Source organism: Rhinolophus sinicus, linkage group LG03, assembly GCF_036562045.2.
Source record: "Rhinolophus sinicus isolate RSC01 linkage group LG03, ASM3656204v1, whole genome shotgun sequence".
Lineage (NCBI taxonomy): Eukaryota > Metazoa > Chordata > Mammalia > Chiroptera > Rhinolophidae > Rhinolophus > Rhinolophus sinicus.
Genome location: NC_133753.1, coordinates 140,902,960 through 141,047,138, shown reverse-complemented (window position 1 = coordinate 141,047,138; position 144,179 = coordinate 140,902,960). Strand labels below are relative to the sequence as shown.

General features: G+C 35.3%; 1 long non-coding RNA gene across 1 annotated transcript; it reads right to left on the bottom strand.

The window, feature by feature from the left end:
* Positions 1-50,815: 50,815 nt before the first annotated feature.
* LOC141570409 (uncharacterized) lies at positions 50,816-142,931 on the bottom strand. Its single transcript, XR_012494414.1, has 3 exons — positions 142,854-142,931; positions 65,882-65,954; positions 50,816-50,869 (listed from the first exon to the last, which is right to left on the bottom strand). It is a non-coding gene; the product is annotated as an uncharacterized LOC141570409 (long non-coding RNA).
* Between the last annotated feature and the right edge of the window lie 1,248 nt (positions 142,932-144,179).

Here is a 144,179-nt window from a genome sequence, read left to right as displayed (position 1 = left end):
AAAATAAAATGCTTTTTCCTAGTAAAGAACATCATTTCAAGCAACATAGAATACAATTTGCATGTCCTAATCTAACAATGTAAGCTATGTGGCAGAGTGGAAAAAGAATATAACAAGGAATTCAGAGTCAGGAGCTATTGCCCCAAGAACAATAGTAAAGCATTTAACTCTGACTCTAACCCAGACAGCCTCTCCTCTTTGGCAGGACAACATGCAAATATGTTCATTGTTATTACTATCACATTAAAATGTAGTAGTAAACACTTAAATACTTGTTTGTTGAATAAATAAACAAATGAATGATCAAGTCAGTCTATTTGGACCTGTGCTTCCAGAATTGTAGAATAAAAAGGCTTGTACTAGTATTGAATGATTTGCATACATTTGATTCAGGTTTGAGACTAATTCAATAAAAGTAGGAACTCATTGTACTACCCATTCTAACATTTTGAGGTGGTTTGTATCTCTTTCAGTTTCTTAAACCAGCAGGTATCCAGATCCTAACTGAACCACCTGCAGTGATATGGTTAATGGTAACTCGAATGGGATGTGATAATAAAATTCTAGGTCATTAATCTGTATTTCCTTTACTATTTCTCAAATTTGTGTTACACTGCAATGCATTTACACTCCTGATTCAGAACTTCCAGTTCTACCTCGACTGTGAAGAAAAAAAAAGTGCATAAACTATCTTGGGATTTTCAGAACGCCGTACATCTTGTGCCTGTATAAATCATAAGACTCTTTGTCTGCACCTCGTGTTACTTGCATGGAAAAGTATAGTAAATTCTCCAAAGTTTTAAAGAAGTGTTAACATGGATATGCTTGAGAGGGAATGAGCCACGAATTACAGGACTTCCCAGCATGCAGTCTTGCCCAGTCTTGGCTCTCAATTCCTTGGGAACTCTGCGTTTCTGGATATAAATGCTATGTGCTGGTTTCATTCATGGCCAAGCAAAGGTTTCCCACAACTTTATAGTGGTTGGCATTGGCTTCAAACAAGACTGCGTATGTCTGAGTAGAGCGTAAAAAAGTGTTCTATTGATATGACTCAAGCTCAGGAATCATTTATCATTTTCCTTTCATTGTGTTTTTTAAAACTGATGGCATAAGCCTGAAAGTCAGAAACATTTTTGACAATAACTTGGAATTTTCTCTAACCCAATAACACCAGCTTTAAAATGAATTATGGGGCCATTTTAATAGTAGGTAGATAACCTGAGAACTTGAAAACAATTACCTCTATATGGAGTGTCTTATAGCACAAGAGAGAAATACCTATGGTTGGCAGAATAATTGGTAATTACAGTTTTTAAGAAAATGTATCCCTGCCACTCAGTTGAAAAATGGAAAATTAGAAGATTAAGTTTTAGAAATAATTTAAGAAAAAATAGAGTAATAAAACTCAATATAGTATTTGTGTTAACAAAAGTGAAATGTTTTTACAGTCTTCACTTTCCCTCATGAGGAAACAAAGGGTGTGTGTGTCTGTGAGTGAGTGTGTGTGTGTGTGTGTGTTTTGTTTGCTTATACATTTTTACAGTTTAAATAGGTTATCTCACATATTTCAATAAATTTGCAACTTTGGAATCAGTTCAAATTCAATAAATGCCTACCACTGTGGAATATATTGAGAAGGCAAAGTTATTTTTACTTCCTTTAATATCTCAAAATGTGATTGGAAAGAAAAGACAGACAAAAATAAAACTATTATATTAAGGGACAAAACAGAGGCAATAGATAACTGTTTCTGGTGCCAGAATTTCACTTTTGCAGTTTTAATTCTCTGAGACCTTGTGATTACTCATGAAAAGGTAAATACTGTTCTCATGCATTGTTGATGAGACTCAAAGTGGTGTAACCACTGATTGGTAATGTTTTCTAAAATAGAACATATTTACATCCAATGGCCCAGCAATTCTTCTCCATGATCCAGCAATTCTACCCCTAGTTGAGTGCCCTAAAAAAAGGTCTACATATATTCACCAAAGACATAAAGATATGTACAAGAATATTTATAGCATGTCTATTTGTAATAGCCCCTCCATTTATCTAAAGTATAAACCCAGGCAAAACTAATGTATGATGTTAGCAATCGGAATACTAATTAACTCTGAGGGTATCATGATTGCAAGGGGATATGAGGGTAGAGTGTGGGACACTAGTCAGAATTTGGGCTACTAAGATATAGTTAATTTTTAAAAATTCACCATTCAGAACTTTCTGAAAATTCAATGATATAATTTGTGTATTCATTAATTTGTGTATATGTTATACTATAGAATCTGCATATGTGTTATATCATAAAAATGAAATACAATAAAAAGGTAAAGGTTAATGTAGTTGGCAGTAGATTATTATCTTGGCAGGGAATATTATCTGTCTATTAATGGTCACATGACTGAAAGTAACACCTACCAGAATATATGCCTCAAAAAAAAAAAAAGAAAATCTTTCCTCCGGGCTATTACTGCATGTCCTTCTCTAGATCTCAGCCCTTTCATGATAGGTCTTTGTAAATGCTCACACTCCGTGACCAAGAAGTAGGGGAAGTGAGGAGAGGCAAGGTAACTTACCTTGCCACTACACTCAGCTGCCTTTATCTTGGGAGTAGCTTTTATCTTCCACTGAATTTTTGCCATCTGTTAACAATACACCAATGAGTACTGACAGATACAGGTCTTTCTAGACTAACCTTGGATTCTTCGTTTCTTCCAATATCGCCAGCTAAATTTCAAATTATATCCTGCCTGCCTAACAACTGGGGAAAGGCAACAAGCTTTCTCAGATAATAGACAAATGTTATCACTGGATCACTTATTAATTAAACAAGGAATTTCAGCTCTAGTGCCCGAATAGACCTTTGATATGTAAGTGGGAAGCCCAAAACACTCCTCTAACTTTATCTGTAATTATCTCAAATATAAACTAATATATGTGGGTAGGACAACTGATAAAGAATATGTACAGAAGATGTTCAAAGAAAAATAAAAATTTTGAAATGCAGTTTTTCAGTGAAGACTGTGGAAGAGATAATTCTTACAATTGATCTTTTAAAATATATTGCAAATTGTCCAAATGTTATTGAATTCATTTAACAAATATTTATCCTTCACCGTTTATCAGTAAAAAGAATAATATAAACAAAATTGGTGTGAGAATGAGAAAAAGTGAGACCAGCAAGAAACCTACTTAAGATGGGGTGAAGCCAGGAAAACCTCCAGTGCCAGGAAGGACTGGCTACATCATTTGTGGGGCCCAGTAAAAAACGAGCATGTGAGGCCCCTTGTTCAACATTACTAAGAATTTCCAGAGCAACAGTAGAGTCTTAAACCCTACATGGGGTCCTTCTCAGTGCATGTCCTGTGTGACTGCAAGGCCATACAGCCATGAAGCTGACCCTGGTGTTCAGCCTGTGGTTCATAGTAAAACCTCTGCACATGTTCAAGTGGTAGAGTAACTTGATAAAAGTGAGGTCTTGATAAATAAATCCACAATAGTGTGTATATGATAAATATGATAAAATAGATCCAGGAGAGGTGAAGATGAGGAGAATGGACAAGAGCAAGTAAATTCTCCAGGGAAAATTACAGCAAATTTCATCTGGAAGGACTGAGACCCTGAAAGGGGAGGTAATTGTGAGAATGAAAAGGGATAGGTAAATTTGAAAGAATGGAAAATGGGTTTGATATAAGGTTGAGAAAAAGATATTCTGAGTTAAATAATTTGATTAGAATTGCATATTGTGGCTGTGTGTGTTTAGGAGGGTGGGACGTGGTGAGCTATGATTTTTTAAGGAAAAGCAAAGCATACAAAAATGAGCATTTCTTGCTCATGGTTGACTTAGAATGGAGGGTCTGTTCATGGTAAAGAGAAGAACATTTACAGAGGAAGACAAATCACAGCTATTAGATGACTCAGAAGATGAATGCCAAGACAGAAAATGCCAAGACAAATGGCATTCTGGACTACAATGGTGATGGTGAAATCATACAAGTGAGACCTCAAAATATGAGACTTTAAATGATAATATGCTTAATGAAAAATATATTTCTAAAGACAAAAAGGAAATATGGTATTTTCACACAATTAGTTATTCAACAGAAAGAACTTCATCGTGTAACACTTGCAACAAAAAACTGAATTATCTGATTTAGCTAAGACATGACAGTATGCGTTCATCAGTTCTGGTGTGTGAATGACAAAATTTGACAAAAGAGGTTTGTTTTATTGAAATTCTTATTAAAATTGCTAATAAATTTGTTTTTCACTATTCCTCTATTCTTATATCAGCAAAATCTTCATAAAATGCATAAAAATAAATAAATAAATAAGGGTCAATTGGTCACAGGTGGTAAATTATGATGACTCTTTTCTCCTGGTATACTGCAGGTTAAGGACATTTATATTAAAAATATATGTAATTCTTTAAAGTTTTACGAAGAAGCCTGGTGATTCTTTTAAAGTGACTGCCAGGTTTTATTTTTTGGGGAGAGTAACGTAAGAAAGTTGCAATTTTAGTATGATCACATTTTGCAAAGCTAAGAATTTTGGAAAGGGAAGAAAAATGATACTGTTTAACAAATATGAGGAAAAATGAAACCGAGAACTAGTATTGGGTGGGTAAGGGAATAAAGAAAGGTGATCTGATCTTATATTTGACACATTAGTTGATACAGGAGTATAATAAATTCCCTGAGATTTTTGTTAATTCAAGTGTAATATACAGAAAAATATAGAGGTTTATCTAGCAAGCATGGCCATGCATAGGTACAATGATCTCATCATAAATGCTTAAAGTTGAGAATGGCAGCTTTAAAACGATTAGGCAGTGGTAGAGCTGGCTAGAGCTGGCTTGTACAAACTTGCGAGAGCAATTGTTAAATTTTCAGATATTTTAGCTGATTGTTAAACAGCCATTATTAAAAGTTAAATTACATAAACTTATAGTTAAATAAAATACAGTATAAACAAAGGTAACAAATACTCAAAATGCACCACTTTCTAATTTTTTTTTTACATTTTTCTATTATCTATGCTCTTGAGGTTATTTACATCTATTATATGTGTATGGTGAAAATGACAGCTATGTGCTCTTCCCATTTCTTCATTCAGTGATATCAAGTTGGTAGTTTCTAAGTTTATTTTTATGAGAGAATGTTGATAAAATTTTAGAATTTGTTGATAAGGTAATCCCAAATTAGAATGAAATCTAAGGAAAAGAGGATCCATGTTACAATTAAAGTGCTTTGTAATAGTTTCTAGTTAGACTTAATGGTAAAAAGTAAGGCCTCCTATATATAAACGGTGATTGAAAATAAAAACCTAAGAAGTATGTGCATTTTACTTGATTACTATTAGAGAACCAATAGGCTGTTTTCCTTTCATTAAGGGAGATAATGCTCCTGAGGAATTAATAACTTTCTTCATCAGTTCTTGGGGTACTAAAAAAGTTTCCTTGAAACAATTCAACAAATGGTCACTTATACCCACTCTAGAACACATATTCCAGAGAGCTACAGAAATGATCCTCTCTTCCTCTCCAGTTTGCCCTGGGTAAACAAAAGAGCAGGCCCAGTTTAATCCAGAATGGATTCAGATTTTCAAATAAGTTTCAAAATTAAGATTCTTCTTAAGAATAATCAGAAAATGTCTCTCTGGGAAAAGGATATTTAAAAAAAAAAATTAACATCGCATGTTAGGAACCCTGTTAGAAAGGACTTCTCTTAACATGGTAAGTAAATTCAGATGGATGACAGAGCTCTTAGTTTGTTCCTGAGACTTGAAAGATCCCAGTGCCATTTCAGAGGACTCCCCATTAGGGAAATAGGCCCATGGTGGCTAGACGATGCTGCAACTACAAGTTCAAGCATATTCCAGTACATTCTATTCTTTGTGTTCAAACTCTATTCCTGAGAGACAAGAGGAACGCTCTCCAAACCTGATGCCATGGACTTTTAAAGACATACATTTGAGAATTAACTCAAGAGTAAGAACAGCTAAATCATGAGACTCTCTTTCAGAGGAAAGCTAAAGACCATAGAAAATATTGTTTTGTCACTTCAGGAGAAAAGTCTTAGTTACTTTGAATAGGAAATCATAAAATTTAAGATAAAATAACCTGGAATGTATTGGATGAGGGGAGTCCAAACTGCGGCCCACGGGCCAACTGTGGCCCATGATCCATTGTTAATTGGCCCGCAGCAAATTCCAAAAATATATTTAGTTTACTTAAATAAACCAGGTGAGGCAATACATACTTCACCTCGAGTGAGTGGCCCGGCTATTTGTGTATTTTACCACATATGGCCCTTGGTGAAAAATGTTGAAAAAAGTTTGGACACCCTTGTATTTGATCATCCAGGTTCTCTTGAAAGAGCAGATATGGACCAAGGGGAAAAAATAAAAAAAGATGAGAAATCTTTCCAAACCTCAGACCTATCCAGTTAGCAGATGACTTTCCCAATGTCAGTGTTAAATTCCTTGTGCATTTTCTCTTAACCCTACAAGTAGAGACTCAATGCTTATATAGTTCATTTTGGTACCTAGATCTGTATACAATAAAATAATATTTTCAACAACTTTTTCTTCTTAATAGTAAATGTTTCTGACTAACATATACTTCTGACGAAGAAATTGGAAGTATTTTTTATTTATCTTGGGAAAAAAAATGGTGCTTGCAACCCAATTTTCTTATACCTCAAAGTCCTAACTAATTTGGTTGAGGTAAAGTGTTTTATAGTAATAACTTATCTCTGGTAAACTCCAAACACATTAAATTCTCCTTTAACCAGAGCAACACGATCGTTCTCTAACCAAATCAAATCAACTAAATCACAGAAAGAGAAGAGAGAATGCCCCCCAACACACACACCACCAAAGAAAAAACATGCGTAGTGGATAGAGTAAAAGAAAGAATGACAAGGAACTGAGAAATCACACGGTGGATAGGGGAGAAAAGGAAGTGTTACCGTAACAAAAATGGTAAAACTTCTGGAATTCAGTGTATTCTTTACAGACTTCAGCTAGTTCCGCATATATAATGCCCAAAGATGAATTCCGAGTAGGTGTGGAGAGTTTTAAACAAGGAGCTTTATGTGTAGATTGGTAAAGCATTGACTCTAGCACTGCACTGGCTTCTTCAAGAATTTCCTGTAAGCCTGAAAGTAAAGTTTATAATTAAAAACAAAAACACTTTTCTTTATCCCGGTTAGTAAGGCAGGTGCCAGGACTTCTGGATGGTGGCTTCCATAATATTGCCGCATTCTCTCATCCTCACTGCCTCACTCCCTCCACCGCCCCCAAACAAGTCCTACCATCTCCCCAAACAAGTTCCAGTCCAAAAAGACCAAAAAAAAAGTAAAAGAAAACTGAGTCACACCTGAGTGACTGTGAATTCCTGTGCTGGAATTTTTACTATTTTACCAAAAGAAGAAAGTTGGTCATTTTGAAAGTATATAAAATGCAATCTTAGAGCAACGGTGAAATCAAACATTGTGCTCATTGCAAAGTTTGCAACATTTGACAAATTGTAATTCTGTTCTTTGCAAACTTCTAAACACTTCCTGCTAAGTGACAACAAGCTTCAGCAAGTTTCCACAAACCTTCTGCAGCTTCTTCATCTCACTATAAAGAACAGATGCCGTTTAGGGGCTGCTGTGAGCTATTCTGTTCTCTGTACAATATGTACACGTACTAAAAGGAATTCACATTCGATGAAAATGTGATAGTCAAGGCCTCCAGAAAGCTTTAGCAATAAGTGCACAGCACTCCAACATCTGGTCTAAATCAAGGGCTCTCTGTCAATCATTGAGAAATGTGACAGACTTGTGACTTTGTAGCAAAAATGACAAAATTTACAGTTTGAGAGAATCACATCAATAACAAAATAATTTGTGTTGTTAAAATATACAAAGATGCTCCAAATTGTTTTCCAACAAGTTTAAGGAAAATGAATATATATTTTCATATTTAATATTAGAAAAGCTGAAAAAAGTAGGTAAATAAATATAGTTCTAGTCATTTTCATGTAAATCATTAGAGCAAAGCGTACATATCTGGCTTTATTTCTTACCATGAGGATTAATGCCAATAAATGTAAGTTATTAAAAAAAAAAAAAATGAAACCAACCAATGCTTCTGGGAAATTCAATGAGTTTACTGTGTTCTTGATTTTCTACTTTATTTTTTAGTAAACTCAGGCTCCCAAAATATAAATCTAGTCACAGAGTTCAAAGGTAGCTATTTGCCAGTGCAAAAACTTATTTTACTGTGAAATTTAAAATTTTATCCAATATCTTTATAAACTATGTTTCCTTTGGACTTTGTGTTCTATTCAATGTTACAGAAATCATTCCTAGTCTAAAACAATCTTTCCCAGACATTCATGTACTTAAGATATTTACCTTAAATTCACCTGTGATACTTGTCAAAAAATAACAATTACTGGGTCTCTCCCCTAGAGAGTTAAAGCAGCAGATTTGGATTGGAGCTTTCAGGCAATAATTAGAATCAGACAAGTTTGTCACACTGTACAAAAAAAAAAAAAAAAAAAAGAGAGAGCGAGAGACAGAGAAACCAATTTTCTAAGACATTTCTATGCGATTCTAATAATCTTTAGCACTTTAACTTGAGGACAACTAAGGGAAAACAAATATATGTCAAAAGAGAAAATAAAATAGTAACTTTATAATAACTGCAATATTTCCATATCTATTTCTTTATGCAAGAAATAAAGGAAAAAATGGGGAGATTGGAAAATTGAGTCTTCATTAAACATATACATCATGTTTTATTAGGTTAATTTTGATAAAAGATAGGCCATATTTTTTATATAATTTACTTATATATACTAATATATGGTTTTAGTGATAAAATTAAACTAGTATATACTAATAATGTATATATGTATGTATATGGTGTGTATATATACACTATATATATGTGCATATATATGTATATATATATATATACGTATATATACATATTTTTAGATCTAATTTTTTCACTAAAACTGTATGATTTGGGGTGGGCGAGCCAATATTACAAATGGTATCTCCCAGGAAACACATCACATGTGGTATCATAAATTTCCTTGTACTATTTTTCTGTAGGATTTTGCTTACATTGAGTTTTCATAATTAACACCTTCTAGTTTGCAGTTATGGTTACATTTGGTAATCATAGATAATATCTGAGTTTCAAAACTTTGATAAATGTTTTGATTTAGTGCTTCTATTAATATTATTTTTGTTCATTTTAATTAATTCATTCAGTTAACAAACAAATGTGAGAGGCAGGAGAATATAGTGTTCTACCACTTATTTGCTCTATGATCTTTGGCAAGCTTCTTAACATCTCTGAAAGTCATTCTTCTCATCTATGAAATGGGGTAGGTAATAGTGCCTGACTCATAGGGTTGCTATGAGGATCAAGTAAATTAAAACAGTTAAAGTACTCACAATAGGGTCTGGCACATGGTTACTGCTTGATAAATATTAATTATTCGTAGTATAAGCAAGATGTTGTGCCTTCTCATAAAATATGGTCCCTACAGCCACATAATTTGCCATCCAAACCAGGAAACTTCTGAGACTAACCATTGCACAATTAATAATTTCATGGGGACAAAGTGAAAACCTGGACAGTCCCAGGAAAACAAGGATATAAGCCAACCCCCATGCAGAAATTCCTTTGTCTACAAAGGATGCAGCAGAGATGAACACAGTAGTCTAGTGAGGCCAATCGGAGCCCAAGAGGCTCAATTCTAGGACTTGGATTTCAGCTGCTGGGACCATCTCTTTAATTGGACCAGGATATTGATATAAATCTTAAGAATGTGCCACTCTAGAGGAAGTGAAGCCTACAGATGAACCTGTGGACGTGGTGTGAACCACAATCTAAGCTAATTTGATACCAGAAAGCTTTCAAGAGTTAATAAATGTTATTTTGCTTAAGCTAGCAAGGGCCAGATTTCCTATCACTTATAACTTCTATGTAAAGACGCCTAAGTCATCTCACTGAGCACGGAGGTTGAGGCAGTTGACTGTATCATGGTTGGCACAGAACTGGAATGGGGCTGCATCTGCAGACAGAACTCACTAGTTGGTGGCAAAGGAGAAGAAATCAGAGGCAGGCCTTACATACAATCAGAGCAATGGTTCTTGCCTGACTGGCTGCACATTATTATAGTCACCTAGTGACTTAAAAATATACCCAGCCCTTCTGCTAAGAGATTCTGCTCTTAATTGAGCTGGTTTGGAGCCCATACATCAGATGATTCAAATATGAGGCCAGATGTGAGAATCTCAGCCTTGAGTCCCAAATCAATTGTGAGAATTCCTTACTTCATGCTGACTGATGTGGTGTTCTCTTTTGCACAGTGGGAAAAGGGCTGGGCTGGAGTCTCATGTGGCCTGAACTTGAATCCTGCAGTGTCTCTCATTAGTAACTTTGCACAAGTCTCTCAAGCTTTCGAAACATGAAGGTTTTTTGTTTGTTTTCTTAGTGTATATAATGGGGATTACACCCTCACACTGCTATGAGGACTGAATAAAATAAAGGAGGTAAAGCGCTTAACACAGGGCCTGACACATAGTAAGCACTTAAATGACAGCTATCTGTGGTGATAAAGAAAGAAATGATACAAATGCAGGCCACTGTGTCAAAGAATTCTGTACTAAACAAGAATTCTGTACTAAACTACTCAATGTGTGACTTTGGACAAATGATGTTTCCTTTCTGAGCCTCAGTTTTCTATGCTAGTCAATGATATAGTAAAATGAACTATTTAAAGATGTAAACTTACATCTCTAGCTGCTTAGATACATCAGATATCATATGTGAAAGGGCCTAGAACACAGTAGTCTTTGCTGTCTTTGGCTTCTCTTAAATCATGAATACAAGGAAATCACAACAGTTCCCATGTAGGGATACAAAGTCAAAGTTAAGTGCTTTTGTGGGAGATTTCACATAAGCATGGAAGCACATGACAGAAAACTGATTCCAACCAGTGAAGTATATATTCATAACTTCTGAGATAATTCACAGTAATCACAGATAGCCAGTGACAGAGGTACAAAACAACAGCATTGTCAAAGAAACCTAGTACATGAGACGTTAAACTGACTCCAAAACAGCAGGATCAGGCTGAAGGGTAAAAAGTACGTAACAGGAACATTTCTTGCAAATTAATAAGAAAACCACAACAACAACAACAACAACTACAGGGTGATTTCTCAATCAAGCTTTGGTAATCTGTCCAACTGAGAAAATAGAACTTGGGCTCATGCAGACCTAGCCATCCCTTGCCCTGTCTCCGCTGGTACAGAGGATGAATGGAAAAACTACTTTAAGAGCAATAAAATACATATATGAGAAAATCTACACACATATTCAGAGGAATAAAATAAAATAAATAATGAAGGCCAACTCTAAATAGAAATATTGGTTGAAGACATTTCTCCGTAAGTCCATAAATACTCTTAAGATTGAAACACTGAGTTACTGCAGTTTTGGGTACTTGAAGGCTCTTTCTGAGTTCACCTGAACTAGGGGCAGATGTGTCACTTCCTGCCTCGTTAGAGCATCTGATGACCTACATAATTAGCAGAGCACTATGAAAGTAAATCCTGGCTTAAGAAGTAAACATAGAAACTTGCAAATAGAGTAAGGAAAAGAGCAGGCATATAATTCATCAACTAGCCCTTGATTCTCCGGTGTGAAATAAGACCAGGCATTAAATAACACAGATACAATTGCGACAGACAAGCTTCTGAGGTGCAGGTGGAAGGTAAGTTTGCTCTCTGGAGGAAGTGGGGTGTCAGCTCCAGGATGAAGGTTAGTGACTTCTCCAGCAGCATTCACAGGAACGTGGGATGTGTCAGCCAGGCCTGAATACTCTTTGCACTTACCCTCAAGTTTCAGTTTTGAAATGTGTGAAAATCACCAAATGAGACAGCGTCATGTGAGACTATGAACATTTTTCTTCTTGGTTTTAATTATTAGAAATTGTAATTGACCTATGTAAGTGATGTCTGTTGCATTGATTAGATAGCTGAGCTCAGATGCTAACTCCTTTCATTGTTAATGAAAAAGAGGTGTTTGCTTCAGTATTTCGAGTGTGACAGAAATGTCAACTATGAAAAACGGAATATTTTTATCCCTGAAACAAAGAATAATTTCCCTGTTGTGTATTTTTTTTTCACTGCACCACTATATGATCTACAAATGGGTTTCGTTCAATCCTCTGATAATCTCAGAAATTAAAAAACATTTTTGTTCTTTCCTAATTACCTTGTTCATTTCAAAATTAAGTCTCTTTTTAGTAATTAATCAATTCACATTCAAATTCTGAATTCCTTCATGACAGTGAAACAAGATATATGTGTGTGTGTGTGTGTGTGTGTGTATATATATATATATATATATATATATATATATATATATATATATATGAAGCTAGGGGAGCCTATCTTACTTTTGTCCATTCTCCCTCATTTGTACTGCAGAAGGTTTTTCCTTAATTTCTTTTCAGCCATTGGTTCATCTTTCTTTCTTCCCATAAACTTTAGGTAAAGCAGCTGGAGATCTTGGGATTCTGCATTTTCTACATCAGCAAAACTTGGAGTCTGTGCTGTGAAAGGGTGTGATTCTGTTTAATCACAGTGTTATATAACTCTGCAGATTCTCTAAGGTGTAATGATATTTAGAGGTGACAGTAAAAGCATTACAATTCCACCAAGTGTTATACAGAGAAACCATGCACAGAGAAGGCTAAACTTTTTTCAAACAGCTAGTAGGAACATAATGAATTATTTTTTTTCTTTGCAACATTTTGATAAAACAAAAATAGTTAGTTGAGATTTTGGTCACAAACTTGAGATGCTGTTATAATATACCTATTAAACTGAAAAATAAACCCTGCATACTATTTATGGATTTTTAGTACTTTTATAGAATATATATTAAATAGAAATGAAAAAAAATTCAGGTGGACTGGTGTGCCTTTTTAGCTCTAATTTGAATGAAAAATATATTGACACATTCAGGAACTTGGCTAAATTCCTTGAATTATTTTTCTTTTGAAGGGTTCATAAAACCCCATTGCATCATGACATTAGTCATAGTTGTAGTAGGAGCAGTAGTTGTAGCAGTAGTAATAATACTTAGGTAGCATTTATAAAAATAAGCATTTTTCATAATAACCTTTTGAGATAGGTTATAACTCAGAAATCTATTGTTATATGGGTAAAAAAAATTATGTCATAGTGAAAATTTGAACATGAAGATAGCATTTTATAAAGTCCTGAGTTTATAAAATTTCACCAAAAAAAAAAAAAAAATTTCACCAGGAACCCTGAAATCTTATGATAGTCAAGTATACCAGTGTGACTTATGAGCAGATTTCAAGACTTACTAAAATACAATACTTAAGATAGTGTGGTGTTAATGCAAGGATAGACAGACCATTGGAACAGATTAAAGAGTCTATAAGTGGACTCACAAACATAAGCAAACTCATGACAAAGATGGCACTATAGCACTGTAGTGAAAGAAAAGAATTATCAGTAAATTGTACTGTTCCAATTGGATATCTATATAAATAAAAAAGGAATTATTTATCCCTATCTTTTTCCATGAACAAAATAACTTCCAAATCATGGATCTAAATGTGAAACGCAATAAACAATAAAGAATCTAGAAAATATTATAGAATACCTTCATCACTTTAAATAGACCAAGATTTCTTGAAAAGGATTTAAAAAGACAACTTCAAAAATTATACAGAAATTGAACTACACTGAAATTAAGAATTCATATAGGAATTGGACTATTTTAAAATTAAGAATAAATATACCATTGAGAGTGAAAAGCAAGCCACAAAGCAAGTGAAAATATTTGAAATGCATACTAATGACAAATAACTTGAATACAGAATACACAAAATCTTCTACAAATTAATATAAAAATACAAACAACCACTTTAAAAATGGGAGGTATTCATACACTTCAGAGAAGAGGATAAGAAAAGAAGGGTGCTCATTGTTATTAATCTTGGGGGAAATGTAAATTCAAACCACAAAAAACTAAAGAATTGATAATTGCCATTATTAGTAAGAATGTGGAGCAACTAGAACTCTTATATATTGTTCTTGGAAGTATAAGTTGGTGCAATCATTTTGAAGAACTATTTAGCAGTTTCTACTAAAATTAAACATATGCATACTCTGTGACACACCACATCCATCCTATGTATATTCACCTTGGTACTCTGAAAGACGTTTAAGAATGTGTATTACAGAACTGTACACCTGAAATCTGTGTAACTTTACTAACAACTGTCACCCCAATAAACTTTAATTAAAAAAAGAATGTGTATAGCAGCATTATTAACAATAGCCAAAAAATAGAAGCAACCCAAATATTCATCAATAGTAAAATGGATAAACTAGAATATTCATAAATGAAAATTTATAAAGCAATGAAAAGAAACTAGTACTATACACTTCAGCATGGATGAATTTCACAAACATAATATTGTTTAAAAGTTTCCAGACATAAGTTCAAAACAGGCAAATCTATATTTGAAGTCAGGTAGTTGGTTACTTTGAAAGAAGAATGGACTACTGATTAGCAGGGACCTATCAGATGCTGGTAATATTAAATTTCTTGGCCTGTGTGGTGGTTCCATAGGTATATCCCCTTAGTGAAAATTCATCAATTTGTATACATTTGATTTCTTCATTTTGCTATAACCGGAATATATTCGCTAAATTATTCCTGGCATAATGCAACCTCTCTTCAAGGAAAGTGGGAAATTATAAAGTAGCAAAAGCAAGAAAACAAAAAACATGCAGTGAGAATGAAATATCAACAGATTATTGGTACTTGGGATCCTTCTACCAAGAACTGATTCCTGGGGTCAGCAGAGTAATGCGATACAAGTCTGCTTGTGGATTTTATTAGCCTTACTGATCTCATGAAGCATGTTGACATTACTGGGATGAAATATAATAGTTGATATCTTACTCCGGAGTATGTTTTCACATAAATTTGTATCATCTAAAATTCTTTCAACTTTACAATATCACTGAAAATCATTTTATTTCAAACCTCCAACTCCCATCATTATAAAAACTCCTATCTATAATAAGAACTGAGCAATCTTATTGAGGAATGAGTTTTGGGATTGTTTTACTTCAGGATTCCTTTCAACCTTGGGTCTTGATATAGTTTCATTTGCCTTCCTAGTAAACCAACACTTGAAATCCTCCCAAGATGGGGGGTGTATCAGATCATAGAAACTAAATGAGATTTTTAGCAATATTAAATAAAACTGTAGTAATAAATCAAGGAAGAGATGATGTACCGTGTTTCCCAGAAAATAAGACCTAGCTGGACAATCAGCTCTTAATGCGTCTTTCGGAGCAAAAATTAATATAAGACCTGGTCGTATTTTACTATAATATAAGACTGGGTCATAATATAATATAATATAATATAATATAATATAATATAACATAATACTCGGTCTTATAGGTCTTATTTTTGGGGAAACAGGGTAAAAATCTTTTCTGGAGAATATGAGAGTAAAAAGTTCTAATTTTTATATAATGATTCCCCAATTATACAAAGTTGTAAGGTAAAGATGGTAAGTACATGATATTTATGAAACTTATGCCCCTCCTTTGACATGGCACAGCCATCCTCCCTGCCCTAAATGTAGTAAATATCACTCATTTATTAGGACCGTTTTTTTCCTGCTGAGCTCTTCTCAATACTGTGATCCAGATAGACTTTAGCAATTGTTGGCACATAAACTTAAGCTTGACAACCCAATCTACAGGAGAATTATGATTTACTAAGCAGGGTAGACATTCTTATACAAATAGATTTTTATAGGAGAGAATTCACAATATCACAAAATGTCACTTCCAGCAAATCCAGGGAGAGATTATTGCAGACCAAACAACTCATATCTCTTTCATTTAAGAATCTCCCTCTTAAAACATATCCAAACATTTATACTAGTTTCTCTTGTTCATATTGCTGCTACTGTAGCATTCTGTTTGCTTAGGATTTCAATATCCATATACTAGTACGGCTGACTTTAGTTTAATAATTTAGATCAATAACACCTTTATGCAACCAAATCTTTCTGGTCTGCCTAATGTAAAATACACAGTTTATTTTTTTTCACTGTTATTTTGTAGGTTAACACTTTAAAATAAGCTTTCCAAGCTGAAAATCTTTCAAGCTATTTTATCACAAACGACAAAAGCTGAATATATGCCCCAGAATAAGCTGGTCTTTCACTAAGGTGACACAGGAGGCACACCACATTGACACAGAGTCAGAATCCAATCTATATTTCTGAATGAATAAACAGTGAAAGATGAATCTTCAAGAATGCATTAGGATAGTATTCACCAGTCTGTGAAAAAAGGCATAAGATATATCCATTTGGGTAGGTACTTAATAATCTGACATGAGAAATATCTGAGTACCCTTATGTTCATCCACACTTAATGATATGGAGAAATATTTAAGATGTATTGGTACCTAGAGGAAACTCTTGCTTTAGGAAAAGAAACAGATAAAATGTGCTCTAATCCCTTGTGCTGAATGGTTAGCAGAATTCTGTGACATTTTGAATATTTTTATGATACTTGTTCTAGAAATAACAAAAGCAGCTCAGTTTAACAAACTAATAAATAGTTCTCAATGGCCATCTGAATCAAACTGATATTTTTGGTTAAAATAGGATGGGGGCATCTTATTTACAAAAAAGGTGGGCGCAAAATCCATTTACATTTTCTTGAAATTCTCAGCAGAGTTCCATTGCCATAGCTGAAATGGCTTAGGTTAAATACTGAGACTCGTTGAGAGAACTATTCAGAAAATGCTGAAATTATAAAAAACATATTCTCCCTTAAAAGAGCATCTGAACCTGATATCACTGATAGGAAATCACGCTCGAGCTGGATGACTTCGCCTGGACTCTGGAACAATAACCTTCCCCCAGAATTTTTAGGCCTCTAACTTTGGAGCAACTTTCTCATTTCTTGTTCGTATTGACATCCAGCTGTATTCATTTGCAGTGGTAACCTAACCCACCAAATTTGCTTTACATTCAATTGTAAAATATGTCTAGTCTACATTCTAGTTATGTTTGCAGAAACTGGTATGTACCCTCTCTGTGGAGATTACAAAGGAGCACACATTTCCTCAAACAATTTATAATATCTGAGAGCTGGTTATGACAGGACGCCAAGTGAGAAGGCCAGACAAAGACTGAGGCAGAAGGGACTCCTATGACCTATTTGCGCACTGCGGAAGGCTTCAGAAGAAATGTAGCTCTTCAAATAGGCTCTGATCAAGTATTCCTTGCTATTTATTCCTCACAAAATTCCTTGTGGGGTTTATTTGTGTGACATAAAATGATCACATAATCTCTGTGGTTTCTAACAACAAATATTTGTTTCTCATTTGTGACTTGTGTGCACTGTGGGTCTGCTGTAACACTGCTCCAGGTTCACAGAGCATTCTCCCTGGATGCAGGCTGATTGAGCAGCTCTGTAGGAAGCATTGCCTGCCTTGGTGGCAGAGGGAAGAAAGAACCCACACTGGCTCTGGACCCTCTGCTGGGAAGTGACTCATCACTTTCACTCACATTTCATTCGCTAATGCTCGTCACGGGGCAATGCCTAATCTGTACAGTGCAGGGCTTCTCTAGAGAGGGTGTCCACAGGGAGAAGCACTGGATGTAATGAAAAGTTCCACATTCAGTTCCAATGCTCCACATTCAGTCCAAGTAATCTCCACTCTTAATTGGTAAGAGGGAGAGGATGGCCAGGGATTTTCTTAGTCAATTTATTACATGGGTAACAGAGGAAAGGAGTGAAAGCACCTGCCAGGCTAAGCGCTGTACATAATTATTCCACAGAATCATCTCAACACAGGGTGGGGTGACATCAGTAGCCTGATTTTACAACAGAAAAAATAACTGCACCAAGAAGTAATAATGTAAAGAATAAAGGCCATACCATACCAAATAGCAGGTGAATTCAATCCTTTGAACCAGGTATATGTAAAGCCACCATCATAATGAAAAAAACGTGTATTAAGAGCTCATCTATATGTGAAGGGAACCACGTGGACATAGCCCTTTTAGAGCTGACAATCTTAGAGACACACAGTATATATACATACTTGAAAGACAACAGAATAAAACATGAATGCAATACCTAAGCCAATGGGAAAATGTATATACCACATAAAACAAGTAAGTCAATTATGAAATTTATGATTAGAGAATAAGAATAAGAAAAAGAGAAAAAAAGTCATTCAGGTTACCATCACCTTAAAGTTCTCTGTCATTAAAGGACAAAGGCAGGTGGAATATCTATGAAAAACTAATGATCTAATATTTTTACTAGCTCAACAAAAGGGGAAAGAGTGGCACTTATGTATCCAACTTTGCTTCTTCTGAGAATTCTAAAACAACAACATATTTTTATAATCATTTGCAGGTGGATCCCAAAAACTGATCTGGTAATTAATGATGAGGCATGTAAGTCTCTACTTTTACAGTAGAATCAATACATTTATTATTATTATTATTTTACTACGGGAATTCTTTCTCAGTAATGCTAATCATGGACAAATATTTTCAGTTTCATTCTCTATAGTTTCTCCCATCTCCACCCTTTTTGTGTCTATAATTCAATCCATTCTCCGAGGCCTCTCTTATCCACACAAATCCACAACATTTCTGGAATGCTTTTCATTACTTACACTTTTTGACTATCACATCCACAGCATGTTTAATCACAGCCTGTGTCGTCTGCCTCTTTCATCTTCTAGAACAGTGGTTTGCAAACTTTAGTTTCACAAGTATCACCTAAAGCATTTGTAAGAAGAAAAAAGGAAAAAACAAAATTTCTTTCTGTGTCCTTCCCAATTCTGATTCAATACAGTCAATACAGAGAGGGGTCTATAAATCAGTATTTTAAATAAAGCCCTGCCCTGCCCCCCCACTCACCCCACCCCCGAAAACTGAGGGCCTTTCAGGGCCACAGGAAGGAAGTTGTATATTGCCCCTCCATTGTAATGACACTTTTAAATGGATATTTCCAAAGATGTTCTATATCAGATTTTGTTATTTCAGGCTAGAAGTTATTTTTACTCTAAACTGTAGGAATGAATCATTGAATCCTTTCCTAAATTATGCATTTTCAGGTGATTTTGATTCCTGAAGCTGCGAAAATATGCATACATATTCAAGGTAAATTTTCAGTCTCAAAAATGAAAGAAAAAAAGAGTTTCAGCTCTTCCAACTTCCTCAGGTACTTCATGTCTGCTTTGACATGACTAATCAATTTTACTTTTAACTATAATTATCTTAGTTCACAGATACTGATATTTTACTATAAGGCCAAAGGCAAAGACTTATTTACCTTTGTATTATCTAGAATGCTTAGTACAGGCAAATATTCCAATGTTTGTAAATAAATGAATCAGTGAAGAAAGCAAGCATATTAAAATACTTTAATAACCAGTAACTTATTGGTGGATATACTGGATATACTGGATATAAGTGGAGACATAAATATGTATGTATGTATGTATGTATCTATCTATCTATATATATATGTATATATATATATTTATGTGTATATATATATATATATATACATATGTGTATATATACATATATGTATTCTTTAAAAAATTTTTAATAAAAACAAATAGATATTTGAATTGGTTTAAATAAAGTTATCTCAAGCTCAACACTACTGACCTTGGGGGCAAATAATTATTTGCTGAGGAGAATAGACTTGGCATTATAAGATGTTTACAAGTGTTTGAGCCTCTACTCACTAGACACCTTCCCTCAAAGTTGTGACAACCAGAAATGTCTACAGATATTGTCAAATGACCCCTAAGGTACAAAATCACCTTGGTTGAGAACAACGATATTAAAGTGAAACAATTTTCTTGGACTATACAAGTAAAAGCCACATATTTACCTATAATTCAAAGAGAATGAAGAAAAAGACCAAGATATAATAGAAAACTGTAATGGGAAGAATAACATCTGTGACACACAAAAAGTGCAATCTCATAGTTACAAGAATAGAAAAGATAACATAAAACTTGAGGTGAGTAACTGTACTGATTTTCAATAGGGAAAAAAAGGTAGATATCAAAAATCTGTGCCTGAAAATCTTGTCTCTGGACAAGTTTTTAAATATTCTCTTAAATTGTGAAAATTTAGGAAGAATTAGGTGATCACCAGGATTAAAAATGGGCCCTTTAAGGTCAAAATGGGCCCTCCCGACTCATATCCTTTTATGATCATATAAATACATTGGAAAATTCTGAATTTATATTATAAGAAATTTGATAAAATCTGGCAAAATGCCCTTTTAAAAGGTGTTGCAGCAGAAACTGAGTCGCCATTCATCCACCTGGGAGTCTTTCTTTAGGAAAAAAGTATGCAGCAGATAAACCAAGAAACCTTCCATCTCTATTATTGTATAGCTGAAGCCACTACACTCTACTCAGGTCATGCCTTCTTTTCTCACTGATGAAACTCATGGGGAAGAGTTCTTGGTTGAGCCATCTGAGGATCATAAAGAAATGAAAATCCACTCAGCAAAAAACACACACCACAGAAATCTAAAAACAAGAATGCAGACCCACTACTTGAATGAAAGCTTCCAGAGGACAGAAAGAGCACCTGTCTAGCTCATTATTTATCTGGCGCATAGTAGCCCAGTAGTTCTTACTGAAGGAATGAATGTCACAGATCTAATTTAACTCTACTTAGTTGTGACGGTAAGACAGTGGCCATCACTGGGAGGAACCAAGAGGCTAAACTGTATTTGTTACTCAGTTGCAAGTTTGAAACCTATTAGACAAGTTGAGAAGGGACTTCCTGGCTCCTGCTTCTTTTGATGTTACTTACGTATGAACCAAACTGTTATCTTCCAAAGAGACTAGCGTGGTGCTCTCCTAACAGATGAGTATACACTAAACACGATTTGCCCCTTCCACACATGCTACTACCTCAGTGTGGAAAGAAGGGCTACTGTCTTTCCTTCTTTGACAGAAAAGAGAGGAAGACTCAGGAGTAGAAATCCATAACTAATTCAGTCTGTCAGCACTATCTGAGGGTCATGCTTACGTGTCCTCACATTTTCAGGGCAGAGAAAGGGGTGGGAAGACTAGCATGACAATCAATATCAAAATTACAGCTCCATGCTGTCAACGTGGTAATGACTTGTTTAAACATTTATTAAATCACTTCACAACAAATAGTAACACATGAAGTGTTATCCTCACATTTCATAGCGACATCACTACTAAAGCAGAAAAAATGCTAGCCAAACAGTTTTAAAATCTTCATCAAGATATTATTTAGTTAATATTGAGTGGTTTAATTATTCTTGTAAAGCAACCCTTTTACAAACAAATTTGGCAACCAAATGCAAGCATATTATTAATGCTGAGAAGATAAATGTCTGAAATCAGAAAATTCAATATTGGAATATCCACAACACAATAATTTTCACCTTCTCTATGCACTTTTCAGGACTTTTCTATTTTGGTTTGACTTTCAATCATCATAAATTATAACAAAGTTTTTATTGATGACATAATCATAATTTAGAACTTATAAAATTATGTGTGTTTCGTATTCAATTCGATGTTTCTTGTTTCATCAGTTTTTAAACTTTTCCTCCAAAAAAGAATAATAAAGAGAAGGAATCAATATTTTAAAAAATATGCTCTTGTAGATCATCCTTAAAATGCTTTCTATTCTCCGGGTAGATAGGTAGATAGATAAACACTTTTCACATAGAATACTGCTGAATTGTCTTAGTCATCTTTTTAGGACAGGTTAAAGATTACTGATAATGTCACATTTTCATGTCTATTTATTACCTGAGTTACCTTTGTATTAATTGGAATATACTGTATTTTGCAGTGTACAATATGCACTTTTATGCCCAAATTTGTGAGGGAAAAATAAGGATGCACATTATACATGGGTAGTACTAATTCCGTATCTATGTGAACATTTTTAATTCTTTTATTTATGCTTATGAGTTACAAGTGTAACTCTAGAAATTAATAACAATATCCATATGCAAAATAATACCCTGACTACGATAATTGGTTTTACTGAACTTACGATGAACTTGCAATGACCAAGAGTTGTTGGCATTCTATGATGTGTAAATATCATAAATTTGTTACCGGTACATAAAATTTGTTGTACCTTGTATCTGTTCTTGTGTTTTGTAATTATTTGCTACATAAAAATTTTTGTACCATAATATGTTTAAAAATAAATGCAAAAATTCCTTTATAATACAAAAAACAAGTACCTAAATACAAACAAATAAAATTTTGAATTAAAAAATTAAAATGAAGCTTTTTTTTCCCCTGAAAGTTTGGACCAAAAATATGGGTGCGCATTATACATAGGGTCATATTTACACAGTAAAATATGGTACATTAGGCTGTTATGGTACACAGTAAAATATAGGTACATAGGTAATGTTCAATGGCTTAAGAAAGACATCAAAGTCTAAATAGGCCAAGTTAGTGTGGCAGTTCCACAAAAGTAGGGACCCATAATTCTTCTTTAATGTCACTTCATTCACCCACCATGGCCTTGCCTGCCTGCAGTTGGAGATGGCTCACATGTCCTCATTGCAACATGGAAAAGTTGGGGGTGAGGGTGGCATGTAAAACAAAAACCTTTCATTAAAGATACTATTAAGAAGTTGTTCACATCACTTCCCTTTGGCCAGCCCTCAGTCACCCAGCCACTCTAAACTAAAAGAGATATTGAAAAATGTTGCCTTGATTTTGAGGAACGATATGCCATCCATAATACGAAGGTTCTATTGCTAAAGAAAAATGAGTAATAGATGTTAGGGACATCTACAAGGCTCTGCCAGACTTTCAACTATTTTCAGTATTTGAACCAAGGCAGAAAATGCTTTGTCTTTCATTAGCCAAAACACCTGATCCCAAACATGGTGGAGAACCCCATCCTAGGAGTTGTTAGACAGGCTTTTGTTTTAATTATCTGACAGACTATTCTCAGAGTAGCACATCCAAGATATTCTGACTGAAATGAATCTGGGTGCCATGGAAGCCTGAATGCTATCTGTGCCCACCATTCATGCTGCAGAGAAATGAAAACAAGCTACAAAAGGAGGCATGATTTTATGCTGAAGATAACTCAGGAGGAGAGAATTTCCTCCCCTTTGCCTGATAGAGCATGAACCACATAGACTGAGAACAAGAGAAGGGCTATAAATGATCAAAGAACCCACCTCTTTTTTTGGACTCTGAGTTTGAGATAGGCTGAAGCTCATGCACTTAATTAGTGGCAGATGAGACAGCATCTGCGTAGTCTGATTCCCAGTTTGGTGCTTTTTCCATTACACCAAAGTGCTTCCAACATGGCCACATGTATCAATAAAATGAGAATGTTCAAGTTATGATATTGATAATCCAAACAATCCAGTGGGGGTGGGGGAGTAAAAATCCAGTGAACCAGTCAAGATTTCTATTCACAACAAAGTCTTATACTTTTCTGCAACATATGCTCCCTGAGGACCATTGTGTGTTTTGTCTACTGCTCTTGCTGTCACATATTAGGCACCAATAAATATTTGTGCAATTAATGAACAGATTAGTCTCAAACAACCACCAGTTTTCACCAGAAGCTCAAACTGCAAACTCTGTTCTTATCCTGACTGTCCTCGGAGCAGCTCTCCCTAGAAGCAGAGGCAGCGGTGTGCAAGAGCCTTAATCCTTGAGGGCAACCTTCCAATTGGCCCCCAGTAGCAAAGGTATAGCTGGGCCCACTTCTCCACGGGAGCAGAGTGGAACCATCTAATCACAAATATATGCCATTGATTCAGTTTTTCCCCAGGAATACTTTCCTTCACTGTCTAAAGATGTTTTATTTTCCCTGCTGCCTTCTTCCCTCTAACTTTTCCATTTCTGTTTAGAAATAATAATCAGCCAGGTCCCTCTTTCTCACCACAGCCATAAGATTTTTTAAAAACTAGAAAATCGTATTGAAATAATGAGTAATTCAACACTGCAAAATTCTCTAGGTAATGCAGTGGTCCCCCGATCATACACTATATCCTAACTACCCAATTGTAAAATTCCCAATTCACCAGAGAAGCTCATGATGAACTAGAAAAAGCAAGTACTCAAAGTACTGTGGACATTATGCTAAGTGAAATAAGTCAGACAGAGAAAGACAAATACCATATGATTTCACTTATATGTGGAATCTAAAGAATAGAATAAACGAACAAAATAATCAGAAACAGTGTTAGAGAAACAGAAAAAACTGAGGATTGCTAGATGTGGGGAGGAGGTGAGGATGGGGGAGAAGATGAGGGAATTAGAAAGCATAATTGGTAACCATAAGATTGCCATGGGGATATGAAAGACAGCTTGGGGAATATAATCAATAATGTTGTAAAGATTTTGTAGGGTATCTGATGGACATCTGTCTTATTAGGGAGACCACTTCACGGATGGTGTAGGTGCCTGATCACTGCAGAGTACACCTGAAGCTGAAGCTGAATAATAATGAATGTCAACATATATATTCACAGGATACAGGATGTGGACTACAGCATAAGGAATAGAGTCACTGGAACTGTAACAGCTATATACGATGCCAGAGGGGTAATAGATTAGAGGAGGGGGGTTATCACTTTGTAAGGCATGTAAATGTCTATTACATTGTTTTGTATTCCTGAAACTAATAATAATAACAAAAAAGTACTATGGAACTACCTCTATTCAGGATAGAAAATGAAAGAGATGAGGGCAAAATAGAAAAAGATGAGCACTGTGTATTGATAACATTGTTATAATAACAGTAACTCAAAACTGTTGAGTGTTTTGCAGTTCACACAGTCCCATGGCACACATAATTGAACTGAGGCTCAGTATTCTTAAGAGGGTTGTTCAATATGATGTAACTGATACCCTAGGGTGTAGAACCAGACTGAAGTCCTTTGAGTCTAAAATGTTATGCTCCTGTGAATACACTGTGCTACTTTTAAAAAGATTAACATGAATTCTGAAATCATAAAAGAGCCTTACCTCTTCTGAAAGGCCAGTGGATCCACTGACTATAACAGTTGTTTAAAACCATGGTATTGTAGCCTAGTAATTTATCTTGATCACCTGTGGGATGTTACAAGTAATTTATTAATAATTCACTAACGTTCACAAATGACTACTTTTTATATGACTTAGAGTCAATATACTTGTCACAGTCACTCACTCACTTGTATTCGAATACACTTTTTTGGGTGGACACAAAGCCATGTGGGAACAGCTGTCACTATCAGGCCAGCATTTGCACAGGACCTTGCCTCCATCAGTGAGAGTATACCTCCAAGGGTATTTGCACGTACCATGTGAGAACCTCTGGATCAAAATAAGAAATCTGGGGTTACAAACTAATTTCTTTTCTTTTCTTTTCTTTTCTTTTCTTTTCTTTTCTTTTCTTTTCTTTTCTCTTCTCTTCTCTTCTCTTCTCTTCTCTTCTCTTCTCTTCTCTCTCTCTCTCTCTCTCTCTCTCTCTCTCTCTCTCTCTCTCTCTCTCTTTTTCTTTCTTTCTTTCCTTTCTTTTTTTTTCTGAGCACAAACAGCACCAGCCACAATGCAAATGTGTTCCATTCTATCATGAACAGGACCAATGAACATCTGGAGCTGGAAAAGATCTGGGGCTGTTACTGGAACAGAGACCAAAGACGATCATCTTTGTATATAAAGGCCCACATACTGCCTTTAGTCAGACCCATTATTATGACTAAAATAGTATGGAAAATAGGGAAACAATTCAAAGAACAGGGCTCACCTTCCATTGGCCAGAACAAATGCTGTTTCTCTGAGATCTTCTATGTCTACATCAGGTAATTTTAATTGATTGTTCCTCACACCAGTGTTTTGTGCACACACTCAACACTATAACACTGTTATAACACTATAATTACTGCTCTTATAATTATTCATCTCAGTTTTGTCTTTTCTCCAAATGTAAAAACCCCTTGAGGGCAGTAAATATTTTATTCATATTTATACATCCATAATTGGTGCTTATAAAATTAATAAAAATCGATTATTAGGATTGGAAAGTAGAGCCTGTGTTTAAAAAAAAAATGGGAGGGGATTTTCTTAACCTGAGAAGCAGTCACATAAGAGTATCTAATGAACGACTAGTAAGGCAGATACAGACAGTGATCAAACTGTTGCTAGAATGCACTCATTCATATGAGGCTGCTAGGATTTTGGCTTTTATTCTGAATCGCCTGGAAATCCACTGGAAGATTTTACACAGAGGATTAGCATGGCTGTTGTGATGAGAATAACTTGTAGGAGGACAAAGGCAAAAACAGGAAGACAAGGTAGTAGTTTATAGTAATAATCCAGGAAAGGCATTATGTTGGCTTTGATAAGAGTGGGACTGATGAAGGATATGAGAGGTGGTCAAATTCTAGATTTTTATAATATGTATAGAGTCAATAGCTCTCCATATACACTGGTTTCCGTATGTGTAAGAAAGAATGCAATCAAAGATAGATGCAAAGTGTTCGGCTACAGCAGTAAGAAGGATGGAGTGCTTTAAGACTTGAGATTGAATCATATCGCTGAGGGAGGGAGTGTAAAGAATCAAAGGGGTATAATGTAGGAGAAAAGCACTCGGAAATTGAAGAGTAACCAGAGAGGTCGAAACAGATCCAAAGGAGAATGCTGTTCTTAAAATCATGTGAAGAAATTATTTTAAGAAGGAAGGAGAAAGAAGACCTCAGTGACCCATTTTAAAAATATATATGTCAAATGAGATAACGACCAAGGATCCACGGATTTAGCAAAACGACAAACATCAGTAAACTTAAGAGTTACATGTGATGGGGAAATGGGGTTAAAAGCCTGTTGCTGTGGGAACAAAAGAGAATGGGAGGAGAGGACCTAGGTACAATGGGTATCAACAACTCTTTTGAAGATGCTTTACAAAAGAAAAGCAGAGAAATGGAGAAGAAACTAGAGAGGGACATGAAATTACAAAGCTTTTGTTTTTAATAGACTTTATTTTTTAGAGCAGTTTTAGGTTCAGAGCAAAATTAAGCGGAAAGTACAGAGATTTCCCACATGCCCCTAACCCCCATATACATAACCTCCCTCATTTTCAAAATCCCCCACCAGAGAGGTGTATTTATCACCACTGGTGAACCTACACTGACATATTGTCCATAGTTTACATTAGGGTTCCTCTTGGTATTGTGCACTCTATGGATTTGGACAAATGTATAATGGCATGTATCCATCATAATAGTATCACACAGAGTATTTTCACTGCCTGAAGAAACTTCTGTGCTCTGCCTATTTATCCCTCTCTCTCCCTTAACCTCTGGCAAACACTGATCTTTTTACTGTCTCTACAGTTTTACCTTTTCCAGAAGGTCTTATAGTTGGAATCATATAGGATGTAGCCTTTTCAGAATGGCGTCTTTCACTTAGTACTGTGCATTGAAGGTTCCTCCATATCTTTCCATGGCATGAGAGCTCATGTCTTTTTAGCAGTAAATAGCACTCCATTGTCTGAATGTGGCACAGTTTATTTATCCATTCACCTACTGAAGGACATCTTCACTACTTCCATGTTTTGGCAATTCTGAATAAAGCTGCTGTTAACATTCATGTGCAGGTTTTTATGTAGACATAAGTTTTCAACTCTTTGTGTAAACATCAAGGAACATGATTGCTGGATCATATGTTAAGAGTATGTTTAGTTTTGGAAGAAACCACCAAGCTTTCTTCCAAAGTGGCTGTACCGTTTTGAATTCCCACCAGCAGTGAATGAGAGTTCCTGTTGCTCCACATCCTCACCAGCATTTGGTGTTATCAGTGCTTTAGATTTTGACCATTCTAATAGGTATGTAGTGGTATCTCATTATAGTTTTAATTTCCATTTCCCTGATGACATATAATGTGGAGTATCCTTTCCTATGTTTATCTGCCATTTGTATATCTTCTTTGGTGATGTGACTGTTAAGGTCTTTGACCCCTTTTTAATTAGATTATTTGTTTTCTTACTGTTGCATTTTAAGTGTTCTTTGCATATTTTGGATAGCAGTTCTTTATCAGATGTGTCATTTGCAAACATTTTCCCCTACTCTGTGACTTCTCTTCTCATTCTTTTGATACTGTTGTAAATTTTAATGAAGTCCAGATTATCAATTCTTTCTTTCATGGATTGTGCCTTTCTTTGATGTCACATCTGAGAAAGTCATCAACAAACCCAAGGTCATCTGGGTTTTCTATATTATCCTTTAGGAGTTTAATAGTTTTATGTTTTATAGTTAGGTTTGCAATCTATTCTAAGTTAATTTTTATAAAGGGTATAATGTCTGTGTTAAGATTCTTTTTTTTTTTCTTTTTTTTTTGTGCATGTGGATGTCCAATTGCTCCAGCATCATTTGTTGAAAAGACTATTTTTTCTTCATTGTATTGCCTTTGCTCCTCTGTCAAAGCTCAATTGACTATATTTATGTGGATCTCTATCTGGGCTCTCTATTCTGTTCTATTTATCTATTTGTTTAGTCTTTTGTCATTCTTTTTTTAATGGCAGAAATTATAGCACTGAGATAACCCAGTGGGGAGGGAAAACTTAATGATATAACAGAGACAAAGGTCAATGGCATGGATGAGAAACTGGATCTAGTGAACACTGGGGATTAGATATGCGTAGGAACACAGTCAGCTAGTCCGTATGAAAGAGAGGAATGTCAAATATATGGCTCTCCATGTAGATGGGGTGGGAAATGTGATTGCAGGTCACTGGGAACAATCTCTTCAGATTGCTTCTGTGATCTCAATATGATACAAGTCAAGATTATCAGGAGAGATTGAAAATGAGAAGTTTAGGCTTGAGAAGAAGGTAGAGGAACTGGGAAAAATAAGACGGACTAATGAAATGTGGATCTGCCTGACAGCACTAAAAGTCCTGTTGAAATGGTGATGAATTTAAAGTAAATTGAGCCAGCATAAATTTTTACACAGACAAGTTCAGGTGCTTAAGTATAGAGACAAAGTAGCAGAGGTTAAATACTACTGTGCCACTAGGAAGTTGCGTGATCCTATAAGACTTAGTTTCTCCAAGCTTCTATTTTCTGATTTTTATAGGTGTGTTGTAAGAATCAAATGAGATGATATATGCACATGGTAGTCATTAAGAGCTCAAACACTGGAATTACTCTGATAAGTTTAAATGCTGACTCCTGTGTTAGTAAAAGAGAGAGGGACAACAGAAATGAGGACATATGCAAAGCAATGTTTATAATTACAAACTGTGGAGTCTAAGCTGGTAAGGAAGACAGTGAGAATATGACGCAGGATAAGGGAGGACAATGAAAACGTGATTTGATCAATTTAGGGAGTTTTGTTTTGTTTTGGAATCAGGTTATCAGCTGAAAAGATAGGAAGTGGTCAGTAAATAGAAGGCTTAAAACTGTTATTATGGTAAGAATGCAGTAACTAATATGACCTAGGAAGTAGATGTCTGCTGTAAGGTATTAGAGGAATAGGTTAATGAAGAGAGGTCAAGAAGCTGAAAGGCTGTGTATCATCTCTACGGATATTTAAATCACTAAGAATTATGACAGGGAGTAATGTTGATAAGAATGACAAGGAAGCAGGAGCTAAAATACTCAGAAATGAGAGGGGTTTGTAAGTAACTGCAACAAGGAGGGAAGTCTCACGGCAGGACCTTCAGATGCAGGGAGGAGTTAAAAGGGAAGCAAGGAAGAAAATACCTCACCTGGGAGCCTCGTAGTACAAGAGGTATGGGAGAAAAACGTGCCCCACTTGATAGAGTGCAGAGCACATATGAACCATCTAGCTTTCTAAGACCCAAAAGTCATATTCCAAGGTCAGAAACTAGCCACTCAACTCTGCTACACTCTGTAGGAAAGCATGCTGCATCATCGTCCACTTCTACACAGCACTGCATCCCTGGAAGAGTCTGTCACAAACAAAGTACCAACACACGCAATAATAGGGTCTGAAAAAGTGTAGATATGGCAAGTGGGGCAGCCTCAGAAAAATATTCAGTGTATTCAGCTAAGTTAATATCTAAAAACTAAGCATCAATGGTGGGATACAAGTACATATGAAAGTGAACGATTACTGTATGTCTGCTCCCACTCTCCTCACAAAGCCTGCCCCACTACACAGACACACAGATACCTACTACTCATATACACACTTTAAAGTAACAAGCGGTTACTCATTTCAATTCATTTCAGTCCAGAAAGTATTTCCTTGGGGGTCTTTTGACTCTTCTCAAGTCAACTCTGCCCTCTTTGCCTGCATAATACTACAGTAGTAAATGGGCAGCTGGGGAAGGGGTGACAATTCTAACTGGCAGTTACCAAAATGATATTAACATTATAGAAAATGTAAATAACAACAGTCTTGATAAGTTTTGGAAATATCCTTTGGAACTATTATACATCTGGAATGGTGAAACTAAGACAATCATCACACGAAAATTAAGTCACCGAAATAATATGATAATAAACCATTACAGCACACAGTGGCTTTATATCCACAACGTTAAGCTAATGGGAGAAAAGCAAAAGTCTCAACTCTATCACCATTCAGTCTGGAATAAATAAAAACTTTGACAGAACAAAGTAAGGAGTGAACGATTTAATATCATAGTTAGTGAGAAATGTAAAAATTAGTAATTATTGAATAAACTATATGTGTAATGCATTAACTGTAGCTATTAAAACTATATTATAGTATTTTGTCAGATTATATAATGAGTGAGATTTTTTTTTTTCCAGAGTATAAGCTACTTTCTGGGAGGAAGATAATGTTTTTGAGAAGTCTCATTATTTAGGGCACAGTTAACTGTACAATAGTTTTGTATTATGATTTGCACACTAGGAGGTCTGATTCCATTGTAAAACTAGGTTTTTAAAAGAGCTTGATGACGTGTCAAAAAAAAACAATATTTAGCAACTGGTAATTCCAGTGTACCGAATAAATCTGGAACCTATATGCTTCCAAGGTCATATGAGATTTTAGGAAACAGACCCTGAAAAAGTTAGAGTGTCCCTCCCAGATACAGGAATCTGTCAGTCAAGACTTATGCCCATGTTCAGAGATCCTGAGAATATCAGGTTAATTCCAGAATATTTCCAGGAATACCAGTATCTGCTAGATGAACCAAATTCACTCAAGGCTATGGAAATTCTTGAAGAAAACTGGAATGCAGCCCCACCTCAAATATTCAGGATTGCTCTAATCTTTCATATCTTAATATAAGGAATACTCTTATTCATTCATTTATTAATTTCTCACAAAATATTAAATACCCATACTGTAGCATGCACTGGGGTATACTTCCACTTATAAGCCTTATATTTTATTAGGGAAGAGAATACACACACACACACACACACACACACACACACACACACACAAATAAATGTGCATGCATACATTCATAAATGAAACTAATTCAAGGTTGAGTAAAATGTTATGAAAGAAATTCACAAGAGGCCAAAAGCCATTACTGGGGCTGGGAATCGCCTTTACAAAGCCAGTGAAGCCCTCTCTGAGAAAGTTACATTAGTGACAAACTGGAAGAAGATGAGCCAGCCTTCAGAAGTATGGTGGGAAAGAATGTTCCAGGGCAGGATGTTATAACACGTACAGAAGAATTTCCTCCAGCAGAGTAAAATTTGGCATATTCAAGAAACAGATGGAATTCCATCATAGCTGGAGTATATTGGGGAGGGGAGTACCTATCTCTCTCTCTCTCCAATTACTCTGAAATAGACAGCATGCAAAATTGGAATGAGGTGAACATTGGGCTATAGAAACTGATAAGCATTCAGAATCATAGCCTTATTGAGGTTAGTTTGTATACCATAAAATTCACCTATTCTACGTGTCACTTCAATTATTTTTAATATATACAACTGTGCAATCATCACCACCAACTAGTTTAAAACTTTCATCACCCCAAAAAGTTGCCTCATGTCCTTCGTTCAGTTAATCCCCATGTCCATCTCTAGCCCCAGGCAACAATAGATCTGCTTTTTTTTTTTCTCATAGATTTTTTTCCTAGAAATTCCATGCAAATTTAATCATATTACATATAACATTCATATTAAGTATACTAAATAATCATGTAGCCTTTGTGCCTGGCTTCTTAGAGTAATGTGTTTGAGGTTCCTCTGTTTCTGAATTGTATTTCATTGTACAGATATACCACATTTTCCTTATTCATTTGCCAGTTGATAGACATTTGGATTGTTTCTAGTTGGGGCTGTTATTCATAATGCTGCTATAAGCATTGATGGACTTGTCTTCATGTGAATAAAAGCTTGGGGCAGATAGCAAGGAGTGAAGTTGCTTGGCCATATGGTAACTCTGGGATTAACTTTTTAAGAAGTCTCCACATTGTTTGAGTAATAAGTTTTTAATTCCTTTCTCATTGACCAGTTTTGTAGGATCAAAGCAGTTATGTGAGAGCCTACTGGAATACTTGATGGAATCTGTATCATACTCATCTCTTTCCAACCTAGCACTGTAATATCATAAGGAACCTAGATATGAAAATAGCAGCTCTTGCCATTTACAGCAGGGAAAGTTCAAGAGAGTGAGAACAAAGTGGCCAGCTTATGAAAGTTCATGTAGACATTATCTAATTAATCATTTGTGATGAATCTTGCTGTTCATCACAGGACTACAGGGTCTGTCACAGAAAAAAAATTCTAATTATTGGAACTAAGGTGAGTATAGGTCAATCTAGCTTGGAAATATATTTTGTATTAACCAGAAATATGTATCTACCATAAAGTCAAAAACATAAGTTTTTTTCTACTAATAAAAATTTTTTTCCATAACATTAAATTATTTCTACCTTCCCATCATCTACATCTGAAAAACAGACTTTCCCATGGTACCTTCAGACCTCAGAAATTTAAAAGTTAAATGAAATTCTAAATGGGCCTATTAGTAGAGAATGAAGACAATGTGCAGTGACTTTCTCTATGAGGCAGAAACATGCACAACGCATAAAGAAAAAGAAACTAAAAATATCTGATGTTGTTGTAGAGGAAAACAGAGCCAAAAGCAATTTGTCTGTGCTTCTTTCCCATCTGTGTGGCTCCTTCAGTTAAACAGCCAATGCAGTCAAATCTGATTTGCGTTCCCATTATAAAAGTTGCGGCTTAATGTCTAGATAAAGACATCTTTACATAAATACTGTACATAGATCTATGTTTTACACATATGCTTTCTACATGTAATTTTTGTACACACACCCTGGGTTCCCATCTTCAGGTAATATATTAGCCCATGAGAAACACTTAAAGGGAAGCTTTTCTTCCAGGGCTGGGAGAATTGTTCTTTCCCCTAAACTTGACTATAGCACTAAAAGGGTTGCAGGGACAGAGTTATTTCCCTGCTCTCATGTCAGAAAAGAAAGTGCTCTCCTACATAGTCAGGACTGGAAGAAATACACTGTACTTCTTTAAATATCCTTGGGCAGATAGTAGGTGTATGAGGTGTATGGACTGTGGTCCTTGTCCATCAGACTGGGGACTAAGAGGCTAAGTGATGTGTCCCACATTATTAAGTGCTTCCCATGAGGAGTCAAACATGATGTCTGAGAGCCTTTCCTCCAGACTTTCCTTCAGACAATCAGCTGACCACTCTAGCTATAAACATTTGCCCCCGCTGCATTTTCCCACTCCTGGATGATTGTCTGCCTGGCAACAAGACGGCAGAAACAGTAAGCCAAAATATCCTTATGTGGGCATAGCTAGCTGCCTCTTCATGGCAGAGCCAATTTGGATCGTATCCATTGGCAGGGATGTCCCAGAAGCCGCCAATTTTAGTTCAGCCTCTTTAAAACTCTGGATTGTAAACAAACAGTAGGATTTTCCATAGTGGAAGGGGTAATAAGACAAAGGATGCAGAAGAGAGCGGGTGAGACTAGCACCTCATTCACCAGAGGAATTCGAAATTAAAAGAACAGCTGTAAACCTTCAGGGACTACAGCTAAGGCCCCAGATCTTTCAGTTTTTAAAGTCCATGAACTGCATGTAGCTCTACCTTATGCTTTTAAATTTCCATCTCATTGCTTGTTTCTTCTCCTTTTCTTTTTAGTCTCTCTTGATATTTGAAAATAGTAGATCAAAATGGACACATCTGTCTAGTGGGCAGTTACTGGTTTATTAGTAAGGATTAATTATTGTAATTGCATGGTTTGAAATGCATTCATATGACTTCCTGGATTTCACAAACAAATCTTTCTAGATGAAATTTTCTTGGAAAATTATAATTGACTACATTCAGTATAATTTATGGCAGGACCAGTCATATCCCTTCCATGAGTCTATGCCTCCTAGACTCAAGCACAATGCTGATTCGTATGTCTCACAGGCCATACATACTGTTTTGCAATGAAATGGAGTCAACAGAGCAAGGAGTTTAAAGTCAGATGGCCAAGCTAAGATCTACAGCCCACATTACTTATTAGTGTGGTCCTAAGGCAATAGCCTTGAGTCCTGTGAGTCTTGGTTTCCTCTCAGTGAAATGGAAATAATAACAATTATTTGACAGGGTTGATGTAAAAACTAAATGATTGCAAGTTACCCAATACAATAGCTATTTTAGTTGTTGTTATATTATTATTAATGTATTCATATGCTGTTAATCAAAATGAATGTGAAATTGCTGATGACCAGCTCACAGTATGGATATGATTTAAAAAATCGTTTCAGTTTGGTATCAGTGTGGTACCTGTGGTCAACAATGTCATCTTTTCTTAAAATTTATGCATTGAGCTCTGTCAATTATGATGCAAAAAGTATAAGTAACCCAATATTATCCATTAATTGATAAAACATAAAGTGACAAAAAGCCACCATGAATTCAGGATCACTTTTAAATGTATTTGTATTTTATTGATCACGTCAGTGTTCACATGAATTTAGGAGAAAAAAAGTATATTTTCATGTTAGAGATATTTATTCAGATTGCCAAAAAAAAAAAAAGCTTGGTGCACATATGGATGAGTGGGCCCCATCCAATAATTCCATCACTCCTCACAGTCCCTTGGCACACAGACTGGGAATCACCAATGTTAGTTAAGGTCAAAATAGACAAGGGAGCCTTACGCTTACTAGCTCTGCTTGCCAAGTAGAAATGCTAACGTGCTCTTTCCCAGGATTTTAGAAAAGCATTAGAAGCTATTTCACAAGATAAATGGAAATGGGATAAACACAAGGCCTTAAGGAAAATATACTTCTGGTGCATTTATTAAGCACTTGGATCTGAAGCATGACACCTGCTTAAAACTCAAAGAATTATCACAGGCTTTGCCGAGGAAGAAAAGACAAGAATTATGACTGCACGCAGGCTCATACTTCAGCAAGTCAATGTTTTTAAATCAATGAAAAACAATCCAGTGATTGTGTTTGCTTCAAAGAGAAAGCAATGTAGAATGACATACAGTATTTCAAGCTGTTCAAATTACTGATGGCAGAGTGGCAAGATATATATCCATTAAAACCAAATAGTTATTTCAAAGTATGTTGGCCAACAGAGATAAATAGTGTCTCTCTGAAGCAAATATAACATTCTTTCCTCAGAATTTTGGATCCTATAATGCTTTAAGCCACCCATACCACTTGCCTATTTGGGGGAATTTTCATTCTAAATTTCTCAAGTTAGCCCTCCAAAATCATTTTCTTCCTCAACAAAGAGGCATATGCATTAGGTACCTAAGAATGCATACTTCCATAATAGGCTCTCTGATAGTCTCATTCATATCGATAAATTGATCAGATAGAACGAGTTAAACATGAATGAGTAAAATATGAATGCAAAGGCTACTCTCACAGGAGTATTGCATCATCAGTACTACTGCCCAGCTAGAAATTAATGAGCCATGTCTAAAAGCATTATTATTAGGTTGGTGCAAAAGTAATTGTGGTTTAAAAGGTTAAAAATAATTGCAAAAACTGTAATTACTTTTGTACCAACCTACCTAGTATTTCAGAAAAAGTTACATGCACTTTTTCTTCCTTTCTTAATTCTTCTCTCATTAGCATTTTTATTAATAAACTTTTAAATATATATATATTACTTTAATACACAAAATACTAGATCATTATCTATTTGTCCTCAAAGGCTTTCGTCTTCCTATCAGTGAAAATGATCCTCTTTGCTTCATCTGTCTAGAAAGTCCAAGGTAACTAACGTGAGACCACAGAATGGTGACCAATCAATAGCATATACCAACCAATTCTAGGTATTCAAAACTTAAATAGATTTTTTTCTATACAAAAATTGTGTACCAGTGATGATTTTAAAATGTCTTTAGTGGTCTCCCAAGTTCTGTTCCTCCCAATTGCTTATGGTCACTTCTCATAAGGCATGGCCTGAAAAAAGAGAAATATGGTAGGTCCCTCACAACTGGAAAAAAATTACTCTTTGTAATCCTTCCTACTAGCCTCCCCTCAAAAAGTTGACCATGACAGTTAGTGCATAATCCAGGCTTCTATTTTCATTAGAAACCTGGAAAAATGCTAGAGATACTCATGAATTATGTTGGATAAATAGACCAAAAAGAGAAGAGTAGTGTTTATCAAAGGCCAGAATGTAGTACCTTTTTTAATAAAAGGTTAAAAGTATATGAACAAAGTGATAATTGCTGGTTCATAGTCTTTAAAAGAAAGCTACATAAGGTAATGAAAGATGTAAAAATGATAGATGTTTGTACTGGAGACTGGTATAAATATCTATAGGACGTAGGAGACAAATTAATCATTTGGAAGCTACATATTATTACAGTTAAAACAACACTGTGGTGTATTTAAAGGAATGTAAACATTTTGGTTAAAAACTGGTCAGACAATAAAAATACTGTTTCTAATTTTTAAACTCTGCAATTTGGGATGATATCTTAGATTCATGGCATAAAACATTAACCAAAAATATTAAAATTTGGACAACAGAAAAAAATGTATATTTCAAATTCTAATCTCAAATATAGTAACAATGCTGATGTACCTAAATGCTCTCTATGGATTGTCTTTTTTTTTTTTTTTTTTTTTTTCATTTTCACAATCTTATGCTATTACTGATCTTCATTTATGCTCAAGAGATCATAGAGCTGGAAAGTACCTATAGTAGGATTTAGATTCAGGTATATCTAAACCTCAAAGTCTGTGACCCAAACTACTAGAGCACATTATGCTCTGAAATCTTTGTTTTACCTCTAAATCTATTTGTCCCTAACTTTTCCCCATAGTAATACAGGAACCATCACCCCTGAATTAGTCAAGCCTAGGCATTAATCTTGACCCCCATTTTTCACTCACACTCCACATTCAACCCATTAGCAAGTCCTGTAAACCTCCCTCTAAATCATTCTTTGTATTTCCACTTCCACTATCCTATTCTGAGTCACCATTTTTTCTCACCTGGAAAACCCAACATTTAAACTGGTCTTCCTGCTTCCATTTCTGCTATAACACACAGACTTGGTAATATTTAAAACTGTAAATCAGATTCAGTTCCAGAGAATTCTCACTCTGCTTAGAATAAAATCTTAAGTTTTGATACTGGCATATCGAAGCCCTCCATGACCTGGTCCTTCCCTCTCTCCCCAACCTCATTCTCTAGACTCCTTCTTTCTCAGTGAGAGCCAGACATGAGAAGCTTAGTTTATCTCCCTCTTTAGAGTCCTTGCACTTGCTCTTACCCCTCCCTGAAGCCATTCTCTCTTTGCCTAGGGCTGGCCCTGTCTTACATACAGATCTCAATTTAGATATCATCTCTCCCAGGAAATGCTTTTCCTGACTCCCCAATTTAAAATAGCCAGACAGCCACTCTCAATTTACTTTGCCCTATTCTAATTCTCTGCCTAACTTTTCTCACACCTGGCATTTTCTTGTTTTTGTCAGTTTATTGTTTTTCTACCCCCCGAAGAATATAAGTTCTATAAGACATTGTCTAATTCATGCTGGATTCCCAGTGCCCAGCCAGACACTACATGCTCAGTGAATATTTGTTGAATGAATCATGAATGAAGAGAGCTACTGCTCCCATGTGGAGCATTTAATCCATCACCTGCACAGAATGATTTTAGTGACTTCGACAGGGATCCTCCTCTCCTTCCACACTTTTTTTTCAATATATAGATACTGTAAGCCTGCAATTAAAATCTCAATCTCTAAAAAAAAAAAAAAAAAAAAAAAGCCCTGTTAAAATTAATACATCCTTCCTGAGTGGCTTACATTTTAAGCTTTAGTGGTCATTTACACTTCAATCTCAATAAGTTTAAGATAGGGATGAGAAAAGTAAAACAAAACAAAACGAAACACAACACAACTACTAAGTGAATGAAAGTGAGGAAAAGCAAAACTAGGACTTCACGACACACTTGATGAATTCAAAGATTATCCCAACTTTGGTCCTTATAGGAGCTTTGCCTAACAAGTTAGGCCTGATGCAGACTTAATGTTTCTTAGAAACAGTCTTCAAGTACTGAGAAAAGATGGCCATCTGTTATTCTGATGCTAAAGCCAGACAAAGGGAAAAAGAATGAAATACAGTAGCAGAGTTTAGATTAGACATGGGGAAGTACGCCTACACAGAAATGGGAGGTGTTATAGAACGGAATAACTTCCGGAGGAAAATAATTTTAAATTCTTTTAGTATGGAGCTCTTAGCATTAATTCAAATTTGTATCTGCAAAGGATTCCTTAAGTCAAGAAATTGGACTTCGTTCTATTGTTTTTATGAGTGATATCATTTGAAGATATTCCAAAGACCTTAAACAATTAGACATCCAGAATGAGGACTGCATAGTGACAGATGTGATATAAAAAGGACTGTCATTACATGCTGCAACAAGATAGACCAAAACTCAATATGAACACATTAAACTTTCGTATTGAATTTACTTGTATCAGAAGTCACCTCTTGTATGTCACAGAGTTGCCTGAGTGGTCTTCAAGGAGAAAGCCAAAAGAGGGCACAGAGTAAGAAAGAATAGTGCCAACAATTTATCTTTTACTTTTCCAGCTTTCTCCATACAAATTCTTCTTTTTCTTCAAATCCTCTTTTATTTGAAAATCTAACAGACCTCCAACCCACTGAAGTTTGGGTCCTTCAAAAAAAAAAAGGCAAATTTTTTTTCTGTTCCACTAATTTCCCTGTGCTCTCTGTACTCCCCATCCTAGCAATGCTCACAGTAATGATTCCAGATTTTTAAGGATTCTAAGGACAAGGGTAGACTCAATTTGGTTTTGAAGCTCTGGAAATTTTGTTGCATTTTTAATGTTATGTTTTATTTTCTAAAAGGATTTTAGAATGCTGATATTAGCATATTCCATCCCATCTACATGACCACCTTATAATAAGGTATTTCGTTTACATTTGATCACATTCTAAAGGATTTAAGGCCAAATGATGTCCAGCATGATTTCTAAATGAATCTTACACAGTAGTTGTCATAGAAAAGATGTGGAAATATACTGACCAGAAAACACCTACCGAACAGACAACGGGGGCTAGTCTGACTGCAGTGCATATTGCAACAGTTCATTATCAGTAAATATAATAACAAATACGCTCTGGAGAATTTTTCCATTGAATTATCATTTTTATTACTGTATTTTATGTTTTGCACATACTCTTAAATCAATTGGCCCACAAAAATAATAAGAGTAAAGTGGTTAAAATTAAAAATTCATTTAAAAAGGAGAAATAGTTATAACGATGATGAATCAAATTATAGTCCCTTGTGCTCAAAAGCATAAAAAATGATGTTGACATCAAGTGACACAGTAAACAGAGCAGTACGTTTGTTACTTTTAAATATAACATGAGAAATAGAGTTTCAATAAATATATTTCCTCATTTTTAATGTTTGTAACTTGAATTTTATGTTTTATAGATTTGTCTGAACTTAATTTATACATTGTGTTTAATTTTACAGATGTATAAAATGCATACTTTTTGTACATGTTTTATGTTTATACAATATTTAACAAACTTTATATTGAATAAGTGGTGGTAAATTATCTAAGATTACGAAACACTAGAATAACAAAGTTCTATATATGTAAAAGGAAAGTGGCTTGGTTATTTCATTAAAATAACCTACACTAACTCTTTAGCATTACCATCATTTTTAAGGAAGCTGTGCTAATCCAAACAAATCTTCACTTAGTGCTTTGGGCCTCCACAGGACACCGTGTGAAATATAGATCGGGGCAGTCACCAACTAGAATCTACTTCTCTGTACTAAAAGATTGTTGATAAATCACATTCATTGTCTTAATGATCCAGAGACAGCTGTACTTCTGAAACTTCAGTGAACATAAGTGTCACCAGGCTGCTTGGGGAAAATGCACAAGCTCAGGTGATTCTCCCAGAGTTTCTGATTTGACTGATCTTGGTTCATTCTCAGACTCTGTGTTTTCCCCAAGTACCCAAGGTAGTACTGATACAGGGGGTCCCAGGTGTACTCTTAGAGAAACATGCTTGACCATGCTAATGTGGAAACAAGCAAGAGGGTACATTGGGTTCCTTGCAATTGTGTCATAGACATAAAAGACTAAATAAGTAGAATGGATGGAGAGTACAACTAGAAGAATATTCAGGACCACTCTGCTACTGAATATGAGTTAGTGGTCATCATTGTTTCATCAGTTTTTTAACTATAAAGTTTTACAGACATATCTGTCCACTTTGTGCCCAAGTGTGAGGCATGTACATTTGTATGATACAAGAAGCTTCATTATATAAGGAGTTAAAAGACTAAGCGCTTGAAATTTACTGCCTTAGATCATATATCAGTTATTCCATTTACCAGCAATGTGACTATAGACAATTAGTTCTTGGTGTCTCAGTTTCTTCACCTATAAACTGTGAATGGCAATTATCTCACAGGAATAATGAGAAGGTTAAATGAAATAAAATGTGTAAAACTAGAATGTTGCCTAGCCACATGTTGAGTCCAATAGATATTATTTGATTTTATTGTTGTCTCACCTTTATCATTGGTATTTTCATGATTATTATATAAATAACAAAATCCACAAATATTTATTGGTAACTTCTATTTATAAGACATGATGCTAGAAATGAGGATAAAACTCAAGTCCTGCTCCAAAATACAAGTTAATACTAGAAGAATTTCAATATGTATCCAGAAAAATATGATAGAAAGTAGAAATCAATGTAAAAGAAATGAATGTGGAAAAAGTTCAGAGAAGTGTGATGTTACTTGTAACCTATGTAAATAAGAGAAAATCAGACATGCTTTATGGCAGAGAGCGCATCTGTGCTGAGACTTGAATGACTGCAATAAGGAGCTAAAGAGAAGGGCTTTCCAGGCAGATTGGAATAGCATAACAAAAGCAATAAGGTAGAAAAGTATTTGGGCATGCTAACAGTGAATTTTTCTGTGTGCTAAAACACCAATTACTGAGGGAAAGACAACTTGGAGATGAGCAAAAAAGGTAAATTGGGGGGCTACATGGTAGAGATCCCTAAATACCTTACTAAGCTTAAGTTGATTCAAAAGACCACAAGAATCCAATAAAGGGTTGTAAGAATGGGACTACTGGGCAAGACTGGTTTGAAGGCCATTAGCAAGACTCCGAGGCAATCATTCTCAAAATGTAGTCTCTCGATCCATAACTTCACCATCACCCCTAAATCATTAGAAATGCCAAATCCTGGGGCCTCTTCCCAGACTGGCTGAATTAGAACCTCTGGGGATGCAGCCATGTTCTGTGTTTTAACAAGTCCTCCTGGTGATTCAGATACAAGCTCAAGTCTGAGAACCACTGCTGTAAGGTACAGAACGGGTTGGAGGGAAAAGAGATCAGGTCTGGAGTCCACCATCAACCAAGTGAACCAGCGAGCAGACTATTGAGGAGGCTATTGGAATACCATGTGAGGGGAAGTGAGGGCCTGGACTAAATGAGTGGAAATAGAGAAAAAGGTGTTGAGCCAATAATATTAAAAAAACAAAGTCAACATTCTTGGCATTTGTGAGCCCTTGACATTATTAGTTTAAAAAATGATTTATCAAAAAGGTAACTCTTAGTTCAATCTATTCATATTAGAAGTCTGAAAATGTGACAGTGGGCAAATGGCACTTTACCCCTCAACTTAAAAAAATAATAATTCCATTAAAGAAAAACAAGAGAGACTATTCTGATGCAAGACCATTTAAATTAGCATCGTGAATAAGTGTTGTGTGTATGTGACAAACCTTGTTATCAGTAAATCTAGTACCAGATCTCTCTTGCTAAATTCCAACTGTATTTGGTTTCACACTGTGATTTTTTAATGGTTTTATTTGTGCATTATTTTAATTTTTCATTATATATTGTGCAATTTAGTATTCTCCATGATTATGTTTTCACTGAACAGATGCACTACAGTTTCACTGCACCAAATTCTATGATCCATAATTAGATGTCAATATGTTTTCTTTATGAACTGAATACATTTTTAGTTACTTGGACATTAATTAAAATCGCATGCTGAATTGTTACATCCTTTCAACACATTTTTGAGGCAATATTTTTGGTTTATTTGAATGCTTTAAAACATTCGATTTTATACTGTATAATTCTTTTTTTCCCATAAGAACAGATACGGTAGCTAATATATAAATATTAATTACAGAGTTGTACCACAGAAGCCATTAATAAGATAGCCATTCACATGCAAAAACAATGTCATTTGATGATTAGAAGAAAAGAGTAAGTTTGTTTTTTGTTTTTGTTTTTTTGTTTTAATTGTTGCTTTTTAAATACAACCATGATCTATATTTATTTTCATGGTAATTCAAGGAAAAAAATAATTGGAACAAAATTTCAGAATACTGGAAAACTATGACCAATATTGAACTACCATGAAAATAGAAGTAAATTTAAAATTTGACAAAAATCCACACAAAGATAAAAATAGCCAGGATGATAAGGTGAGAATGGAGCTCACAGTCATTAATAATGTTATATTGTCCTATTTTGAATATTCTGAACTTCTCATGAATTTAAATGATCCACTCATCTCACAGAAAAACTGACAACAGTCTTTCTAAAAGAAGAAGAGAACATTTCTGGACTCTAACAAAATATTGGAAAATCAAACTACAAAGTGTTACTGCTTTTATTCCAGGTATCCCATCTATTTTCATAAATGTAGTTTGGAACTGGCCAGAGGTTAGGAGAGAAAGAGAAAATTCATGCAAATTATTTTAGCATGTCTCTGTCATTCTATCTCTGCTACTCTACTGTTTTCCCGTTTAGAGTTACATGCAGTTCATATGAAAATTCAGCAAGTATAAAACACCTCTCAATAGAATTGGCATAATAGAAACTATCATGTTTCCTAACACTAGTCCAGATTCTCCCTCAAATATAAGGAGGCATAAAGGAAAAAGCTGTAACCTATTTGGAAATTTGTTTATCCACAATAACTCCTCCCCTTGGGTTTCTATTTACTTGTTCCAGGGAATATCACATATGACAAACTGATATTTATTTGGTTTTCTATGAAGCATCCTGAACTACATGTATCTGTATAAAGTAGGCAAGGAACAGCTGTGGAGTGCAGTATGTCAGCATTTTAAGAATGAGGTGGTATTTTGAGAATATGTTTAGGAAAGGCTAGCTACAAGAATTGAGCCTACTAATTACATAGCCGCATTTTATCAGTAATGTTTACAAGCATGCTTAACAACAAAGTACCAAAGCTGAAAAAAAATATTTCTCCCTTGATGTTCCCAGGAGAGAGCAGCAGGAAATCCTTAAATGTTGAGAACATACTATTGTTTAAAATTTCTCTTATTTGAAGGGGAGGTTCCAAGTTCACACTTAAAGCAGAACCCATGCATGCAGACATGCTGAATTTCATGCCCCACCTCATACCTCCTAAATCATAAAATACAGTTTGAGAAGATCTTCCTGGTGATGTGTATTGCAGAATAAAGTTTTCAAAGTCCTTCTCTAAGGCTATTAGTTAGTCACAATAGAATGCTCATAAATCATATGCTCCACCATATCCAACACCACCTTAGATATTTGGGGTAAAAGATGACTGCATGAAAAATATTTGGGACATGTAGTAAAAATATGTATTTGTTGTATATCTGAAAATTAAATTTAACTAAATATCCTATGTAATATAGCAACCCTAACCCTATCTGAGATATACACACTGACTACGTCTTTTCCATTTTGCACAATGAAATTCCCTCCAGCCCTACCTGAGACTAACCTTTTCCACAGGAGCAGATCTCTTTGGCCTCTGTCATGTATTACTCTGAACAGTCAGAACTCACTCTCCTATCTGGTTTGCCTATGCTGAGACCACCCAATGATGAGAGAATTACTAAAACTAATGGTAACTTTTTCTTTCTCCTCGAAGTTTTACATCAATATTCACCACTCAAAAAGTAAATACACTTCCATTTCTGGCAATATGGTATGCCCAACCCTCCCACTGAATAAATTAGAAAAAGGTTACTAATATGCCTTCTTAAATGCTTTAATTCACAAGAAAATAACAAATATTCAGACTAAAATCTAAGTGAACGTGGAAAATTGTGTTGAGGATCACTAAAGCTAGATTTAATCCTGAAGGATTTACTAAACAAAGTAAACTTAAAGTTTCCTTTCCATAGTCTTCAAGGACCCTAGGCACAAGAGACAAAGACCAAGGTCTGATCAGAGTAAAGAATCAAAGAGAAAATTCTTAAATAGCTGTGACCCCAGAGGTCCAGTCTTCACAGCAGAAGTGAGGTTAAAGGTTTTCCTTCTGAGATATCATAAGAAAAAGATAGTTTTCACCCTAAATTCACATATGTAGGTACTCTGAAAATCTCAAGCCAAAAATTGAATTTACATTGGTCCCAAACTAAGTAATACACACAGATGCCATATACAGGCAATTAGAAATACTCCTCTAAGCACCTGCCCTCATCCTGGACTGAAATATTTTCCACAGATGAGATTCTAAGAAAATAAGGTCTTAGTCCAAAATTACATAACTCACCTAAACCCCCAAAGACATAAAAAAATAAAACAGGGATAAAATAGTAGAAATGGATTTATCAATATAAAATATTAAATAAATACACCTAATATATTTTTAAATAAAATCAATATTAAAATATGAGTAGAAAATCAATATAATATTAAAGGAAATTACTAAGCAGATTTGAAAGGAAACCAGAGAATTGATAGAAATAAAAACATAATTAAAATTTCAATTTCAACAGATAGATTTAATAATAGACCAAGGATACATCAATAAAATGATAATGAGTCTAAGGGAAAGCCCCTAAAAATCTGTGATCCCCTCCCAAAGGTCCAATATGCGTACTAAAGGCAAAGTTAAAAACATAAGTAAACAAAAACCAGCTTTCACATGATTTTATAGCCAGCTTTACTCTACACAAATTCAGTGCTCTGAAAAATTCAAACTAAACTTTTAATTTACAGAAACATATACTGAAGAAGAGAAAAACTGAATATTTATTTAAAAATAAAATTTCTGAGAATTATCCAATATGAAAGAAAGACATCAATCCACATATTCAAAATTCCCCAAATTCCAAGTTAGAAAAATGAAAAGAAATCCTCACCAAGACTCAGCACAGTGGAACTGAAGAATACCAAAGATAAAGGGAAATATATTATGAGAATTAAAATGTCAAATTATTTTTCAAAGAGTGAAGGATAGGCTGATAGGTGACTTAAAGCCAGAATTCAATGGAATTATATATACAGTGTGATGGGGGAAATAATTATGAACAATGAATTCTATGAATTCAATGTTATAATTTTTATGATAACAATAGTAGTAATTTATTATGGAGTTAGAAAATACAGACCAAAAAACCCAATACCAAAATCAAATACTATGGAATACAAGATATTGGAATTTAAGCAGTACCAAAGTTCTCATACTCATATTGTTAGCAGAGTAAAGATATTGCTTAATATTAGATGGTTGTATATTAAATAGTGATGTTAAAATATCTAGGTTATTCACTAAACATATTATAGTGATTGGAAGCACAAAACCATGTTGCTGATCACAGTATAATTAAATTAGAAATAATTAATAAAAAGATAATTAGAATAAGCACATGTTCAAATTTTTGAAAAGTACACTTCCTAATAAATATGATTCAAAAAGGAAATATACTAAAAATAATAATATGTTTAAATCCAAATGATACTAAAATATTATGTATCATTATTGTGGAGTGCAATTAAAACAGTATTTAGATAGGAATTTATAGTTGTATACCTATTTTAATAAATAAGTCATATGATCAAAAAAATAAGATAGAAAAATAATGTGAGAATAAACCTTAAGAAAACAAGAAAAGTTATTATGAACATAAGACACAGTAGTTAGTGAAAGAAAATATACATAGCATAGAATGAATCAATAAAGCAAATTTCTTACTTTTCAAAACAATAATAAAATTATCAATTATCTGGCACAAATAATGAAAAAGTAGATAAGACACGAAAAAATAGGAATGAAAAGTGAGGCAGAGCTACATTACTACAGGCTTTACAAATACTGTGATTTTTATATGTAAGAATAAACTTTAAAGCCAAGATTAAATAGAAAAATTCCTAGAAAAATATGACAATAAAAATGCCTAAAGATGAAACAGAATAGCTTAAGAGTTCTATACCCTGTAATGAAATGAAGTTTGTAGAAAAATTCTTTCTATACTGAAAACTCCATGTCTGGACAGTTTTACAGTTAGTTCTATAAAGCAGTTAAGGACCAAATAATTAAAATCCTAAAAATCTATCATAAGGTAGAGTAAAAAAAACAAGAACACTCCCCAGTTTATATTTTGAGATTAGAATATCTTGGATACAGACCCAGACAAGAACAATATGAGAAAGGGAATCTCATAATCATTGATGCATAAATCTAAATATGTAAGCAAATTAAACCTAGCAATATGTGAAAAATCATGACTGAGTTAGGTTATCCCAGGACTATATGGTTGTCTTTACATTTGAAAACAAATTACTGTAATTCATTGCATTTATAAAGGGAAAAATCATATGATCATGTCTATTGGTTAAGAAAACTTAGAAAAGTTGTTGTTTAATAATTTGGGTATTATACATGATTTTTTAAAATTAAAGTTTACTGGGGTGACAATTGTTAGTAAAGTTACATAGATTTCAGGTGTACGATTCTGTAATACATCATCTATATGTCACATTGTGTGTTCAACGCAGAGTCAGTTCTCCTTCTATCACCATATATTGGATCTCCTTTATCCTCATCTACCACCCTTCCCTCCTCCCTTACCCTCTGGTAACCACTAAACTATTGTCTGTTTCAATGAGTTTTGTTTCTTCATTTATTTGTCTTGTCCTTTTGTTGTTTTCAGTTTTATATACCACATATCAGTGAGATCATATGGTTCTCTAGTTTTTCTGCCTGACTTATTTTGCTGATTTTTTTTGTTTTGTTTTAAGCAAAACAAAACCTATTAGCACACAAGAAATAGAAAAGAACTTCCTTGTCTAGATAAAGTTAGTTTGGAAAACTAGTTTGTATACACCATTCTTAATGATAAAATAATGAAAACTATCCCTACAGCATCAGAAATGAGACTATTTCCTGTTATCATCATTTCTACTCATGACCGTACTTACTTGCCAGCACAGTAAGGCAAGAAAAGTAATCAAAGTGAATAAATTGGAAATAAAAAAACTTCCATTAATTACATATCTACAAAGTTTAAGAAAATCAACAGACATATAATTAGAATTGATTAGAAAGCAAGTTTAGCAAGCTTGCAAGATACAAAATAGCATACGAAAATAAATTACACATTTTATACCGCAGCCACAAATTTAGAATGTACAGTATTTTTAAATGTTATTTAATGTTTTATAAAAACATATATGAAGTCTAAGGAATAAAAATAACAAAAATCTGTAAAAATGTCACAGAGAACATTATAAAATTTATTTAAAAATAAAGAAAACCTATAGATGGAGAGATGTTCAGAGATTGGAGGATTTGATATCATAAAGTTGTCAAATCTCCCCAAATTCATCAATAAAATTCTAAACAATCTCCACATAGTTTTCAGCAGAACTTGACAAGCTGATTAAAAATGGAAGAGCAAAAGGATAAGAATTGCTAAGACTCTCCTGAATAACAATTGGAATGTATCTCTTACTAGATATTAATAATTATGTTTAAATTATTGAAATTAACATATTGTGGTATGCCAGAGACTGAAAAATAGTCCAGTCAAACAAAATACCCCAGAAAAAGTCCCATGCAGTCATGGAAACTTTATTTATGACAAAGGTGACTTTTTAGATCAATGGTAAAAATATGGAATTTACAAAAAATCGTGCTGGGACAATTGATCATCCACATGAAAAAAAAAAACAAAACTGAATTTTTACCCCACATCCTTCACAAAAATAAATCCTGTGGTATGAGAGTCCTAAGTATGAAAAACAAAACTATAAACTTTTATAAGATAATATAGGAGACTATTATATAAGCGCACTGATATAAAAACTTTTCAACTCCATACAAACAGTGCAACCCATACACGCTAGGATTGAAAATTGAACCACATTCAAATTAAGCAGTTCCGTTAAACAAAAGAAACCATCCAGAGAAAAAGAGAGAAACGTTTTTTAACATATTATAAAAAAAGACTAGGATCTAGAATTTCCAAAGAATGATTGCTAATAAATAAGAAAACATAGAAAAGAAAATGGGCAAAGAATTGAACAGACACTTCACAAAAGAGGAAATCCAAATAGGTAATAAACAAATGAAAAAGTAAAAAAACTGCATTCTTTTTCAGAGAAATGTAAATTAAAACTACAGTGAGATAGCATTACATACCCACTAGATTGGCAAAAAATTTAAGTTGGACAATACCAAGTGCTGATAAGCATGTGATGTGATGCAAACAAATATTTATACATGTATACACTGCTGGTCAATGTGTAAATTGGTGAAATACTTTGGAAAACAGCTAAGATTATCCAGCAAATTTGAAGACATGCATTGCTTTTGACCGAGAAATTCCATTTCTAGGTTTAAACCCTAAAGAACACTTATATATGCACACCCGAAGAACATTCATACAGCAAACACCCACTGAAAATACAATAGATAAAGAAATCAGTGATCATACAGAGAGCAATAGTGTCAATTAATTAAATTTACTTGCTTTGATGTCTAAACCTTTGAAACTTAATACTGAGTGAAAAAAGCAAGTCATAAAATGTATACAGACTTATTCCATTTATGAAAATTAAAGGCAACACGCAAAAGTAAGTACTATACGGTTTAGTATTAGAAAAATATGGTTAAAAATATCAAGAAAGGCAAGAAAATTATAAACACAAATTCAGAGTAGTGATTTTTCCTGAGTTACATGGGAATGGAATGGATTCATAAGAAGGAACACAGGAGATTCAAAAGAATGATAATATAAGCATTCTTTGAATAATGATTATTTGTACATTACTTATATTTTATAAATATTTATTGGAATCTATTCAATATTTTATAGAGCAATTGAAAAGTATTAATATAAAGTGAATGGTTTCATTAATCCTCACATAGTCAATACAATTGACTTCGAAGGCAATGTTTTGCAAAATCAACATAGAATTTGAAATTGGAGAAGATTCAGTAATGCATCATCTATACCACATCAAACACTGAAAACACTTTACACAAATCTCTACTTGGAGTTGTCCCTGAATTCTACTTCTTTACTTAACACTTACTAAATGATAAACTAGGACCCAAAGACTGTATAAAGAAGTCCACACAATGATTAAATGTTTATCAACATATGTTAATTCAACAAATATTTATTGAGTACCTATTATATGTAAGCTAATATATCTACTACTGTGGAATTCATAAAAATACAGATACTCAAATCTTCTCCTCCTGTCACTTGAAATTTCTAAATAATCTATTTTCTCTCTCTCTCTCTCACTGCCCCTCCTCCCTCCCTCCCTATCTCAAGGAAACCCAGGCCAACCATCTTTCTTATGGCTCCCAGACCCATATTTCTACTGTACAGAACCTACACAGTACCCAATTTATGATAAAACTTTCAAATGGATTTCTCTGATAATTCTTTTCCTTGCAAGCCTCCAATGGTTGCCATCACATTCAGAGCCAATACATTTAAATGCCTACCAGGTCCAGGCAGGTCATTTAGATGAGCAAAGCCTGCTAGAGGGAAAAAAAAGATGGAGAGCAGAAGCCCTATTAAAAAAAAAAAAAAAAAAAATGCTGCAGCAAATCTGTTCCAGTCACGTATTGCCTCACAGGAACAGAGGCTCAGTTTTGTTCTTTCTTAAGAAAAGCATGAAATCGGGATTGTTTTATTGAAATCTCCTAACTTTTTGATTCATTTTCAAACCCATAAAAAGACCTCCTGACCTACAAAATAAAGTACAAAGCCCTTGACATAGCATGCAGAGTTTTTCAAACTGTTCCCAAACTAACTTCTTCATGTCTCTTCCCACAGTCTATGTTCTGCAGTCATCCTTCCTTTACACACCATGTTCTTTGACAGTTCCAAGATGGGTGCACCTTTAGACTGTGGGTCAATCCTTGATCCAAGACCACTCACCTCTAAGGACTGCACTCAAAGCCAACTCCACTTGGAAGTTTTCTGTAACACCTACAGGACAAAGTCAGACATGGTTTACTATATCCGTCTCCTTTTCTTTGTTCATATACATACAGGCTGTCCCTGACTTTCGAATTTTCAGCTTTAGAACAGCCAACACTTTCATGCATTATACATCGACATTCCAAAGTGCCTTTTGTATGCCAAATCCAGACTTTCATACATCAGCAGATCAACGAACATTTTGCACTAATGTGCGGTGGCACTGCCTGACAGCCAAGAGTTCTGTTTGGGCAGTCATGCCATCTTTGTCTATAAGAGCAGGTTTTATGTAATTATTTGAATAATTTTTGCTCTTTGCCCTCATTATTTTGCCAAAATGAATGGAAAATGAACATTGAAAATGCTGATAATAGTGATAAAAATCATAGGTCTCATAAGCTTAATACAGTTGAAACAAAGATAAAATCATTAGGCATTCCCATTATTGCATATCTTAACCCCAATCAGACTCTTATTAGATTTAAGCCCAGTGGTTCAATTATGAAGAAAAAATAATATAAGATTAAGGACTCTGTACAACATTCTGGAACTAAAATGTGGAAGATTGTGTGTAAATGGCAAGATATAATTATAGATTATATCATATATTTTAGAGCTCAAGGGAAAAAGAAAACTATATAACACGTAACTCTTTTTTTTTTCACTTCAACATTATGACTCTATTACGTGTTTAAGGAATGTAATATGTATGAATCCATGGATTTTCGATGGGTTCTTTCATTGGGAATCAGAGCATTTTATTATATCCTTAACCTTTGGGTGCCCTGGATCCACTACCTCTCTCATTTGCTCACTAACTCACACACCATCCATCCAGGGCTATTACGGAATCTACCCTTGCTCCAAAGATGACATATACTTGTGAACCAAAGAGATAAGACATCAAGTATTAGGGAGTGGAAGAAAGAGTTCTAACAGTTTCTGATTATGTGTCAGTTAAATATATATATATATATATATATATATATATATATATATATATATATATATATACACATATATATTATACATATATATTATATATATTATAGATAGATGATAGATAGATAGATGATAGACAGCTAGACAGACAGACAGACAGATAGATAGATAGATAGATAGATAGATAGATAGATAGATAGATAAACTCTATTTATCCTCATAAAAACTTGGCAAGGGTCATTGAGAAGATGAGGAAAATGAACTCAGAGAGTTTAAGTAACTTACTCAAGATCATGAAACACACAAGTAGCCAAGCTACAGTTTAAAACCAGCTCTGTCTAAATCCAAAGTGTATCCTCCTTCAAAAACACAATGCCTTCAGTGTGTTCAATATTACAAATACTGGTCAAGGCTATTATTAAATGATCAAAAGATGTATGTTCTTCTGGTCCTTCTTTTCAACGTGCCCCTCTGCCTATGCCAATTTAACCTTCTTTTTCACAAAGTTCTAACGCAGCCTTTTCTCATCTGGGTGGTTTGAGTAGCTGCCATAAAGGAACATCTTGTTCCTCATCCAATAAGTGGTGATCTTTTCTTAATATTAAATATTTTACACAGCTCACTTGCAGCCAAACTGTTCTGAAATGAATTCCTTTCGTTCTTCTCAGGAGTGCAATTTCTCTGCGCACATCTTCTCACAGTTCTTCTATTCAAAGAAATTTTGAAATTTCATGATACACATGAAAGTGACGCAATAAGATGCAAATCAAACCTAAACGTCCTGCTCATAGTAATGCCATGTGATGCCATAGAATCATAGCAATTTCAAATATGTTTTCACTCTATAAATATGTGCTCAAATATAATAATGAATAATTGAGGACGATTCCTGTGGATGTTTATTCCTTTGCCTCAATTTCTTACCACCCTTTTCTTCCTTAAAGCTATGCAGTTAGTGCCTACAAAACTGATATACCTGTGGGTCTTCAAGGTTTAAAATATCTACCTGCTCAAGCCCATTAGTTTGTGTTCCTTGGTATTTCCATAAAGTTAATAGGTTCATGGTCCCTGCTCCATTTCTATCTTGTATTCTGACTCTTCAGAAAAGGACAACCACCAGAGGTTGCAAAGACTCTGCTCTCTGGCTGCAATCACTTACTTGCATCTACCGTGTTTCCCCCAAAATAAGACTGGGTCTTACAAGGTTTGCTCCAAAAGACGCATTCAGGCTTTTGTTCGAGGGATGTCATCCTGAAAAATCATGCTAAGGCTTATTTTCCGGTTAGGTCTTATTTTCGGGGAAACATGGAGTATCTACTTCTACTATCTGGATGTCCATTGCGGACACTATTGGTGGCCCTCTCGGATACATAGGGATCCCTTTTACCTGTTGTTGTTAGTGCTCCTGCTAATAGCTCATATCTTCAACCCCCTTAGACAGATAACCCCACCAGGTCTCGGGATCACTTAACTTGAGTGACCTGAGAGAAACATCCCCACCTTGGGTGACCCTGAGACAATAAATAACTAATGTGAATAGCCCTCCTTCCTCAAAGGACAGACTTTCTGATGCAATTTATGCTCCAATGCTTCCCTGTGGGATCTGGCTAAAGTAGGACACTTGCAATCAAGTCTTTGCTTAGCTTTTTCCCTTTCACTATCTCCCTGTCTCACTCTTGTAGAGATTTCTCCTGGACACAAACTCTCTTTTCTAGTTTTAAGCATTGTCTTAGGGGGTGCTCTATTTCTAGGGAAACTGATCTAAGAAAATGCCTAAAACCAAAACAGACACTATGTGGCTTTTCTTTTTTTTCTGGACTTGATGGCCATCACCCAGTTTATTGGTTGTGTGACTCCACAATTCTGGATTGTGGAATGTTCCTCCTAAAATCTGGTTTTTGTCTGCTGCATCGAACTGGAGGTAAAAATGGATTTTGAAATCCAATCTGGTAATTTCAAAATCATTGCCTGTCCACCCCTTCATGTTTTAGCCAGATTTTAGGTGTACATGCTACTCTCTTGGAATGAAAGAGAACCTGGTGGTATTGCTAGGATGGAGATTCAGGTTCTCAACACCTATGGACCTATGGAGATCCATAGATAACTGAAGGAAATACCTTTGATGGAAAGAAGGCTCAGGACCAAAGAGACATAAGTTAACTCCAAAAGCGCACAAATAAATTCCAAGGCAAATGTAAGGGTGAAACTCGGGAAACAATAATGTAGTTAGATTTATCTAGTTTGCAGTTTGATTCACTTCTTAGCTTGCTATCTAGCCACCTGTAGTTGGACTTAACTAGTTTGCAGTTTGATCCACCTGGATATTCAGCTATTCTCTCTTTGTTTCTCCCCTTACCGATTGATTTAAGAACTCTGTTCCCTTTCCTAAGTTTACACATACGTCTTTAATCCATTTCATCAGCAGAATCCTAACCTGAAAAGAGCAATTTCTTAATCCTCAGGAGCGCAAACACTGGAATCCATTTTGCAACTCCCTTGCAGTTTTACCTGTGATGCATAAAGCCCCAGGCCACAGTGCCTGAGTCCAGAGATAACATTATCTTAAAAGAGTCCAGACCCCCGGAAAGGAAGTCAGCCCTGGGACCTGCCTGCCTGACCCCCCTTTCCTTTGCTCTTCTTCTTCTGTACCCATAAAACCTTCTGACTGATCTAGGATCGGGGAGATGGCCTTGGACAGGAGTCGCCATTCTCCCAGAATGCCGGCATTCTGAATAAACCTGCTTTTCTTTCCACTAACCTCATCTCTCAATTTTTAACTTTTTCAAACAGCAAAGCAGCTGGACCTTAGCAAGGTACCACGAAGAGCTTACAAGAGGATCAAGAGATGGATCATGGAGCTTTGGAGGGTGAATTAAAAGTTTATCTTGGTACAGTTTCAGGAAGCACTGACATCGAGGACATACACCCATGGCCTGTGGACAACTGGTGAACTTTTACGACTGAGTTATTTTTCACACACCAGGGAGCCTCAACCATATTCACTTTCTTGGAGATTAATTTAGCTCTTCTTATCTGACTTCCAGAATGCACTCTTGGAAACTCCTAAACCATTTTTCTACCTTTAAAACTTTGATTAGTGCTCCCCAGTTAAGACTCTCATATGCTATTCTCCCTGAATATCTGACCTCCTTGCTGTAAATACAACCATACAGAAATGGGATTTCCTGTAGACTTGTGTGCCTGAAACTTTTCCAAACCACTCTATTCTGTTGCCACACAAATAAAAAATATGGTATTTCATAACATTAATTCAAATTAATTAACATTAAATCTGATCATTCAAGTTATTATGTACTATTTCTAATTGTATATCTACTTCCATCTTCCAAACTGAATTAAAGACCCATAGAAGAGTCATATTGATTTCCCCTTCAAACCCTATAGTTTTTGTCAGAGTTCATCTTTCATAATTGTTTAGGATGAATAAATAGCATGTATTTATTTAGCATTAAATGATTGTGTGCCTATTATGAACTGGAACCTTTTCCACCAACGGGTATACATGTCTCACTTTGAGTGATACAGACATGCTATCTCTTCATGGAATTTTATTTGAGAAAAAATAGTCAATAAATAAATAAGAAGATAGTGGTTACCTTTATACAGGCAATAAAAGAGTAACTGGCATGGGAGAGGGACTCCTTCAGTTAGAGTGCATAGAAGGGATTGTCTAAAGAAGTGGTACTTAGGCTGAGAAATAAAGGACAAGAGAGGACGGGTATCCTGGGAGAAAGCAAGAGCAAATATAAAGTTTCTGAGGTAGGAAACTGGAAAAACAAAAAACAAACAAACAAACAAACAAAAATCATGTTTAAGAGACAGACAGAAGGTCAGTGAGGCTGGAAAGCAGTGTGAGAAAAACACCTGCTACCAGATGCAGCCAAAGAGGAAGGCGCAAGCAGGTCAGGCTGAATCACTAAGCACCTGAAGATTCAGTCACAGGTATCCCCACAAGCTGCATGATGTCTGAGGCCTAGTACAAAATGAAAATATGGAGCCCCTCTTTAAGAAAACTGGGGGGTGGATGCAGTTTAAGGTACTAAAATATAACTTATTTTGCTTTCCTCTTCAATCTCTCTTTCGATCCGTCCTGGTGTTTTTCATTTGCTGTTTAAGGTGTCACTCCCTCTGGCATGGGGATATTTGCTAGGAAAGCCCAGAGACATCCAGAGCCGTGCCCCATCCCAAAACATGGCAGGGTGTGAGCACACAACCCCTCACCTTCTCGCACCTCTGACCCTCCTCAGAGATGGAGATGATGTAAATTTTCTGATTCAGAAAAACTGTGTTATTATCATTTTCCATGGAAAAACTAGGGTGTGGAGAAGTAATGCCTTAACTCGCCAAATACAAAATGAATGTACTTGAAAGACAATTCCAAGGAACAATAAACCTGAAATGGTCATGTAGTGTATCCTTCTGCTTACAAGAAATACTGCATCAGTCCTGGATCTAAAGATAATCAAGAAAAAGATGATAAACCTCTTCCCATTTTTTTTTCCTTCCTTCCTTCCTTCCTTCCTTCCTTCCTTCCTTCCTTCCTTCCTTCCTTCCTTCCTTCCTTCTTTCTTTCTTTCCTAAACTAATTTCCTAAACTAATTTCCTAAGGTAAGATTTCTGTTTAAGCCAGCATTTTCTCATTCAACATTTATTGAGTACCCACCATGTGCCAGGCACATACCTGAATACCTTAACACTAAAACGAAAATGCAAACCGTAGCATGACTAAATCTTTGCTTTTTATACAGTACAGTGTTTTTACAATTAGAGTTTCATATTCCCTATGAAACTGAACTTTTAAATTTAGTGTTTTTTTTAATGTTCCGAGCACTGCCCCACCTTGTTTAACACCTCAAACCCTAAGACAGGTATTTTTATTCCACATTTGTAGATGAGGTAACAGAAAAGCAGTGCTCTTAGGTAACTGGGGGACTGAGCCTTTCTCTCGGAGTTGTCTCACTCTACAGCCTTCATTAATCACGCCTTTTCCCTTCTTCCCTCCGTCAATGCATTGCCTTGCCTCTTAGGTCCTCACATTCACAAGGACATAACAGTTCAACCATTCCAAAATATCTACTTGAAGAAATCCTATTGCATTTATATTTAGTTAGTTTTAGAAGAGCTGTACTTCAAATTGTTTGAAATACCTAAAATAAATTTTGAATGCAATGCTAGTCAGCTGCAAGACTTGCACATACTATTGGCTATGAATTTTAAGCAAAAGTGCCTCACTGAAATATTCGAAATCAAGCATTTTCAAAGAGACAAGTTTGTGACTTAATGTTATTTATTAGCTTACTTGTAAGGGTCACATTTTCAGAAACTTGAACTGTTGTATGTGTGTGTTTAAACAGCAGTGTGTATAGATCAAGGCAGTGATTTTTCTAAATACATCAAAAATCTCATAGAATTCCCAGGGACCTCCTGATTAACCCAGTAGGATATTAATTATAAACGTATCTGCCATTCTTATTTTTTGCTCTTTTTCTTTAAACAGTAGAGTAATTCAGACCCATGTGTATGATTAGGTGTAGCTACTAGCAAAGCATGATGAGTTAGATTTAGATACACATGAAGCATCAGATCAAATGAAACAGTTTACTAGAAAACATAACTTGTACTGGAGATTAAGTGTTTAAAGTAGGAAAAAAAGGTGTTGTTTTAAAAGCTTAACCTAAAATAAAACTGCATATGAGGTGGATGAATGTGAAAGAATAGAGCGCTTCATTGTTTCTCGAGAACAAGAATACTTATAGCTCCTCTACTTGTGACTCATCACTGTACTGTACAATATTCGAGGCATTACTCATAACTACAAAAAAGACATAGAATAGTTTGATGTCAGGGCAAAGGACAAGGTGAACAAGCTGGCATTTTACGTGTGACATTCCCATTTATAAGAAATTGGACATTTTCTCTAATTTGTAGCTGCTTTTCTTTCTCTGCAAAAATAAGTATATCATTTAAAACAAGTGATCCATCCCTGGTTTCAGCACTAAATAAATAAATAAATAAATAAATAAATAAATAAATAAATACTAAAACAAGCGATCCACGTGCTTCAAATCTAAAACTGTCATAAAGGCAAAATGGAAATAAGGCATAGGGAATGCAAGAAATGTAGCAGATTATAATAAACTCCCCTTATATTTACTGAGCAATGTAGGTCTGTGATTATTATGAAGCTATGTGCTTTAGTGAGCAGAGAATTACCCTAAGGGCATTTTCTTCAAGCATTCCTTCTTTTTAGAGCTAAAATGAGCATTGAAAGGAAACAGACATACGATCCAAATGGAAAAAGTATTGATAATGCATGAGAAGACCAAGATGATATAAATCTTCTAACTCAAAAAACATTATTTTGCAGATAAAACTAGTAATTTTAAGCAATAATTTATTCATAGAAAAAAGTTCATTTTATAGTCTTTTTATGGTTTTTTTCACTAAGTAGTACACTCTAAAATCAAGTTAACCTTCCATAACAATATTAGCTATTAAAGCAAATACTGAACGAGAATGGGGGGGGGGGTGGAATGTGTGAAAATGTCACTAACTTCCCAGTAATACAATTTTAATACTGCTTTTCATGAAAACTATAGAATTTTTTTTGCTTTGTTTCTTTTGCCTATAATCACTATCACATTTGGTTAATTACATTTCTAGAATTTTACCATTTTTTTCATCCTCCAAAATGGTTATATCGGACCAAGTTTTTACACTTCTTATTTGTTCTAGAGGATAAGCCTTTAGCATTGACATACTGGAGAAACCACTTTTTATGGCAAGAAACACTGGGAATAGCTTATTCTGAAATATTGTTAGGTAGCTGCTATGGGCTCCAAATGATGTTAAGGACAGATATCATACCCCTATATCAAAATATATAAAATAAGTATATCTGGTTTCCTCTAAGACAGTGAACCATCACTGGATATTGGTTTTATAGTCCAGAATATCAATCCTAGTGTTACAGAAGTCTCATTCTTCTTGCTGACTCAGTGAAGAATTAAAGGTCAGCAAGCTGATTAATATGCAAGCAGGGTTTATTAGTGATACGTTCTCAGGGAAGAGAATGAGCCTAGCCAAGGTCATGGAGAGAGGAAGGGGGAGGGGAGAGAGGGGAGAGAGGGGGAGAGAGAGAGACAGAGACAGAGAGACAGAGACAGAGACAGAGACAGAGACAGAGACAGAGAAAAGGGGAGAGAGCAAGGGCAAGAGAGCTCGAGGGCCAGAGAGAGACAGCCCTTGTCCTGAGTACTTAGAGTTGGCTGAGTGGGGTGAGGGAGTTACATATTGATTTGGCAGGAAAAGTGGTACATGCTCTTCCACAGGAGGGTATGACTTCATAAGTTGGGTGGAGGTCTGTTGATTTAGATTTTTATCTTGCTCCAGACCACCTCTTCCCATCTCTTGTAAAAACAGATACATGGCTGGAGGCAGTTAATCAAAGCTAGTTATAAGCTTTTTATTGTAGGCACTATGGATCCTCTCCCACCCCTCCTCCTCCTCCATTTTCTGACTTCTTTCTAACATTAAGTATTCCAAAGAAATTTGAAAGAGATGAATAGCTTTCTCAATGTATCTAAAAACTATTGAAAAATTATGGGATAACTGAAGGTGGGAGGTGGGGTTCTCAGCCTTGACATTGTTGACATTCTGGGCCAGAGAATCCTCTGTCAAGTGGGGCTGCCCTGTGCATTGTGGAATACTTAACAGCATCCCTGGACTCTATCCACTGGATACCAGTAGCACTAGCACCACCTGTGCCCCCCTAAAAAAAAAAAAAAATGTATCCAGACATCGACAATCTCCCCTGGAAGGTATTGAGAACCATGCAAGTAGATGATTTTGACACAGGCCAAGTGAGTAGCACCCCACCCACCCATTGAAAACCTTTTAAGTTTTCTTTCCTACAGGGATTTTAAGTTTCCCTTTCCTTATATTTCCTTTCCCCCAGTTTCTTAGCCCCCTAGTTCCTAATCTTAATCATCTTTCAAATCAGCTTTTCCATCTTAAACAGAAGATTGTTCCTAACCTGAATCATAGGAAGTCCCCTGCCCCTGCTCCAGGCCATTCCACGCCCAGCTCTTGGGTGAACACTGCCACCTGAATGACTGGTGTCTTGCGGGGTCTCTCGTCCTGCTCCCTGCACAAGAACGCAGGATATGGTGAAGCCAAAAAGGAACACCCACGGAGCCATGGATAAGGGGTTCATACCACTATAGTCTCGCTGGCAGCTGGGTTGGAGACACAGGAAGCAGGAGCCATACGATCCGCAATCTGCCAGCTGCTTCTCTACCTACCAACCAACTCACTTGCTAATGGCAATCTGCTCTTGCTAGTTCAGCCATGGCAGTGATGTCAGTAGCCAATGGCTAACTGGTTACAGCTGATGGCCAACTAGTCACAGCTGATGGCCATCTACTACCCAAGCCAGCACACTTCCACGTGAGGCCTAGAGCCTGGAAACTGCTCTCTGGGACTCTGTCCCCACAACTGGATTGACCAGAGAAGACCACAGGCTCCACGAAGCAAAAGAGAATCTCTATCACACAGCCACCTTGCATCAATTGCTTTGGGTCTTGCTTCTTGGGCCAACACTTTTAACTCTGTTTAACCAAAATCTATTTGACCTCATTTAGGGGCCTTGGGGATACAGATCATACCCCAGCAAGATTGTCAGTCCCAACCAAAGAAGCCAACACGTTTGTCATGCGGGAGACACTGCTCACTGTGCCATGTGTCGTGCGGGGCAGCCTGGGGGGTCTCAGCTCCCGCTCCCCACATAAGAACGCAGGACATGGCTAGGCCAAAAAGGACTCCCCTATCTATGGCTCCGTGGGTGGTCCTTTTTGGCCTAGCCATATCCTGTGTTCTTATGTGGGGAGCGGGACCAGAGGGCCTGCAGGCCGCCCCCCATGACAACGTTCTTCCAGGCAGATGTCCAGACCCCTTCCTCTCTTCTGAGATCAGATAGGGTGAGCTCCGTGAATCCCCCAATAGGTAGGGACAGGTCTATGCCCCTGCCCAGCAGGAGGCAGATACAGGCAAAAAGACCTCCTGTCCCTCAACTTCCCATAGAGATTTTATGGGGATCACATCTCTCAAGGTCTCTACATATCAGGACTCTAATTCTTGCAGGTCCAACACAACCCACGGAATGTGACCGCCCAAAAGACCTCCCCTCTCCGCCCAAAACTTCCCCTTTTCACTGTAATTATCTACCCCTATGAGGGAACAAATGGGTACAAAATACCCAATTAGATTAAACTAGCCACTCACACCTGTGCAGTAAAGGCCACAATGACCTTCATTTCACCTGGGCCTCATTATACCATATTATAATATCATACATATGCCCGGAAGTTCATTAATAACAGACTGAATTCTGGGAAGGAACATGTACAGTCTAAAAAGATGAGGTAATAGCCTCTTGTCAATCACAGGTGTCAATCAAGTGGCCCCATGCCCTGAAAGGAACAGCTAATTCTAGAGAGGAAAAAAAGGGATAAAAACGCCAAGTCCTCACCAGTCAACGCCTCTTGAGCTTTGCCTTTGCTCGGGAACAGCTATTTCTTTGGAGTGTACTATCTCTTTTAATAAACTATTCTTTCACCACTTTATTTCTGTGTCTGGTTCAATTCTTTGCTCGAGATGCCAAGAACTGCGACACTGTGCCGAGAAGGTAACAATTTTTATGCATCGTCTCTTCCAAAACCTGTATCAGAACACATGTACAGCATCTAATTTATGATACTGCAAACATTTTGAGGTAATAAAGTGATTCATTGCAAAGATCAAAATCAGAACATGGCCTTTTATTTCAAGCCTAATAACCTCAAGGTAGCCACTATAAATTTGAGAGAGAAAGGTTTTAGGAGCAAAGGCATATAGAATAGTAAAGGACACCATCTAAAAACATAATTTTGCGTGGGCATCTGGAGCATGAACTTACTGGAAATAAATAAATTTGAAACCTATTAAGTTTGTAAAGCAACTGTATTGCCAAAGAAACCACGTGGCTGGTTGAAAAATCATCTGTCTGCTCAAGACTTAAAACAATTCTTTGGCCCCCAGCCTTCTAAGAGCAGGAAGTCAGCTGAGAAAAAGGTGCTCAAGTTAAAGAGGGCATATTACTCAGCATCCACTTCACCTGGGACCACTGAGAAAACAGACAAAGGAACAGAGCAGAATCCTGACCTAATTAAGGAAATTCCCACCCAATCCCTGCTCACCCTCACACCCGCAAGGTAGGGAGGGGCCTTCACCTTATCTGTGCAGTGGGATTTCAGCTGTGAACCAAGGACTATGGATTGTTTCCAACCCTTCCCTTTTTCTAATTAGAGAATTTAATTGTTGTGTTTGGGGTGGAGGGCAGATATAATTTGTCTTTCAAGTTCATGGGACTCTGGAAAAAGTAAAGACACAATTAGATCTCATTCAGAGGCTATCATGAGTACAGACTTCCTGTACTTTGAGTTGGACTCAATGATTGAACAAATTTTAGATCATCTGCTTGGGGAGGGGTTGAGTTTGTTCCATGAGTGGGATGAAAGGAGCAAGGGGATATTTTGTGTGACTGGAAGGTTGGATTATAGCAGAAACACTTACTTATCAAATACCCACATTTCGCTACATTTTCCAGCCTTCCTTACAATTAGATTGAAATTATAGGACTAGTTCTGGCCCCCAAAGAACTGTAAGCAGAAGTGACACAAATCACATGCAAGCTGTGGCAGTTTAGAGCACAGTACCTCCTCTGAATCTCTTTTTGCCTTTAGTGGCCCTCCTGGAAGCCATGTTGAGATGGTGGAGGTACAAAATGGAGTGGACCTGAATCTCTGAGTCACTGCTTGGGGAAGGAACTCCGCTGCCCTTCACCAGACTTTGTATGAAACCATTGAGATCATAGGGTGTATTTGTTACTGCAGAATGGATTAGCTTATACTTTCTAATACAAATCTCTAGCCAAAAGCTCTCCTATCATCACAACCACCAACAGAGCTAGAAAACATGTCACTGCTATATGGCTTAGCTACAAACAGAGCTGACTGCTGGTGAGGATGTATTTAGGGTTTCATTTAGAAATCATTAGATAGTATGTTACAGAGATATGAAAGAGAAACAGACACTGGAATAAAGATTGCAGGAGAATCCTACACATATTTCCCTCTCTGAAAAGTAATACAACATGTACCTTCCCTCTTGATAATGTATTCATTAGCAGCTGAAAGTGCACCCATTCTTTTATACAGTATTTTGAGTCCACAAGCTCCTTCCATACTGTCATATTTTCTGCAATCAATAAAGAACCTCTTTCCTCAGCCAGCAGCCTTATTGGTACCACCCCTTTTGTATGTTAACCAGCACCTTGGTCTCTTTAACGGATCTTAGGTTAAGGCTAAAAAAGTAAGGACACAACTAGACTTCATTCAGAGGCTATCATGAGTACAGACTTCCTGTACTTTGAGTTGACTCAGCAATTGAACAAATTTTATATTTTCAACTTTCCAAACCCCTGTTCTTATACTACCAGTTTTCATCATCCACAAAATATGTGGTCTAGTTTATGTAATGAAAAAAAACATTGTCAAAAACAAACAAAACCCCTCCAGCAATAACAGAGAAATAGCAAAAGAATGCTTAAGTAAAATTTAGTTGCAAATATTTTCTCACATATGTGTATGTATGTATATATTCCCTCACAAAAATTATTTTACTATTTTCCTGAATTGGTCTTTGTTCAGAAAAAAAATTGCACAGTAGACTCCTCAGCTGCTTTCAGCATAGCTACTCATTGCCACGCCATTGTTCTTTCAAATAAAACTTGTTCAACACCTATCTCCTTGTAAAAATCTATTCTTTTTAATATTCTTTCTATTGATCTGAACCAGCAGTCCAGCTTCACCCACGTGCAAAATTCAGAATTATCTTTCAACTCTTCTCCTTCCACCCTACAAGCCATAAGATACCAAGTACTACAGAGTGTAGTTGCCAACAGTGACGCTATGATCAAATCGATTTCTCCATTCTCAATCATCCTGTCATAGCTGAATTTTTTGACCCTCATAAGAGCTGCTGAACTAATCTCCCTGCAGTCTTTCCTTACTCACTGCAGTCTTCACACCTCCACCAGACTCATTTTTTAATCAAGATGCCAATTATGCTATTTTCTTTCTTAAAATCTATCAGATTCCCCCCATTTCCTACTGTAACCCATCTTTATTCTGTCACCTAGAATCTTCTTCACTATAAACCTATCCTATTCTTCTAATTTTAAATCTTGTTTACCTTTAGCCTACATTTCAGAAAACTGGACTGCTCCATCTTCCTTGTGCTCTTTCATATCAGGACTTTTGATAATACCATTCCCTTTGGCCAAAATGTCCTCCTCATTTTTCCACTGATAGTCTATCCACCTTTCAAGGCCTATCTCATCAGTTACATCTTCAGCAAAACCTCTCCTAATCCCACCAACTAGTATTAGAGCCTCTTATATAGCACTAATCAACTTCAGATTTTTTTGTATGGCACTGGTTTAAATCTTTCTTTTGTTATGCCTTTGCATTATTTGAGTTACTACTAATTTATGTTATTTGATGGCAAAGGCTAATGTAAAATAAAAATTAAATAGATGATGGCATGAATTGATGTATGGAAATAGCATAATCAGTCTACTATACTGAAGAATCTTCCTGCTTCAACTCTCTTCATTTCTTTCTTCTTTACCTTCAAAATAGGAATTTGAAAATTCTCCTTCTTTTAGGAACACCATAATTCAGATCAATTTGGAAGACTACCACCCCACTATTCTTATGCTGACAGCATCACATAAAATACCATCTTAAGCACATTTTACTCCTGGGTCCTCGCTATTTGGACCTTGAATATCAGCGCTCCCATACTTCCCCACGATTGATTGCTCAGTTCCTCTGGCATTATAACAGTGCACTGCATCAACTCAATTCAGCCCAATCAGGAGCTCCACAGAAAAAGGATCTTTATGAATATTTTATTAAATTGATCTGAGCAAAATTCCAGAGAGATTCAAATTCCCATCTTGGTTTCTGCATATGTGCCAACTTTTGTAAACATAGCTACATATTATCCATGTCAATTGAGATATGAAATGAACTCTCAAGGTGGATCATTCACTCTGTAGATTTCTCAAGACAAAGTCACACCTGCCTTTCTCTATTAGCAGGTCAGATTATACAACACTGATTTTAAGGAAATAGCTATAAGCATGAGTATGGTAATATCAGAGACCCTCTATTTAAAAATGCCTTGACCTACATTTAAAAAATCTCCTATGAACAGGAACAGTTTCATTTTACTCATTGAAGTGGCCATTGGAGTCCACAGTTTTGTATATTCTGTACCTTCTCTCCTCTCCAGTGATATACCTCCCAAAGCATTTTTAAAAAATCACTGAATAAAAGAAAAATACAACACGCATAGCTGTACTTATAAACATACAATAATAAAATGCTTAATGCCCATATCTGAATACGTAATTCAAAGGAAGCCCAATGAAATAAAATGAAAAGTGTCTGTACTATTCTCATATCACTTTCTTGGATGACCAACTAACTGTTCTGGTTTGCCCTGGACTTAGAGGGATTCCCAGGACAGGAGACTTTCAGTGCTAAACCAGGAAAGTCCCTCCAAATCAGGACTAATTCTTTACCCTAACCTTCACAGATATTAATATGATAACCTCAGTTCTTTGCAAATTCCAAAATATAGGTATTTATTCTAGAATTCATTTTAATTTCATTTGCATAAAATGTGGAGGCCAAATATAATCTGTTCTTAAGAATCCCAGACATTCATATTTAATCTCAGCAGGTCTAAATCCCCTTTCCCAAAGTGTTTGAGTTTCTGGGTCTCAAGCCATAAGACAGTTGGGAAAGTTATCCTAAGGAATCAACTGCTCTCTGGTGGTTCAACTGTATTAGCTGAAAAAGATCCTCTGCTTCCTTATCTTGTATTTTCTGTCCCAACTCAATCACAAAATGAGAGAAAAATTGTCATGGGGCAGGAAACTTTTCAAACCTTAGATAGATTCTTCTCTTAACTGAACCATTCCATTTATACATCTTGGCAGCAGTCATTAGCAGTGAGAAACCTAAAGAGACAACAAAAGAAAAACTCGTAAGTCTTTTTCAGGAGCTTCTGAAGTGTTGAAAAGTGTTTCTATTTAAAAGCTCCTGACAATGATTGGCAGGATCTGAGAAAACCTCGCAAGATGAGCCCCACTCTTATTATTATCCAGAGAATTATCATCAAAAGAACAATAATTGGCGAACACCTAATCCATTCTTACCACAATGTAGGGATTGCGATCTAATTGCTACTTGGTGGTCCCTCTCAAAAGCCACAAGAGAAGAAGGTGAACAAAACACCGATCGATACTGAACACCCCGCAAGGGCTATCGAACCTCAAAGAAGGGGAGAAGATCTAATATTCTGAACTAACCTGATACAATAAAAATAAGGGGAAACTTGCATTGATTGATTGAGTAATTACTAACAGGTCCATTAGGCCAGTGTCTTCCCAAGAATCTGACATTTAAAATAAAAAATAAGACAGGCCTAATTTTAAATTTTGCAATCAGGGGATTTAATTTAAATGTGAGGGAGAATATATATATATATATATATATATATATATATATATATATATATATATAATCTCCAATTTAGTGCAGACAGAAATGGAAATTATACAGTGAGTTCAGAATAGACATAATGAAGTCCATTTACATTTGATGCAATAGATGTTTAGAATATTAATGACCCACATGACAAAATTTGAGACTATTGACAGTTGGAGTACTGACCACCAGCTTTTGAACTTGCTTTGTTTTTCACAAGGGATCTTCTAAATGATAAGTACAAGTAACCATGGAGGAGTTAAACCAAAATTTTGCCAATCAAGTAACTGCATTTAAGGCCCTAAACCAATTTTGTGGTGCCTTAATTGATATTGCCTCAGTAATGGGTAGCTCTGATTCCCCTAATGAATTGCCTCAAAGGGTAATTTTAAGTACAGAAAGTTAATGGTCATTATCATTAGTGCAGGGAGAAAGAAGCAAAAAATGGGCCTTTGACATCATCAAAAGCAGAACATTAGTGCATGAATCAGTTACCTTCATACATCTTTATGTAGTAATCAAGAAATATGCCTTTCTAAGTCATTTGGTTTATCAACCAGGCAATATTACATTTAATCCAAACTAAAAAAGAAATACTTGGAAAAGAAAGAGATTCTAAGAGGACTAGCAGACATATGTTCAAACTGTGAGATTCCAAATGATATACCATGAGATATAATATCTAATCACACATATAGAAAGGAACCATTTCTTTGTGGAAAAGAAAAACCAAAGATATTTAAGTACCACATTAGTACCTAGAGATACTAGAAATGCTTTACAAAGTCATGTAAAGAAATTAAGTAAAACTTCTAGTCAGGTTTTCTATTGAAAGAAGAATCCATCAGGAAAGATTGATGTCTGGTAGATCTTGCCACTTTGTTAACAGGGGGGTCACATGTCCTAGTGATTACCTGATTTTGAGAAATATTCAAGCACAGATTGGGAATCTTGGACCCAATGTCTAAGTGAGAACAATAAAAACAGTCTCTAGCTGCCATTACATAACTTTTTTCTTCATTACCACACAGCAGATGATATTTGTTTTTCTGTTTCATGTTTTGCTTTCTAACCTGAGCCACAGGCCAGATTCTCCTCCTCTGTAACTCTGCAGGGATCCTTTGTTTTGTACCTTTTGTGTAATCCTGCTTAGCGTTCTAAATATGCCTCATTCTCCTGAGTTTCAATATATATATTGACTTTGACTTGCAGACCTTCACTGAGTTGTGTGCTTTGGAATAAGGGATAGTTTTACCAGCAAGAGAAATCTAGGGGTGTTACGGGTTTGGAGCTATAATAACAAAGTTTCTATTTCATAAATTGGAGGGGGAGATGGACAATCTTCTTTAAAGAATGAATTTTATCATTTGTAATTCAAATTGCAATGTGTTGCTACAGTATGAGTATAGCGACCGCTTTCTAAGTGAAAGTATTATAGTTACAGTACTTAATTAACATCATTTCAAAAATGATTTAACAAAGATGAATTACCAGATTCTAATCTTTGCAGTCTGAGATTTCTCAGAAACAAAGCTGGGTCTCTGTACGGGTCAAATTATAATAATGTAGGCCTCCTGTCGAAGAAATATAATTCCTGAAATGAGGTCAAAATCACTTCAAATTCCTCCTACCTTTGTCTTAAAATGTGCTTTTTGTGTTCCAGGTGTTTTACATAATGTCTGTGTGAGGTGGTCATGCACTTTGGAAGTGCCAGACGACCTTGATATGACCTTCAAGAGATAAGCACACATTGTTGGAACATTTGTAATATTTCCAACCATTACTTTTTTTCAGTTCCCTTTGATGATTCATGTTCAGGGTAGAGAACCGGAAGAAAGATTTTCCTTCAGAGCCGAAAAAATAGCCAAAATATATTTTTCTTTTAGCCATACATTTCAGCGTGCATAAACCCTCTGGCTGATATTTTTTGCCATTTGGTCCAACTATACTTCCTGAAGACACTGTATGAAAAGAACTAGTCTAATTTAAGAAGGAATCTGTCCCTGGTAAAACAATACATACAAAAAGGGAAAAAGAAATCATCCAATTTAGCCAACTTCCTTAGAGCCTTGATCTTAGAAATCTGGTTTTTAAATAGAAAACTTAAACAAAAGTTAGTATCCAAGTAATTGTTCTCTCAGTACATTTAGGATCATTTTGTGGAAAATACATTCAATTCATTTATATTAGTTTTGAGGTCAATGAAACTTACACAATCTAAATAGATCCCTTCTATGTGGCTCTATTCTACCATGGATAAACTCGTGTATGTCATTTTCCTTTGTCATCAATATTTCCTTTATTAACAATTTCTATTCCAGTGGTAAATTTATTTTCAGAGACATTTAACATAATTTTCCAGAAATTTTATAAGGTGTATATGGTCTCCCCAAAGTGTGAAAAGGCAAGATATTCTGAAAATAATTCAGAACATATGTGCTCCTTGTACATGGGTAGGAAACTATATTTGAGTAACAAAGTTCTTGTATTCTCCTTTACTATGATTTAAATCACCTTTTTTGGAGAGCATTTGAATTTTAGAAAAAGACTGAATGTTTATGATTTTCCTTTTAATTTAAAAACTCATATACACACAAAGGAGGTAAAGTACATATTTACAGACTCACTGCTCTGTTGTGATTGCGGTAACTATTGGGAAAAACACTCTCAGCCGTGAAATCTGCTCAACTGAAAATGGTCTGATGATCAGAACTAAGAAGCTCCAGCATAAAGTATGCGGCAGATTGTCACACTTTATCATCACACTTGAGTCTGACTCAGCGGGGCTATTATTTTACTGGAAGTGGAGATAAATCTTGAGGAGGAAATCAGAAGAAAAGTAGTTAAGGGGGTAAATGTCATTTATTCTAAATATTTTATATGGTATTATTTGTTAGGTATTTGTTATATATGGGAAAATGTAGCCCTGAATTCTAGACTAGTGGTTCTTAAAGTGTGGTTCCTGGGCCAGCAATTGCAGCATCTCTTGGGAACCTGTTGGCAGTGCAAATTCTCGGGCTCCACCCCAGATCTATGGAATCAGAAACTCTGGGAGTTTCACTTTCTTTGCAGGTGATTCTGATGTACTCACATTTGAGGAATACTGTTCTGGATAATCATTTTCAGGATATAGTGAATACAACTACAGATAAGTTCACAAAATATTTTGCATATTCAATAACAAAATATTTGAATTTATATAGTGCTTTGCAAATTACAAAGCACTTTCAAAGGCATTAATCTCATGTGATCTCTCAGTATTATTATGAGATGGACTGGGGCGGCACTCATATTTTTATTTTACAACATTAAATTGAGTTTGAGATAGGTTAAGTAAATTCCTCAACCTCACAAAGCTGGTTAACAGAATTAGATTAGAACCCAGGTCTTCAGGCAGTAGAAGCAACATGTATGCTGCTACTAAGTAAAGAAAGAGTTGATCAGAATCAGTAGAGATTGTTTAACAACACTCATTAGCATCCAAATAATGTTGTAAACTCTAAAATTTTTTAATTAAGTAGCATTCAAAACTGCTGAAATTCTTACGGAGTTTACGCCATACATATCCATTTTAAATAGATTTCAGTTAAGCTCTGTCTCTGACCAACATCAAATTAAATAAATTCTAAAACTAGCAAAGTCCTAGTGAATACAGTTTTTACCAATAAATAGAAAAATTATTCGTTTTTGCTCATGTTGGAATAAACAAACAAAACATACAATGAAGGCTCCCAGGTGGCCTCAGAGAATTCTATTTTCATAAAAACAAACAAACAAACAAAACAACATAAAGAAAAAAAACTTAAATTCGTGGAAATTCAGTCAATCATTTTTGAATATTAATTCTCAAATTTATAGAATAGGAAGTAAGTAATCTACCTGGAATTTTTGTTTCTTATCTGGAGGGTAAATGCTAGATATTCTTCACATAATGCTTTTCTAAAGTGAAAGTGAAGACATAACCTGGACCTCCTTCTTACCATTGGCTGAGTGTATCTTTTCCAAACCTTTAATAATCACGGTCATTTATTCTAAAATGGTTTCTATCATGACTCAATCTCTTTTTATGGACTCTTCATAATTGTGAAAAAACAAGTTAAGGATGTTAACAAAGTTGACATGTTTTCAATTTCAATTGACACTACTTAAGACATAGACATAAACGGTGTTTGTTCAGTAAAACAAATATATCACAGAATCTGTGAGAAAATCTGATATCTATGGAAAGATTAAAGCAAAATGCTGGGGAAAACATGTTTCAGACTGTTGCAGATGTTGTCATATCAAATAGCATCTCCAGAAAAAAAATACATATATATATACACACACATACACGTGTGCTAGATGTTTCTTTTAATGACAAAGGAGGACAATTTCAAAATCTAGCTCAGGATTTCTCAAACCGGGGTTTGAAAATGTATCCCGAAGAATTAGAAGGTCCATAGAATATTTTTTGTATGTTATTTGTCACTTTGATGGTAAACTTAAAAATACTTTATCAACAATACTTTATAAAGAAACTTCTTTGAAGGGATCATTCACAAAAAATAAACTGTTCAAAAAATGAACATGTGTTTCTTGAGTCATTCCTTTTCAAACTGGGTTCAAGGATGTATATCAAAATGAGTTATAAGAATGTCTTTTTCTTTGAAAAAGGGTCTGTTCATCATTCACATTTGAGAAACAATAATTGTAGTAACTTATCTTAAATCTGGTTAATCTTAGAAACAAAATTCTTCACTTGGAAGTTCAAAGAAATGCAAAACATAATTTTGAAAGCACATAGGAGAACAGAGTCTAGTTACATCTTGATGCAGTATCAGTTGAATCATTTTGACTAACACTGGTGATATCAGTAGGACAAGATAGGGACATTCCACCCCAGAGGGGAGAAAATTTTATCCCTAAAAATTTTCAAATTTACTGAGGCAGGGTTACAATATAAATCCGACTGATTTTATTTGGTTTTATTTTTGTTTTTAAATTCTTTACAGACATGTCTCTGTTATTACTTGTGCCTGGGCTGGGCCGCTCCCTCTGGCCTGTCTGTGGTATATCACTGCTGACTTCACAACTCATGCAAAGACTCAAACCAGCTATACAGTAAGCAAAGACCCTCAGTGGTAATGTAGGACCACTATCTGAAGTTAATCTTTAAGATAATCCAAGTATGGGGGCGGCCTGTTGGCTCAGTTGGTTAGAGCGTGGCGTTCATAACTCTTAGGTCATGGGTTCAATTCCCACATGTGCCAGTGAGTTGGGCCCTCCACAACTAGATTGAAAACAACTTGACTTGGAGCTGATGGGTCCTGGAAAAACACACTGTCCCCCAATACTCCCCAGTAAAAATTAAAAAAAAAAAAGAAGATAATCCAAGTATCTGGATGTTTAAAAATATCATGGGTGAAGAGTAATGGTAGTGGTGTGGGGTACGATATAGTAAAAGAGAGTGGGAAAATATGCAGAGAATTCAGTATTCTCCATAATTGTGTACAATGTACTACCGTGTTTCCCCGAAAATAAGACCTACCAGGACAATCAGCTCTAATGGGTCTTTTGGAGCAAAAATTAATATAAGACCCGGTCTTATTTTACTATAATATAAGACCAGGTCTTTAATATAATATAATATAATATAATATAATATAATATAATATAATATAATATAATATAATATAATATAATATAATATAATATAATATAACATAATATAACATAACATAACATAACATAACATACTATAATACTGGGTCTTATATTAATTTTTGCTGCAAAAGGCATGTTAAAGCTGATTGTCCAGCTAGGTCTTATTTTCGAGGAAACAGGGTACTACTTTATTTTACTCTCAATGATATAATTTGTAATAAAAACCCTTGTCAGTGTTTTTAAATTGAAAAGCAGGCTTTTCCTGATACATCAAAATATAGACAGACAGCCAGATTTCCCATTATCTGAGAAAAGTTACAACTATAAAAGGAACTCTGATGTTGAATTTCAACTAGAGGTATCAATATGAACTAAGATAGATAGATAGATAGATAGATAGATAGATAGATAGATAGATAGATAGATAGTAGATTGATAGATAGAGAGATAGATAGATAGGTGATAGATAATTAAATGTGTGTGTGTGTGTGTGTGTGTGTGTGTGTGTGTGTGTGTCTTATGAAACAACCTAGAAAGTGATGATTCTCCAGTAGCAAAGCAGTGGCAACACCTAACATCCCTACCTTGGTCCCTAAACATCAGTCTATAATGAAGGGAAACAGCGATTCTTGGAAAATTGGCTAATGCCAGTGTTGGGGCTGGAAAAATACAAAACCTTCTTGGAATATCTTTGAGACCAGAGAAAAAGAATTTCACACACCCCTACTTCAAATGAGGACATGTCAAAATAACCAAAATCAGTTTGAATGGGCTCCCTTTGGCAAAAATGGGGCAAATTATTCATCAAAATAAATAATGATAATAATAGCTTATAAATCATTGAATTAAATAACTATCAGACTCCATGAAGCAATTCCAATAAATAAATAAATAATTAAAATGGGGAAAAGGAAAAGCTCATTCTTACATTAAAAAAATGCCAACTAACAAATATAGAAAATTATGAAATTAGAAATTCTTATGTGCAAATAATCATTGTAATATCTGATTCAGGCATAAATCATCAATGAATATAAACACTAGAGGGTGACTATTTAATGAGACAGGATATTTGCAAAGTCTCAAAGTATCTCTCCACAAGATACTTATTAATTATGAAGAGGGAAATAGTAAGTTATGGGAGAAACCTGGCAGATACCACCTCAACCAAATGATCAAAGTTAATTCACCAGTAATGGGACAAATGATATCATGTGCCTCCTGAGAAGGACATAACATCATGTCTGTGGTATTCCTGCTAAAAATGCATAACCTGAATCCAATCATGAAGAAACAGCAAATAAACCAAAACTGAGAGACATGCTACAAAAGAACTCGTCTGTAACTCTTCAAAAATGTCAATATCATGAAAGACAGAAAGATTAGAAACTGTTCCAGAACAAAGGATACTAAAGAGATATAGCAACTAAATGTAACATCTGATCCCAGACCAGAAAAAAAACAAAAAATTGCTATAAATGACATTACTAGAATAAGTGGTAACATTTGAACAAGTTCTTTACTTCTATATTACTGTAATAATATTGTATTATATTGTAGGGAAGGAAAAAAAGTCTTCCTTAATCCTCATAGGGTCCCTTGCTGGGTCTGAAAATTAAACTGACAAAGTCAGATTAACAGAAAAAAAGCATCCAAATTTTATTTAATTTTACGTGTACATGGATGGGAGCCTTCACAAGACAATAAAGACCTGAAAAAATGAAGTGACCGGAATTTGTGAGGAATTGTGAGGAATTGACAAGACAAAGGGGTTTGTGCTAGGGTCAAAACGGTAGGAAGACAGAGTTTGTTTTTTTTATGTTTGTTAGTATAGATTTCTGGGCCCCAAATTCCCTGTTTCTTGTGATAAGAATGTCTTCTTTCCTCCTGGTACACGAAAGGTAACTTTTATCTGGGAGATTTATCTCCTTTCAGAGAAGAAGAGTGAGGGAATTGGGGAAGGTCAAAATGAACTTACTGCTTCTACAGTTTTCTCAAACTCCTTCATCTTAAGAAATTCTAATATACCAAGGTGCCATATTTGGGGGTAGTGTATCCTGAACCCCATCAGTATTGATGCCAATTTGCCAGCCAATTTCCTGATTAATATAATTATACTCTGTATAAGAAAACATTCTCTCTCTCTCTCTCTCTCTCTCTCTCTCTCTCTCTCTCTCTCTCTCTCTCTCTCTTTCTCAGAAATACACACAGAAGCATTTAGATGTAAATGGGTATCATAACTTCACCTATTGCATTTACTCTCAATGACCATCCAGGAAATCTAGATGGTTAGTCACTTGTACTACTTTTTAAAACATCTCTGAAATTCTTAAATTGTTTTAAAACAGAAAGTTAAAAGAAAACATAGTCTTCCAATTTGGTGGAAATGTAGAAGATGGCATAGAAAATTCAGCTGGGTGGCTAAAGGTGATGTCAGGAGATAGTGGTGTTATTGTCAGTTTCCATAAGGAAGCAAGAACAAAGATGCCTTAATCCTCCCTATCAGAGAGAATAATTTTCTACTGGGAAATGCAAACTAAGTACTGATTTAGAAAATGAAAAATGGGAAGGCACAGTAAGAAGGTACTTTCCACGCAAAATGTATTTAAACATCTAAATCTAACCAAACAACTTCATGGCAAACTGAAAGTCATCTCTAAAGTTATCTGGGGAAAGCAACTTAGTCAACAATTGCAGATGTGAAAGTCAACCTAAGCATGGTGAATTTGGAAAGACCACAGCAACAGGGAGAGGTACCCAGGTGCTATTCAGGAGACAGGCAGAAGTTTCGTTCATCTTCAAAAATATAGATCTTAGAGAGAAGAGAAAGTTAACTTTGATATTGTACAGACAAAATTCTGTAACTGCTTTTCAAATACTTGGGTCATGAGAACAAGAAAAAGAAACAATTACTGCAAGAATCAGTCGCTAAGATCAAACCAACCAACGAAAAGTAACATCAGTTATTTTTCTGAGGACGTCAGTAGACATGCAGGTCAAGATCAATCTATGTTGTATTTTGCTACTGAGAAGCCATTGCAATATTTTACAACAAATCATGAACAAAATAGATGCTATAGCGTTGATAGGAGGTAGGTTTAAAATCATTGATCATTATTTCAAAAGGCGCTTAAATTGGAGAGAGCAATCTTGTACTGTAAAGGATTCCACCCTGCACAGAAACTACATGCTTGCAAGGCAAATACGCCAAATGTATTGGGCCTGGCTTCAGAATAGAACTACAGAAGCAGAAATGAACATTTCCACAAGTTGGAATTATTGGTTGAGGATGGGACTATTGGTTCAGTAACTTGTCTGATTATAAAATACAGAAAATTTGAAAACAACGGAATATAATAAAAATAAAATGTGTTGTAATGACCAACACACAGAAATTGACATTGCTAGTATTTTAGTGGTTTTGCTGCTTAAGTTTGTGTATATATGTGTATAAGTGTTTTTAAGTGGAAGCATGTGGCATATTTATTCATTACTTCATTTAGCAAATAAGTACAGTATGCCTGCTAGGGTGGCACTATTCCAGGAATCAGGGACAGCCAGCTATACATAAAATAGACAAAAACTCTTGAACTCATGAAACTTACTGTCTAAATATAATTGAATATTTTATTTTCTTCACTTAAAATTACATTGAAGGGGTCCTTTGCATCATTAAATATTTTTTTGAAAATGGTAACAAATGTGTAATATTTCATTAATCATATTATGGTTTGTTTGACCATTTCTCTATTGTTTGATGTTTAATTTCAAATTTTGTTGCCAAAAATAACACTGAACAGTTTTGTGCATGAATCATTAATCAAATTTCTAATTTATTTCCTTATAATATGATCGAGGAAATATTATTAATGTTCAACTCTTCCTCCACATTTTCCAATTGACTTCTGCAAAGATTTTAACTCTTTATACCCAAACAACTAATAAATGAATGTATCTTCCTTATCATGAGTATTGAAAAGAAACCAACTAAAATTGGGCAATGTGAAGACTGAATTTTTACGTTTATTAATATTTTCATTCACTTTTTTTGTGAATTATCTGTCATAGCCTTTTTTTCTATTGCTAAGTGGAATGTTCATCTTGTTTAATTATTTACAGTCTTTATATTGATAGGGAGAATAATTCTTTGACATGATAAACTTTAATATGGAAAAATGGAAAAAGGAAAATTGTTTCTCTCCGTTACACACACACATACATACACACACACACACACACACACACACACACACACACGCATCCAAGCACAAGATGGAGAATTCCTGACCTGATTGTATTTTCATCTTGATTTCAAAATCCAAAAAGTTTCTAGATAATATGAGCACACAATGACTAACACTGAAACACATGAAGAAAAAAAAAAGACATATTAAAAGAAAGCATGTGTTCAAATGTGGGAGGTAACGGTTTTACTGTTTTCTAAATTTGAAAAGTCCCCCTCAAATTTGTGTGCACATTTTAAAAGACATATTCACATACAAAGGCTTTGGGGGAAGAGAGTGACCAGAAACAGGATAGAGTTTAAAAATATATCGTGTCAGCAAAAGTAGAAGTGAGGATATTTATTTATAAATGTAGTTTTTCTTTCCAATTGTAAAAAAAAGATAGTGTGTATAAGAATAGACTGATTTTGTGGTACTAAGGGGCCCTAAGCTAGTATAGCCTCTACACAGGGTAGATCTTAATGAATAATTAAATAACTATTAAGTGCATGTGTAAGTCAGTGTGTGAATGAATGAATAAATGACTTACCAAATGAACCAAGATCTATGAGTGGAAGTCCTAATATATATATATATATATATATATATATATATATATATATATATATATATATGGCATTAGTTAATATAAGGATTATCTTTCTAATTATTAGTTTTCACAACAAAAGATGGTCTGCCTAAAGCAACAGGGATCACCCCAGGATTTTCAAGAGTATAGAAGAAGGAATTGGGGTGACAGAGAGAAGAGTTAGCATCCAACCAAATATTCAGCAAGGCCAAATATTCAGCAACTCTTGCTTCTGTGATTCTTAATTTCTATGAAAGAAGACAAGTATTATATATCATTTAGGAATCCAAAAAGGAATGAATGGAATTAAATGGGAGCCAAGAAGTAAATAGACAAAAATTTTGATTTTAAGCCTGAAGTGAAGGCTTAAATAGGTAGAGAAAGGGATCATTGTGAAAAGCAGACTATTTAAAAACACACTTCAAATGGGAAACCTGAGTGTCAGGAGTTCAGATTTTAAATGTCTTTTGAAGTAATTTAGATCAGTTTATACTACTTTATGCATTTTAGAAATAGAATCATAAATTTGAATGTGATATTTGGCCAAAATGTTGAGTGAATAGAAAATGTTAGTAAAGTATATTTCTTTCATATTCAAATTTGGGGGATTTGTGGGTTATAAAGAATGTTCAATAAATGTAATAGTGGTACATTATTATTAGCACTCATCATTTAAACATAGATGGCTTGATAGAATAAGCTATTCTAAAGAATGGGTGTAACTGAGATAAGAATCTTCCTTTAAACTTTTATACCTAATACATGAACTGCAATCATGTTACCAGCCAAATTAATCACACAGATATGTAAACTATTTAAGACGCTTGAGCGGGAGAGCCAGAGCCACTCTTGCTAGGCTCAGTCTGCCAAAAAGCATTGGAGGCGTCTCTATTTCTAATATTAGATACTACAATTGGACCTCCGCCTCCTGTCTCCAGATAACTACTCAGTAGGGCTGACTTTCTCTCAGCTTATGTGAAGATAGAGGAGAACGAGACTTGTGATATTCTGGGATTTTGCCAGAATTCAGTGGGTGGTAGGACCAAGGCTGAAGGCCAAGTGACAAATCCACTAGATAGCTGCACAAAACATACCCTCATGCTTTTGTTGATTAAAGTGTCGTGTGTGTGTGTGTGTGTGTGTGTGTGTGTGTGTGTGTGTTTCTGAATGGGGAGGGTAGGGGGAAATAATATACTTTTTGAAAGTGTCTCTCCAAGAAAAATAGTTCCAAATTGAGACTGGTATACTGGGGGGGGGGGGGGGGGGGACAACTGAAATGAAAAGCTTAGCTGTAGTTCATTAACTTTAATTGGTTTTTGTTGCCTCTCCTCAGGTTTCCTGGATCTTTTAGCTATCTCCTCCCCCAACTCTCTGCTTCCCCTTCTTCTACCTCTCGCCTCCTCCCCCTCCAATCTGGCTTTCCCTCCTTCCTGGCAGCATTTTTAGCTTTAATTTGATAGTAAAAAACTGAATCCAAAGTTATAAAATTCTTCAGATTCAACTTCTTTGAAAGAAAAAGAAGTTTTGGAAAAAGAATGGATATTTCAGCTTATAACCAGCACTCACTCCTTCAAAGGTGCATGTCCCTGTAGGTGGCATGTGCTCTATGAAGGTGAAAGGAATAATATAAATGCATGACATCATTCTTCTGATTAAAAATGTCTTTCTCAGGACTGACTTTAGTACAGGCATTATTCTGGTCCTTGTAGACAAGCAGAAAACAAATCAAACTCCCCATTCTCACAGAACTTACAGTGTACTAGAAAGACAGACAACAACAAATGAGCAAACAAATATATTAAAACTTGTTAGTGAAAAATGCTATAAAAACCATAAAGCATAAAGAAGGAATTAGAGAATTGGGGTGCTGCTTTAAAGAGTTTGGTCAGCAAAGGCTTCTCTTAGGAAGTGACTCGAGCAGACACATAAGAAAGTGAGAGTGTAAACCATATGACTTTTGGGGGGAATAGTGTCCCAGACAGGGAAGCACACAGCAGTAAAAAGGCCCACATAGCTGGAGTGTAGTATGCAAAAAGGGCGTGGGAGAAAATGAGGTCTGAAATAAATTAACTGAACAACTTTTACATTCATCTCCTACCATTGGAGAGTGATCTATATGCATGAGAATTCTATAATAGTCACCAAATCTATCAGGTTCTAAACAATTGCTGTATAAAAATTTCCTAAGAATTTAATTCTGAAATATCATGCTGTTTTAGATCTGTGCTCCAAACTTCCCACGCCCATTGTCACAAAATTAAAGTGAATCTATTGCATAGCCCTAATTCAAACATGAGGAGCTAATTTAGTTCGAGGGTGAGAGGGAAGATGGGACTGAGAACTGGTCCAGACTGTTAATTCCTATGTCCTGATAATTGGCCCAACCAAATTTATTTAGTTGAAGCTGCATGAGCCACATGTCTCTTCCTCCTTTTATTTCTGTTCTGTCCCACAGGATTAGAGTCAAGTTGATTCAAACATAGCCCACAACCTTAAATATGTGCGTGTGCATGTGTGTGTGTGTATGACAGATGTATTATATACTGTATATACATGTCTATAAAATATTACATGCTATATATATGCATATAACATCTACCTAAATAGAAATGTGTGTGTGTGTGTGTGTGTGTGTGTGTGTGTGTGTGTCCTACCTCATGGAAAACAAGACTGATTGTATTTTATCAGCCATGTTTGATATTTAAAATGTGGCTTCAGAAAATATCAGCACCTGCCTGTTTTAGATCCACTCAGAACTCCCCACATATGCAGATTCTTTTTAAAACCAAAGCAAAAACAGAAAGGAATGCTAAATTGCTTTTAGGTCCATTGGATGATTTCCATTATCCTTAACTTATTTTAAGCTTATGGCACACACAAGTGCTAATTTTCATCACTAATGTAGTCCAACCTGATTTATCCAGGTAGAATTGCACCTAAACCTCAGACTTAATTCCATGCTTCCTAATGGAAGTGGGAGCCAATTTCAGAAAAGAAAAAAAAAAAGTTTTAGAGAAACAAAATACTGCCATAATGACTAGGCAAAAAATATTGCCCTGGAACCAGAAGAACTGAATTCTAGTCCTGGTATATGATAATTAGAAAGTTATTTCTCTGAGTCTCAGTCCCTGTCTGTACAAGGAAAGTATGTTAAATTGATGATTTGTAAAAACTATTTAAGATTTTAAATTCTATCTTTAAACTTTAAGTAGATTCAAAGATTTGAAATAGATTATTGGATAATAAATCCATGTCCTTGATTTACTACCTTTTGGTGACACTATATTAAACAGAATACAAATCAAGACTCATAATTTTTCCATGTGGAAAACACATTTAATGTAAGAATAAATTTAAAAAGGAAAAGTAAAATGGAGAGAGATTTTGAAAAGAAGAAATCAAGAGGGCTAGGAAAATGAAGTAAAAAACAAAATCCACAGCACAATATAATTCTGTAGGTCCCCAAACTACCCACTGGATGCTGAGATAAGAAGAACAAGAAAAGAGAAAGTCCATATAGTTCTACACTTGGGAAACAAAGAAGTTATATTAATAATAGCAAAAGTAATGTGAACTGAAACACATTTCTCAGCAAATTACTAATTCAATGGCCAAGAGAATTCAGGACTTGAGTTCTGCCAAGAACTAAATGATTGTGTTCCCCTGAAATTAATATGCTGTGGTCCTAATCTCTAGTGTGATCATATTAGGAGATGGGGTCATTGTGAGGTAACTGGATTTAGATGAGGTCATGAGGGTGGGGCCTTTGTAGTGGGTTTAGTGCCCTTATAAGAAGAGAAAGAGACATCAGAGCTTCATCTGTCTGCAGTGTGAGGATAAAAATGAGAAGGCAGCTTTCTGCATGCATTCCAGGAAGAAGGCGCTCACCAAGAACCAAATCTTCCCACCTTGATCTCTGACATCAAAGCCTCCAGAACTCTTAGAAAAAATGATAAATGTCTGTTGTTTAAACTACTCAATCTATGGTATTTTGTTACAGCAGCCTGAACTGACTAAGACATCCTCCTTGCCACATTGTTCAATGAACCATTGGATCACAAAGGTCATCCGTTAATTTAAACACAAAGGCCTTTTGTTGTTGTTGTTGTTGTTGAGAGATTGAGAGACTCTTTATGAATTCCACATTAAAAAAGATTGGAGAAGGGAGCAAGAGGTAGTTGATAAGATACTTCAAGAGGATGACACTGCAAAGGATCCTCCATTTTGTACTCTGTCCCTTCAACATATTCCCTCCTGGATCCGAGAGAGAAACATTAAAAGACTTTGTATCCTTCCAGTGAAGGAGGGATAGAAACTAGGTACAGAGACATTGTGTTAAACAAAGGGTAAGTGTGCTAATCCAAGAGGTGATGACAAAGCTTTCCCTTTCCAGAAGATTCTCTTTCCCCACTGTGACAAATGGCATATATTTACTAAAATTAATGTTTAATCTATAACCATATATGAATAGAAATGGTCACATAGGTCAAGGCTTTAGAATAATTGAAAACTTGGCAGATACTTCTCAAATAATTCTCAAACTACCCTTTCTGTGAATCCATGTCTCCTAGAATTGTTGTTTTCCTTAATCTCAGTCTGATTTATTTTATTTAAAAACAAACAAACAAAAAAACACGATTAATTCTGTTAAAAAAAAAAAAAAAGAGACATTCTGGCATTTGCAGCTATGTGGGTGAAACTGGAGGACATTATGCTAAGGGAAATAAGTCAGAAAGAAAAAACTAAAATACTGCATGGTATTATTTATATGTGGAATTAAAAATAAATAGTAGAACTCAGAAACAGAAAGTAGAATGGTGGTTGCCAAAAGCTGGGAGGCAGGGGGCTGGAGGAAATAGGGAGAAGCTGGTAAAAGAGTACAACTTTCAGTTATAAGATGAATAATGTCTGCAGATCTCATGTATAATATGGTGATTAGTTGGTGATATTGTATTGTGTAGTGGAAATTTGCTACTAAAATAGAACTTAAGTGTTCTCACTGAAAAAGGGGAAAAAAGGTAAATTATGTGAGGTGATGGATGTGTTAATTAACTCAATAGTGGGAATCCTTTCACAGTGTATACGTATATCAAGTCATCATGTTGTACACTTTAAATATATTACAACTTTGTCAATTATACCTCAATAAAGCTAAAAGAAAAGAAAAAATCGACTTTACAATAATTCGAAAAGTTATGAATGGAATAGTTCTCTGACTTGCAGGATCAATACATGATTTTAAGAGTGAATTAAAAATGCAATTAATTAGCTCTTAAACAGATCCTATGTTTAAGGAGCTATGGCATTAAGCTTGTAAGAGCATTTCATGAATAAAGGCCATGACGCCTTAAGATGAATATTCAGCCATCTCTGTGAAGGGACAGAAAGGGGAAAGAGGTTAACAACAGTTAAGCATCTACTCTGGGACAGACATCACTTCTGTTGTTTTATATACGTTATCTTAGTTTATCCTCATAGCAATACTATAAAATACACATTACTTACCCCCATTTTACAGGTGAGAGCATTGAGATTCAGCGGCATTCAGTAACTTGCCCAAGACCACAGAACAGGTAGGTGATAGAATCAAAATTTGAACTCAGCTCTAACAGTCATGCTCTTTTGACCAGAGCTTGTCAAAAGCATGAATTAGCATAAATTTGCTTTGGACTTTGCCAACCATCAAGATTTGAGGCTTTTGGTGACATAGAGACCACACTGATAGGACAGCCTTAGACAATTTCCACGTGTAATATATGCAGAACACCAGACTGGGCACTGCGAAAAATTATAAAAGAAATACATACATACAGAGACATAAACATTACATACACATTTGTGAGTGTGTGTATCCATTTCTCAATTATTTGACTATTAGTTAGCACCTATACTTATGATCTACCTTGGCATAAAACTGAAGGCAACAAAGGAACGAGACAAATAAAGAAACAAAAATTCATAGACATAGACAATAGTTTAGTGGTTACCAGAGGGTAAGAGGGGCAGGAGGTAGTAGACGAGAGTAAAGGGGGTCAAATATATAGTGATGGAAGGAGAACTGACTCTGGGTGGTGAACACATTATGCTGTATATAGATGATGCACTATAGAACTGGATGCTTGAAACCTATGTAGTTGTGTTGACCATTGTCACCCCAACAAATTAATAAAAAACATGAGCCACCTTTATGCCTAAGCAGTTTATTTTTATAAGAAAGGAGCAAATGATAAAACTAAATTATAGCAGCACATCATTTCCCATATGTTCTGTTGTCAATAATCAATGAGATCAACCTGATATCTCTTATCCCTGCTACATGTATTGCTTCACACTAGATAAGGAAAATTTTATATTCTCAGTGATGACCTTGGACACCGTGATATCCTCAACCATCAAAGTCTAAATTATGTGGACTCTAAACTTACAGGGGTAGGAAGGCATATTTATAAATACATTTGATGAAAAGTGTTATGACAAAATGAAAAATAGATTTTTATTTCTCCCTTCAGTCTCATTCCCCCAAAACATGCCTTTATTTCTTTTCTAGCCTTTAGGTAAGAAAGGAGTATTTTCTATCAAATTTACTGAACAATCTGCTAAAAGGCTTTACTATTGGTATCATCTCATAGAGTTGCACATTGTGAAATTAAAGAATAAGATTATATTTTCAGTTGCTTTGATTCCCAGGTGTGGCTATTGATATTTATAATAATTTGCTATTAATATATGTCTTTTCTCAAAGAAATATATTTTGAGACTTCATACCTTTAAGACATATTAATTATGTATGAACATGTAATTTTAGAGATAACAGGGTGTCATCCAGGGTGCATGGCACACTTTCTCCTTGGGAGAGCGGTAAGCCATTTATTTCATGGAATATCAGGATGTCACATGTAGATTCACTTATTCCTTAAACTAGTCCCATTGCTTACATCACCATTCCAATTTCTGCAGCCCACACCAGAAGTTGTCTGAAATTCAACTTGTGCAATGTAATCTCTCCAGTTTGACTCTTGTTTAAATACAAATGTATTATGGCATTATAAGAATGAGTGAACAAACGAATGCAAGGATGAAACTGCCATTAATGTGAGTTTCAGATTCTTTCCTGAGAACTAACTTTGATTGTGAAGACTAAGTCATTCTTTTTAATATCATTGCATATATATATATGTGTGTGTGTGTGTATATATATATATATATATATATATCTCACAACTTCTTTATCCAATCATCCCATGAGGGACACAGGTTGTTTCCATACCTTGGCTATGGTAAATAATGTTGCAATGAATGTGGGAATACAGATATCTCTTTGAGATAGTGATGTCATTTCCTTTGGATATATATTCATACCCAGAAGTAAGATTGCTAAATCATATGGTAGTTCTATTTTTAATTTCTTGAGGAACCTCCGTTCTGTTTTCCACAGTGGTTGTACCATCTTGCATTCCCAATAAAATCATACAAGAGTTCCCTTTACTCTACATCCTCACCAGCATTTGTTTTATCTTTTTTGATAACATACATCCTAACAGTTGTGAGGAGGTATTTCATTGTGGTTTTGATTTTCATTTCCCTGATAACTAATGATGTAGAACACATTTTCACGTATCTGTTGGCCATCTGTATGCCTTCTTTGGAAAACTGTTTAGGTTCTTTGCCCATTTTTTAATTGTGTATTTGTTTTTGTTTTGTTTTGTTTGTATGAGTCCCTCATATATCCTGGATATTAACCCCTTTTAGAATATATTCTTTGCAAATATCTTCTCCTATTTCATTTTTTGATGGTTTCCTTTTCTATGCAGAGGCCTTTCAGTTGGTATAGTCCCATTCATTTATTTTTGCTTTTGTGTGTCAATTCTAAAAAAATCATTGCCAAGATCAATGTGAAGGAGCTTACTTCCTATGTTTTCTTCTAGAAATTTTATGGTTACAGGTCTTATGTTCAAGTTTTTAATCCATTTTGAGTCGACTTACATATGTGGTACAAGATAGGGTTCCAATTTTATTCTTTTGCATGTGACTGTCCAGTTTTCCAACACAATTTATTGAAAAGACTATCCTTTTCCCATAGTATATTCCTGGCTCCTTTGACAAAAATTAATTGACCAATATGCATGGGTTTATTTCTGAAACTTCTCTTCTATTCCATTGATTTATGTGTCTGTTTTTATGCCAATAACATATTATTTTGATTAGTATAGCTTTGTAATATAGTTTGATATGAAGAATCATGATGTCTCAAGCTTTGTACTTCTATCTCAAGATTGCTTTGGCTATTTGAGGTCTTTTGTAATTACATGCAAATTTTAATATTATATGTTCTATTTCTGTGAAACAATTGCCAATGGAATTTTAATAGGGATTGCATTGACTCTGTAGATAGCTTTAGGTATTATGGACATTTTAATAATACTAATTTTTTCCAATCCACGAACACAGAATATTTTTCCATTTATCTGTGTCTTTTTCAATTTCTTTCATTAATGTCTTATTGATTTCAGTGTACAGGTCTTTCACTCCCTTGGTTAAATTTATTCCTAAGTATTTTATTATTTTCGATGCTAATGTAAATAGAATTGTTTTCTTAATTTCTCTTTCTGATAATTTGCTGTTGGTGTATAGAAACACAACTGATATATACATATATATATACACATATATACATATCCTGAAATTTTTCTTATTTTTTAGTTCAGTGGTTTTTTTTTTTGGTTTTTTTTATGAAGTCTATAGCATTTTCTACATATAATATTTTGTCATCAGCAAACAAAGACAGTTTTACTTCTTATTTTTCAATTTGGATGCTTTTTATTTCTTTTGCTTGCCTAATTACTTTGGCTAGGACTTCCAGTACTATACTGAATAAAAACAGCAAGAGTGGGCATCCTTGTCTTTTTCTGATCTTAAGAGAAAAAACGTACAGCTTTTCCTGTGGATTTGTCATATATGATCTTTATTATGTTGAGTTACATTCCTTCTCCAGTTTATTGAGAGTTTTTCTCATAAAAGAATGTTGAAATTTTTCAAATGCTTTTTCTGCATCTATAGAGATAGTTATATATGATTTTTGTCCTTCAGTTTGTTAATACACTTTATCGCATTGATTAATATGCATACGCTGGACTATCTTGGATCCCTGGATATATCCTACTTGATCATGGTATATGATTTTGTTAATGTGTTATTGAATTCAGTTTACTAACATTTTGTTGAGGATTTTTGCATCTTTGATCATCAGAGATATTGGCCTATAATTTTCTTTTCTTGTAGAGCCTTTCTCTGAGTTTGGTTTCAAGGTAATGCTGGTCTCATAAAATGAGTTTGGAAGTATTCTCTCCTCTTTTACTTTTTGGAAGACTTTGAAAACAATTGGTATTCTTCTTTAGATGTCTGACCGAATTCACCAGAGAAATTATCTGGTCCTGGATTTTTGTGGGTTGGGGGTTTTTGATTACTGATTCAATCGCCTTGCTAATAATTGGTCTGTTAAGATTTTCTACTTCTTCATGGTTCAATCTTGGTAGTTTTAAATTTATTGGAATTTCTTTGTAGTAGTCTCTTACGAACTTTTGTATATCTGTGGTATCAACTGTAATACTTCCTGTTTAATTTCAGATTGTTTTTTAGTCTTCTTTCTTTTTTTCTAATACGTCTAGCTAAAGCATTGTCAATTTTGTCTGTAATTTCAAAAAACCAGCTCTTAATTACATTGAACTGCCTGCTCCTTTTCTTGTCTTGCTAGTCTATTTCTCACTTCAGATCTGTTAATATTTGCTTTATATATTTAGGTACTCTGAATTTGACTGCATAAATATTTATAATTATTATAACACTTGATAAATTGACCCCTTTACCATTATATAATGACCTTCTTTGTCTCTTGTTACAGTCTTTGGCTTTAAGTCTATTTTGTCTTATATAAGATAGCTATCCCTGCTTTCTTCAGTCTTCCACTTGCATGGAATATATTTTGCCATCCCTTCATTTTAAGCTGAAGTGTGTCTTGTAGGTGGCATATAGCTGGGTCTTTTTTTTTTTTTTTTTAAATCTAATAAGCCACTGTGTCTTTTGATTGGAGAATTTAGTTAATTATATTTAAAGTAATTATTGATGGTATAAACTTACCACTCCCATTTTGTTCATTGCTTTTTAGGCTGTTTTATAGTTTTTTTCCTTATTTTTTTCCTCTATTGCTTTGTGATTTGATGATTTTCTATAGGGGTATGCTTAGATTCCTTCTTTTTATCTTTTGCGTATCTACCATAGGTTTTAGGTTTGTGGTTACTATGAAGCTTACATAAACAATCTTATAGTTGTAATAGTCTATTTTGAGCTGATAAGTAGTCGAGGCTGTGCCAAAACCCATCAGTGTCCCAAAGGGGAGGAGCTCAGTGAGCTTGTAGATGCAGAATGATTAGAAGCCAACCCTTAGGGAGCATCATAGGCATTCAAACCGCTTCCAGAGAAATACTAGGAGACAATGGGCATTATTGCCTGTTCCCTGTGCCCTCAGTACTGGGGTGATAGTCATGGGGAGTGCTTGTACACCAATTAAGGATTGCTTATTTTCTATAGTCCTGTGGATCTTGGAGAGGCAAGCCCCATTATCTTTCAGAAATGGGCAGTTTGGGGGCCTGTTCCTGAGGTGGGAATTTAAAAGTTGGGCCACTAGATGTACCGACCAAACTCTTCACTCCTCAGGGAGAAGCTGAGAGTTGGGGGTTCCTTCCTGATTGTATGGCACTGTGCCAGGGTTGGGGTGGATGGCAAAAGTGTGTCTCAGCCTTTCCTACCCATTTCAATGTGCATATTTTCTCATTTGCTCAATGTATAGGAGTCAGCTAGTTCCTGAATTTCTCTCAAAGGGATTACTCTGTGTGTAATTGTACATCCAGTGTATCTATGGGAGGAGGGAAGTTCAGGATTTCCTATGTCACCACGTTTTAATCCTGCTAGGGGTTGACGATTACCCAAGGCTCATGAGTGTGTTTCTCATCCAAACAGTCTGATATTTTTTTCTTTAACCAATTTAAATACTGTTCTTTGAAATGTATTATACATGTTCTTGCCTTCATAAACCAAATATTAGGAAATAATTCTTTATATCAACAAATACATTGTAAAGCAAGATGATGAATTATTGAAATAAAAGGATTAAGGGGAAAAAAAAGAGTTCCAGCCCTCCCCGAACTCACTGCCCAGTTGTGGAGATGAGGACACTAAAAATAATTATGGGATAAGCAGGCCCAATCCTAACAATTTGCTGGACCTGAGCAAGAGTACAAATGGAGGCCCACATACCAGATGTCTAAATAATTTTTTTTTTTTAATTATAAATGAAGCTACAAACAGTTGTATGAAATGCTTTGTTTTCCTACCTGGACAAATATACCTTCCTCACAACATGGGCTACTACATTCAATGTAGAAATCCTGGATTCCTCAGAGTTGCAAGCTACAAATTAATACCGTCAAAGAGGCTGCCCTCTGGCTTCAGTCCTGTAATGTAACCCTCCTCCCTTCTTTCACAATCCCACTCTCAGCTCTGTTCTATCATGACGGGGCCTTGGGCACATTGTGTGTGGACACCGTAGGCAACAAGTCCAAGCTCTAACCACATTCCCCCGATCCCTCAGACCTAGTGGTGCTCACACCAATTGCATGTACTAATTTCAGATTAGAAAGGACCCTCAGCAATTTCTAATGGGATTCAGATGGGATTAGGGCCATTTTGGTAGGGAGTTACATGGTACCAGGTATCCAGAGCATAACTCAGAAAGAGGGAGGCTAGAACTGTGGGTAGCACATCCCTCTGACCACATGGACCTCTCCCCAGCTGGAGGAGAGTCAGGGACCTTTAAATGAAGGCCCCTCTTGCCCAGATCTGGGGATGGCACTAGCTACAGTTGTCTTAATAGACGTGTTCACAGAAGGCCAGTGGATCCCTAAATGGCAGTTCATCTTTGCAATGGCGGGGAAGTTTTCAGAGAGGAGATGGCATTTGAGCTGGGTCTTACCACATGAGTGGGAGTTTACCATACAGAGAAAGGAGGGAAGAACACTCCAAGAAAAGAAATAGCATATGGGAAAACACACAGTTTGAACAAGTGACATATTCAGAGAATGGTGAGAAGTTCCTTATGGCTGAAGCATAGAGGGCATGTGGGAGAAGAAGAGATAAAGGTGGTGGGGTTTATGGAGGGAAAGATTGGGAAAGCTTTGATCATGATGAACATTGTTCTCCCAGAAGATGTTTGAGATTATGTAATAGTAACAAAGCACACTCTAGTACCAGCCTTGTGATTTCAGAGAGGACCTGGCAGTGTGGGCAGACTAGAACTGGGGAGACCAACTGATAGGTCGTGGCACCCAGAAAATAATGAAGCTGCCATCGAGCATTGATAGCCTATAAATGAACATTGTTTCTTGCCTCTAACTTATGGTACTGGATAAGGAATATGAAGAAGGAAAACAAAAGGTATTAAATATATAGTAATGCAGAGGCAATGAGGACAGGGTCACTTAATGACGAAATACTTCAGAGAGAGAATCAGTAGGACTTGGCTGACTGGGTAAGGAGGGGAGAGTAAGGGCAAAGCAAGGTCTGAAGAGGACTCAGAGGTGTCTAGCTTTGGTAGATTGTGATGCTGTCCACTGAGATGAGTCTATGAGGAGGGGAACAGCTTTTCTGAAGTTGACAAAATTCACTTCATTTCTATGACATTGTCCTACATGGAAGCACAGTGTCAGATGACAAGGTCCCCAGCCTATTCTGAATGGGTAGTTTGCTCCTTTTCAGGTAAACTGTTTTCTATAGTTTTTCCTTTTTCTGCTTTTAAAGCTTCTCTGTCCTAGCTCTTAAGAGATTGTCACTGATCTCTGTGTTCTCAAAGCCCCAAAATGGACTGTAAATCAAATCAATCTATATTTCACAATTGTAAGATTAAACTAGGACCAGAAGATGGACTCAGAGCCTCATCCAGATTAAAAGGTGGACACTTCAGGGCCTCTCTGCTATGACGGCTTCCTTGGTTGTTTAAAAGTTCTGTCCCAGTGAGCTGAAATTATAAGATCTGACCTCCAAATGAAAGGTGCAATTGCCAAAATCTGTGAAGCCTTGGGGTGATCTGAAGGAGTGGGGGGCATTGCTTTATTTTTAATCCTTTAATCCTATCTTTAATCCTGCCTGTCTTTTCTCTTCCATGAAATACTTATTTTACATATATTTGCTTATTAAAATAAATGCTATATATATATATATATATATATATATATATATATATATATATATATATATTCTCCTAGGTTACAGAAACATTGTTGGCAAATCTTCAATACCAATTCTCTGCATGTTTGAAATATAAAGGCAGACTTCAACTCAGCCATTTCAATTTCTCCCATTTCTCCCAAACCGTTTGGATAGCTTTAAGGACTCCAGAGAAGCATTGACGGCTAGCTTGGTTCCTAAGAGGACAATTGAGTAGACTGACCTAGAAATAAGACTGGCATATTTAGCCAAGGCCTGGGAGAAATCAGGAGCAGGTACCAGCCACAGTCTGTGGAGCTTGCCAGAGGGCATGAAAGGTATTTCTCTACCTACCGTGGTCTGGCGTGGAGGGCATTTCTATCTCCACTAGTGCTGTCTGTGCGCTGCTCACCCTCCCAACCTGTCAGTCTAGTTCCATTCAGTGATTACTAAATATACAAACAATAATGACAGGAAAAAAAATAATCAAATACAACAAAAATAGTATTAGCCTGGTAAGAAAGATGGCAATAAGTGGAAAACAGATACGTTATCACTGATTGCTTTCAGTTTTATAGAAATATTTTTGTTTCTGCAACTTGAATCTGCAACTAGATATCTGTTATTGTGATTGCCATACACAAAAACAATAATGAAGGCATTTTTTAAAATGTCCTATCAGTAATATATGTAATCAAAACTAAAGAATTTTAAGGGATTGTTTTAAAGCGTCATTTATTTCTTCCAATTATGTAAATATATTAAGAATTTTCTCATGACTTTTTAAAAAAATTATTTCTATTCCTCCATTTTTAGGTTTCTAATGAATTCAAGTATTTCTTTTTCCAAAAAAAAACCATATTTCTGAAAGATCTCAATTATTTGCTCTCCCTCAATGTTTTCCATTGCAAGGATTAGAGGTGATAAATCACATTCCGTTTATCTCCTACGGTTTCTTCTAGCACATTGTCAGCTCCCCTCTCACCCTCATGTGCACACCCCCCACATAGTAACTGCATATGGGACAGTGTAAAGGCTGTGGGATAAGTGACACTATTAGCACAGTGTGGTGGCTTTGATGTGTAGCTCTCGGCAGGGTTGCCAGAAGAGTGACAGACTCCTGCTCTAATGCAAAGACTATTTCTCATTTACTCGGTTCACTTCCAATAGTCATGTATTACCATTAGTGGCACAAAGCAGAGAGATATCATGGCTAAAAAATCTTACATTCTCGGGATTAGTTTATTAAGTTGAATGCCAGCTTTCTGTATTCACTATACCCTTTATTAAAAATAATAGAAAAATATTCAAATGCATAGTAGGTATGGAAATTAGGTCAATCATTTTTGTTTTAATTCTGACGAAAACAGTGTTTTGGCTCACACTGCATACCCAGGGGTAGGAGGACAGAAACTCAATTTTTCTGTGCAATTTTCTAAGGCAAAACTGTCCTAGACTCCCTGCATTTCCCATGCTCCACGAATCTAGTTTTGCCAGTTTCTAAGCCTTGAGCAAAACACTGTTCCAAAACAGGAACAAAAATTGTAATGAATAATTTTGTATCTAAAAATAAACTATATTAATGGTTGAAAACTGGGGGTGGGGTGGATGGTCAAAGACACCCAAGAAAATAGAGTGGATTGCACTCTGTGAATGAAGAAGGAGTTAACCAATGAGCAGTTAACCAGTAGGTTTGAAGCAGAAGCCAAGCTACCTACAAATGTGGGAACATTTTTAGGGTGAGAAAGCTGTTAAAGGGGACTTAAAAGAACAAAAAGTACCATTTGTTCCCCTAATTAACTTTGAAGAGTCTAATTAAGGACAACATAAAAGCCTTAGAAATGCTGGTTATTAGGCATGTACTTGAACTTGATCAGTGAGGTGATATTCTTGTAAACAAAGATGCTAATTTCACCCAGCCCAAAATAAACCTCTCTGCAAATATCTCACAACATAATCATGCAGTACCTTGGGAGCAGAATCCCTATCTAGAGCAGGCTGCCTCTTGAGGTTCCTAATTCTAGGCATTAATGGCACTCAATTTAAAGATGCGAAGGAGGATAAAAAGCATTCTGATAAATTGGTCACAACATGGCCACCCCTCAAAGGATTCTTTATGTTGTACTATAACTTGCCTGAGCAACTCTAAGAATTGACCACTTCAATCAAGAACAGGTAGAACTGTATCTCTAAAATGTATACAAACAGGATAATGTTGAAGAATACTTGTAGCTGATTAAAACAATACATTGGTATTATTCGAGGTTATGTTAGGTTTTGCTATTGCTTCAAGAATATGCTTAGATTTCAGTTTTAGCACTCAAATAAGCTTAGGGGAAAACGTCAGTAATTCTTTTTAGAAAAAGCAAATATAAAAGTTATTATAATGTTAGAATAATATAATTATACAATCGTGTTTTTATCTCATTTTCCTTTGGTTGCTCTAAGTGGAATGAACCCTTAACCCAGAATTAAAACTCTGACTTAACAGGAATTTGTTTCATGTTTTGATTCTGTGAAGATCAATGTAGTCAAATGGGGAAACCTAGGTAAAGGTATTTTCTAGGAATGCTTCCCGGAGATCTGTAATGAGATCATTTTAAAGAGTTTGAAGTTCTTTTGAAGAAAGTTCTTGTAAAGATTATTATTATTGTCAACACCAATATTAAACACAGGATTGTGTGAAGGTAGACAATTGTGGCTTAATGGTGTAATCACACCAAATGGGATTCCCAATCCTATTTAGTGTTTCGAATTAGCCATAGTCTGCAGTAGCTAGTGCAGCTTTGCAATTGGTGTACTATTAAAACTAACCCTAAAGCTTGCAGCTAGGGAACAGAGTGGCTTCTGTGATTCTTTGAGACTTTGGATCTAATATCAGCACTCAAAAGGATAGCTTTTGAAAAAGGGCAGTGTCTAAGAGCCCTGAGACGAAGGATTAGAGATTAAAAACAGAATTAGTTTTAAAAGTATATTTTGGCATATAGACAATTCTAGGATTTTCTCCTTCTAGAATCTCAATTGCTGAGACGGACTATACTTATAACCTGGCAGAACCTCGAGAGATGGCTACTTTGCTGAGCGTCGCCTATCCCCAGAGAACCAACTGAATGTAGATATCACAGACCAGAAACAGGACACCTAGTACTAGAGTCACACAGGAAGAATTACACAAAATTATACAACCTAGACTTGGTAACAGAGTGACCTAAATTTTAAATCTGAAAACAATAGTCTTAATTGTCTTGTGCAGCGATATAAACCAATATTTACAGAGTATCTACTGTGTACAATGCACTGCACTTTAAAGAATAAAAAAGAGAGTAGAAAACAAACATGGTAAGCAAAAGAACATCTTAGAAGACAAAACCACTGAATCACTTCCTTTAAGCCCAGATCTTTTAATCTAGCCTTGAAATTAATATTTAGAAATTTTGGGCCCATGAAAATTATGTTACATTGTTCCAAACTACAATGATCTTATCTGAGAGTACCCGTGATATCTGCTTCCCACCCAGACACTTCTATCTCCTTCTACTGTAGTTCTTCTATCATTTAGGTAAGACAAGGCCATCATCTTCCAGAACAAATGCAGAAACTTATATATAATCCACACCAAAGTCCTTGGGGGAAAAAAAATAGACAAGAATAAAGGGCAGAATTCATTTTAGATCCATTGTCAAATATTTAAGCACTACCTGAGATTTTATAAGCATTACCATATCATTCATAACTACTTTCATCTTCATATCCCTAATGAATTAGTGATAGGAAACACCCCCAATAAGAGCAATGGAAACAAGAATAATTTTTCTTGTGAAAGGAGAATATGAACAATCTATAGGTCTTTGAAAAGAATAGTCCTCTCTGATATGACCCAGGCTATCCTCTGGTATTTTCCTACTACACTGGACTGTGTGCCTTTGATATGCCTTATAAAACGTGATGTGTCTTTACCTACAGTGAGAGATTAATTTCGTATTAATTGTTCAGTGCTGTCTTCAACCAGTCAATATTGTCTGTAACACATCAGCACCTGTGTGGAGCTTTGGATAGAAATGCTTAGTTTGCACATGTGTCCTTTTATTAGCCTTTTGACTCATTTATATTCTTTCTCTATTTTCCCCCTTAGCAAGTCAACATCAACAACAACAAAAATGAATTGTTACTGAGAGCACTACAAGTGTTGTCCTGTAAGTAATGTATGGGTCATTTTTCACTCTTTTCCAAATTAAAAAGTTTAAGGGGAAAATAAAGAAAAGAGTTCAGAAGACTGACAGGTATCTAGGCATGTAGTCTGAATCTCTTTTTGAATGTTGTGCATACCTACAATACTTTGTTTTTAAATTTGCACCCTTACAACTTAGAGTACTTCTGTAAGGGAAGAAGCAGTTCCCTGACCTTCTCGTCAGAGGTTCGATGACCAATGAGAGATCATGTAGAAAAACTGGCCATTTTTCTCCCTATCAAAATGAAACGAGGCATTATTTCATAACCTTACAAATAGGCCAACTTGCTGCTTGCTCCAGTTGTTTTTCTGGGCTTATTGTGATTATCTTACTCAGCTTTGGACCCTGTCCTAACAGAAACAGAGAAGACCCTTCTCCAACTATTAAGTGTTTCCCCTCAAAGTTGCATTTTTGACAGGAGTTCTTAATAGAGTCCCACATCTGTGACAAATGGAGGTGAGTATTCTTTCCCTTCAAAGAATATCTTCTAACAGCATATTCAAATGAGCTGTGGGAGTCAAAGTTTAGCCTTCAGAGTCCAATACGAGAGCTATGCCAACCCACATTCACCCTGCTCGATACTTGGATGAACACAATGCTTTTATCCAGATGTTCTAACACCTTGGGTACAATCCATGACTACAAAAATAATTTAGCAAGACACATGAGGATACATTTTTGCTCTGTGGGGGTTACAGACAACCACATCCATAGGTAGTAGCTTATTTTCTGCCATAGATGGAAGGGGCTTCTAGTGAGAACGTTGCCTTCCTAATATAAGAATAATGCTAGAGACCCACTTTTTATGTAGCGCATAATTTTTACACTCTTGGAACAATGTATTTGTGTTGACAAATCCACATTCTGCTTCCCAATCTCCTGGTGTGGGTGAACTACATCCATCCTGGATGAATACCAGAAGGTTGGAATTTATTCACAGACATAGGGTAGAGAGGGGTAATGCAGTCTCGGGGATATAGACTTGGATTCACTGAGAAAATGCTCTATCTAATCCACTGAGCTAAGCTTTTAAACAAGGAAAAGAGTGGTACTAAAATAAAGTGGGTAGTCCAACATACATTTTTTGAAAAAATTGTTATATTTCAACCAGTCAGACTGACAAATCCCTGAAAAATAGGTTACAAAAGCATACTCCAGGTGATTCTAAATTGCACAAATGAAAAAAAAAAAAAAAAAAAAAAGGATGATGCTAAAGATAAAAGTGTAAATTTACATGCCATCTTCTAAAAGTTATTCATTATTAGCATTGTGAAATACCTGAAAAACATTTGTGATTTCTGTGTGACTTGTTTTATTTTTTAACAAAAATTCTGCGTTGGTGTTAAACAGATTTTCAACCCTCAACAAACCAGATGGCTAATCCAAAATTATTACATGAAATATGAATAGGAAACTAAGAACTGTACTCTACAAAAAGATAATGAGAATTTTTCAGCATTTACATTTTTACCAAAAAAAAATTATATTTCCATTTCATTGGTATCTACTTTGGAATTGAAACAAATAGCCCCAGTGATAATTATCAAATGTCTATATTTAGGGAAAACTAGCACATGTGTATCATAAATAATAGCAGAAATTAATATTTCTGAATTGAATGTTTTTCTTGATATAGACATTTGGTAATTATCGCCAGAGTTGGCATGTAAAGAAGTGTTTTGACAATTTTAAAAACGCATATTTCTTACTCAATAGACTATGTCTTAATGATATTCTGCAATGAAAATCTATATTCAGGTGCATTACAATAAGGTGAAATCTTGACCCAGTAGATAATAAAGGAAAAGTATACACTTTGGCTTAGTGAGCACAGTCGCTTCACTTTAAAACAACCTGCAACAACTCTGTCTATGACTGATAAATCACTTGCTAATCTAATAGTGGTCCCAAGGTGGAATAACTTTGACCTTAAAACTAAAATGTTTACTACCCAAGTATTATTTTTGTACCTTGGCACAAAGAAGTTCATTAATTCTGCATCACTTTGTCTGTCTCCTGCAGCTTTTAGTTCTGACTTATTGCCTAATTGGCAAAGAGCAACTTCCAACAGAGAAAGGTTTAGCACGACTTGGCCAAAAAGGGCTTGCTTTTGGCTCATCACCTGGTAGAACTGATGTCTGTGGAAGCAAGTCTGTTTTTCTGCTCAGGTAGTACACAGACAGCAAATGCAGGCAGCAGATGGAAGACTTGCTTGATTCCGTCCACTTTAGTGTCTGGCCAACTCTTGGCAAATATTATTTTCAGAGCACAGGCAGACAGGTGAAACACCATCAGCCATTACCAGGTGACACTGACAACAGTGATGGAAGCTGTGACTTGGGCAAAAGGGAAGACCAACTGACTGGCAGTAATGTAAGTTACTAAACTAAAGCTCTCTTGCCCTGCCTGTTGCCTCTGTGAGAAGATGATGCAGAGCAGTGGGCTGCTAATGAGAAGCAAAAGAGGATAATAAAAGAAATGCCAAGAGGCATAAGAAAAGGAAAGAAAATAATTAAGAGACAGCATTTAAACTTCAAGTAAAATCTAAATTCTGTAGCCTTAATAACACAGGCCAGTTTGGACTGACCGATAATAAGAATTTAACAAATATGCATGAGATGCTTAGGCAAAAACAACAAAAGCATAGCATAGCAAAACAGTTGAAATGAAAAGGCAAGGACAACATACATAACAATGTAGTTCATATCATACTTAAAATATCAAAACAACCTCTGCTAGGATAAATTAGTATGATGAGGTGTTTGCTGGTTCTTGGCAAGTTTCTAAGAATTGGATAAAATTTTTCTAGATTAAATGTCTTCAATAATCTATTAATTCAGCCTAGATGATGAAATGTACATATTATATAATTAAATGATGGTTCTCTTCCTTCTCACACATCAACTCACAGGGCCATTAATCTGATTATTTCTTTCACATCTCTTTTTTGTTGTTGTAGTTGTTAATGAGTAATGCCTCATGAGAGCGAGTATAATGATCTCGTATTTCTGGCAGAGACCAATAGAATTCACCTATTATTCCACATGCGCCCTTGCAATGTTTTTTGGTTTTTTTTTTCCATGTGTCAACTTGGCTAGCTAAGTAATTCAATCAAACACTAAGCTAGGTGTTGCTGAGAAGGGAGTTAGCAGATGTAGTTAAAAGGCCATAATCAGTTGATTTTAAATAAGGGAGATTATCCTAGATAATTTGGGTGGACCAGAGTCAGTCAGTTGAAAGGCCTTAAAAGCAGAGCTGAGGCTTCCCTGAGACAGAAAAGGAAGATCTCCTGTGGATAACAGTTGCACCTTCTGCCTGTGAGTTCCAGCTTGCTCATGATTTCCCCTTCCTGGTGGCTTCCTCTGGATTTCAGATGTGCCCATCCAGTCCCAACAATTGTGCAAACTAATTCCTTGTAATAAATCTCTTAGTGTGTGTACCTCAACTGGTCTGCTTCTCTAGTTGAACCCTGACTGATATACCCTGCAAAATTTTCTAACCCTCCTTGCAACTATGTCGAAGCTATGCAACGAGTTTGGCAAATGCACTAAGCAGTCAGAACGGATGCATGCCACTGGTGAACTGAGACAGCTAAAGTAAAAGCTGGTGCGTCGCTTCTGTCTCTGCTTTTTGTGTTGCCACATGAAGACCACATGTTAAGACGATATAGCCACCATCGTAAGCAGTCTGTATCCCTGAGTCATAGCATGAACTGTCCCTGGAACTGCGTCAGACTTTGTGGAAACGACAAATCTTCCTTCTTTAAACCTCAGATTTCTTAACCTCATTTGCAGAGTTTATTTGTTATGCGAGTGTAGCCTTCTTGTCCGACTTCATGGAGATATTCCTGACTGTCCTTCAGATCCCTATATACGCACATACAGTGAATACTCAGATACTCACTGGACATATTATTTGTCATCAGTTATGAAGAAATAGTACTAGTACTAGATGATAGAAAACTTCATTTTCTCAGGCAATGATTTATGCTAAAAAAAAAAAGACAAATGTGAAAAATAGTAACTGGGTCAAAAACATGAACTGTAATTACTGCACTGACTATACCTATTAGCAGGACATTTGTAACTTTGTAAAATCAATTTTACACTTGTTTGTTCTTAGCTCCACTGCAACCCACTCTCATTATAAGTCAGAGTCTTCTATGATCCAGAGTCAAAGATGGAAATGGCACCACACCACAGGAAGAAGAAACACCCTATTAATAGTGTCCAAGGATGACACAAGAGTCCCACAGAACAAACTGAAATTTAGGCTGGTTGACCTAAAAATATAAACTTTTTGACGATTCGGTCTTAGTGGGTGCTGATCTGTGTGGTTGGGCTACTGAAGAGTAATTTCAGATTAGCCACCTTGAGTTGTCTGCAGCAGTGCTACGACTCTACCTAAAAGTAACAGATGATCTTCCATTTGTGCAAAGCATTACTTTTTTAACTGTTGTTACTAGACGTTATTTATTACGACAAGAAAATGTAAGAAATGTCTCAAAATGTAAATATGTAAAATACATACATATGGACATATATATGTGTCTATATACAAATATAGACATATAGGTGTGCATATTAAAAATATCAAGTGAGGAAAGCGATTATTTCTATGAGGGAATAGGTGATTTTTAAATTATTTTCTCTGTCCTCTATTTTTCAATTATTCTAAAATGAAGATATATTCTTTCAAATCAGGGGAAAATTTTATAGTAAAAGCAATAATGGAATTAATTAAATATGAAATAGTAAGATAAGCATTGTAAAAGATGATAACATAAGTATAGGTCCTTGTATTTGTTATAACATTCATGTTTCAAATAGTTTTTCATCTAAAATTCATAACATTTGGATTATTAAGGACTTTTCAACAGAATTATCAAAATTATTTTTAATGAACATCTAATCTTTCCCTAGCAACTAAATGATTACTTGGTGCAGTAAAATCTAAATCTGAAGGTACGTTTCTCGTTTTAACAAATATCTACTCAGCTTCCTCAGTGGATTTTTTTAAACAAATGGATAGGACTAAATTATAATTAACGTCATCAAATGCTTTTTATGTTAATAGATGCTACTAAATCATATGTATGCTTGAAAACACTTAATTTCTAGTCAATACGAACACTATATCCACCTCCAAAATTTGTAAATACTATTAGCTTCCAATGCCTCTTGCAAAGCAAAAGTAGAGATCATCTGGTCTGCACCCAACTGATCACAGTGTCCTGAGTTGCAGGGACTTATTAGTAGACTTTAAATTATTAACACCATTAGTTATCTTACTGCTACATTTTTCCACTATTAGTTTCTTTTCTTGGCAATGCCCTTAATTTCCCAGTTTTATTCTAGTAGTTCTAATTATGTCACGGAAATTATTTCCAGTCTATAGACACATGTTATTCTCTTTAATGTGTCATATTTGTCAATAGTTGATATTAGCTTCTCTCTATTTTAAAGTCTTTACCAATTATGAGGATGATAGAGATTTATCTTCATCAATGCAGAATTGGCATAATAAATAACCAATCTATTTCAGAGACCAACTGATAGAGTTGAACGCAGTTTGTGACTTGTAAAGATTTGGAAGTGTTCAACCTCAGAAGCCAAGGGGCAAAGGAATATGAAAGTGTTTTTTGTCCGTTAGAAGTTTTAATGTCCTGGCAAGTTGAAAGGAAAAGGAACCGCTTGACAATTACTGTCTGAACTGTTTTTCTTTGACTTTTGCTTAACTTGGTGACTCTTTCCTTCTTTCCTTTAACCCTTAATTATACTCCAACCTCAAAATACCGAAATGTTACTTTTTCTGTGTCACAGTATCAGTCTCAACACCAAATATAGTTCTGGTTTAACCTGTTTTACCAAGAGGCTCCATAATGTTTTTGAGGTGTTTATAGACTAGCCTTTGGGTTTGTTTATTTTAGAAAAGTTCTTTAATGTTTTTTCAAAAGATAAGTAAACAAGAACAATTATGCCTTTTTCTTAATGAGCAGAAGGGATCAAGGGTGTCCATAGACTGTGGTGAATAAAAGAGCAGCTGAGGTGAGGATGAGGGGCCGTCTCCTTCTAAGGTATCATTGTGGTTTTGCTGGAGAAGCCCAGGAAAATAAAAGCTTTCTGTATCTTAATGAATGTAGTCATGTCATGTCCACCATAAACATGTGTACAGCCCTGCCACTAGAGAAAAAGTACCTAACTGATGATTTTTGGGTGTCTATCTACTCGTCTAGATCCCAAAACTCTGACCATGGTGCCCACACCCCCATAAGTGGTTTTTGAAATTAGAAAGCCACATAGATTCCCAACCATATATATAAGGTGTGTACAGAAATACAGCAAAAACAGCCCTATGACATTTTCAATAAACACTTTCCCAAAATACCAATTGACTATTTGCTGTTCCAAGGCCTGTTTAGCAAGAGACATAAATATAAGAATACAAATAAACATACGAACAAAATACAGAAAGTAGCTTCTTAGCTTTGGAGAAACAGCGAGAAATCATGTTCACCACGTGCGGTTGGAACAATGTAGCCAACATTTATTTAAATTCTAAAATAATTATCCAGTCATAGAGTGTGGAAGTTTCTTCACTTTAATATTTTGGTCCCACAATGCTGAGATAATGCAGGCATTATTGATGATTATATGGGAAAATGAGAAGTTTTATATGATGAAGGAATTAAATAATAATGAAAACAGCCAGCATACAAATCAACCCAGTTTTGGCTTAAAGAGAAGAGAGCCTCTCCTCTACTGAATTTTACAGAATAAGAGAAGAACTATTTCGTAGCCAAGGTTAGCACAGATACGTTCCCAAAGTAGTCTGCCTGTTCACCTTGAAATATGTTCAAAATGTACAAAGAAAAAAATAAGATTCATTATCATTAATTAGCTAGCATGTAATAAAACCCAATGACAATTTTTTTTACAGTTCAGCATCAAGTCTGCACACTACAACTGAGTATTTTTCTTCTTCCTGAAGTGCCACAGCTGTTTCTGATTTTCTCACCATTGTTATAATTTAAAGACGAAGAAGTTTGTTTTCATTTGACACTGTATTAAATTTTCAAACAATTTGCTAGAAACTGCACTCTAATTTCTGCTGTTATGTTTTCGTCCATTTGAGTAGCACTAAAAAGTCAACATTTTCCTGGTGCTCCATTTCTGAGATGGTACCAAAAAAAGTCGGCTGATAGGAAGACAACAGTCAAAATAAGTCAACCACTGCTCTCAAGAATTTGGCACCTTTCTCCTTTTTATTCCTCCTCAAATCAACAAATTCTTAGTTCTACCAGATCCATTGGCTTTTTAAAAATAGTAAATCAAATGCCAAAATGGGCCACAAAACAGGCTGTAAATAAAGGGTATATTTGTATATTTGATACACTATATCAAGACTTAAAGGACTTAACAAAAATGCAATAAAAATGTGCAAAAGTATTACTTTTCCTTTATTTTCTGTCAACTATGTATTCTGGCCTAAAGGATATCAACTATTCAGCAAATCTTCTGGCAAAACAAGCATTCTTAACTTTCTTTCTCCATTAGCTGTGTACTCTCACAAGTTCTTTTCCAATGAAATAATAGCAAAACCCACTTCCTTTGTCACAATTCTCACCAAATAACTTCTGTAATCACAACTTACGTGTTTGGCCTTGGGCAAACTCCTTAACCTCCCTGTGCCTCAATTTACCACCTATGAAATGGAGATAAGAATAGTTCTTATGCTATAGGATTGTTACAAGATTTTTTTTTAAATTAATAAACACAAAACACTCAGAACAATACTTGCCATGCATTAAGACTTGATATTTGTCAGTTATTGTTTTCTTTTTATTATCATCATTACTACTTTTATCACCGTCAAATTTCACACCACCATGAAGGTTGTATGTATTACAGATTGCCAATCATGACATTCCTAAATGAATCAAATATTTCAAAAACATGGAGCCTAAAAAGATCTGGACAGAAATATCAGATCCCTGCATATGGCAGAGTTCCAGTCTCATGATCATGTTTAATATTCCATGTTGGATTAAGTCATATCCTTCCATGACAAAAGAAAATTCTCCTAAATTAATTTTTCTTATCTTATAAATTTTACAGCACATAAATAAAAACTACATTTGTGGGTAGAGGTCATTTCTACTTGGAAAGTTGAAATATTTAATTATGTTTCATAATTTCTGTGAATTTTTCTAGAGAATAAAATATTACTTGGAAATGTCAATTTGATAAGTTTGGACTTGTTTCTGTTAGATCTGTTAAGCTGTATATATGTGGTTGTATATATGTAAAAATACAGCCAATCTTGGGCAAAAGAAATAAATCAGGTTTGGACTTTTATCATAACCTGTTGATTAACTACTAGCAATCTGTCACGCTCTGGGTCACACACATTACTACAGAAAATGGCGCGTCACCTCCCAGAGTGCCCCTTTGAGAACCTCAAGTTCATGGGAATGAACAGTAGAAGGGACCTCTGAACGCTTTCCCACAGCCAAATGACAGCTGTGATTCTTTGGCTTCAGCTTGCCTTCTTAAGCTGATTCGGCACGAAATTTATGGTGCTTCCTCCACAGTGTCCCATGCCAGCTCTGGACATTTATTATTCTGACCAGTTATTGAAAGATATATGGTTTTCCTATCATGTAGTTTGATCAAAAGTCCAGCCTCCAAGATAGGAGGAACAAGCCACAGCAAGGAATTAGGTAGGAGTGTATTCTGATATGCTGCCAAAGTTTGTTTCCTGCATCTTAAGTGCAAATTTAAGCACACTATAATACTGTTTTTAAAAAGCCATGCTGAGGCTTCATTTTATCGGCAAGTTTATCACATCATAAAAACGCGCAGGAAAAAAATAAGACATCAAAGGGACAGATGAAGAGTTCAAAGTTTTTTACAACAATGTTGGGTTTCAATCTTTTAAAGCTTCTACTACTTAAGAGCAGTAGCACCTTTGGTAGGTTACCTAACCTCAGTGAGCCTCAGCTTTCTCATTTGCAAAATGAAAATAATGCAAATCTCACAGCAGTGTTGTGAACTTCAAATGAAATGGCAGATATTAAATATTTGATACAGAATGAATGCAAGGAATATTAGCTCTTACTAACAGGATGAATGTACTTTGGGTTCACATACTTAGTTAGGTCTTTATTGAGATTTTTAAATTGTTGGTTTACTTCTTGAATACTTGAAGCTTAATAAGCTTGTATACTAATGAAGTTATTTAAAACTGAAAAATAATTTTTCATTATTAAATTCCAGAATTAAATATGATGAGTTTTTCTGTCTTACTTGCATATAGAGGCAAGTATTACTATACTTACACAGAAATTATTATTTTTGTTTTAAGTATTATGTTTTTTATCAGTTTTGTAGGGTTTTTTCCAAATCTATAAAAAAAACATTTTCATGAATTTTATTCCTATATTTCCAAATATGAAACATTATTAATTATAGCAGCATTAATTCAACAAATATTTATTGAGCATTTGCTTTGGGCCAGGCACTATTCATGGCACTCAACAGTCAATGGTGAAAAGGCAAAGTCCCTGTTATTACAAAGTTTACATCACTGGGGAGAGGTCAACAACAAGTAACACATAATATGTAACAAATGTATAAGGTTATATAGGAAAGAAAAGAGGGAAGTGAGAGAGACAGACACTAGGATAAGGGGTTTGGGTGGAGCCCTTTGGATGGGGCTTTAGATAGGTGGGCATGAAATGATCTCTAAGGAGTGGCTTTTAAAACAATTCACAAATGAACAGAGAAGGATCCAGCCACATGAAGAGCTGGGAAGGAGCATTCCAGGAAAAGAAAGCAATGCTGTCAAACACTGAAATGACCTTGGTGTGGTAGAGAAATAGGGGCAGGAAAGACATGAAGGAGCTACATGATGCAGGACTTGGAAGGTTATGGGGGGAGTTGGTTTTATCGTAGGAGTAAGGAGAGGTCATTGGATGGGAAATGGCCTGATTTGTCTCTAAAGAAAGTTAAATAAGAGAACTGCAAGGAAACAACAGGGGTACTTGTTAGAAAGCTTCTATTTTTCCAGGAGAGAGTTGACTGAAGCTTGGACCAGGGTAGTGGTAATGGAAATGAAGAGAGGTCACCATATTTAAATCCCTTTGTAGATAGAATCAAAAGGACATGCCAATCTATTATATATGAGTGTCCAGAAAAAGACAAGAATCAAAGATGGCAAAGGTGGTGCCATTTGCAGAGATGGGTAGAATGAAGAAAACTATTTGAGGTGTGAACATAGTGAATCAGGAGTTCTCTTTAAGACATGTTATGCTGATGAGGACCATTAGACATGCATGTGGATGTAGTCAGGGCTGAGCTCATGTAGCTCTTAAGACTGCCGTCTTGCTGTTATCTGAGGAGTTAGTCTTAATATAGCCCAAAATGCCCTGTGATGACCTGATGTAATAACAACAACAACCAACTCCCCAAATTAAAGTGTCAAAACATATTTACTGGGGGGGAAAAAGTTTGCCTATTATATGTCAGGGAAAGAGAACTCTGGTTGATTAAAATTCGTCCATAAGCACATAGCCAGAGATGTTTTTATCACTTGTCTAAGCTTGACCCTTAGATTACAGAACCAGTAAGGTGAGTAAGGTGAATATCCTTTAATAGAAGTCCAAGGTGTTGTTCATAGTACATTAAAATGTATCTTGAACAATTTCCTAATCTCTTTCTAGAAGATACTTCATAAGAAAGGTAAAAAGTGTGTGTGTGTGTGTGTGTGTGTGTGTGTGTGTCTGTGATAGAGAGAGAGAGAGAGAGAGAGAGAGAGAGAGAGAGAGAGAAAGAGAAAGAGGGAAGGAGGAAAAAGAGGTAGATAGAGAGGAGACATTTTGTGACACATTCAAAATATGATTTAAATTCTAACATGGAATCATAGTAATTGGTCTTTGGAAGCCTGGTGATCTCTGAGGTTAGCGTTGTAACTCTTAGCTTGAAGTCTTCCGCAGTGTGGTGTGCTGAGTGCTGTTGTCCTGCAGCTGAGCCAGCAGAATTACACACTTTTGGTCCTTCCATCTGAGCTGCTACACAGAGAGCAGGTTTTAGAGCAGGTTCTAACAGCACGGAGCCATAATGACTGAAGCTTGATGCTCCAAACACAGACACATTCTCACTTCCACAAATGTTTAAGTAAAAAGAGAATGTGCTGAAGGAGGAAATTATTGTCTTTTTGTTTCCTTCCTTTTATTTTCTTTTTCTGCAAAAGCACACCTCGTATGGTGTTTTGACGTACAGAAAATGAAAAACAAAGATTAATTCTAAAACTGCTAATTGTGTAAAAGCATGAATTTTCAAAGAAAGCAAAAGTTCTTTTACTAGCATGGAAAAACTTTTGAAGAGAAGATATCAGCCATTTTCCTTAGAATCTTTCTTCCTAATAAAACAGATATTTGGACAAGGTTCATCAAATTATATCTTTCAAAAATCGACAGAGCAAGCTGATTTTTCAAGTTTCTATAGGATCATATGTAAAGTTAGTATAAATTCTAATGAATTAACATTTCCCTATGAAACAGTAGATTTTCATTTAAGCAAAAGTCATTGATTTCAGATCATGATAATCAGAATTAATGTAGTTAATATTAAAGAAGTAAGATCTGTATTTCTTCTAAGACATGGAAAAAAGCATAGAGTGGTAGGACCATATAAATTAAAAACATTTCCCCATGGTTATCTATTGCCAGAAAGCAAAGTTAAAAAATCTCATCTTTGGCTTTTTTCCAGAGCTTCTTCACCGTAGCTCTTGAATCTAGCAACCCAACAATGAAAAATAAGATTCCTACTCTAAAATATTATCCATAACAATACTTGGGGAAGAACTCATTTAGATAAAGTACATATTGGATAAAGGTTTGGTAGCTACTTGATGCCACATTGTACCCCTCAAAATTCTGGTGTACATTTTCAGTATTAGCAATTGGCATTGAGGCGTTTTGTGCACTAAGCACATTGCTTACTGCCCACTCCACGGGGGTGAGAGACCAAGTGTGTGTACACAGTTTGTTTCTGAAATACCCCAAAGGGAACATATAGTTGGTATCTTTGGAGAGTAAGTAACAGTATTTTATGAAAACCATTCAATGTGAGCTTGCATTTTGATTATTGGAAAAAGGAAAAAGCAATGTGAAGTCTGCAATGGAATGTTTATTAGTTGTTTTGTTTTGTTTTTTCACTTCCTTCACTTTTTATTTACTTTTATTTTTCAATTACAGTAGTTTCAAGTGAACAGCATGATGGTTAGACATTTATATAATTTACAAAGTGATCCACCCATTAGCCTAGTACTTACCTGGCATTATGTTTAGCTATTACAATATTATTGACTATATTCCCTATGCTTTGCTTTAGATCTCTGTGACTATTTTGTAACTAATAATTTGTACTTAATCCTTTCACCATTTTCACCCAACCTCCCCAACGCCCCTCCCCTCTGGCAACCATTAGTTGTTCTCTATGTCTATGAGTCTGCTTCTGTTTTGTGTGTTCACTTATTTTGTTCTTTAGATTCCACATATAAGTGAGATCATATGATATTTGTCTGTCTGAGTTATTTCACTTGGCATAATACCCTCTAGGTCCATCCATGTCATCAAAAATGGTAAGATTTCATTCTTATTTATGAGCAAGTAATATTCCACTGCATATCTGTACCACATTTTCTTCATCCAATTATCTATTGATAGGCACGTAGCAAATAATCCTAAAATTTATATGGAACCACAAAAGAACCCAAATACCCACAGCAATCTTGAGAAAGAAGAATAAAGTTAAAGGTATTACAAAACCTGATGTCACACTATACTATAAGGCTATAGTAGTCAAAACAGCATGGTACTGGCATAAAAACAGACAAGTAGATCAATGGGCAGAATAGAGAGCCCAGAAATAAACCTATGCCTATATGGTCATTTAACCTATAACAAGAAAGGTAAGAAAATACAGTGGGGTAAAGATAGTCTATTCAATAAATGGTATTGGAGAAACTGGATAGACACATGCAAAAAAAAAAAAAAAAAAAAAATGAAGCTGGACCACAGTCTTACAACTATATACAAGAATAAATTCAAAATGGATTAAAGACTTAAATGTAAGACCCAAAACCATAAAACTCCTAGAAGGAAATATAGGCAGTAAACTCTCTGATATTGCTCTTAGTGACATTTTTTTGATATATCTCCTCAGGCAAGGAAAACAAAAGAAAAGGTAAACAAATGGGACTACATCAAACTGAAAAGTTTTTTCACAGCAACGGAAACCATCAGCAAAATGTAAAAAACTACTGAATAGAAGAATATATCTGCCAATGCTATATCCAATAAGAGATTAATATCCAAAATTTGTAAAGAATTCATACAACTCAACATCAAAAAAAAAAAAAAAAAAAAAATCCAATTGAAAAATGGGCAGAGGACCTGAACAGACATTTCTCCAAAGAGGACATACAGATGGCCAATAGACATACGAAGAGTGGATGTTTATTTTTAAAAACTATAGTAATAAGAAGTTGGTCTATTATCATTTACTGGCAAATGAAAAAATAATTTAAATCAAACATTAAAATGGGTAGCAGCATCCTGATGAAGACTATAAATCAAAATGTTTTGTTTTGTTTTGTTTTGTTTTGTTTTGTTTTGTTTTGTTTTGTTTTAATCAGTGAGTTATAACTATCCCAAGGATTGTGGAATAAAACACTACTCATTTCTGTTTCCACCATTCAAACGCTTCCTCTGCTTTGTTAGCCCTTTGGGAAATCACAGTTCTCTATAAGCTGCACTTTGCTCCTCAGCCAAGTAAACTCATTATGTGATTACACTACCATTTAATCCAGTATAATCGTAGTAATATGTATAGTATGGCCTACTCAGCAACAATGCCCCTCTGTCTAGGGAGGTGAAAGCCCTGTGGAATCTGGACACTGCATTGCCAAGAAAGCAACTTCCATGGTTCAGGATGGTGAAGTCACTTCTACCAATGGCTAGAACTGAGGAAAAATGGGCTTCCTTTTCTTAAGAGATGACAAGTTAAGTAAATCGTCAAAGGAAAACACTTAAGCAGGTTCCTGGATACATGCTAACAAGATCGATGTTTTAGTAAAGAAGCAAAGGGGCATAAAAATATCTTGAGAATAATGTTTTGCCTCTAACAAGCCTGTCTCTCAGTGGTCAAAATATGTTTTCACTCTCTTGTTCTTTTCATCTGCTCTTCTCTGGCAAAGTGAGAGGTGAATCACTTTTGTTCTGCTGTGATTATTTTTACCCCTCAAAACACAGCTTAAGGGCTCCATTTTAGGGCATAATTGCACATACAGCCAACTTGCTCAAAAGGTTAAAAAAAAAAAAAAGAAAAGAAAAGAAACTCTTCTAGTCCCAGTAAATATCAAGCAGATCAAGCAGCAGATGAGTCAGGTTCAAGTAAAAGCAGAGGAAAAAAACATTAACCATTTCTTACTAAAAACATCACTACATATACTTCATTACTCCTAAGCAATCCCACTCAGTTCTTCACCTGCACTGCAAGTTTCCTCTATGTAGTGCACAGAGTACAGTCAGTCTCCATCTTTGCAAATAGCTTGAAATCCAAAAACATATCTGTAAATCAGTTTTTGAGCTCAAAATGTGTCTTACTATTACCATAGGCAGAAAGAACAGAGCTGTGGGGAGAGAGGGCGGAGGAAGGGAAAGAGGAAGTGCAGGAAACAAAGGAAGGAGGAGATGAGATCATTCTTAAGGTGCAGCTACAGCTAATTGTAATAAATTTTAATACTATTAGCATTGCGGGCAGGGAAAAATCTCCAGCCCCTGTGTCACCAGCACAGTTCTGACAAGGACCAAGAAAAAAACAAGGGAATCCCACCTCCCCCTGGTAAGGAGTGGTCAGCGGGGACCCACCCTAGGAACTCCTGTGATGCCACCCCTAAATCTTGACTATTTCGTGCCCTCATTCAAATAAAATCCTAAGCCTCTTTGTTCTTTGGTGCAGTTGCCCTTTTCCTAGCCTACTCACACCCATTATTTTGGGAGTGTATTCCTTCCTTTTAATAAATCCACTGCTTCGTTGACTTTGTTCATGTGGTTTATTTGTACATCCTGGACTGCCTTCCTGTGATGATACAAAAACCCCTGTTCTTGGTAACATTACCATAGGAGAAAAACTTAATATGTGGGGTTAGGTTTCTAAGCTATCCAATGGTAGTTGATTTAATTTCTATGGATATAAAATAGTGAGCATATTTGTGATAAAAATTGTAGAATGCCATAGTCTTAAAATACTAATAATTATACCAACTGAAAAACATTTTAAACTGTTGCTTTGGTTTTTTTCAAAGTGGAAAGTTGAAAATAAAAGATTAAAGAATACTAGATTTGGGTATAGGCCAAGAATCATTGCCTCTACATAAGAAGGAACCTAAATTTAAGAGTTAGGTTTTGATACTTCAAAGAAAAAAGGATCAAACTTAAACCAATCATATTTTGATAAACTGCAGATTGCATTATCAACATATGTATTTATTTTGCATATGTCTTATTTCATTAAAAGTTTGAACCATATCTTCTAATTATTTTATTTCAATCTCCATACCTATTATAGTTTTCAAACCTCTTTGGGCAAAAGATAAATGAAATTATCTCTCAGACAAAATAAATGAGTTCTGTGAAGCTTATCCCTAAGGCTAAGCTTTCCTGGACCTGAAACTTTTACCTGACCAAGGAGAATGTTCTACCTTGAGCCTCTTTATATCACTTTTATTCAAGATCTGCAACAACACAGCATTCCAAAATTGTCCTCTTTTGGACTCTATGTTCTGCAGTGGAGGGAAAAAAAAGACGTACTGATTGAAAAGATATTTATGGAGTATGAGAGAAACTATGTTGTCAACACATTTCTCTACTTCTGCTATATCTTCCAATGGTCTATTTCGATACACATCATGGGGATTTCATAGAACATTATGTCACAACTCTTCCAGCTCTTATGTAGCCAGTGGCTTCTGATCATACTTGGAATAAAATCAAAACTCAGTATCACCACCTTGCAGATGCCATCTGACATGTCCCCAGTCACACATCTGAACTCCGCAGCCACCACTCTCTACCTCATCCCCACTAGATGAGTCCTATTGACCTGCAACATGCAAAGCTCTTCCACCTCTGAACACCACTTTACTTATTTCTTCTGCCTGAAATGTGGTTCCCCAAATCTTTACATGGCCAGCTCTCAAAAATTTTCTCTCTATATAAAATGTCATTTCTTATGTGAACACCCTTTTAAAAATAGCCCCTGAACTTCCTCCCTCTAATTCTTATCATCATACCCTGCTTTATTCTTTTAGGTCACTTATCACTATTTGAAGTCATATTATTTATCTTACTTGTTTCTGTTTATTGTCTTTTCTCCCCACTAGATTGTAAACAACATATCAGTAGGGGTTATTTATATCATAGTTAACATTGTTTCCCTAGCACCTAGCCTGGCACATAGTAAACAATAAATCTGCATTAAATGAATGAAGAGCTATTAATATTAAAGAGATATTGTTGAGTTTATGTTGGTGTCTGTAATCACTACATTCTTGTTAAACATTATTATAATTAAACCATACTGTGGCTTAGAGAAAGAAAATCATACCCTTTTCGACTGAGATGCTAAGTTCAAAAGGTGGAAGTTCAAGTAAAGAGGAAGACACAAAGTCTGAAAGCAGGTTAAGCCAATTCTTCCACAAATGAACTGAAAGGAAAGGTTAAAGGGATCAAGATTTTTAGTCTACTAAATAGAGACCTAAGAGATTAATTAATTATTGTCTTCACATATATGAAGACATTTTTATCATGAAAATGTCAAACTTTTATCTATGAAGAAGAAAGAAAAGGAAATAGATTTAAGTTAAAGCTGGGATAATTAGGATAACCTAAGACTCTCTTGGCCACACACAAAAAAATGGGCTACTAAAAGTAATTTTGGAATATAAGGGCCAAAATTCTGACAGGAGAGAGTTGAAAACATCAATTAGAATATATGGACAAGAACTTGCATGAGAAATGAACATAGTTGGATTTCCCAGATAGCCTATTTGGCTAAGGAATGTTGAGCGATATAAGGTTAACACAAATTGATGTGTTTATATAAAATAGTTCAAATTAATACAAATGTATATAAACACATACTTCACTCTTTTCAAGTCTTCTGAATCCAGCTAATATTGTCTATCCAAATAAGCAGGTTACCTTCCAAATAGAAACTGAGCACATCATAATTCTCTTATAGCTGATTTCTCTTTCTCCCTCCTCTTCTCTTACTTGTTTTACTCAGCAGATGCCAAAGGAAGAACAGGAGAAGAAAAATGTCCAATCAAACTTAAAACCACTAGTGGTATAAGAGGTATTGCTGCTATCTACTCTGTGACACCAGAAAATCTGTCTTCCTACTCCATCATTAGCTAATAATAATATTAATTAACAGTTACTGAACATTTATTATTTGCCAAGCACTATCCAAAGGGCTTATATGAATTACCTCACTTAAATCTGACAACTAGCTGAAGAAACTGAGACTCATAAAGGTGAAAATCATTTGTTCAAGTTGATCCAGAGAGTAAATGGCAGAGCCAAGCCTAGAACACGCCCTCTCTGACTACGCTGGTTATATTCTGAATCACTTTGCTGGAATAAGTTGGAATAGACTAGAAACAGACAATAATTCATTACACACGGGTAGCATTTTGATTTATCAGAGAGTATTAGCATTTCCCTGAGTCCCATGAGAAAATGATTATTCCTTTTTACCTCCCATAATCTCTCCTTTGGGAATCACTTCCCATCGAACATTATCCCAAATTGGCCACCAACCAACAAGTATTTTTAAGTCACTCCACTTAAGTATTGAACAGATTACCACGCTGAGACACAGAACAGTTCGAGGAGTGTGAATTGGAGAAATGCCCACAGTCTCTAGTTTTGTTTTCAGCATCCCCTCACTGTGCTCTCTCTGAGATACCCAATTGGGATTGATAGCCAATAGTCAAATGAAGTCTATCCCCATGCACCCACAGAAACTAAAGAACATCGTTATTCTTTGTAGAGACATAAATACCACCTTATTTGGGGTTTCTTGAGGGTAATATGGCAAGATACAACAATTTTTTAAATGTACGTTTGCTCTAATGATTCTGCTAATGAATGCACAAAAGAGATAATCATAAATGTACACAGTTTAGTTTAAAAGTTGTTCATTGAAGCATTTTTATAGTATTAAAAATAAATGAAAACAAACTACAAGTCACCACATAGTGAATTGGTTAAACCAATCATGACAGCAATACAAGGGCATTAATATAATGTTCTAAAGAATTGTTAATTTTATAAAAATGTACATATTATGTGAAAAATTAGTAAGTACACAATTTGTAGTTTAAGGGTTCATTTTTACAAAATAATGTTAAAATATGTATAAACATGTATAAAAGGAAAATTTATGCATCAAAAATTTATAATCATATCACTACATGATTGTATTGTATATTAATTTTACTTTTTGCATATATGTGCTTTACTTTCATTGTAAGAAAATTGAAAGAAAAAAATAGGCTACCATAATGTCCTTGTATAAGCATATAAACTCCTGTTTTCTAACAAGAATACTATTTGTTTAAAATGCTTTTAATGAAAATGCATGCCAAGGAAATGGCATTTGTTCAGAAGTAGAAAAAAAGATTTACCATGAGTTTAAAATAATGGAAATTTCTTATTTTCATCTCTTCATGAAATTTGGGGAGAAAATGCAACATTTGTTTTTACAGACATAGGCAGCCCCTGAGCAATCCCTGCGTGGCAGAGAATGGGTGGAGAAAAACAGCCAAGGTACCCAAGAAGAAAAATCACTGAATAATGTTAGAAACTTGGAAAAAAGCCAGAAATTAATTGAAAAGGAAATATAATAAAAGGCAACAGCCATACAGAATATCAAAATATTTTAAAAGTTACAGAATAGGGTACAGAAATTCATCCTTACATATATGGCTATTCAATATGGAAAAAAGTAGCTTTTCAAATCAGCTTGAAATGTTGGGTTCTTTAATAAATGGTGTTCAGATAATTGACCATTTATTTAGAAAAAATAAAGTTAGATTCCTACTTCACACTATTCACAAAAGGAAATTTGATAAAGATTAAAGTCCACACATATGAAACCAATCTATAAAAGAATTAGAATAAAACAGTGGAAACTGAAAAGGGCTTTTGAGGTCATACCTGAAATATCCAAGAAAGTTAGTGATAGGCTATTTCTCCATGTATCTAGACATAATCAAAAATTTATGGGATGTAAAATATATTTTAAACAATATAAAAGATGTGACATTTTTGGAAAAAATATTTGCAATGTTTGATGCATAAAAATCAGCTGACATTCTTAGCATACAACTAAGCTCCACAAAACAGTAAGAAAAAAAACTCATAGAAAAACAAGCAAATAATATGAATAGGCAATCCAAGAAGTAATACAAATATCTAACACGAGAATGAAAAAAATGTTCAGAATAACTAGTAATTAAGCGAGTGCAAATTAAGCAATGACACTATTTCTCCCCTGGTAGATTAACAAAATTTGTTTTAATTTGAAAATATTGACGGTTGGCAATGTTGTGGTGAAATGGAGATTTTCATACAGTAGATTATTGGATTATAATTTGAAACATCTATTTTGAAAATCAGAATAATATTATCTACCAAAAATTTAACTATACTTGTAGGCATCTGTCCCCAAGGAAACCTCACAGTAAGGTATGCATACATCATTGTTGCTACTAGTGAAATTACATGTTAATCAACATGAGAATGGCTAAAGGAAATACACCCCCACATACACACAAAAAGCCTGTATGTATTTGTATATGTTCTACAAATATATGTGTGCACATTAATAAATACAAACATAAAACCTCAAACCAAACCTAGGCATAGGTAAGTATAACGTCTACACTGTGTGAAGGAAAGAAATGATGAAACCCAGAGTAGGAAACCCACTGTTCAGCAGAAGCCTGGACAGCAAAGTACATTGCTGTATCTTTTCACACGCAAAGAAAAACTCAGTTCTCAATTTCAGTTTCTATATAATAAAACCAGTGGATTTATTTTCCCTCCCAAGAGTAAAATGTTTACTCTCAGAAGAGAAAAAAAAAAAAAACATTGAAAGGCAGAGCAACGTGGTGAAATGGCCAAAGGACTCCTAGGAATTCTGAGTAATTTCATCTTAAATTGCTTATGCTGCTGTGGTGTCAAATACTCTACCTTTGAAACTTCCAGAAACATATGCTGTGCACAAAAACTTCGTGTGTGTGTGTGTGTGTGTGTGTGTGTGTGTGTGTGTGTGTTCACATGTGTGTATGTGTGTGCAAATTGAGGGGAAGGTTTAAGTTTCCTCCTGGGGTTGGAGCCAGGACAGAGATAAAAAAAAAAACAACAGCTAGAAGATACAGGGAAATGGGGGGAAAAGCAAAAGAAACAAGAAAGCCAGATAGATCTAAGAACACACACACACCTGTCAGTAATTCTCAGAAATCTTAGAGGTGACCCGCCCTTTCTCTAGACCTAATAACAAGGCTTCAAGAATAGCTTGTCTAGACCATAAAAAATAGAAACATCGTAGTTGGCATGCAGGTTACATACATTTGTAAATGTAATGGTATGATGTTTAGAACACTCACTTTAAAAAGAAAATTACAAAAGGAATATGGGCTGGCATGAAAAAAATATATAATAAAAAGACAAAGCCTCTTTTCATTGGTTCTTCCCTAGTCAGTCCCACTCACTAGCATATTGCAGAGTTCTAGCCACTCACATGGTCACTGATATATAGAGAGACTGAGGTAAGCTTATTATTAATGTAGCTGCTTTGTGACTCTCCAGACACTGCCCCATCCTTCCCTCCTGCCTTGGATATACCAATAAGTGGCAGACTAGCTATCTATGTTTAGATAGGTAAAGTGAGTATAATTGTCTGTATTAATTGACCAAATTTAAGAACTAGATATTTTTAAAAATGTAATTAGGCTTATGGGTCCAACAGAACCAGAGAATGAAGGGTACTGCATATATGTAGAAGCTAAGATCAGGGAGTAAAATATTGCTTTGTAGAAAATGAGAAAGAGAAGAGTCCAGGTAATCAGAAGCATGTGATTATTAAATTCAAAAACTAAGTAGAGAACCTATTTCTTATGAAAATTTAAGACACGTTCAAGTTTGACCAGAGATAGAATCTGATAAAAACCTTAGAGACTAGAGACATCACAGATAATGCAAAGAAATTTGACAAAGGCCTCTATAAGGACCTGACAATCCTCGAGATGGAATTAAGTCACTTTGCTGCCCTTACCCATTGCCAAACCATATCAGACATTACTAATGGATCCCAGCACTATTGTGTCTAGCCGAACTGGAGATGAATGCACAATTCCTTTTAAGATAACAGCCCAGGGAGCAACTACCAAGAGTTCAGAGTTAACACAAGAGAGGAAATGTTTTTACCACCCAAGAAATTGGACAGAAATGTGCAGAAATAAGTTTTCTTTAAGTAAGATATCTCCAAGACACCTCCTTGCCAAAGCAGAATTCAGTACATAAACTCTGGTCAGGGTGAGGGTTACTTGCCTATAAAGTTTATACCCTGAGTATAAAATGACTTCCTGTCAATTACTTTCTGCCATCAAGTATTATAGAACAGAGGTGAAAATCTATGTCCTCAAAGCGCTAACCAGGGAAAAATCTACCTTAGTCTTTAAATTTCAGCTACAAAAGAAAAAAGCCTAGTCATGGTATGGAAATATACAATGCCGGAAGGAATACAGAAGACATCGTTCCAGCTCTTAACTTCCTCTCTACTGACTCACCAGGGAAAACTCAAAGAAAGGATTACCAGCTCCCTGACATACCCATCAACCCACTCCACTGCGTATCATGCAAAGAACAGCATTCCAGTGCTACACAATATTCTGTGGTGGGGGAAAAGGGCTAGGATTTCTGCTCAAAAGATCAGAAGAGCAAAGAATTGCATTCTTCCTAGAGAAGTCTCTTGCAAAGTTTGTGCTGAATTGAGCTTTACATGAGGATAGAAAACCTACTGTAAGGCATGTGGTTGCATTAATTATAAGATTTCAATTTGACAGTTTAATTAGGAAAAGGAGAGTTAGTGTAGGGTTTGCAGAATTCATGATGAATCACATACTCCAACAGACTTCATTTTCATATTTCAATTACACATTTCTAACTGATGAAGAGCAACATAGCATTTTCTGTTTAATAAATGTGATATCTGTTAGAATTGATAACATTAGTTCAGTAATTACTGAGCCATTATTGTCAGACTTTTAAAAAACACAAAAAGAAACCTTAGTTATTAAAGTTTAGCATCAGCACAAAACCACACTTTCAAATGTGCCTGTTAAAGAGCTTTTTAATAGTGCATTAGCTATCTCTTACAGGTAGAAGGGTAAAACTCAATAGAAGGTATTTGCGTGAGATTGATTTTGATCTAATCATACCTTATTTAATTCCTTGACACACCACTGTAGTTATTGTGTTCTTTCTAAATCTTTATTCAGAGTTCAGGCCAGAAAAAAAGGGGAGGAACAGGACTTAACAGGTTTGAATGACATATTTTAATACAAGATCATGCTAAGATTGTGATCTTTGCTTAAAATAATAAAAATAAAATACAACAAAAATGAATTTTCTTCAGTCTCAAGATAAATGTAGATTCGAAGGGGAGCAAAATTTAAGTGACTCAGTCTGTCAAAACATGTAGAAACTTATGTGTTCTTTCCCAGAGTGCCTGCTTTGAGTTCTGGGAACCAAAGTTGAAAAGTTGGGTATGCTCATAGATGCACTAGGGTCTTTTCTTTTGCATGGGTTATGAACAAACAGAAGTTCATAAAATCAAACACAGATGTCAGTTTCCTCAGGGACTGAGGAAAAGATCATACCCTACAATAAACACAACTGCAAACATTGGAACTGCAGCACATTTTTAAAAATTATTTCCAAATTTGTTAATAATGATCCATTTGTGAATATCTTGATTTTTTTTAGTTACCTGAACTATCCACTTACTGTTTATTTTAAAACAACCTTGATGTTTTCTTAGATATAGCACATTTTTGTGTTTGTATGTGTTACATATATAGTTGTATATGTGTCACATATATTTATAAACATTTAAGTCACAAAAGATAGATAAGAAAAATCATCGTGAAACATAGTATCAATTGTTGTATGTCAAAATTGTACATGTAAAAGTTTTGTGTTTTAAAAAAAGTTTCAATAAATAAGTCATATTTCTTCCCATTATTAGTAATTTGCTTTTATTAGTTTCAGGGAGAACCTTGCAGAATTGAGGTTTTTTTTGTTTTGTTTTTTATTGCTTCAGACTATTAAATAATGACCGTAAAGTAGCCAGCATAGTGCCTAATATATTGCTCAGTAAATGACACTCATGATTACTGATAGCACGCTTGAGATTCTTGTACAAAAATATAAAAGTATAAAATTATAATCACACAAAAGAAAAAAGTCTGAGTATTTCAGAAATTAAAAGAATAATTATAAAGAAATAAACTTTCTATCCCCAAATGGCACACCAGTAAGAAAATATTTAAATTTAACATTTTTAGTTTCTTACTTGACACAAATTGCAGCTTAATCAGTGAGCAAATCACTATTTTCAGGACTTAGAATTGCTCTGCCCTTCCATGTGGTGGCAATATAGATGCAAACAAAAGACAATCAGAAAACAATAGAATTTAAGAACTAGAGATTTCCACTTCCCCTCATTTTGAAAATAACTGAGGACCAGAAAAGCAGACCTTTTGTTCCATAATCACAACAGCTAATAAATATCAGACTAGATTGTATTCTAATATACTGTTCTGTCCACTTTAGCAACTTGCCAAAATATGGGCCAAGGATCTCAGGGGATCCCTATCTCTGTCAGTGTTCATAAGATTAAACTAGTTTCCTAATAATCTTAAGACTTTTTTTTTTTGGGGGGGGGGGTTAATTCTATTGACATTTGCACTGTTGATAAAAAAGAAATGGTGGATAAAACTGCGGGCATCTTTGAGTGAATCAAGGCAGGTACCAAATTGTACTAGCAATCATTGTATTCATCATTGCCACTTTCACTATAAAAGAAAATTTTAAAAGCCAGTTTTATTAAATTTCAAGTCTTGATTACACAAATATTCTACGTGACAAAATGGAAAGCACATCGTAAGCCTTTCTGCGTATTGAAGGATAATGGTTATATCCAGACAAAGCACTATGTTTACGTTCCACTGGAATAGCCACTTGTTTTCACGGAACACATTTTTTTTTACTTGAAAAAATAAACTTTGTTTATTCAGATTTGCTTATTTGCAGACACTGTCTTGGAAATGACAAAAATTACTCTGTCACTTCAGGAAAACTATCTGGACAGTATTATTTTGCCGCAGGTAAAACTTAATCTTTCAAGCAAAACTTAGAATTTTGGAAAATTTGTAAATCTCATCATGACAGCTTCCCAAGAAGTGCAGACTTTTCTGATGAATTCCTGGTAACATTAATGAAAGTGCTTTATTGATACTGTATAACAAATTTGTCAACATTTGGTAGATATGCATAACTTATAAACCAATATTTTCCAAACCATCAATAATGATGTTACAAAATCATGCATAGGTAAAAGATAAATTTCAATTATAAGATAGTCCAATGGATTTTAATGTAATAAGTATAAAACAACTTGGCACGGCTTCAGATTATACTTTGCAAATAATCTTTAAAAAATTATTTTCACTTGAGTTTTGGTGTAGTAGTTCTGGTGTAATTATTTGAAAATACTATTAAAATACCCCCCTTTTCTAATTATATATACATGAGACTAGATTTTCTTTATATTATTTAACCAAAACAACATATAACAATAGATTGAATGCAGACCCAGTTATATTAACAATAGATTGAATGCAGAAGCAGTTATGATTTTTATTAAACCACACATTAAAGATATTTACAAACAGGTAAAATAATGTCATTCTCATTAAATATTTGTGTGTTTTATAAAATGTAAGTATTTTTTATAAAAAACATATTGTTACTTTATATTTATATAATATACACTATATTTATATAAAGTAATGGTGTTATTTTTCAAATGAATTAATAGACAGTTTTAAATTTCTGAGTTTTAATTTCTAATATGGTATATGCTGATATATATTATTCATAAAAACAAAAGGTCTTTTTGGTCCTCAATAATTTTTAAGACTGTAAAAGGTTCCTGAGTCCTAAAAGTTTGAGAACCACTGCACTACACTGTCCAATAAATACGGTTTTAAATTGAATACGAACAGCTGGAAATGGCTGCATGGAATTGGTAGAAAAGAACCCAGAATCCTTGTTTTGGGCTACAAAAACAGAAAATTAGAAAATTTGGTGTTCAAGCCACAATTTTACCCCAAAATGCAACTGTGGAATATTCCATATTTCCTCAGGAGAGTTCAATGTCCTTATAGTGTTAAGTGCAGTACCTACATGGAGATTAATATTCATGAATGTAACTGAATCTAATGAAAAATCATTCTAATGACTATTTTTACAAATTCTGATATAAGATAGAGGGCCATTGGTTATTGTTTTAGGAAACAAATGCCATAAAAGAAGTCTTAAGGTGAGAGGAAAATAAAGTAAACAACTACATAGGTTGCATGATTTCAAGGGAACAGAATAAATTCCACCTATAAATAAAACTTTATTTTTAACCTCATAATTAGTGCCTGGATTCATTTTTATAATTGGAAACATGGCCTTTTATGCTACAATGAAAATGTCAAAATACAAATACTCTGAGGAGAGGTAGCATATTCATACAAATTCACAATCAATTAAAAATGATTGCTATTATCTAGGATTTAAAGTGACATTATCAAATGGAAATAATAGGATAGTAGATCTCAGATGAAAGACTATAGAGATGCTGAGAGGAATGACACTAAGTGGAGAAACTCAAAGTTCAAAAGAAAACTTTAATTTATTTCATAATTTATATAAAGCCAGTCATGTTTTGGAATTCCCTAGAACAACAAAAACATTCTAATTGTGTATTTTCCAGCCCATATAAAATATTGTAACTCACGTAGAATAAAAATCTACTAAATAAAAATCAGAATTGTCCCACAACACAACATAAATCTAGCCTACTGGACGCCTGTATGGCAGCTAATTTTCCATCAAGTTACTGTGCTGTGTGTCCTTTATGCAGACTTCAACAAGATTTCCCTCTTGCAATGGAAGGAAAGAAGGCAGACTTTCAAGATGGCTCAGCATAATGGAAAGAGAACTAGAGTAGAGATAAGTAACTTGGGTTAAAACCAACCCTGACTATCGATCGTTAGCTCTGTGACTTTTGGCAAGTTTTTTAATGCTCTCTGGGTCTCAGTTTTCCCTTAAGGGAAAGGATCTAATGACCTTTTTTTGAAATATAAAATGCAATAGTTTCAAATTTAATTATTTAGATAGGAAATTAACATTTCTGTCACAGACATTATTTTTAGCATGTCTCATTGGAATTTTGTAGAACAATATTTCCTTCAAGGAAAATCAGAATACAGAATATTAAAAGCATTTTAATGAGACAAATTATGTAAGGAGAAAAATCTATATTTAAGAAACTCTTCTGTTTATCTCAATTTTTCATTAACCAGTTAAAAACATATACTATTTCACTATGCTTTCTCCAGCAATGCCCAAAGTGTTACTACCTGAATAATAAGAAAAATGCTTATAAAGAGTTTAAATGGGAATTTGTTTCTTTCAAAATCCATCTCTGGCCATTTCCTAGGGGAAATTTCAGAGTTCAAGATGTCAGAATCATGTATTTTCCAGCCCTTATAAAAATATTATACTGCACAGAATGAAAAATCTACTCTTTTCCTTTTTTTGTTACCCAAGAAATACTGACAATAAAATATTTGTGTGGTACAGTGTTTGTCATTTAAGTCCATTGGCAACTATGTTTAGTCATGTCCCACCTCCCCATCCCCCACACACTGTTGAACAGGATTCCAATCCTAGAATCACTTTAAAGTGAAAAGAGCAGTCTGTTTTTTAAAATAAGGGTTAGGACCAAATTGTTAACTCTCAGTGATGTTTAAAAAATGTTCCTCCCAAACTAATATATATATATATATATATATATATATATATATATATATATGTATATATATGATGTATATGATTGTAATATATGTCATTATTATATATAATTATATATTATAATATATATTTGTATATCTTGTATTATATATTATAAAGAATATTATATTAGTAGCTTTACCAATAACAAACACTGGTTTTAATTAGACCACCAAAATGACCAGTGACCCAAATTCTCTACCTGAGCTAAATGTATCAGTTACTATCTAATTCTCCGTCTTATTTTAGCTTCTCTTTTTTATTTCAAACTCTTTGACATCTGTTGATATTTGTATGAATTGCCCCTAAACTCTTAAAAGAAAACAAAACAAAACCTAACAAACAAAATGTAATTAAATACTAGAAAACAGGGGAATGGCTGTCAAATTATCCCATGATTAAAATAGATTTATTGGGAAAGACTTTCCCTCTTACTTGCCAAAGGCTGCATGACTGACAGAGTTATTGACTTGGAGCATGAAATGAAGAACAGTTGTCAATATGGAGCATTTTTTTAGACCAGTAAATCAACAAAGATTCCTATGTTGGTCTTCATACAGACTGGTTCATAGTAATAATACTTCAGACCATAAAATTTGCTCTGTGTGCTGTACTTTATATGGGACATTGCCTCTGTGCCAAAGATTCCATCATTTCACTTTAGGTTGTGAGCAAGGGGATGAGTTTAAGAAGACAAAGTCGGGAGCTGGGCTGGACACTGTGTTAATTCACATCCATAATAATTAAAATAATGGCCTCCAGTGTTAATTTGTTTCTTAATGTTCTTCTTTTTTTTTTTTTTCCTGGAGTTTCTAAATTATTTTTGAAATTCCAGGAAGAGCATTTGTAACAAATATAGAAGTCCTCTAAAATTTTGCTGTCCTTTAAAATACAAGTCAAGGATCAATTATCAAAACAATCTCATTCCGTTAATCAGTTTACAAAGGTGCAAATTGTTTGTCAGAATACAATGCCAGGGAGGCTGCTTTGTTTAATGACAATCCTAACAGCAAGAATCCCTGGGGCAGGAAGCAAGTAATCAAGAATCCATCTCTGAGACTTTGAGAATGCTGGCAACAGTCTATCATAATGCATGGTTACAGGGAGACCTTGTACAGAGAACAATACACTGAAATAGACCAGACTTATGAAACAATAAACTTAAATATAGCACTGGACCTGACACAGCTAAATGATTTTTGCCTTCTAGGATGGAATTTAACACTCTAGGCTAAATATTTCAAACAGATTTTTCTACCTTCCACTTTGTATGCATGAATACCACACCATAACCACATTTTGGTGTGTATCTTCAACAATGTGTGTGTCCAAGAAGGGTCATGTTGTCATTAAAACCCAACTTGCAAAGGAGCTGAGGCAAAGATTGGTCAATCAGATATTTGAGTGCTTCTAGCACATGCCCTGTATTAGAAGAGATAAAGGATACCAAAAAAAAAAAATGTTGTAACACATTCTATAGATACAGCAACAAGAAATTTGTATGCAAGTGAAATATCAAATGAAAAGAACCATATGATTTGAGAGAAAGGAAAAGAGTGAGCCTGAACTAAAGACTTGGGTTTGAACTAGCTTAAAAAGGCAGAGAAGCAGCTGCAGCAGCAGCAGCAGACATTGAGGAAAGGTACAGAGAACTGTGCATTGTGCAGAGAGACAGTGTGAGTCCACCACAAAGACTGAAAGCGAGGCTTCTTGAGGAGCAGTGGAGGGCAAACCCAGAAAGGCAGGTTGAGACCCAATTGTGCAGGATATAGAGCCTGCCTTCCAAACATGATTCCCATTTTTTCAGCACAGTATCTCATGACTTTGTGAGAATGCTGTGAGGGTTACATGATGAGCATCATTTTCCCCAACTGAGAGGTGGGGTCAGGAATGCTGAGAAGAGGTCAGGGTCACACAGAGAGTGACACAGGGAATGAGAGCGAGTCCTGTTTCCCAGTCCAGCCACATCTCGGCCAAGATATACTACAATCTCCCTGCCTCTTTCCCAGGTTCCAAAATACTGAAATGAAATGACCATGCTGGAATGAGCTAAAATGCTGGACCTGCCCCTTATTTTTTCCTTTCTCTGTGACGAGAAAGAAAAGAGGGGAGGACTATTGAACTTTAAACTTCCTGATAAACTATAATGTGGGAAAGTGCCATTTTTAGGTTTACATGAAGGAGCTACCTCTGAGAATGGCCTCTTGGCCTGTGAAAAACTAGAAACATCCCAGGAAGTTACTGAAATGTTGTAGTACTGTGAGAATTTGTATAAAAATAAACATTGGATTATTTCAGGCCTAGTCCCTTGAGAAAATGAGCCGGAATTATTCAGAACTACTAGTCTAATCTTGGTAGAACAGAGGAAATTAACAACTGAAGCCAGATTTTTTTTTTCCCCTTCTTAAAAAGAAAAAACTATTTGTGATATTATTTTGGAAAACGAAAAAAGAATCAAGTTAACCATGTTGTTCAAATGACCTGAAACTAAGATGGCTGAGTTTCCTGGTGAGAAAATGCAATGCAGACTAGTGCTATATGGAAGGTGTCAACTGGAAACCACAGAGGCAGGAGAGCTTGAACTCATGGATTCAAAGAGGCACATAATTCAGCTGTCTATTTATAAACTATTCTCTAGAGCTTGGTCATTTTTTTAAAGCTCCGCTCAAGTTATTTTTTCTCAGGAGAAATAAAGATTTAAAAGGCAAAAGAAGCATATACTACTACATGTCACTATGGGATCTGCCCCCAAGCTTGACTAAAGTGCTTTCTTTCCACTGAAAAATAATTTCCCATTGAATCTTTGGTTTGAAAGAAATCTGATTGAGAATTCCAGATCACTCCACAATTTAATTCATATTTGTAACAAGAATGACTAAACAATGGCTCAGAATCATTTATTTAAATGTTGAAGGCAATCTCTTCTTGGCAACACCACCTTATCTAGTTTCGTTCCATTTAGTCAGTACAGCAGATCTATGCTTGGTACCTTTTATGTGCCCAGCACTGTTCTTTCAGCTGTAAAAATGTAAACCACAAGCCTTCTGTTCAAAATATTTGGCCACTTCTACACACAAGCAGAGTTGTGAAATCCATATCTTCCTGATTTGCACTTTCTGGGGTCACGTAAACAATAGAGAAACATAACATGGAACAGAGAAGGAAGATAAAGTCAGTATTCCCTGTTATCCCTTACAGCTAACGATGGCCCCATAATTCCTACGCAAAAAAAATTAATACATAGAGGAGACTTTTAGGATGTCACAAGAGAAGATATAATTGTTGTTAAGACAATGATTCGCCAGGCTGTTTCACATTTATGTCTAATACCTCAGAAAAATGGGAAGAGAAAAGTGGCAATATGAGTGGCTTTTCCCTTGCCATTCTTGTATGTGTCCCTGGGAAGAATCCGTTCCCTTCAGGGACCATCTCTACCTGTGAGAGCTCAGAGTTGCAAGAACAGGAAGTACAAAGAACCCAGCAGATCATTGTGAGTGATTGTAAGTATGGCATCTGCTTCTTAACCTTGATAGAGATGAAATTTCCAGACCCCTGAATTTCTCTATCAGACATAATGCCACATAGAAGACTGATCCACCAAGCGCATAGCATCACATACTTCCAGCATAGTGCCTCTGAGCAGGTGATTCAGCTCTGCCTTCACCAGGCCATTCTAACACTCTATCCACCTGGGAGCTTCTAGATGTTGTAGTATTTTATGCATCACACAGATTCCATGGTCATAGTCTTACTCCTGAACCTCTTTAACTGTGAGGTGGGTTCACTGGTGGAATTCTATGTACTATGGGGTTTCATACCTGGGGATAAGGCACTCTGAAATTCCCTAGGTGGGGGTCACCTGGAGGGCAATAAGTAAAAACTTATATTCAGAATGGTCATCTATTTCTGTGAGAACCAACCACTAGGCCTTCCAGAATGGAAGAGATCCACTGTAGTCAACTTTCCAGTGGTTGGTTATACTCTTCAAGGAATAGAGATATATTAGAAATACATCCATGGTGATAGCTAGAGTAGCCTTGGCAAGTGAAAATTACTCTGTTGGGCACATATGAAGCCTTCATCTCTGCTGCCAGGTCCTTTTGAGTCATGTGCTCATCATACTAGTTCTATGGTGGCTGATGACAGAGGTAGACTAATGTCTACCAACTAAGCCATTCTCACCTAGTTTGTAATTCCATGATTCTTCCACAAATAAAGCTTTCTGGTTAAGTATTCACAAGTCATAAAAAGGTGTTTTCACTTGATGCCTACTCCCTTGCATCCATCCACAACTTCTACCTCAGGCATTCCTGTCTCCAATCTTTCAGGGCCTTAAAAAGTCATTCAGGCCATTTCAATGACTCATGACACTGACTATATATTCTCACCTCAGAACACTTCTTCCACACAGAGTAGGTAACAATGTGCACTGCTAGAAAGTCTGACATTAGAAAAATTGCCTCTTATCACTGTCTGAGTATAACTGGTAATGCAACCACATCCATTCTTAGTTTGACACAAATAATAAACCAATGTATTTGATTATTTGGTGAGGACTCTATTAATTATTTGGCCCATCCATGAACCAAGATTCAGCTTTTTTCTCCTCTTTCAGCAGTCATAAAAGACTGCTTATAGCCATAGACATGAGCCGAGGAAGAGTGTTTGTGCAACCACTACGATTGACATAGAAGGGAAAGATTCTAAAATCCCTGCTCACATAGTTTTCTTGTGCTTTCTAGTCTGCTCAGGATCAATGCAAACTTATCATTTGTTACGATGGATCACTGCTGGTTCCACCCAACTTAAATGCCTTGGATCATCCAACAGAACCCAATTGAAATGGGTGCCTACCAGGACCCAGTAACATGTCAGGAGATATTTCCCTACCATAGATGGCATGGCCTTGCTCTAAAACTATACGCCCTTCAGTATGATTCTCCCATTGGGCTTACCATAAGTTGCACACCGCATCTTTTCCCACCACTGACACCACCAGCACCACAGGGCCTGCTAGATAGTGTACCCTAAGTGGACATTTGCTTCATTATAACCTAAATCTCCTGCAAAGACCTTTCCTTTTCCAGTCCCCACACAAGCTAACAGTCTTTTGTATCATTTAGCATATCAGCTAGAACAATATTTCTATGTATGTAATGTATTGCCTTCAGAACACAAAGAGGCTTACCAAGTGTTATGCCTTCTTTGTGGTAGTAGCAATTTGTCTCTTATTTTTAGATGAAATATCCCAGCATCCCCTTGACCACTGGACCTCTAAAAAAAACCCATAGAAATATGAGGTCTCTAAATCTTCAATAGGTTTATCTTCTACCCTCTGGGGTACATGTGTCTAAGTTCTCCAGCATGTTAATCACCTTTTTTTCATTCTTCCTCCTCAGCATGAGATCATCAATCAATGTGATACTCTATGAGATATCTGGATGGTCCACATATATCTTCTGGCTATATTATGGCAGAGTGGGGGAGTTAACATATACCTGGAACAAAAATTTCAGATCGTCTTTATATTATATTATATATATATATATATATATATATATATATATATATATATATATGTATGTGTGTATACATATATACATATATATACATATATATACACGTATGTATAATATAAAATGTAAATATATATAAAAATTATACACACGTGTAAGTGCTAATGGTAATTTTGCGAACTTAATTGTCTGACCCCTTTTCATGTGTTTGTGTGTGTGTGTGAGATATATAAAATAGCTCACATGATGTCTGTATATTTTGACCTAGGGAAGCCATCTTCTATTAACCATCACACTTCCCTGTGGACAGCCTCCTTGGCTGTTCCTCTGACCTTGCCAACGCTTAAAAAATTGTGACCCACCACCCACTGGCTTTTAGTGGTTAAGCACCGCCACCTCAGCTACATTGCTTCAGAGTCCCATCATTCTCATGAGCCCTACCATTCTCATGAAGATCCTAGCTCAGTGACTGCCACTCCTGTCATCAGCCCTGGTCTGCAGAGAAGAGCCACCACTAACCTTCTCAGAGATGCTGATTCTCCTCTCATTAGTGAGTTTCTGATGGCCTTGGTGAATAAGGTGTTTCCTGGGTCCATGCCACTATATAAACTGGTGGGTCATTTAACCTCACATAATATATGCATTCCAGCATGCCCAATTTCCTGAACCTTTTAATCCCTTCCTGCATATCTGCCACAGCAATCCAGGCATTTTACCTTACTCCGTGCAGGACATCACTGTCTCCAGGCTTCAAAGAGACACTCTAGCAATGGGTTTTCCACTTTCCCTGGGATCCTTGGCAGGGTGGTAAATCTCATGGGAAAATGCAATGCTTATGTCCTGGCCCCCTTGATCAAGCACCCTCAAAACCCAATCTCATGGCTCCTATCAGTACTACTAGCTCATCCTTGCAGCTCCCTCAGTATGACTGCTGTAAATATGCCCCTTACCTTGATTCCCAAAGCATCTTTATTTGTTCTAAATGGCATTAAGATGAAGCCATAACTCATATGCTTGTAATAAAGAACATTGCCATTCATTTATGCCACAAAGTACTTAATTTTAATTTAAAAAAAATCTCTGTTCAGATACTTTTAGAGCAGGCGGTTGAAATCCTTATGGTTATCCTTAGGTTCTGATTTGTCCTAATCCTGGATTCCCTCACAGTCTCAAATGGCTGCCCCTGGCAATTGGTCCTGGCTGTTTCTTTGTTTATGTCTAGTGGGAGAAAGAAAAGAAAAAAATGTTTTTCTTTCCCACACACAGAGATATAATCCCTGCTCTCTGGTCTGATTGGAGCCATTTAGCCACATACCCACCATTGGCACTGGGCCATGAGAATCATTGGGGGGTGCTGTGGCCTGATTGGCTCTAACTTGATTAATTCATTAGCCCTAATCATAGTAGGCAGGGATTTGTCTTTTTGAATATTGCTTTTTTTTTTATGATCTTTTGTTCGTTTGTTTTATTCTTGTTTCACAGTTATATTCCCAGTGCACAGAATAGTGCCTAGACATACTGGCACTCAGTAAATATTTGTTGAATGAATGAGTGAATGAATGAATGAATGAATGAATGAATGAATGAATGAAGATGCCTCTCTGAAGCTGGAGATAGCGTGGATTTCTGAATAGAGTTGAGGAACTTGTTAGGAAAGAGTAATGGACACAGAGTAGCCAACCAATATCACATGCCTTTCTATTTTGAAGGAGACTTTGAGTAGGTAATTCTCAAGCTGTGGGCTGACACATATCTATCTCAACAGAAGAATAACACCATTTCAACTATGAGTAGAACTAACCAAACACGTTTTCTTTATTCCTGTAAGTTAGTTCTGCCTCAGTTTGGAAATAGTTTTTTCAGTATTAGTAAAAGTTAAAGCAGTTTTCTCTATTTTAAATAACTACTAGTACTTTACAATGCTCTTAAGGAGATGTTGTACTTTTAAAACCGTCATACACTCATATGTCTGATATTCAAAATAATCACTCTCAAGCAATATAATATCTAAAGTGAGAATTCAATATCTTCTGCCATTAACAACATCATTAATAACAAATGTCTGTTTAATTACTCTTGCTAAGATTAAAAAGGCCATTATTCTTGTAACTTGAGAAATTCATTAGCTGGAAAAGGCTGTTTAATGCCAAATGTACTCCTTAAAGATGCAGTCCCTGATATTTGAAGGTATTTCTGACATTCATGCATTTGCATTACTTTAAAAAAGCACTATCCAACTGTGCTGAAGATCATGCTGTGACAATAAGCAAGCACTGTAACATTTCAAAATCAGAAGTGAAGCTACAAGACGTTTTACAATACCATACAGAGTCTGTTCTTTCGAGTACTTAAACACTACACACTTGAGCCCATGATTCATCATTCACCTCTCACTAATTCTGTGCTCAAAGGAGTCTTGTACCAACACAGTGCATCCTAAGGTACAGTTAATATTCATAAGCACCTCCTCCAAAGGGATTCAGAGCCATAAGTTAAGATCTCTGTGAGTCAATTTTTAAAGTCTGATACTTCAAGGAATTTAGACCCATTAAATGAAAATTACAAGATGGGATTTAGAACAACATCTTTCTTAATCTATTGTTTCAGCTCAATATATTTTTAGCACAGAAAACTGCTTAACATTTAGTAAAAATTAGATCAGTGACAGTATACTCACAGAAAGCAATTCAAATTGCTTCAGTGGTAATGGTTATACACTATGCGTTGTATCATCCTTTCACTTTTTTGCCACTGTGAACAGTAAAGCAGAGTCATTAAACAAGCCGTAATTAAGCATATCTCCTTACTTCTAGAATCCATCTACTTCCTGAATTTGATACGTATATCATACCCTTTTGTTTTGGGCTCTTGGATACAAGATTTCAATACCAGAAGGACAGGAAAAACTGCACAGTTCAAACCAACCAACGTAAATTACTTTTGGGGGCAAGTTGCTGCTCAGAAAGAGGAAAAAGTGTCTTTCTGTAAGAAAATACTGTCTCTTCTCTCCTTCTTTCATCAGATAAATATAAATTGAGTATCTCCTTAGTGTCAGAAACTAGGCTCCCATCTATCTGGAGTTGAATAAGACATGTGTCTGCCATCAAGGAGCTCTCACAACCTGGATGACACTGCTAAACCTGTTGACCAGTGGATGCAATCCTGTTGTAGGTGCTGTGCTAGACATTTGTGCAGGATACAGTTGGACACAAAGAGGGAGTGAGACGCTCTGCAGAGTAATAAAAGACATAGAAGAATTAAACTTGATGGATATTAGAGCATAAAGAGTTTTGTTCATTTTTTCGTGCTTGTCTTTCATCTGAGAGAGCAGAATGCGTGAAGGGAGAGTCTGTACCAGCCTCAAAGTTTATCCAGTTCGCAGTATTGCAGTTTGCTTCCTGTTCCTCCTTTGCCCTGGAGCACAGTTAGTCTTATTTTGTTTGTTTGTTTCCATCTGTATGGAGAGGCACTGACCCAATAAGCTCATGGTTTCAACACCATTTGCCACATTGCTTCTTGGGATGCTTACCTTTGAGAAAGACAAGGTCTTCTCATTCTTTTCTAGTCAATCTTTATTAATCATTACTCGCTCTTCTGGTGCTCAAAGTATCAACTTACAATGTTCTTAGCAAAAAGCAATAAGCTCCTTTTTCTTAATTTCTCGGCTTGAAAACACAGTGCCTACATGGTTTCAAACACCTGGGGTGATTAGATTCATCAATGGTGTTGTAACAATTTGTAATAATAGTCAAGTGAAAGTAACATATACTTGATTACGCAGAAAATAAGAATAATTCACTGTAAGGAAGAAAATCTCTTTTAAAGTTAGCCATCCATAGAATAGACTGCTTTCTAACTTGCTAAATTCCCTGATATTAGAGGTAGGAAAGTCAATGTTCACTGACATTAATTAGGGAAATTGATAAATATCTCTATTTTAGAAAGGTTATTCGGATTACATGACCTGCTATCTCTAGAAAATATATAGATTTATATCTCTATAAAATATGGCTTAAACAAAAGGAATTTCTATAGCAGTGATCTGTTCCATCTTTAAAACTTTCAAGGCAGTAAAAATATCTGTTCTCCCAAGTATAAAATGAAGGTTTTGAGAACATTAGTCTCAGCATGTTTTCTTGCTTGGTAGTTTTTACGAACTTAATGCCTATGAGTTTTAATGAATATAAATGATATAAAAACAAGACACTAAGTGGCACCCTTATCTGTATCAACCCGCACGGTGTTTTTACTTGATAAAACAAATTGCTCTTTGACCCTGGTTGGAGAGTAACGCCTAAATTTAGCTGTGCTACCTATCCCTAAAAGAAGGCAAATAAATAACGATAGAGCTTTATCTGGGAAGACTCTTTAGCTGTTAGAGTTCTGGTGGGGAATCAGAACAGGATTCTATGGCCATGGAATCCTGAGGCTTTTAAAGATTGCTGACAATTACGGTGAGTTTCAGGTCTGGGACACCATCTTCATGGGAGAAGTCTGGTATCTGAGTGTGTCCATGGCTTGGCTTGCGTCTGTTTGAAGACCTATGCCAGGCATTCCCTTGGATTGGCCTTTGTTCTATTTAGGTTTTTATTTTTTGAGGTCTAGTGAAGGAAATCATATGTAAATTTTCGCACAATCAAAAGTTCAGAAAACTCATTCAAATAATGCAAATAAAACATGTTTTCTGGAGAGCCTTCCCTTATCCTGCTTGAACATCCTTAGCCCCCTGACATTGCTCCATAGAAGACAAAAGGCTCTTCTTGCCAAATTCATTTGAACTCATTGTCAGAAATAGAATATTAGCCTGCATGACTGGGGGTTTCACTTATAGCATGTTTTTTCTCATACACATATATAAACACGTGCACACAGATATTTGAAACTGGAGTTTACATGTCCATGGGAACTAACTAGACATTTATAGTACAGACAAAAATGAAAGAAGAGGGTTTTTGTTTGTTTGTTTGTTTGTTTGTTTTTTCCCTCTGTAAAAGAATCACTTTTATTCTGTGAAACTCTACTGGGAAAATTTAAAAGGTAAGAGTGTAACTCCTTAAGGGGAAAAAAGCTTCAGTTTTTGGTATGAACATTAAAATTCACCCAAAATTGGTTGAAATTCTAGCCTATGAGAAGAAAATATGAGAGAGAGAACACAAGTGTGTATGCATATGCATATATATTGTAGATATAGATAAATATGTAATGTTTCAAGTTATTTAACAATTGTGTAGTTTTTAATCTAAAAAATCCTTGGGTATAAAACACATCAAAATATTTTACATGGAAATTAATTTTCAGTGAAAATGAGCAAGCTTTCATTTTATGAAATAAATAACTTCACAAATAGTGTAAGTAATTTCACATTTGATAAAGCATGTTGAATTTGATTCTTTGATTTGAGGTTTAGTAGACATTGGAAGAAAATTCTGACTCAGGGTCACAGCTTTGTATTCAAGACAAAGTAATAGGAAAAGAATAGATTGGAACATGTGATTCCTCTTATAGTCCTAACAGAAACCCTTTTAAGCTAGCTTCATGAAAAGAAAGCGAAACTTAGTATAAGAATAAAGGAACTCAAAAACAGGGACGCAGCTGTGCTTCAGGAAGAAACATGCTGACCAAGAAACCAAGGACTAAAGGGTCACATGTAATTTGGGAAGTCTTCGCTCCTAATCTTTCATTGCCACATCTCTTTTTTACTCATATGTGTATTCCTGCCAAGGTCCTTGTCCAGTCAAACTCTCTCTGCTCCCAAGTCATTTGAAATAAAGATTATATAGAAAAATTATATAGAACATACATATATGTATAAGTCCATATTCTCAGTTAAACACTCTGATTGCCTAGCTTGGGTAAGATATTGAACTTTGGACCAATCAACTGTGGCAAGGTGGATAGAAGCACATTGTAGGAAAAGGGTTGCCTCTACTGTGACTAGGTAGAATTGCAGTCTTCAGAAAAAATGGCAGGCAAAAGTTCAAACACTGTTCTTGTTTACCAGGCAGATTTCAAAGACTATGAGAATGAGAAGTACAGGTAGGGAGCAATCACAATACATAATGAGGAAGTTATGTGACCAGTTTTTTTTTGTTTTGTTTTGTTTGTTTTCCGTGTTTTTCTTTTTTTTTTAAATTTATTGGGGTGACAATTGTTAGTAAAATTACATAGATTTCAGGTGTACAATTCTGTATTACATCATCTATAAATCCCATTGTGTGTTCATCACCCAGAGTCAGTTCTCCTTCCATCACCATATATTTGATCCCCCTTACCCTCATCTCCCACCCCCCACCCCCCGCCCCCCTTACCCTCTGGTAACCACTAAACTATTGTCTGTGTCTATGAGTTTCTGTTTCTCATTTGTCTTGTTCTTTTGTTGTTTTTGGTTTATATACCACATATCAGTGAAATCACATGGTTCTCTGCTTTTTCTGTCTGACTTATTTCACTCAGCATTACACTCTCAAGATCTGACTTATTTCACTCAGCATTACACTCTCAAGATCCATCCATGTTGATGTGACCAGTTTTTTAGCTCCAGTCTAAGCAAAAAGTCAGAAAGTTGTGCTGGACCAGAGTATTGGGAGCTAAACTATGGTGGGGAGAATTCAGTGGTTTTACAGCTTTTTTGTGTCACCTACGTAAATAAATGATGAAAGGTATAGTACACATTTTAAAGTATATTGTGATGTTAGAATATCACCAGTGAAAGTTCTCACAGGAAGCTTCAGGGTCACGTACATTATCTTCCATAACTTTCCTTAGTCAACGCCCTGCTCCTTATACTTGCAGGCTCAAATTATTAACCTTTTTCAGGGCCTGTAAGCAAATCCATTTCTCCAAGGGAGATCCATGTTAACACCCCCAGTGAATTAGTCACACTAGTGTTATATAAACTCCAATGCAATATAACATCACACAGATATAGATTGATATACAGTATAATATCAACCCCAACGCAATACACCTTCTCACATGCCACGCTACTCATGTGAATGTGATAGGAACATTCTTTCTTGAGAGTAAGAAACATAGGAAAAACTTCTTAAAACTATTAAAAAAAATAAATGACAATGCTTTTCAAATTTCAAAGAAACGTTTACTTTCCTGAAATCTTAAATAAACAATAGTCTACAGGATATAAATATACACTTTGAGGTTTATCAACTGTAGAGGTATGTATGTCTTTCTACTTAATTAACTATTTGGGGTTTTTTTCTATTGAGTAAATTTCTCAATTTTTTTCCTAAAATTCCATGTTTTCTCCTTTTAACTTACTAATGATCTGTTCCTAATCTGACATTAACTATACTTCCAAACTTTTCTCCTTTGTCAAGTGGAAAATCTAAAAGGCATTGATTTTTTACTCAAAAATCATGAATTCAAGAACTTATTGCTACAGATGAGTTATATAACTTTGACCATGTCAGTCAAAGTTATATAAAGCGCACTTTCCTTGTCTGCAAAATATGCCCACAGAGAAATTTTTAGTATTAAATGAGATAATGTATCTAAATAAACCATATTTTAAATCCTGAAGTTGCCCAGATATATACATCATAAGAAAGATGGCAAGTATCCTAAGTTTGACATATAAAAATCTAAATTTGAGTTCTGCTTCCATTATTTACTAGCTATGAAGCCTCCGACAAGTCTCTTAACCTGTAAAACATCTCAAAAGTATGGGTAAGTATTACCTCCGAAACAGCAGTGAGAAACAAATGAAAAATATACATAAAAGTGTCTTGTAAAATACAAAACTCAATAAAAATAAACCACTATTTTTATAAGTCATTCTTCATAGAATACATGACTATTAATTTTGCATTGCCAGAGCTCAGGACATTGCCTAAAATATAATTACTATCCATTAATTAGGGTAAATTGAACTATAAAACACTTCTGAAATGGGCCTAGTTTTTTTTTCATATACAATTTTCTTTAGAACCTTTATTTTTTTAAATAACTGACTATAAAGAAAAAATAATTAATGAACTAACTAGGAGTTATGTCTATACACACAATGGAATTTGCTGGTATTTTTCCCACTGCATTGATTGGTACATTAACTAAATTTCAAAGTAGTCCTAAATTAATTCTTTTGAAAAGAAGACTTTCAGAATTCAAAAATAAAAAATGCTAACAGCATATGTAATGCAAATAACCTCTGTGTTAGAAATGATATTTTTGGAAATATCTTCCCATGCATATTTCCCTTTAGTAAACCAATTTATCTTCCTTCATATCATCCATTATTTTCCACTCATTTGACAAATATATGTATGCATGTTGAATTTGTATGTATGTGTGCCAGTAGAATGCTACCATGTTTCCCCGAAAATAAGACCTAGCCAGACAATCAGCTCTAATGCATCTTTTGGAGCAAAAATTAATATAATATCTGGTCTTATTTTACTATAATATAAGACCAGGTATAATATAATATAATATAATATAATATAATATAATATAATATAATATAATATAATATACCTAGTCTTATATTAATTTTTGCTCCAAAAGACACATTAGAGCTGATTGTCCGGCTAGGTCTTATTCTCAGGGAAACAGGGTATTACTGAAGATATAGCATTCAATAATAAAAAAATCTCTACTTATATAGTTTGCATTCTCATAGGAAATGATTGATAATAGAAATAGATATACAAGCAAAACATAATATTCAAATAGGTGGTACTGTGAAGAAATAACAGAAAAAGATAAAAGAAAGAAAGAGTTTAACATGTTGTGGTGAGAGTTCCCATTTTACCTAAAGTGGAAAAGAAAGGTGTCTGTAACAACATGATGTTTGAGCAGAGACCTAATTAAAAATGAGGGAGCAAGCAATGCTGATATCTCTTACCTGTGAATTTTCCCACACAGAGAACAGTTAGTAAAAGTTCCTGAGATGAAGCCCCTTCATATTTTTAAGGAACAATAAGGAAGTTTATATGCCTGCAGCAGAATGAGCAAGAGGAAAACTAGTAGGAGATAAGGTCAGAGAGATACTGAGGGATGAATTCTCATGGGCTTGATGGGATTGTAAGGATTGGGGGGTTGCATTTTGAGTCAGACAAAATTGAAAAAGGGGGTAAAACTGAAAATGAGTACATGACTATGATTATTAATTTTATGTGTCAACTTGACTGGATCACAGAGTGCCCAGTTATTTGGTTAAACATTAATTCTAAATGTGTCTGAGAGGGTATTTCTGAATGAAATTAGCATTTGAATCTGCTAAACCTAGTAAAGCAGATTGCCCTCCCCAATGTGGGTGAGTATCACTCAACCTATTGAGGGCCTGAACAGAACAAAAAGGCAAAGACTTGGAGAATTCGTTCTCTCAACCTGACTACTGAGTTGGGACTGGTCTTCTTCTACCCTCAAACTTGGCCTTACAGCATCAGCTCTCCAGCTCTCAGACCTTCGGACTTGGACTGGAAGTTATACCATCAATTCCCCTGGTTCTCAGGCCTTTGGACTAGGACTAGAACTACATCACCAGCTTCCCTGGGTCTCTAGCTTGCAGCTGGTATGTGCTGGGACTTCTCAGCCTCCATACTCATGTTTGACAATTATTTATAATAAATCTCTTTCCTAGAGATAGATAGATGTTGATGTAGATGTATATCTATAGATATATAGAATATATAGATACATAGACTAGATATATAGATACAGAGAGAGAGATAGACAGAGAGAGAGAGAGAGAGAGAGAGAGAGAGAGAGAGAGAGACTGACTGTTGGTTCTTTTTCTCTGGAGAACCCCAACTAATACCATGACTTACAGTAAATTCTTTCCATATATGCAGAGAAAGTAGACAGCCCTCCCATGGCAGCCCTAGTGGAGTAAGAATCAAGATGAGAACTAGAGGGAGAGCAAAGGGCCCAAACAAGGAGGGGTCTATAGAAACTCTAAATATCTATGAGGAAATTTGGGAACATATAGCAAGGGGCCTCTTTCTCCAAAGCCTGAGAGAAGTTGCGAGATTCTAGGAGTAGTCCTGGGGAAGGAGAGACGTGGAGGAGGGAAGTAGTATAGCATTGGTACAGGGAGGTGGCTGAGACATAAGCCTGAGACAGTTCTCCTAGTTTGCATGGGCTGTGTGGAGGGCCTTATGCGTGCCTCAGCAAGGTGGTATGGAGGTTCTGAGGAGACTGGTGAAACAGTAAAGGCCTGACACCAAGATCAAGGCATTTTAGTGTGCTTGTATGCAAACAGCTGGGACCATGGACTTCAGAAGCGTTTCCCTTCATGACAACCATAGAGGCCAGATGGACTAATCACACTGTCCTCACTGTCACCAATCTACACAGATGCTATCTGGGGGTGAAGAAAGAAATCCAAAGGACTAGCATTTTTCTCAAAGAGACTGTCTTAAATATGAAGAGGCTGGGAGAACATTGATCATTGAGATTTCTCCCCACCACTATTCCCTGCACCCCACTCAGTGATGGGCGAGATCATGAGAAAGATTAGTTACTGACAGACTGCACATTTCAGTTGTGACTTATAAATTGTGACCCTGCTACATACCCACATTTTAGAAATCCAGTTTCATACATCATTTATCAAAGATCCATGTCATATATTAAAATAAGTTTTCACACTTTGTATGAACAGTTATGTAACCAACAATGTCTTGTTTAAAAAGTAACGATGCTTAATATTAGCTTGACTTTATAGTAAACTCTAATTCAATTGTTTGAAAGTGTGATAGGGCAACATTTTTAAAATGCCTAACATCCTCCCCTCTCCCCAACTTACTGAATGGATCTACTACTAAAAGCATGAGTTTATTAGTCCTGGAAGTAAGTTTTTAAGCATTAAACCAACGGACTGAACTACTTTTAAGATTTACTCTCTATGCTCAACTGAAAGCAAAACACTGGATCTGAGGCTAATTAAGGAACATTTTCATTTCCTCCCTCCATTTAAGCCCAAGTCAGATATTATTTTTAACGCAATATTTATTCGGATAAAATCAGAAAACCAGCCTAAACAAAGTCCTTCTCATGCTACTATTGTGAAACTTCCATTGGTACTTTTGTGTGCATTTTTCTTTCCTTCTTCCTAACAATCCTTATAACTTTATTATGGCAATACATTCATATCTTTACATTTAATCTGAAACTTCGATAACAAGCAGGAGATGGAATAAATGAATAGCAGACACACTTGACAAAATTAAAATGCTCTCCTGACAGTGCCCATATGAACTATTACAATGACAGAATAGCATTTTAATTCTGTCCAGTTCTTCTTTCTCCTTTTCACTCTTCATTTCTCCTTCTCCAGCTTGCTGTGGAAACTTTGATAAAAGATCCAGACTTTAAGTGCCCAACATCCTCACAAAAATGTTGGAGGATGTTTTAGAATCATGGATTTTGAATGACAGAGATGAACTTCACTACAGCACTGCTGCAGTGGGGAATTTATCATTTTGTTAATTAAGAAGGGTTTTCCAATAGTCACTCTAGAAATTGCCTCTGGAATATCATTAATTAACCATCCCGCTTCCACCACAGGAGGAAGGGGGAGGGCCAAGCAAAACTGACAAAAGGAGGAACTATTAAAATACACACACATACAAATTTGAAAAGCACCAGACAAATTTGGAAAGGAAGAGAATTATTTAAAGCTGGTATTATAGGATCAAGAGAGTTAGCAAAAAGTCCAATTCATAGCATCAAAGCTATCTTAGTTCACAGGCCTCGTGCTAGTCTCTAAATAAAGTCAATAGTTTGGAAACTTTTTATCTGAACTAAATAATTTACATGTTGTTTGGAATTTGGGGGCTTTTTTTTTTTTTCCACGATGACTGTTTCCTTTCTAGGGAAGAAGAAAACAAGTCTTTTATTTTCTTCTTCAGTTTTCTTATTTGTTGAGTATCCAGGTAACAAACTACTTAAAATCAGCCAAACAAAACTTGATAATTGGCCCCTATCCCCATCTGAGCCACAGAAGAATGTAACCATGGCAACCTGTCATTTAGAGCAGACCATCGCGTGTACCTTTCAGAATTTAAGTATGTGAGAATCTATCCATTCCTAAGTAGAATTATCGTGCCGGGAGCATTTTGTTCTTTATTGTAAAGGAAGTATGAAGCCAAGCTTCTAAATAGTTCTCAACAAGGTGTTCAGGTGAAAAACAGGTTTAGCAGCTGTGAAAGATGCAGATAACATACTCTAACCTACAGTGTCTGCTTTCTGTTAAGGAATAAACAAGAAGTGGACGGTATGAAAGGACAATAATTAAAACCACGATGACAGTAGCAGGGTAGCTTTCTAAAATCTTAGTTTCCACAGCAAGCAGCATTCATGGTTAGAAAGCAGACTGACGCAGAAACAGGCCATCCGCAGTTTAAAGGAGTTTGATGTTTACAACCTTCACGTTTAGCACATGCCAATAAGTACCATTCACTTCGTGTTTTTCGTGGTTGTCCTTGGACAATCAAAACGTAAAACAGTGCTTTATCTCTCTGGATATCATAATACATGAGAACACATTTTTTTATTTCTTAATTTCTAGTGACAGGGCTTAAACTGGCTAGGGATGATCTCATAGACTCTTAATTATCAATTGTCAAAAATCTGTAAAAGAGTTTGAAAAGTGGTCCTTTATTAAAGAGACCAACCAAATCTCTTTTCTTTCACCATTAACACACCCTCAGTCATGATTAAAATCTGTGACCAGTTTTAATTCTATCAATGAAACTAATAACCAACTTCTCCATTTGCATTAGAATAATTTAAGAGAGTAAGAACATAAAAAGAGAATCTAGTGAGTGAAGTATCAGTCGTGAGGCTGGCAGGAATGAAGTATGTTTTGTTAGAGTTGGGTATATTCTATCTGTAGTCTTTACATCAAGGGGTTATAATAGGCATGATAATAAAAATGAAGAGTGGATTTTGTCCTTTATATTTAACATGCTATCTGCCAATTTGTATTTCTAAATCACTACTATGAGAGGATCATTATGAATGAGGCTAACACTTTTATCTATGTATTAGGTTGGTGCAAAAGTAATTGTGGCTTAAATGGTTAAAAATAATTGCAAACACCGCAATTACTTTTGCACCAACCTAATATACTACCGAATCATCTGTGATAATTCTCCAATTTTTATTCAAGTACCTTTTGCAAAGTGTGGTGGGGCATGCAAAGGAGTGGTAATTGATTTTCCATGAAGCTAATGTAACTCCAGGTCTCCTTCCCTCCACGATCCTGCAAGAACCTGGCAGAGCCCCTGGAAATTTTTAAATTCATAATTATTAATATTTTCCTTTAAAATTCTTTTGCAAGCGTATGAACTTTAGACTCCACAAAACATAGATGTGCCTCCCTGCCATCCTCCACTGAAGCTTAATGAAAGTATCTTAAGACTTGTGCATTTTTCTGTGTGGAACTACTGAAAGAGGAGCGGTGAGGAACTGACACAGTGCTAGAGGTTTGGAGACTTCCAGGGAAAGACAAAATATAGCCTGGGCAATATAGTGATGAAACCCGTAATAATTTAAAGAGGTCTCCATTTTATTGTTGGGACACCTATATTTAAAATTACTTTAATATATGAATGTTCTTAGCATTAAGTTAAAGAAACCATTTCGGAAATTCTCTTTTGCTAGCAAATGTCTGAAGTCTAAAGTAAAAGAGCATAAATGAAATAATGTACGATTCGTGTAATACATAGGCAATTATAATCCTAGTAACTACCACTTGTTGACTATTTTATGTTGAGCAGTATGCAAAAACACTTCATGTACATTAAATCCTCAAAACAAACCTGTGAGGTAGATACTATTATTATGTTCATTTTACAGAGGATCCTAGGGACTAGTGAGATTAACTTTCCTAAAGTTATACCACTTATAACCATTTAAAATCTCATTAGAAAAAAAAAAAAAAAGAATTATTAAGCCACTACTTCGTCACGATAAATACAGGCACTCTTACACAATCTTGATTTGGGATTATAAATTAGTAATACCTCCCCTGAAAGTAACTTTTTTAACTATAAATTTTTTATACCAATAATTCAATAATTCCATTTCTAGGAGATTCACCTAAATAAATTATCTGAAATTGGACAAAAATGTATATCTAAAAATGCTCTTTTCAGTATCATTGCTAATAAGAAATAAAAAATATCTAAAGATGTATAAATATAGTGGAATGGGAGGCAAATTTATGTTAGAATGATATACAAACATTAAAAGTTTTGTTTAAAGTTTCACCTAACATTATAATGTAAAAAGCATTATTATATTATTATATAATATAAACACATAAAACTGCATTTAAAGAAAGACAGGAAGAAATATGCCAACTTGTAAGAGCTATTTGAGATTATGGCCATCAAGGTGGTAAGGCTCTATATGCAGTTAAAGGTATGAGACTGAAACTGGGTGATAAGATATAGCTAAAGCTCCAAAGGAGAATTTGAAATCTACTTTAAGTTTATATTATGTTTATAATAAAAATATTTTTTAAATGAAGGATCATTGAAAACTGAAGATGTTGAAGAAGGATTTCAAGAGGCAGTGACACTGAACTTGGATCTTGAAATATCAACGTCATTTCTATGAAGAAAAAAAAAGGCAATTCAGGGCCACGACCAGAAGGAGTAAAATCTTGGAGTAGAGAAAATGCAGGCTACATCTGTGAGGAAATGTCTTAATATGATGGAATGCAGGATTCCCTTTGGAAAGATAGAAAAAAGTTTTTTAGCTATTATTGTGAAACCAGACTATTGTGCGATTCCGTTTTGAGGAGGTTGAATAGCATCTAGTAATAAATTGTTGATCAGTATAGGCTGTTGAGCTAAGGACTGGCGTGTAAAATTGGCCGTGTAGGAACACGAATGGATTGGCAGTATGTGGCTAAGAGCTCTGGAAGCTGAAAGCAGGGGCAGGGCACTCTGCTATAATCTTCAAAGCACGCGATGGTTAGTTTTGAAACTAATTTATTCATAGTGTTAATGGCAAGAAATGTACAGATCTCAGAGAAAGCTTAGAGGGAAGAATAAACAGGATTTGATGAAAATGAATGTATGAGATAAAATTGATGGGAGGATATAGACGTTTCAGAGGCTCAGTTCTAGTCCTTTTAATGTTTTTTGTTTTGGGGTTTTTGTGGGGTTTTTTTAGAAGAAAGGCATAGTTTATTTGAAAAGAAAATTATCTAAAATTTAGTATGTTTAGTTTGAAGAGATAGACAGTCCATCAAGGGAGCAAGTCCCAAAAACAGTTGAAATACAGACCTCTGAAGCTGGGGTAAATGAAACAAAAGTTTCTCTTAGGACTCAAATAAAGCTATGAGCCAGAGGAGAAGAAAAACATAATCAACTCTGCCTTGTTCCTTGTTCCATCCGAGGGTGTTAGCAGTTACTCATTTTAAGTGTCACTTTGCACACAGACTTAAACCAACCTTTTGGAACCTAACCAAATTATAAATAGAAGAAGTTCTGTAAAAAGGAGAGCCATCAACATGGAAGCGAAAGTCAAAACCATGAGTCATAGTTGATTCAGGGAAAGCATACAAAAAAGAAAAGAGAAATGCCCAGGAATTAAACTCTGGGAATGTTCACAGATAAGAAAAAGAAAAAGAAAAAAGAAAGAAAGAAGAATTGCAAAACACAGTACCTTTAACCCTTTGAATCTCTGAGATATGCAGCCAAATTTGCTCTTCAGGTCGGATGTGAACAACACACAGTGAAATCCTGGAAAGGAGAAAACAGAGGAAAACAGCACCAACTGAAAAAACCTATTAAATCAGAATTCAGAGTATATTCTTATTGAAAAACAAGAAGAAAACTCTCAAAATCAACCAGTATGATTGTATGGTTTACAAGAAACCTATCACTGAAACAAAAATTCTCTTGAGAAAATTAGAAGCAGATATATTTTCATTTCAACCTCAATGATCAAGACATTAAGACTAAAGAATATGTTTACCTGGGAAGTAGCCCAATTAGCTGAATTAACCCATAATGTTGAAATTGAAGTGATTATATTTTCCTTCTGAAAACATACATGTAAATCAAAAAGATATTTAAAATAATTACCTACATAAACTATCCAAATTTCAAATTCTTGTATATGTATTTTTTTCAGATGACAAATACAGTGACCTGCTTTTTCTGTAAATGTTCCTTCTCTAGTTATAATTTTAGGAAGATTCACTATACTCATTCTTATAGAATCTCACATTTATGGGTTCTCAAGTATGATTTCACTTTCACTCAAATTAAAGCAAATATGTTCTTTCTTCTAATGGCCCAAATCTCAAGAGGCTTAGTTAAATTGGAGTTGGACAGAGGTACCAACTCTCAAGAGCACTTATTGGGAATCTGGGCATGTCTTGTCACCAGGGTTACAGTAAAATGCAGGCACCATCCATTGGAGGTAAGAGACAGCAAATGAAAAAAAACACAAAAAACGAAAAACAAAAAAACAATTAAAAATGTTAAACTTGCTGTAATATGGAAACCAAAAAAGGTTAAGACTTCTATTAACATTTTTATTTTAATTTAACAATTGCCTATATTTTTCTCTATTTTGTCAAGTCATATTTTTAAGAAATAAAGCAATGCAGATACATTTAAAATCCTCTGTATGCACCCCTACTCCCATTTCACACTTCCCTTCCCTAAAGACAAATGCCATAGATAGATTTTCTACGTCAGAAACCTTTAGGAAATACTCAACCACACTAGTACCCAGGAAAGTGGAAATTAAAATCATGAGATAACAATTTACATATATCAAATTGACCAGAAATTAAAATCTGACAAAAATCAAGCTCTGGTGAGTCTGCAGAGAAACAGAGATTCTCTTATACATTTGATAGGAATGTAAACTCCAAGCTATCACTTTAGGCGGAATTTGCCCATACCTTATAAATGTAAAATGTGATGATCCCATGATAGGGCAATTCCATGGGGAGGTTGTGAATAAATACTATTCTTT